Source organism: Gymnodraco acuticeps, unplaced genomic scaffold, assembly GCF_902827175.1.
Source record: "Gymnodraco acuticeps unplaced genomic scaffold, fGymAcu1.1, whole genome shotgun sequence".
Lineage (NCBI taxonomy): Eukaryota > Metazoa > Chordata > Actinopteri > Perciformes > Bathydraconidae > Gymnodraco > Gymnodraco acuticeps.
Genome location: NW_022990625.1, coordinates 1 through 109784, shown reverse-complemented (window position 1 = coordinate 109784; position 109784 = coordinate 1). Strand labels below are relative to the sequence as shown.

General features: G+C 42.3%; 2 protein-coding genes across 2 annotated transcripts; both read right to left on the bottom strand.

The window, feature by feature from the left end:
• Nucleotides 1-12767: 12767 nt before the first annotated feature.
• LOC117554678 lies at nt 12768-15181 on the bottom strand. Its single transcript, XM_034229158.1, has 3 exons — nt 15071-15181; nt 14704-14862; nt 12768-14432 (listed from the first exon to the last, which is right to left on the bottom strand). The coding sequence occupies exons 1-3, from the start codon at nt 15106-15108 to the stop codon at nt 13598-13600; spliced, it is 1032 nt and encodes a 343-aa protein (XP_034085049.1). The 5' UTR covers nt 15109-15181; the 3' UTR covers nt 12768-13597.
• An 11069-nt stretch (nt 15182-26250) lies between these two features.
• Nucleotides 26251-87246, bottom strand: gatad2b (GATA zinc finger domain containing 2B). Its single transcript, XM_034229160.1, is given in 13 exon segments — nt 26251-31461; nt 32402-32457; nt 32459-32604; nt 33116-33226; nt 33361-33563; nt 34139-34490; nt 38453-38620; nt 39662-39754; nt 39756-39791; nt 40397-40528; nt 41041-41170; nt 42239-42619; nt 86622-87246. Coding segments are annotated over 12 exon segments (1944 nt in total). The 5' UTR covers nt 42619; nt 86622-87246; the 3' UTR covers nt 26251-31324.
• Between the last annotated feature and the right edge of the window lie 22538 nt (nt 87247-109784).

Genomic DNA, 109784 nt, shown 5'->3' with positions numbered 1-109784 from the left:
GGACAAATAAAGGAATTCTGATCCTGAAAGTGCTTATAATAACCCCATGATAATTACCCCTGAAGTTAAGAAAAAGAGGTTAGGGAAAGACAGAGGAGCTGATTTATTGGACAACTTGACCTCAGCCCTGGTTCCACTGTATGTTCCTTCTCTAAGTTGTGGAACACTATCAGCTCTGGACACAGCAGAATGCACCGCCCCCCAGTGGCTGATGGAGCCCCCACCAGCATTTACCCTGTCACTACAGCACTCTGAACTCTCAGTGACTCTGAACAAAGGAGTCCCAGTTCACCTTCTTCAGCACAAATACATATATCTGACAGATGGAGAGTGTCCTTCAGCAGTCAGTCCCTCCCTAAAGGAGAAAAAAGAGAAGGTGTAAATAAACTCAAACTAATGCAGCATGAAAAGAAATGTAAATACTTATTTATGCATGAATTAGAAGATCACAAATAAGCTAATCTGTTTTTTTTTTGTTTTTTTTTCTTGTTTTCACTTTAAAACAAATACAAATCAAGCCAGTAACTTGTTTTGTCCAATTTATGTATGAGTTATGCATACACGTTATTTGCTCACTGCATTGGGAACCATGCATCAATGTTATAAAGGATTAAAAAAGCTTTGTTATAGAGTATGAATACAGAACAGAACATAACTAACATGTTTATTTGTACCATGTGTTGAGTTCCATGTTGATGCATGGTGCACAGATTAGACCATGAAGGTTTCTCATTTCTCTAATTTCCCCTCCTCGACTCCTCGAATCCTCCGGTAGTGACCCGGAAATGAATTTCAGCGCGCCATGTTGAAGGACATCTAATTTCTCTAAATGCACTTCGAGGATCGAGCATCGAGGAGGCTCTCTGGAGGAGCTATAGAGTGGCGAAGTCCCTCACCTTCCAGTGGACCTCCATGGACCTTATTTCTGAAAAATTATGTATTGAAGTCAATGGAGAGAGAAAGATTATCTTTCAATCCCGTTTGAATTGTACCACAAATTACACATATGATGTTTGTCAATTTAAAAGATAATTTTGCAAGTCAAATAAATAAAGTGTCGTAAAACTGTGAAGTAACACATTTGTTTGTGTGAAACGCTCAATGAACTACATCTCTGGTCTCGCAGAACAACACACGTCACCAAGATGGCCGTCACTACTGTCTTGCTAAACAAGGGATTACCCTCACTATCACCACAATGAAGAAGAATGTCATGCAAAGTTGCCTGCCTGCCTGCCTGCCTTCCTTTGATTCTCTCTGAACTGCCTGGTCTTTTTAATGTTTAATGTTGTAGTGCCGAGAGATAGGGAGTCGGAGGCGGTGCAATGAAGGTACAAAACTGGCTTTATTGAGCAGCAGAAATGCACATGTTGTTGGGTCGGAGCCCGGGAAGAGAAGAGAAAGAGAAAGGAAAGAGGACACATTATATACCCCGGAGGTACAGTAAGCATTAGTGTCCGTGCGGAACAATAACCCCAACCTGTAGTTCCTTGATTGAATTATGTAACCCAATGTAACCAATGTAACCCAATAAGTGATCACTACAATGTCAACCATTTGTGCAGATAACTAGCATGAAGTAGAAAAGATCGCCGATGCTAATGTAGCGTTAGCGTTAGCATTTCTCCCCCGGGCTTAAATGGTGTATTATACAATGATCACACCGGTGTGACAGTATACTCTTCAAAGGGTTCACGAAATATGACTACTACTCTTACCGTTTAACATTTTGGGTTACTTAATGTTACTTCATGTTAAGGCTTATAAAAATGACAAGGCTAAGGCTGTAATGCTAACTAACGTGCTTGCTACTAGCTAGGTAACTTGATCCAGCCACTCCTGGTCCTTTCATCAGACGGGAACAGGGGTGGCGCCAGGGGGGAGCTAGGGGGTGCTGAAGCACCCCCCAGGATTGCCAAAGCACCCCCTAAGCACCCCCAAGAAATATGTTTTTTTTTTCGAAAATTATTATTATTTTTATTAAATTAAATCAGAAAAATTATTGATTACATCAATGCAAATGTGAAACAAATAAATGTTTGACCAAAAACATAAAGCCAACACAGGTGATATGATTAGGCCAATGGCCAGCACCCATTCGATTTTTGACCTACCCATACAACACATCCTCACTCCCAGGTCGGCCTATGTTGACGTTATGTCAAGTCCCCTGTCGGCTTTTTCCAACGCAAGGGGGGGGGGCCTTAGCGTCCATTTTTAACGCAAGGGGGGGCCCTTAGCGTCCATTTTCAGCTTTCCGGGATGTCCATATGCTTCTATGGACGCTCATGGAAGCACGGCATTCGTTTGTGTCGACTGCCCTTAAAGGCAATGTGAGCATCCATTCTCATTGGATAACGGAGAATTGTACACCCGGAAGTAAGTATTCCCCTTACTGTCGATTGATTTTACAGTGATATCTGCACTACTCATCGACTAAAAAACACCAGATTATCCTTGTTAATTACACAACATTGATTGGTTTAAATTGTGTGCAATGCTTTTGTATTTTTCCCCTTCGATTCGGAGAAACAAATATGTTTTCGGAGTAAAGGATGGCAGAAGACACTACACTACCCAGAATCCCCAGCTATCGTTTGGACTACACCATGTGCTCTGTTTGACAAACCCTGTGATAGTCCTCAAGCTCTGTGATTGGAGAGTGTGCTCCGAGGGTTACGCCGAGCCTCGAACAGCACTTGAAATGGGATGGAATCACGGCAGACTGTCCAAAACTGGATTTGAACGGGTCCACCGCGTCCCCCCTCCCCCACCCCATCCCCAGAACTACACATGCTGGCTATTCTGTTTCGCAACATGTTCTCTATCTATGGCACGTCTCTACTGGGAGTTGTAGTTTTAAAAGACGTTTTCGTATTTCCCATAATAAGAAGTTGCCAGTATTAAACTGTGTACATCCCTGGAGGTTTAGGGGATAGGAAACACTCACATTTAAAACATATAATTAATAAATGGGTGAAAATTGCTTGTGCCCATAATGGGCAGCATTAATATATATATACACACATGCCAGCTAAGGTCAGAAGAGCTTTATTTAACAGCTGGTCTTATGTTTGTGACCCCTGTTGTTAATTGATAACATTACATTACATTACATTAATTGATAAGCCTGAAACATGCACTTGTCAAGGTTCAGAGGCACATTTTGCAAATATGGCAGTAGCCATCGATCAGCTTAAGATAAGATATACTTTATTGATCTCAAGTTGGAACATTTGCATTACATCAGCATGTGTAACAGTTAAATATGCAGTGGTGTTTATTTGTAAATCATTTAGTATAATCACACAAATTCTGTGTTTTATATTCAACAATTCTGTGTTCTTTATTTATTGATTGTTCAATACCTGACAAGGTCGGAGATGAAATATCTACATTCATCTTATAAGAGTATAATACATTATGTATAATATCAGTTAAAATAAGTGCTTCAACATAGTTAACATTGCTGGAGGTACGCACAAATATTGATAGATGTCTTGTAATGCACTATTGAGGAACCTGCGACCCAAGTGTTTCATTCAATGCAGAACTACACCATAGTTGTGTGGGCCTATATGATATGTCAATAAACCTTAGAAAATCTTGAAATCTTGAAAGGGATGTACAAAATAGTCATTATATACAGTCTTTAATGAACTATTAGTAGAGAAGAATGAATATACTTTATAGGGATCCTATTAATATCTAATAATAAAAATAATGAAATTCAATAACATGCTTTAACCACTAGGTGTCCCTTTATATCAGCTGTGCACCTTTATGGTGTAAATACAGCCTATCTACCAATTGGATCAAATATAAAAGTCAGCCGAATTAGTGTTGATACTGCAAGGAGACGTATTGTGTGAAAAGAAATGTAAGATGTTGTTTAATGGCTGATATATTTATGATCCACGTCACGTTTTCAGTTCCTCATGTTTGTCTAGAAGTCTTCTCATCAGGGCTCTATAAATACAGAACTACGGCAGATATGTAATATTTAATGCAGCCGAACCGTGTATTACAATGCCGTTATGTGATGACTTCCAAAGAGAAAAGCAAGCACACTCGGAATAAAGTATTATTGTATTTTTTTTAAATGTTTTCGGTCTGTTTCCGTTATTTGTTAATGACGATGTGCTGTGAGATGTGAGACTGGAATTGCACAGGGGGAAATAACGTAGGCTATCTTTAGATGCGGATTTTGTTAACTAATATGTTTGCGCTGTGGACCAACACTATACATTGACGGGGAAGGGGGTAGCAATAAAGATAACACCATTAAACAGTTACACAACATAACAGAAATAATATCGATAGCAGCGTCCCTAGCAACCACCTTGGTAACAATGAAAACCTTATGGACGCAATTTCCTGAAGTAATCTTCGTAATAACTAGCAAACTAAAGATCATGTACATCCACTGCACACATAATCTGAAATAACAATTCATATTTCTCGCATCAAATGACATCAAAACGCATTTTAATGGCCAAACTAACTTTAAAATAGGCATTTTACACCGAGAATAAAACGAAGTTCGGCCATGTTTTTTTTTTCTGCAGGGAGAAATTTGAAGATCATGTGACGTCAAACAGAGCACATGGTGTAGTCCAAACGATAGCTGGGGATTCTGGGTAGTGTAGTATCTTCTGCCATCCTTTACTCCGAAAACATATTTGTTTCTCCGAATCGAAGGGGAAAAATACAAAAGCATTGCACACAATTTAAACCAATCAATGTTGTGTAATTAACAAGGATAATCTGGTGTTTTTTAGTCGATGAGTAGTGCAGATATCACTGTAAAATCAATCGACAGTAAGGAGAATACTTACTTCCGGGTGTACAATTCTCCGTTATCCAATGAGAATGGACGCTCACATTGCCTTTAAGGGCAGCCGACACAAACGAATGCCGTGCTTCCATGAGCGTCCATAGAAGCATATGGACATCCCGGAAAGCTGAAAATGGACGCTAAGGGCCCCCCCCTTGCGTTGAAAATGGACGCTAAGGCCCCCCCCTTGCGTTGGAAAAAGCCGACAGGGGACTTGACATAACGTCAACATAGGCCGACCTGGGAGTGAGGATGTGTTGACCCATAGGGTAAATTACTTTGTGACACTTGAGTGACTTCCTGTTAGCTGGAGCCCCAAATGATTTGCTAACAGCAAAGTGACAAATGGATCGTTTTTTAGTCCTTAAACGTCCACGTGTGGACACTCAATCAAAACCACCTGAAAGCGAGAGGGATTCTGCACATAATAGGCCTCGTGAGTACAAGTAGCTTACTTCTGGGTCTGTTTCATTCAAGCTCTGCTCTGTGTGTGTGTGGCACGAGCCATTTTGTGTGCGTGCGCAAGCGAGCGAGAGAGAGAGCTCGCGCACCGGTGGGTATCTACCGGAGATCGTTGTGGTTAGCATCTGGTGCTAGCTAGCCAAGCTAACGGATATAAAGAGCTTTTTCAACAACAAGGTGGAGGGAGAACTCTCTCCTGTCAGACGGAGAGTCTCAGATAACCTCAGCTCAGGTGAAGTAAAGGACTCTCAATGTTTAGTTAACTTTAGTCTAGTTATCTCAGTGGGTCTCAAACGGTTTGTTTTAAAAGGGGAGTGATTTGTAAAATATCTATAAAGAAATAGAAAATCTGTTTACAGTTCTGTTTCATATGTATGTTGAGAGATACTGTATATCCATAGATCTCTTCATTTTGGCTCTCAAAGTGCACCAAATTGATGCTTTTAACTTCAATATTTAAAAATAAACTAGAGGAGGTGAGGACCCTCCTAGAGGAGGTGAGGTCCACTCCCCACTTGTAAAAATAGCACTTTACCCCTGCTTACACCTATATGCCGTGAGCTGATTACCGAGCCTTCATTGTAACAGTCGCGGGCACACTGTGTGTGTGTGTGGGGAGTGTTGCAGTAGAAAATTCAACTGTAGCGCTGGTTCATTAATGGGAAACCCTTAATGTTTGAGCACCCTCTATGAAACGTCAAGCTACCCCACAGCACCCCCTAGAGCAAATCTCTGGCGCCGCCACTGGACGGGAAGCGAAAGAACGAGCAAGACCCATTGCTGGTATGATAACAACCTGGTATTAAGCACACAGGCATCTTGTTAAAGTTATCTTATCTTAGCTATCTCCATTTTAGTGGAGGAAAACAATTGTGACATCAGTTATGAGTGACATCAGTTACGCGACTCTGGGATTTGTAGTCTTTAGTTGCGTATTTTTCATAGTCTTACATTTCAACAGTTTTACGACAAACTATGACTTTTTTGAAATGGATGGATGGATTAAGATTGACAAACATCATATGTGTAATTCATGGCACAATTCAAACGGGATCGAAAGATAAGTTTTCTCTCTCCATTGACTTCAATACATTATTTTTCAGAAATAAGGTCCAGATGTGTTCGGGTGTATTTCCGTCGCATCCGTCATATCCGTCATATTGTACGGCAACTCACCGCAACTCACCTCCCTCTGCTCCCAGCGCTCTGCTGCCACACACCGGCTGTCTGCGGAACTGCAGCCGGAGGAACTCGGGACAGCTTGTTATGTGTGGGGTCCTATGGTGGGGTCCCAAAACTGACACGGGAAATAGATTTAAAAGAAAGAAATAATAATAATAATAATAATAATAATAGGAACAGTGAAATACAATAGAAATTAATACTAATTTAATTTTTATTTCTGGATCTGTAGCTATTTGTTTGTCAGTAGCCTATATCTCATTTACTTTCCCTATTCATTTATTTTTTCATATTTTTGCATGTATTTATTTACACATTCACTGTTTATACTTATTCCCGCATTTGGACCTTTTTTATATTTATGTACTTGTGCACATAAATAATGTTTCTAATTATTTACAATTAAAAAATATATATATTCTGCGTTACTTTAGCCAACACTTTTATAAGGCCACTAGATTAGATAATTACGAAATGTGTAGATAGAATACATATCTTTCAGGTTGTTATTTTGTCATTATGTTTAATGTTTTATTTACCTTTTAGTATTTTTTCTCAATTAAAAAGGAATTCTTTAAAACTCCAACAATGTGTTTATTTATTTTAAGATTTAAATAATGACACAATAGATGTGTTTTTTGGATGTTAAGAATCCTTGAAGACCACACTGAACATAATGTAGGTAGTTTCTTTGTTTAACTCTAGTTTTCATCTAATGCCAAATGTAACTCCACACATACAAACAGAGGACATTCAGAGGAAGGATAAACACATTGAGATAATAAACAAGCATCAATCTTTTGTTAACATCCAGTTTTATTTGAGAATTGGATATTTCAAAATGTTCCTACAGATACACCATCATCACTATGACTGGACACAGGGTGTGGTATTAGTAGCTGCGTTTACATTCAGTTGGCACAAACCACTAGGATTTACAAAACAGCTGTCGTATTATTGCTGCACGGAAATAAAAACAATACAAGGTGATCTGTTTCAACAAACACAGTAGCATCGTATGTCTGCACGTCTTTACCCACAAATAGGTTAAAACATTTACTTACAAGAGCAAACAAAGAGTCACATTTGACCAGTTTCTGTTGTAGTAGTGTTTATGTACTATCATTAAGCCACGGTCAGGTTTGCAACAAAAACGATAATACCTTATGTTTAAAAATGAAATTTTTTGGCATTTCATGATTGTCTGGGTATCTTCCAAGGTTGTTGTGAACTCTCCATATTGTATTGTTTTTCATCACCTCCTTTGATCAATAGGGAGATGATAACACTAACGCTCTTTCAATTCAAAGTGACAAAAGTGCCCGAGATCAGCCTCTTAATTTACCCAGGGCCTAGTGCTTGGCTTTGGGCATGAAAATTCAGGAAACTCCCCTGAGTATTTTATTAAATATCTGAACTTTGGAGAGGAGTTGGGGGACACACGACACATCAAATCACATCTACAGATCAAGACGAAGCGAATGGAAGTACTCGCATACTCCTAGCGTGTGAAAAACGTGTGCAAAGTCTCCGAAAACGGATTAGTGGCTGTGATGCTAGCTTTGCGGCTAGCGGTTAGTTGTTATTTTTTATGTTTGAATGTTAAAGAATAACAATCGACAGTGTAAACATAATTATGTAAATAACCCAATTTGTGTTCTGTGAAACGGAAAAGGATTTTACATTGTTTTTGTTACTTTCGTTGCAGTGTCTTAAATGTAATTTAGGTTAACTTCCTGTTTGAAGTTGTTGCTATGGAAACAACATGGCGGAGAAAAAGTATAATCTTCTACATATAATAAAGGACAAAGTAAAGAATGAAGTGTAGGCTATGCCTGTTTGAAGTTGTTGCTATGGAAACAACATGACGGAGAAAAAGTATAATCTTCTACATATAATAAAGGACAAAGTAAAGAATGAAGTGTAGGCTATGCCTGTTTGAAGTTGTTGCTATGGAAACAACATGACGGAGAAAAAGTATAATCTTCTAGGCTACATATAATAAAGGACAAAGTAAAGAATGAAGTGTAGGCTATGTTTAAATGTTCGGAATTTGACCGTGTATTATGGCCCTCTTGAGTTGCCGTACAATATGACGGATGCGACGGAAATACACCCGAACACATCTGGTACCCTGAACACATCTGGTACCGACACCGGCTCAGAGGAGAGGATTTCTCATCGAGAGGAGAAGTCCCGCCCTTCTACTTCTGCCCCATGGGACCTTATTTCGGAAAAAATATGTATTGAAGTCAATGGGGAGAGAAAGATTATCTTTCGATCCCGTTTGAATTGTGCCATGAATTACACATATGATGTTTGTCAATCTTAAAAAATCATTTCCATGTCAAAAAAGTCACAGTTTGTCGTAAAACTGTTGAAATATAAGACTATGAAAAATACGCAACTGGAAAGACTACAAATCCCAGAGTCGCTTAAGTGATGTCATTAACCTACACTCGTGTTACTCACCGAAACCTTGTAAAGCCGGTCCCGCATGCTGGCTCTTACGGAAGCGACTAACTCCCCTTGTGTGTATGTACAGTTCTCAACATGGCCAGACTTGTAGTGATTTTCACCTCTTTTAATACTTTTCGCCTCATTCTGAAAGAAAGAGGTGAAATGTGCTAACGTGATGGCCATCTTGGTGTTGGTGACGTGTGCAAGACCAGAGTTGTAGTTCATTGAGCGCTTCACACATACAAATGTGTTACTTCACAGTTTTATGACACTTTTTTTTTTTTTTTACTTGCAAAATTATCTTTTAAATTGATGTTAGGAAAATATTACTCGACACCAGGTTGAGAATCAATAATCAGGTACTAATTTATTCGTGCAAGAAGGAGCAGAGTTAAATCACATACAAAGGATATGGGTTAACTCACACACACATGGGGTATGTTGCTCAACGGAGCAGGAAAAAACATCAGGCTTATTTAGTCCAAAATACGGAGATAACAACAAAGTCGTAAATCGAGGTGGCGCTAATATCATCAGCAGGTGTCGGAAGGGTGACGGGGATATCTGCGACGTCTTCTGGAAAGAGTCACGTACTACCTTCACGCCTCATAGAAGTGGGATATTTAGGATGTGTCTTCTCATAAATATCAACAACCTGAAATGCCGTGCCTCCTCCTATCATTAGAAGAGATAGCTGCAAGGTCATAGACAGTGCAGAGTCACACATAGTATCAGTGCATTAAAACAACCCATAAAGAGGAGACAACTTGTATTTTCTCCAACATATCCCTCCTGTTTATACTTCGTATAACATAGAATTTGGAAAATAAAAATGATTATAAAGATTACAAATTCATTTACAAAAGTACCCAAACGGCTGAGGTAGGTAGATTGTATAGGCATGTTTTAATGTAATCTGAATGGATGCCATGGCCTAATTCTTTCTCTTTGATACATCGTCAGTTTCTATCACTCAGACCCGTTACTGTTTCCCTGCTAACGTCCACTCAACATCATATGTGTAATTAGTGGCACAATTCAAACGGGATCGAAAGATAATCTTTCTCTCTCCATTGACTTCAATACATAATTTTTCCAAAATAAGGTCCCATGGAGGTCCACCGGAAAGGGGAGGGACTTCGCCTCTCTAGGGACCCCGGAAGCGGAAAATTATACATTGAAGTCAATGGAGAGAGAAAGGTTATCTTTTGATCCCGTTTGAATTGTGCCACGAATGACACATATGATGTTTGTCAATTTAAAAGAACATTTTACAAGTCAAAAAAATAAAAATGTGTCGTAAAACTGTGAAGTTACACATTTCTTTGTGTGAAACCGCTCAGTGAACTACAGGTCTCTGGTCTCGCACAAAACGCGTCACCATCACAAAGACGGCCGTCACGTTAGCAAATATCACCTGTTTCTTTCAGAATGAGGTGAAAAGTAAAACGAGGTGAACATCACTACAAGTCTGGGCATGTTGAGAGCTGTACATACACGAAAGGGGAGTTAGTCGGTTCTGTAAGAGCAGCGGGACCGGCTTTACAAGGTTTCGGTGAGTAATATGAGTGCAATGTGTAACGTTAATGTCAGCTAGCTAACATTAGCTAACAAGGTACACTAACGTGTTTTGTTTTAGTAACTAGTTTTCTCCTTAAGAAATTCGTGGTCTCTGTGTATGCTGTGGATAACATTAGTGTTCACAAGAACAAGGTACACTCCCGTGTTTTGTTTTAGTTAGGGCCGGGACTTTAACGCGTTAATTAAGATTAATTAATTACACAAAAATTAACGCGTTAAAAAAATTAACGCATTATAATCGCACTTATTTTTGCACCGCGGAACGTTTCTCACTGGATGAGTTTCAGGCGTACCGATTATACTGGAGCACCAACTAATAGGCCATAAGGTGAACCCTGTTATCGTTTCAACCCGCTCCACAGAAGTGAAACTACACAATCTTTAGTTCATAAAAAAGAACGAGTCATGCTTATCCACCAAAAAAAATATCGTCGCTAAAATTCCTGCCAATTCTTCTAGGCACGTAATTATTGGCTGAACTAGTCCCTTCGAAGCGTAATAATATCTTGGTCCAAAGTCGTGCCACGGTTCGTCACGTGATCGTGCTACACCAATTGGGTAGCTGCATATTGTCAACAGAAGTGAAAGATGGCGGCCGCCGTGGTTACGCTAAACCAGACCAAATGGATTCTAAACAGTGCTGTATGCTTGTTTTATGTCATGTTTTGTCATATGTCTTAATACATCACTAAGTCCGAGGTATTTGCGTTATATACGCGGTATTTGTGAGAGGTTTTACTATCTGGGAACAGAGTTGATCATCGAATCAACATTGACTAGCAGCGTTTATCAGCCAACTCCAGCTACAAACAATTTCCCCACGGGGATTAATAAAGTATATCAAACTCATATTTATCAAACTATCATTCCTGGACTGCCATGTTCACATCGCTAGGTTCATTGGGATTATTCCATTAGACTGAGGACTTTTTGTCTGTCTGTTGTTACCCTGTACACGTTAAATGCACTCTTAAAATAAACATGACTTGATTTCTGCGTCCAAGAAGAAGGTTAACTTGTTACGTTAAGTAATTTAGATCAATAAAATGCAGTACTTCCAGGCTGAAGACTTTTCTTTTTGTCGCTGCTTTTAATTGAACTATTCATATCTTAGACTGCACTGTAACTTTTATCCATGTATTTTTTCTTTTAATGTTTCTTTTATTAGCTTTTCTTTTGAATGACTGATTTTAAATGCCATTTTCTTAATGTCTTTAATTTTTTGTAAAACACTTTGAATTGCCTTGTGTTGAAAAGTGCTATATAAATAAACTTGCCTTGCCTTACTTATACCAATGTCCATTGATTCATTTATTTACTCATTCATCCCTCCACAAATGAAAACAACACTGATGAACCATAAAAACGAGATTTATTACAAATATAAAAGGTATGACATAGAAAACAGTAGAAGGACATGTAATGTAGTATAATTGATTGGTGTCAGGCTGGGCGGAGCGGCTGATTGGTGCTGTGATTGCCTCAGCTGGTTAAAAGAGTCCTGCTGATTATACTCTGTTCTAGTACCAAAAACAAACGTATCTATGAGTGATGTGTGAGCGCGTCGGCCAGGCACTAAAACCAAAAGAACAGAAAAGAGCTTAAGAAAGATGGAAAGAAGGCTCTTTTATTCCTATTCCTCACTGTCAGTGTCAGGGCAGTCATCGTTCTCTTCCTCTGTTTCTTTTTTATTTGCACAATTTGAGCAACGACATAAGTCTGTGCAACAGAGTCCTGCAGAGAAGCATGAACATCTGCCTTTCTCACAGGCAGACTCTTTGCAGCTGCAGTGTATCACATGCAACACACTGTCAGGGGCAGGATTTCTTGTCATCCAGGTGACGTGTAAGTTCCCATCCTCTATTTCCCAACCATATCCAGCAGGTGATGGAGCATTCATTTCTCTTTTGAGACAGGACCTCATTATTGCTGCCTGGTAATTTGCCCTTTTGCAGTGCTGATGGAGGGCATCATGAGTAGGGGGAATGCTTAATTCTGGCAAGGCCGATGATGCCATACAGAAAGCCTTGTACCTAGCATCATTTACATGTTCGGCTGCTGGCTGATCATACAGGTGACATACATACCGGCAAAGAAGTGCAAATGTTGATTGCTCCAAGTCAAAGTTAGTACCTAAACTTCTGAAAGCCTTAAGGTAGTCATCTTTCTCACATGCAACAGCAAATGACTTTCTTTTGCCTTTGCCATAGAAAGCGCTTGTGGAGTCACACCCAGACAACGTGTGAATTCCAATCAAGGCTGAACACACACTGGTTCCGAGAGCTGATGACACCATGGCAATGTCAATGATCCGTGTCCTGTTGCCAGTCCCTGTGAACACATATAAGCTGCATGGCAAATCTGCCTGCAGACTTACAGCAATGACTGCCACATCAGTGTCCGAGCTCTTGATGATGACAGCTTTGTGCTCCTGTGCAGCATGTTGGGCATGTAAAAACACCCGTGTGTCACATTCCTCATGATCACACTGCAGGTCTTCAACAACATCAACAGACTGTACACCCTCCATGACAGTTACACAGTGGCATTGATTTTGATGGGCAATGTACAAGCTGAGGTTTTTACCCACTGTTGTGAGGTCTGCATGTGTCCATGCCACATAAAGGAATTCGGCCAGTGCTTCCTTATTTTTTCCGTCAGAGAGAAACTTCTTCCACTGGGTTGGAGTTCTCTGATCTGGGCTGAAGATTGTTATTAGTTGTGACCCTGCATCAGCTCTACGGGACCGTTCTAGGCTTTTGATGCTGATGGGTGGATACCGGTCAGTGACAAAATCAATGCGTGTACACTTGTGATGCAAAGCAAGTTGGAGTATGCTCTGCAGTATGGTCTCTGCAAGCTCTCCAAATGTTGCTGGTCTGGATGGCATGGCCTGCATGACTGCCATGCCATCAAAAAGAATGGCACCACCTATTGGAACTTTGTCAACCAAGCACTCTCCACCTTTGCTCTGCAATAGATCCATGAGAGCTGATTTGTTTGTTTTGGCAAGTGAACCATCAGCACTTGCTAATGGATATGACACAGTTCCCAAGGAATATGACAGAATTTCCCTCATTTCAATTTTCCTGCTCTGGCCAAGGATGAGGAGCCTGGAAAATTCCATTTAATTCCATTTGTATGGTGAGTAGTTCCACGACCCGATAGTGTCTCCTCACCAAAGTCAATGTTATCCCACACAAGTGTTGTGGGTGTCCGCTTTGAGAATCCCTTCGGTATTTTGTCTCTGCCTTCTACTAGTGTCAGTTGGGCAAGGCTAGTGTCTAGACTCAAAACTGTGTCCCATGATGCACAATGTCCCAGTCTGTTAAGCAGTGATACAATGCGTGATGATCCAGTTAAATGTCGAACAGTTAAACCTAAAGCCAAGGACTTGGGTGTCTGCTTGCGGCCCTTGGAAGCAAGGTACACAATGTCTTGACAAACAGACAACACTTTCAAATGTACGTCATCATCAATGTTGACATAATGATCCAGTGTTGGCTCCTCAGTGGAACCTATAATCCAGCTGAGCAGATTGTATAGTCCAATGGGGACAACAGTTTGAGATTCAGTGACATTTACATTTTCAGAAGTGGGAGGCCATGGGCATGACATGCCAGGAGTGTCACTAAGCAGTCTTTTCAAAAACAACGCTGCTGTATACAGTGTCCTTGTGTCCTCATGTGTTGTTTGGCACTTTGTTCTCCCTGTTTCATTGTCGCTGTCTGTCTGGCTCAATTCACTGGACTGTGTTGTTTCCGTACCGGATGGATCTGGTAGCATGTCCACGAGTGCATCCTTTGACAGAGTCTCAGCAAAAAACAGTTCGCAGACGTTGCGCTTGGTGGGCATGTGAAACGCTAGCTGAGGGAAATCTTGAGCCAGCCTCTTCTTCAACAGATCCTGTCTGTAACACAACAAAACAGTGACAATTACGAGTCACAGGAGTACCATCAAAAGCAGAGTGGTGGAGGTGATACAAGACATTACAGACTAGAACCTATCTGCCATACAGCACATTTAACACCAAAGAAGCCAAATAAAGGCCCACATCATCACAAACAACACTACACACTACACATCATGGGGGTTTCTCCAAACAGGCCTGTCATACACATTTTGTTTAAAGCTGGCCTTGCACATGATAAATAATAAGACTTGTATTACATTGCAGTTACCTGTAGTTTGAAGCATCAACACCTTCGTTTGCTTTCACCATGTCAATGAAGGCCTGCCTCAGCTGGCCCATTCTAAGCACCTCATTGTTGACAAGCAGCCTCTGGCGGATGATCCTCTCACAGAACAGCTTGTAACTGGCATCAAACATTGCCTCATCCCTACAACACATGAATGAGAAGTAAATAAATGGATAAATGAATAAGTGTTGTGATTGTGTGCACATATAACAGAAGGAAATTGGATGTTTACTTATAATGTTAAGTATGTGTATGTGTATATATATATATAGCCATCGCCGACACACACCTGGACTTCAGTCTGGTGGTAGTGCAAATAGGTAAAGCAATCCAAGGAGAAATAACTTACTGTTCTGTCTCTGGTTTGTCAGGTCTCAGCAAAAACATGGTGTACTGACTGTAACAGCTTTTGTGGTACCGCACCTCCAGAGCCACACAGTCTTTGTCTTTTATATGTAAAAGAACACTTTGGTCATCTTTCTTCTCAGCAGCTTTCTGCAATTTGCCTAAACGGAAAAAAAGGACAACTCAATGAGTTTGTTGACGTATCTCTCACACATAATTGTACCTTTCAGTTATTCAACCACAGAGAATGTGTGTGTGTGTGTGTGTGTGGTGTGTGTGTGTGGTGTGTGGGTGGGGGAGGGGGTTTGCTTACCTGCTTTTAATGTTTCAGCCTTACACAGTTGATCCCTTTGTCGCTTGCCTGCTTTGATGATCATTTTCTCCTTCATCTTGCATATAATGCACAGGGCAGGAAGGACGGGGCCAGAGCCTGCGATTGGCAGGCCTGACCTTGATCGTAGCTTCTCTGTTTGGCTTCGGTACGTGCTGCGAGACGTCGATGGGATGGGCTCGACCTCAAGGTCCTCCCTAACGTCTTGATCTCCCTCACGTGCGAGCCGTCTTTCCACCTTCGTCATGGCCTTTGTGTCGGTAAACCTTATGTAGCATGTGTGGTGGAAGCCAGCGTCCTCAGGAATATCTTCGAACTCGAAATCAAGACAGTGCTTGTGGTTTTCAGCCACCACGTTCCGAGAGTCTCCCTTCAAGCCGAGCGACCGTTGTAAGCTTGTCCTGTACGTATTCCATCTTGTATTGGTAAAACAATCAACCTTTTCATGCTTCACAGACGTAATATGCATGTAACAATGTTTGTGTGTTGACAATTTTGACTTTTTGAGACTTTCTGGTGCGTTTTCCTCGTCTCCGCTACTCGATGAAACCATGGCGGCCGCCATCTTTCACTTCTGTTGACAATATGCAGCTACCCAATTGGTGTAGCACGATCACGTGATGAACCGTGGCACGACTTTGGACCAAGATATTATTACGCTTCGAAGGGAATAGTTCAGCCAATAATTACGTGCCTAGAAGAATTGGCAGGAATTTTAGCGACGAAATTTTTTTTGGTGGATAAGCATGACTCGTTCTTTTTTATGAACTAAAGATTGTGTAGTTTCACTTCTGTGGAGCGGGATTTCTTTTCTAAAGGACTTTTCGAGGTTCACCTTGCGGCCTATAACGTTCATGACTTCAGACAACAACAAACCACAGTGAACAACAGTGGGAAATGTTGTTTTAAAAAACGGACGGATGGAAGCGTCGATAAGAGCACGGTTGTGTGCAAATTATGCAAAAAGGAATTCGCATATCACCGCAGCACATCAAGCCTCAAGTATCACCTCAATGCAAAACATATAGCAGCTAGCGTGGAAGCTAGCGTGGACGTTAGCCTCTTTTATCGCGTTCACACCAAAAAGAGCCGGTACTAAATTAGTAACCTTTTTACCCCCACGAAAGTCCCTGCTAGAGAGCAGAGAGCTGCTAGAGAGCAGGGACTTTCGTACGGCTCTCTTGTGAGAAAAATAGCTATATTTCTGATTGGCTGGGCGGATTGCAAACCACGCCCCGTAAAAACTCCCAAAAAGTTTTGTGAAGCCGCCATTTTATTATCCTCGCATTAGCATTATTAGCATTAGCCCAGCGCAGAAACGCAGAGAGACTAACTTATGGCAACACAAAATAAAACATGGGAGCGGTGGAGATGAGGAGGTGTCGGCGTTCTGGCGATTTACTCGGAAGGCTTCAGTAGAAGCTGCTGGGAGTCCCCAGCAGCTTCTACTGAAGCCAGTCCCCAACTCCGGGGACTTCCGGCCGGGGACTTTGGGCGGCAGTATACGCCGTGAAGTGGTTTGCGGCCTGCCAGTAAACCCAAAGCAGAAGAAGAAGAAGTGACGTCAGCGGCTTCATTTGCCTAATCCACCCCCAGGTTCAAAGAGTTCTCATGAACTAAATTCTCATGAACCTTTGTGGGAAAAGTACTGCGGTGGGAATGCGCCTAATGGTATACTAAAATCCATGTGAAAAAAATTGCTACTCACTGTTCTCAGGTCAAATATTTATATGTGATTAAAAATGCGATTAATTTCGATTAATTAATTACAAAGCCTCTAATTAATTAGATTAATTTTTTTAATCGAGTCCCGGCCCTAGTTTTAGTTGCTCTTCAGATTGAAGTGGACAGTTTTATATCGACTATACTGTATGTGTGATCTCCTTTTTCTCGTTGTGTCATTTGAGTTTATTTGCTGTGTGTAGATTCAAGGATTTTGGTTATCTAGGCACAGCTGTGTGTGACTCCATCTGGTACACTGGTATGTGTTTTCCTAATGTAGAGAGCATTGATTAATTAATAAACTACACACTGAGTCTAGATCCTGACCAAATCCTTTTTTATTGTTGATCAAATGTTTTTCAAAAATGTATTCATACACATTTAGAAAAATACAATGTACAATCACAACCAATACAGCACAAATTACAAAAAATACAGAAAAAACAAACAATAACAACAATCAGACAAGAGGACAAAACTATGGAAAAATAAACCCTCCCACCCCCAGATCCGGACCATCCTTGTATTATTGCTCATTCAATCTATTATAGCATGCTAACAAATGGTACTTACTTTATTTTTACAGATCTGCATGGGAGACGATGGCGCGATGCAGAGTGCTGTCTGTGATTGTGCACGGGGGATGTACAAATGCAGCCACGCTGCAGCATTGGCAATATTTGCCATGTGGCAGATCAGCTCCACAGATGTTGAGTGCCAGTGGAGGAAGCCTGGCACTTCCAAAGTAGTCCAGCCGGTGTCTCAACTTTACCAACAGCGAGAGGAGACATACAACCCACTGGCCAGAGACATCGCCAACTGTCAACTGGGGGGTTGTAAACGAGGCCGAAGGGGTGAAGGCTTTTGTGGAGGCCTATCGGGTGACAGTGTTCGAATCGAGTCTGGTCTCTTTGTGAGTGAGTCGGGTGTTTTGGGAGCATCACCCGATGGACTTGTGCAGCCATCTGCCCTGCTGGAGGTGAAGTGTCCACACAGCCAGAGGAACATGACCATCGCGGAGGCAGTCCAGTTACCATCCTTCTGTCTCCGTGAGGAGGGTGGGTCATATATTCACCCATACTGGCACCAGTCCAAGGGCAGCTGCATATCACAGACCGGAGTCTCTGCTACTTTGTTGTGTGGACCACGAAGGAGGCGATCATCATCCCCATCCCCAAAGACCCTGCATGGCATGGAAATCTCCTCCTCCTGGAACAATTCTACACCCAGCATATGCTCCCTGTGTTGGCCAGTAGAGAGGAGGACATTTAAATAAACATACTCTTAACACCCTCGGACTCTGCGTTGTGTTTCGTATGTGTGATGGGGTGTTATGCAGAGGGGAGGAAAACAGGACACAGCAGATTGGGATTGTGGTGGAGATGCTGAGCAGTTATTTAATTGTTGCATGTAATTATTATTATACTGCGTGCTTCTTAATTATTCCATATTTTGCTGTAACATGGATCTGTATGTAACTCTATATTTACTTGTTATCTACCACACTTCCTTCTACATCATACACCATCATTATACATGATGGTGTATATAGATATATATTTGTATACATATCTGTAAATTGTATAATTTTATTTAAACATCTATTTGACCTCTCTGTCTATAAACACAAACTGAGTAAGATTGACAATAAAGTTGACTTTGAAACATATATATATATTCTTTATGAAAATAGTTGACTGTTGTCAAATGAATCCAAATGAAACGTTGGACTGAACTACAACTACTTCTTTAAATCTCTACGGACTGTTTTTCAGTGGGATGGCAAGTTCCTATCTTTAAACATTTATTAGTTTTTTCTCAGAACAGATTTGATTTTCTGAAGTTAATTTAACTTTGCCGACCATGTAAGGTCATTATTAAAAAGGTACAATCAATTTGTTTAGGGTTGACTAAAATAATGAAAAACATTTCATTTGGATAATTTACTGACAGAATAAGAAACTCAATGATGCTCTACTCACCTGTTCCCTTTTTATAAAGTGAAACAGTTGAAACGATAGATTTGAGTAAACTTAAAAACAACCTTCTCCAAAAGCTATCAAGGAATATACCGAATACTTGTTTTAGAACTTTATTACATATTTTTATATAAATAGTTTGAATGATCCATAATTGACAGAAGCTTGTGTTTACACTGACCTGTTACTCATATATTAATGTCTTTGTAACTTCAGTAAACCACTACCTCACTAATTTCTTTCATTCATCACGGTTCAGTAAACTAAGTGATACATGAACCAGTTTAGTCATTATAATAACGTAGGATTGCAACTCTTTGAAACTGTAGGTGGCTCTTAAAAGAGCCGTTGTGTTTGGGTGTGCTGGTCTCAGGTCAGTCTAAGCCCTCTCTCCGCGGATGCGGCGGGCCAGCTGGATGTCCTTGGGCATGATGGTGACCCTCTTTGCTTGGTTCATCTTACTGGGGGGCAGCTACATGGATGTCGGTGCAGTCCACAATCATTGTGCAGTTGAAGGCAGAATGAATTTATTATTGACTCCGAATGAAGCACAACTTCATGTCATACAATACAATGACTTTATTTGTAATTGTGTAAAAAAATATGAGCATTGATTAGCAAGCAGGACCTGCAGGACCTGCAGGAACAGAGAATGGTGATGGATGGAGCTGGGAAGAGAGAAGAATAAATAAAACAGATCAACTTTATTATCGGATATTAAAAATTCAATGTCAAAACAAGTTTCCGCTCCTACAGTTTTCTAGTATGTAAAGATGATTTCACATGACCTATGCAAAATATCACACTCAATACATGTGTGTCTCTGGGGGGTGCATTGTGCCTTTGATGTATATAAATAATATACCATAACCAAATACTATTACGTACAGTGGAAATCAGGTTGCCAGAGCAGGTCAGTGTGCATGTTCCTCAACGTCTCAGCAGTTACAGGTGAGGTAAAGAAAATAAAAGAGAAAAAGGTCAGTAACAACACTTTAAAGTAACAACACTTTGAATAATTATCTCTTCTAACAATTTTCTCTCAGTAAGCACACAACGACTGTCTTTCCAACAAACAAATTGTCATCACAATGAAACACGTCCAGAAGAATGTCATGCAAAGCTCCATGCCTGCCTTCGACTCTCCCTGAACTGCTTCCTTAGCACCCGGTGGAGGGCGCAGTAGGCTACTCTTCAAAAGTTTCACGAAATACTTACCATCATGTTTGGTTACTGTTTAACATTTTGGTTTACTTCATGTAATAAAATAATAACTTCATGGTAAGGCTACTAAAAATGACAAGGCTAAGTAATGTAACAGTGTGTCCACACAGCAGCTTTGACCAAATCTTGAAAATCCTGGAGCTGGGCGTGTCTGACAGTTTGGGGATTTCGCGACCAACAACCAATCACATGAATATCACATGAATATCCCGCCCCCGACATACAAAGCAAAAAAACCCGGTTCTTCTACACTATTGTCAAATAGGAAGGGCTATGATGAACATTTATTTTTTTAACATTTTGAACATTTATGAGATTAATGTTTATGGTGCTATTTTATGCTACATTCCATGCTGGCTAATGATACTGTCTATGCTTGCTAGCAACGAAGTAAACTAGCAACGAAGTAAACTGGATATAAAATCCCCAAACAAGCGAAAACCTACCAGTTTCACCCACTGCCTCTGCCACCTCCCTCCATGCCTGGTTCCTCCGGTTTGTATCCCGGTAAGTAAATAGGGACTGGTCATAAAGAACCGGGTGATTTGCTACCGCAATAACTAAGTTCTCCTCCATTTTTGTGGAATATAGAAATGAACTGCGGGTCTGGTTCTCCCAGCTTGCACGCGGTTTGATTGGCTAGCGCTTGAACTGTCAGATTTGCATAAACGGATCTGATTGGCTGTCGCTTCCAGCTCAGCCTCAAAAGTTGAACATTGTTCAACTTTGGAATCCTGAACTTCCTGGAAATCCTGGAAATCTTCGCCTCGCCCCCCCACAATGCAGTTCGGCGACAAGCGAGGGAAAGTGACGTCATCCCCATTCAAAGTCAATGGGCGGAGACGCGCTGGAAGCGGTGGACAAATCGCCAAAAGCTGCTGTGTGTACGGGCCGTAATGCTAACTAACGTGCTCGCTACTCGTCGCTACTAGCTAGGTAGCTAACTTGACTATGTTCCATGCAGTGCTTGAATTGGAATGAAAAAGGTGCCAGTACTCTAAAATCAGCAACTTTTTCAAGTCAATTTTATATATACAGCCCACAAACAAGAATTTGGCTACTATAATGCTGGTGGGTTTGTCTCTTTACTACTGTATATTTTAGAAAGGTTCACTGTACTTAACATTTTTTATGATAGGCAGCGGATATGGCTAAAGCTCAGTAAGGTCAATATTAACTGAAAATATAGCAATCAAAGTCTAGATCTTCTGCTGAAGACACATGAAGCAGAGACCTTTCAGGTGAGAGCCCCTCTGGTGGTGTTCAACATTAATGACAAGGAAACAAAGCTCTGGTCAGAAGCATTTTTTATAAAAAGCTTTAACAAAATTAAGTATTTCTGTACATTTTGAATGCAATCTAATTTTCCAACTCAGAAAACGAAAAACGAAAAAGTGCCAAAAGTCTTCTCACATGGCTGAGCTGCTTTGCAATATACTTCACCACTGAAGAATACAAATATGTATAAAGTAAACTATGATGCAATCTAACTTTCCAACTCAGAAGAATGATAAAGAGCATGAACAAAGAACATGTAAAAACAAATGCAAAATTTGCACAATCTAAAATGAGAAACTGTAACTGCAAGTAACAAAGTCTGAGCCATGGTAAAGAGTTACATTGAACACCAAGCTGATCAGATAACTCCCTGGTTGGTCTGAAGTCCTTCTATCTCCAGGATCTGTACAAATCGGCACATTATGCCAAAAGTCTTCTCACTGGGTGAGCTGCTTTGCAATATACTTCACATTGTTAGAAAAGGCTCCAGAAGGCCTTGGGGACATCAGTATCAGGGACTGGAGCTGGACAGGCTCTTTCATCAGCACTTCTCCTTCCCTTTGCCAGCCAGGACCTCACATACTGTTCCGGATTGAACTGTCCTAGTGATGGTCCATTACATTTAATGAAAACCAGGCTGGACAGTCGGCTGACAGAGAGAGCATTCCTTTTTGCAGTAAGGATATCGTTCATGCAGCTGAATGCCCGCTCACACTCACTAGTGGAGACAGCGATGGTTCGGACTGCTTTCAGTAGAGGCTCCATGGCAGCAGGTGTACGGGATGCCCTGGTTTCCTTGTATTCGCGAAAGCCCTGAACAGTCTCTCTTCTGTCCACTTTCAGCACTTCGCACAAACGTAGCACCTCTACGTCCCCATCCTCTTCAGGCCAACTTCCAGGATGGATAACTTTCATGTCCTGGATTAGCTGATTGTCCCGGGCCTCCCGGCCATGTAATGGGATTTCTCTTGTGCTGACATGAGAGGAGGTTGTGGAAGTCATTCTGTGTCTCAGATTCTCTACCATACTGCGGAAAAACTGACCTGCATGAATATGTACAAGCCTGCCATTCTCACGCAGGGCAACACCCTTGAAGGACTTCTCAGCTAGAGCTGTATGAACTGTTGTCATGTGTGGGCCAGGCATGGTGACCATGGATTCAAAAACTCGTATTTCTCGAGTTAAGAGCCTATCTGCTGTAGGCAGTGTCATCTCTCTTTTTTGGAGTTGCCGAGAGAGGTCGCTGAGCTCTGTGAGCGCATCGTACATCAGTCCCAGATTGCTGACAAACGTTGCAGATGTGAGCACATCATCCAGGCCCTTGTACTTTGCTCTGTCTCTGGAATCCCTGCTCGTGTCGTTTGCAGCATTTGTGAAGTGATCATGAAGCACTCGGTAGTTTTCCCAGACTGCTCTGACGCTCCTTTCACTTGAAGCCACCCAGCGGATGGACAAAACACGCCCTATCACCAGGAGACGCTGTCCGACTGCTTGCGCACACTGCGCTAACTGCCTCTGATTTTTGGGGGAGGCATGGAACAAGGAATAGAGTTTGTCAAAAAAGATCTGGAAATGATTGAGCCCTGAGACCTCCTTGACCACATCCCCAACTGCCAGCTCTAGACGATGATTGGAGCAGTGCCACACAAACAGGCTTGGGAATTTACTACACAACTGGGTAGCAACGCCTGTTCTCTTCCCTAGCATGACTGAAGCCCCATCACATGCAAAAGAAACGAAACACTGACCTAAAAAGTCCTCGTTAAAATCTCTTCCAAGACACTCCATTAATGCCTTTGTGATGTCATCAGCCGTTGTTCCATCCAACTCGATCAGCTCCCAAAAAAACGTTTCGGGCTCAGCATCAGCTAATGCTGAGCGTAGACACACAACAAGCACCGTTTTACCACTAATAGTGGTAGATTCATCGACCAAAACACAGAGTTTTCTTTGGTTTTCTGTAATGTCTTTTGCCATTTTTTTCTTCAGCTCATGAGCTATGTGGTCGATGATTTCGCCACAGGTTTTATTGGAGTGCAAAACCCTGCCCACGTTCAGCCCATTCAGTTTCTGTACATTCAAATCAATTGGCATGTCTGTGAATGGCCGGCTATGTTTGCCAATTTTATATGCCGTTCGAAAAACTCTGATAGTGGTGTCTAATTCAGATTTATGCATAGACTGCACTTGATGTTGAATAGTTTCACGTGAAGCAGATGTAAGGATGTCAGCAGCTTTTACATGGGCTTCTGATTCTTTATGTTCTTTGATTTTTTTTCTCAGGCTAGCTTGTTGTTTGCCCTTGTCAACACCGAAATGAGACACTGCACACTCACCCCATTCAGTTGACAGTTTCAGTCCTTGTCCAGTGTGTATTCCCAAAGATTTGACATCTCTGCATATCCGACATCCTAGCTTCTTATCTTTAAGAAGGAGCCATGCATTGGTCTTGCAAAAATATTGCACCTGTTCCGTTGTCCAGCAGTCAGGTGCATCGCTTTGCCCGGTGTTGGTGGTGGCAGTTGCGCCAGCAGCAGCTAACGTTAGAGGCTCTGGAGGAGGCGGCGGAGCTAGTGCTAATGCTAATGCACTAGAACTTGGAGCAGGAGGATCAACCAAAGAAAGCTCCCCATCAGACATAATTTCCAACACAGGCACAGCATTCTCTGTATTTGAAGTTTCTTCCGGCGACAACCGCTGTCTTTTTGCACTTTTATTAATCCACGCTAACATTTTAGAAATGCTAATTTGTGACGTGACTTGCTTTCCTTCTCTCGGGGGCGTGCCTGCTCTGTTCTATCACTCTACATAGCCACCCACTGGGTGGGAGTTGCACTGCATAAACACAACACACGTGCATCTAGGTATGTAAATTGTAAAGCATTAAAACATGGTTTTACTAACAGTTTTCAGTATGTTGTTACTTCGGCATTATTATTATTATTATTATTTTGAAACGTGTATTACTATTAAATCATGGTCAAATAGGTTAATTTTGACATAGTCGTTTCCACCACAGTATTTACATGGAGAAGATAAGCCCCGCCCCCTCTCCTGCACGTTCTGTTTGAATGACAGGAGTAAACAGCTGACAGCCGCTGTGAAACTCCAGCGGTTAGAGCGATGAGAATGTCCGTTCGGCACCTCATGACGCATCTACTGAGTACCGGGCGGCTGTATATATATATATATGGATGTATAATAAGAACGGCGGGAGAGTGTTGAGTACTGGCACGGTGCATGAGTACCGGAGTACCGCCAGCATGCCGGTACTGAGCAAGAAGTGCCGGTACTCCATGGGTCAGAACCAGAAGTGCCGGTACTGCGTACCGGTGAGTACCGGCCCAATTCCAGCACTGGTTCCATGCACAACATGTATATTACCTATGATATGACCTGATATGTCTGATCCAGCGACTCCTGGTCCTTTCATCAGACGGGAAGCGATAGAACGAGCAAGTGGTATGATCACTTTTGTGATTACAACCTGGTACAAAGCACACAGGTATCTTGTAAAAGTGAACCAACCACTTGGAGCATTATCGCCGGTGACATCACTTACGCGACCCAGAATGGGATTTGGGATTTGTAGTCGCGTATTTTTCATAGTCTTATATTTCAACAGTTTTACGACAAAATGTGACTTTTTTGACATGGAAATGATTGTTTAAGATTGACAAACATCATATGTGTAGTTCGTGGCACAATTCAAACGGGATCAAAAGATACGTTTTCTCTCTCCATTGAATTCAATGTATAATTTTTCGCTTCCGGGGTCCCATGGACCGGAAGTAGATGGGCGTGACTTCGCCTCTCTATTTCTCTAAACGCCTGCTGCTTCGCCTCCTCTCTCCTCGACTCGCATCTCCTGTGGGCGGGACTAAGTCACGAGGATAGGAGTTGAGGAGGGGAATTAGATAAATGATAAACCTATGTCTTGCACAACATCCACAAAAACTGACAAGAAAAATATTATTAAAATCAGGGAAAAGTATTTTTTACATGTGTTTTAGTTAAAAAAATGTATACTTTTTACCCGTCTTGTTTTTTGAAAAATAAAAGGATTCAAAAATGGTTTCTGAGGTATTTGGTCTTCCCTCTGCCATTTTGAATTTATGGTGCCATATTTCTAACACAAAGTTAGTAATCAAATGATTGTAGAGTGTTAGGCCACCTGCTGGTGGAGGCATGCTCCTACACCTGCTTCAAAATGGCTCCCACATGTCATTATAAAATAAAGCAGTGGCGAGCCGTCAGGGCCCTCTCTGAGGGCCTAAGATATTCTACAAAATAATATTTAAAAAGATAAAAAATAAATATATATTTTTTTAATTAGTTTTACCAAAAAAGTTTGATTTCATTGTACTTAAAATAACATTCCCAAATAAATAAATCCTTCGAATATGCCTGTTCAGTTTTTGTTGGAATGTGAAGGGTTAAATGAAAGAAGCTCCATTGGCCGTCTCTGCGAGTTACTGTGAAGATAGGAGCTGATTGGTGGTCCAGCTATAAATTCACAGAGGGCCAGCTAGGGTAACTCAACGAGAGAGTAATGTCAAAGCTGTCAGAGGGACTAGGTATAAAAGTCACGGCTCGCCACTGAAACAAAGAGTTTCTTTCCGTCACAAAACCAGGAATAGGAAGTCACACTTGGAAGCAAATTGTTTCAACCTTTATTAAACATAGCTTGCAAGAGATAAATATTACAAAGTTATTTCCTCCAAAATTAGCTTATTTTTTCAATCAATGCATAATTGTCAATCAACTGGCAGTATTCAAACAGCATTATTTTCTTTTACTTTTTTGAAGACCGTTAAATATCAAGTATGTGCAAAAGGTCAGGATTGATGTAAGCAAAACGAAAAAAGGACTTCAATTAGTTTCCGGTTGGTTTCATCATCTGTTTCTGCAGATCCCACATTATACAAAAAGTCAACTGAAAATTGATAAAACTGATTGAGAAATTAAATGTTTCCCTGCATTAGCAACAACAACTAATAGAAGTAAAAAGCCCGGCAGCAGAGGAGCGCATGTGGGGTACGCTGAGGTCGGCAGGAAGTGATCACTGGTTCAGAAGCAGCTGTCCTCAGGTCTACTGGATGGAATACTAAGCGACTCTGTATCAAATGGATTTATTCCGCCAAAACAAGGTTCCCCCGGGCGCTGATAGCATTTAAACCCCTATGAAAAGTGTGAACAGGTTATCTTTGTACATCATCAGGTCACTGACATGTGGAATTATGTATATGTTTTTGCCCATGCTCTAGCCCCCACTAGAACTGGAGGGTACGTCCTAACTAAACCTTTTATGATTTTATTTGTTCAGCTTGTAAGATATCTGCTCACAGCATTTAAAGAACTTTATTAAAACATTTTTCAGAACAAATGTCCCGGTCACAGAAAAAGTGTGTATGAGACAAACTGATTTCTGGAAAACTGACTTTTTAAACATCATCTTTCCACGCTGTGATTGTAACCGGTCCACTTCATAGAATATGGTCATGTGGACAAAGGGGTCAGCAGACGTGGTTTAATGAGACGCTAAAGTCATGAGGGCTCCATGTAATCCAACACAATGAATCATCTGATGGGCAGGAAACCATTCTTCAAAGTTATTTCCAGTTTCCATGCTCCAAGAGAAGAGATCAGATGTTCACAGGTGTGATGTGAGCCGCTCTGTCTGAACCAGTGCACCCCCCTGCTAACGCTAGCTAGCCCCCGCCGAGGTGAATGCATCCAGGGAGAGCTCCAAGAAGCGGAGGGGAAAGAATCCCAAACATTTTGCACATTGTTACACAATAATACACAGTGATCACAAAACGAAATGACAAGCTTCACAATATTCATGGCTTTTTGTTTGCTTTTCTACACAATATACAACCATTTAATTTCTTTTTTCAGAACAAGGGAGGAGAAAATGCTTATGTACAATAAGTCATTATTACTTCAAACCTAGCAAATATCGTGTCATTTATTTCATAGTCAATACATTTGTTTATTTTTTAAACTGCAATAGAAAGAAAACAGAATTGAGACGTCAGAAAAAGAATGACTTCAAATTTAGATTTCAAGAAAGAATCTGAAATCCGGATACAAAGAGTGTGGGCGCATCTGCAACAGAGTCAGAGACAGGAGCTTTTTCTCAAGCTTGGCAGCAGAAGGAGACGCATGGAAAAACCATGGCTAAAATCAAATTGTGTGGCAGTAAAAAATGTATCCAAGACATTTAAAACTCATGAAAATATATCTCTACATCCAATGTCTACTGTTCCACCAAAAGGATTATTGATTCATGTTTTCTTTTTTTAATAGAATTAGCACAAATGATGTTTTCCAAGTGTACACTTAGTTTACACCCTAGGTAGTTTCAAGTCTTCCATTTCACTGGCTGTTTATCATGGGATGGTCTGATGACACACACACACACACACACACACACACACACACACACACACACACACACACACACACACACACACACACACACCACACACACACACACACACACACACACACACACACACACACACACACACACACACACACACACGCACACGATGTGGACTGATAATTGTTACATATAGTCATGGCAACACTATCAGAGACTGTATGCTGTGTGTATGCTGTATGCTGTGGCACAGCATTGGGTCAGGAAGAGAAGTGCTGAGAGAAGCCTTTAGAAGCTAGCCAGACCTTTCTGTTTTACCATTGATTTACTAAACTTTGAAAAGAGGCTCAAATAGATAGTATGCTGCTTCTGCGTTAGCAACAACACATCAACTAACAAAGAACAATTTTATTGTTAAAACGAAAATGTCGCTTAAAATGTTAGTCGTTTACTTTTAACCTGAAGTGCAGATACAAACTGAATTTTAGTACATGGACAGAAACAAATATAAAATAACACTGAGCAATGAAAAGAAGAGAGGCTGTGTTAGCTAGTTTAGCTAACTGGAGCACTAATTTAACACAGCTAGCTTCCACTATTGTAAATTATAAGCTAGCTCTTCCCTGTGAAGTGCTATAGTTTATTTTTCAATACATTTTAAATATGTGATACTTTTAGAAAAAGGTTTTAACCTGCCACCTCAACTTCTCTTGTTTTTTAGCTTCAGTTTTTGCATTGCTTGCCATTCAGCCGAACAAGCTTTAACACAACCAGAGACTACAGCCGTGCTAGCTGTGTAGCTTTAGCTACTTAGCACAGCAGTGCATTGTGCTAAATGCTAATGTCAGCATACTTACAAGCTAACAACGACAATAACAAGGTAGGTAGTCACTATTGCTAACCATGTTTCAATCTGAGTTTAGCATGTGAGCATGCTAACACTGCAGACAGCGAACAGCTGGGGCTGATGAGAATGTCTCCAGTTTGCAGGAGTTTGACCTGACAAAGTGAGAGTCTGCACAACACTTTGCAGAGGATGAAAGTGAAAGATTCCAGAATGAACTAACTGAGTGCGACGCAACCAAACATGGTTAGACATCCATCGAATACAAAGTAACTGCTGATTGTTCCATTCACACACACTTACTGCACAGAATCTGAGAAAAACATTTAGAACGGATGAATCCAACATGGCTGCCAGAGGACGTGTTGGCCAGCGTTTCCTCTGCAGTGTTGCTCTCATGTCAGTGTGACCTGTACATGCATCAGCCCGGGGGGGTCGACATGGATTGAACGTTCCATAGGTGAACAATAAATCACTGAACAGTTTTTGTCAGACATCTAGATTTATAGATTTAGCAGATGATCAATTATTAGAATGAAATGTTTCAGAACCCTGCACTGTTGTTACAACGCTTTTCACAAGGGTAGTGTGTCTGTTCAGTCAATGGAGGAGAGGTCTAAAGCACTTTCCTCCTGTAATAATCCATGCTTTTTTGGGGGAAATGTTAATGAAACTGAGTCTAAATAAAACATTTACAGAACAGGTTTACCAGTTCATGAATGAAATGTGCAAATTGGAACAGATTTGAGATCAGGGAAGAGCGTCCATGCTGTGCCCATGTGACCACCAGCCAGTATCTGAGGAGAGATATCCATGGGGACACGACTCATGTAAAGGGGGTGTTGTTGCGTCTAGTTGTGTCCCACTGATTGAACGGACAATACATTTACTTAAAGTGGATTTTTTTTCAGGATTTGGAAACCGACACTTGAGGTTCAACATTAACAGAGATCAACACTGGCAAAGGATCATTCATCATCCCATAAAACACACCGTGATGCAACCCACAATCTTCACACACCTCTGGTCGGCCATCAGCCAGCATCCAGACTCTAGCCACTCTCAATTGTAACATTCTTTACCTCCTTTAAAAAAAATGTTTTTCCAATTGGAAATATGCAAAGTGCTCCTCTGGAGTGAGGCGACTCGTGTGCAGAGCATGCACACAATGATTGATCATGTCTCTCCCATAAAAGATATAATCCACATCGTTTATTTTCTCCCTCTGAAGCTAGGTATCTATACATTATCCATACAATAGTTTCTGTTTTTAGCTTTGATGATTATTATCGTCTCCGGTGGCTAACACCTCTCAGGTACGCCACCATGTCATTAGGAGACGCCGCAAAACAAACAAACAAACAAACTAACAAAAAAAACTAAGCAAAAAAAAAAAAGAGAAGGAAAGTTGGGTGGAGGGGCCAACAATCCGAAAACTAAAATATAAGAAGAATAGGACCCAGACTTTAGGTTCCAGGTAGAGAATCTGTGGTTTGGATGCAGGAAATGTGCCTCCACCTTCAGACTTGAGTTCATTTAAAGAACATATGACGCCAAAAAGGAGCTTAGGGGTAAAAAGGGTTCAGTCTGTGCATACTGGATAACCAAAGGGTGGGGGCGGGGGAGCAGGAAGTGAGATGGACTGCCTTTCTCTGAGTGGACACTTCCCTGTGAACACTTGGGGGCTTCAGATGATCCTCCAGGATGAGCTCTCTGCAGGGTGTCAGTGCTCATGACAGACTACACCTACATCCACCAGGTGATCTGCGGGGGAGGGGCTGACAGGAAGAGTCCCCTGATGAGCCTCTGATGGGGACTGATCTTCTCTTCAGTGCACATGGGCCCCTCCTGTGGGTTCCAGATCCCCCGACTCAGGGGGAGTGAATCGAGCTTGTCAGCTGTCGGTGGTCACAGATCCTGAAACTGGCCCTTTCACCAGGGGAGAGTGGGGGTGCTCGGCCCCCGTCTGTTTGTTCCCATCAGTATTATAAACTTTGTTTCTCCAAGTTAAAGAGCTAACACTTTTTACAAAGCTGTTAAACTTTATGTTGCATAGCAACCAGAATGCACCCTGTTGATCTTCTGTTACTAGCAATAACCACGTCTTAATCCTAAGCTCTACGGTGAGTTCCTGTCACTGCCCAAAGTAAAGAGGGAATCAAAAACGGAGCGAACACGTATAAAAGAAAAAGCATAATGAGTAAACTGAAGCAAACGTGGTAGTTGCAGGTATAATAATAATAGGGCTACCAACAGCGATAATAATGGGAATTATAATTGTTAAACAACGCTGACGAAGAAGAAGAGCTGTACTATAAGAAGAACATCTGAGATGCACCGACAGTTTAGTGTCTTTGTCCGACTCGTGGGTTTCATGGGTTGGTTCAAGGTAGGCACACGGACAGGCACTGCATGCGATGGGGGGTGGTGGTCGATCTGGGAGTGCTTCAGTATGGGGTAGGAGGGCAGGATGGGGGGGGCTTCAGATGGGCTCATTTCTGTCCGCTGATGGACTGCGATATGGATCGAGGGGGGATCATGTCCAACAGGTACTCTCTCTGCCGGTCCGCTAAGCTGGAGCTCTTATGGGCCCCCACCGCCGCGGGGTTCAGATAGGCGATATTTAACCCTGTGGACACACACACACACACACACACACACACACACACACACACACACACACACACACACACACACACACACACACACACACACACACACACACACACACACACACACACACACACACACACACACACACACACACACACACACACACACACACACACACACACACACACACACACACACACACACACACACACACACACACACACACACACACACACACACACACACACACACACACACACTATTATTTACAAACAGCAGAAATAACCTTTGTAAACGAGTAGCCGCTAACAGCTAACATTAGCTTCTTCTGCTCATTTCATCACAGATTTGTCTTGTTTACAATTTAGCATTATGAGGAACAAACGTTGTGTTTCCAGAACGGGCCAATAGTCAAACGTGTGCGTATTGTAAGGGAGAGGGGGCGGTGAAGGAAACCTGCGCTTCAGATAACACAGCCCCGCAGTACTGAGATCATTTGTTATTTCCTTTCAGATTTGCACACGTAAACGGGACAGAATTTTGGCATCAACTTAGTATCAAAGTCACTGTTAATGAATCTTTAAAAGAGCGCTGTATAAAACATATCATATCAGATGTGTACTAAGATCTCATTAACATGAAATCTTCCAGCAACTAATTGAGAGGACTTAGTGAAAGCTGTGTTTGTTTGCTCTCTGCGGCTGATGTCTACTCTGAGTGAGACATCTTCATTTACAGCAACTTCAGGAGTCACATTCCTCCAGTTAAACTTTCACATACATCATATCACAGATTTGTAATGAGCCGCTTTATATTCTTGAAACAGGTTGGTGTTTGGCTCAGGTTGCCGATACAAACATACATACGTTACCTACAGTTGTTGTAATCAATGTCTGAGATGCATATTTAACCAACATAAGTAACGTCAAGTGCACAGACACAGACAGCAGCAGTACCTGGGATGTTGTAGATCTGCCGGCGGCTGTCGTGCTGCATCCTGTTGCTGCCGCTGCCCCCCCCCGCTGCCACAGTGCTTGCCGCTGGTCATCCCCATGAGGCTGCTGGCCACAGACAGCTGGGAGGCCTGGGCGAAGTTAGACAGGACGCCCCGCGCTGAGTTAGACAGGCCTCTCTGCATGGAGGCCTGGGGCTGGGGGGCCTGGGGACACAACACAAGTTTGTCATATTTTTCTATATGTTTATGTAAAATAATCACTTTTACTTTAGAACAAGTACATGTATGTAGTCGATGAATTTAATAAAATAGAACAACTTCACCATCACTGCCACACAGTGGTGCACTGCAGTACTGCATATGGTCTTTGAATAGCAGATATTTGCTTCTAACAGCTTAAAACAAGCTTACAGTGCGTTTCTCTGTTTATATCTTTAGGAATTCATTTTTACCAGCTATTAATCCTCCTAATAAAATCATGTCTGAAATCATGGTCTTTTAAGCAGCAGTCATATCTAATAGACAACTCAAATGTGAATTAAATGAAAAAATAATTAATAGATTAACCAATTTAAATGGATATAATTGTAATTAGCCACAATTATTACAGAACACATGGAACACTGGGTGAGTTCCAAATCAAGCCTCTCCTGAATACTACAGCACAGTGCAGGCTGGAGGCAGGTGGAGGGTGGGGGGGAGCGCTGCAGTGTACCTGGCGGAGTGCATGGTGTCGGATCATGGAGTCAGTCTTAGAGGCGTTGGGGCCGGTGGGGGCCGAGCTGGGGGAGAGGGCGGCCTGCTGCTGCAGCCTCTGCTCTATCTCCTGATGGGGGCCACGAGAAGAACACACATTAATACAGACAGCTCAGAGTGAGAATACAGACGTGTGGTGGTTTAGTGTGGTGGTGTGGTGTCATCACCACCACACCACGTGTAGTGTGGTGGTGTAGTGCTGACCTGCTCCTGCTGCAGGGCCTTCACAAAGGCGTTCTTCAGCCGGTTGGTGTGCTCCGCCTTCAGAGCCTTCTTCTGGTTGGAGGTCATGCACTGCTCACACAGGATCCGCCCGCTCTTCTCCTGCTTCCAGTGGGGGGTGAAGTCGGTTCTGCACTGGGCGCAGAAGAACGGCTCCATCCGGCCCAGCGTGCCTCTGAGTTTACCTGAGAGCAGCAATACGCTAACATCACATTCATCTTCAGGTTCATTTCTCCCCCCTTACTTTGGTTCTCTAGGTATTTTACCGCTCTGTTTTAACTGCTCTTACATTAACACAACAACAATTAAACATCACCAAATAAATGTTATTTAAAACCCTTTTAAGCTGTAAACAATGTCTCAGAATTAGGTTAACATGAATAACTGCAGGGAATATACAAAGAATACACACTGAAAATGTATTCCAAATGTAACATGGTTGTAGATGTGTGTGTGTGTGTGTGTGTATACTATCTGATGGATGAACATCATCTAGGGTTACCTATTCATCTTCTATAGAGGTCATCTTTGACTGGGAACACCATAGATGTTACAAAGTTGACTAAACCACTCAAAATGTTCAAATGCCTACTGTGGAGGATATCATGAGGCCTTGAGGCTATCAGATGTGAAACACAATATTTATTTGTATTGATGAAAGTAGTAAGCTGGTCAGATTTGACCCTTAATCACTTGAAGGGTTATGGAAGACATGAACAAACTATCTTCCAGTGCTTGAAGGTGAAGAGGAGCTGCTTACCCTGACTGTCGAGCACACTCTGCACCACCTCCTCCAGCCCCACCATGTAGATGAACTCGCTGTTGGCGGCAGAGGGCAGGAAGTGGAGCAGCGGGGCGGGGGGTTTGGGTGGGGGGATCTCCAGCAGGGTCTTCTCCAGCTGCTTCCTCAGGGCCAGCTTGGCAGCCGCCTGGCTGCTGGCCTGGTCTGCGATGGAGCTGACTCCGCCCGCCGAGCTGGACATGGTGGAGGGGCTGACGGCCGAAGCCCCACCCATACCCCCCCCGGCTGCTGCCGCTGCCTGCATGTGGGCCAGGTTCATGTACATGGCACTGGAGCCTGAGCGCTGGGAGGCTGCCACCTGCTGGCTGGCCTGCAGGGAGACACACATTCTCTGATGCTAAGCAGAGGAGAGCCACACTTTACCCTTCTGTCACCAGCTGACACAGTAAATACATTCTCCTGGCCTCGCTCAGGTTCAGGTTGTGGCTACAAGTTGCCCTTTAGAGTTCTCATCTACTGTATAGTGTAGTTTCCAGCTCATAGAGTCCTATCGTGAACCGTGAGATGTTCAGTACCTCATAGTTTTATGTCGGAAATGTATAGTACGGTCCCACATAGAAACTGCTGGATGCTAACCTGCATATGTTGGGCAATTTGGACCATTAGTTTAAGTTGAGAGTCAGTCCACTGGGAGTACAAATAATTTCTGGTTAAAACTGCCATTTATATCCTGAAAAGGTCTGAAATGGACTACACATCCTCAATAACCTCCAAAACCACTCCAAAATTGTCAAAATCAGCCAAGACATCTAACTATTGTCCACATAGGCTATAATGGTTATTAATGCTAATTAACATACATTATACTAATGGTCCAAATTGCCCAACATATGGAAGTTAGCATCCGGCAGTTTCTATGCTGGGGACCCTACTATACATTTCTAACAGTGCTGGCAACTAGACATGTATGTGTTATTATTTGTACATGATTTATGACTGGATGTCATGCTGCGGACAGTGATGGTGTTCTACCTCTAAATGGATTTGTTCAACTAGTTCTTAGCTTTCTATTAAGGCCGAATAATGATTCAAGCTCCCGGAGCAGGAGCCAAGACCCTCACTCACTACACTCTCAGACAACATATCTCTCAGAGGGAAGATGATAGAAGGGTCCCCTATATTTGCTTGATAGATATTTCCAGGATATTAAACTAAGAAGCTAATCAGTTAAAGATTTAAGCTAACTGTAAAGCATATAAATCACAGTCAAAAACAAGTTCAAACAAATAGATTGATAGCAGCTAACGTTAAAGCAACAGATCACAGTGTAAAGCTAACTAGCAATAGCACACCTACAACCCTGGAAATCAGGGCAGCTCTTTATTCACCCTTAAAATCGTTCAATCCAAAAGCAGCATGTGTATACATTCAGGCAGGGGCGGATCTACCGGGGTGGCATGGGGTGGCAACTGCCACCCTAAACAATAGCCTTGCCACCCCAGCTGCCACCCCAGTTGGCATCTTTGTTTTGAAAGAAAAGTTGTGGCTCATCAGACATTTATGAGAGAAAGTCTCTAATGTCCGAGTGCAAGTGAATGCAGCACAAGATGCACGTCATGTAACCCCTCCCCCGGTCCTGGCGCGAGAGTGGAAATATGATTGGTGGCGAATTCACTTGAACGGGGGGACGGCGCAAAACGAGAAGCATTCGGACCCAAGCACTGAAGGAATGAGGTAGTTGCGGTCTACAATGACAGAGAAGAGACTGTCAGTTTGGCTGTACTCAGCATTGAATCAAAACGCACTACAGCTGTTGATCTTAATAAGTTTGTGAGGCGTTTTGCTGAACAAAATAGTAATCGCCGCATTCAGCTGTAATAGACGTGCCAACTTGATGCTCTGCTCACGGATGACTCGATGAGAATAACAAACTGTTAAGATGATGACCTTGTATGCGTGAATATATTTTTTTCTTTGAGGGGGTCTGCCCCCAAAAAACAGTTTTAAGTCCTGAGAAAGTAAAATAAGACGGTGTGTAAAACTACACTGCCCATCCAACAGAAAGTAACCACTTTGATTGAACTAGGCCAGTAGGTAAGGACCTTCCACTGGATCATAACTGCAGCGATGTTTATGTTTTAGCTGAATACACGTTTTCTAACCCTAACTGATGCAGTTAGTCACTTCTTTAGTGTTTGTTCTTTCTGATGTAAAGTCAAGGTTGTAACTGTATATCAATAATGATATAATTACTTGTCTTTAACATTTGAAGGAGGGTGAGCAAGCATCTTGATGAACATTCATCATTAACTCCTCCAAAAAATATAGTTTATTCAATAATAAATGAATATGTGAATCATAACAGTTCTTCACTATATCTGTAAAGCGTCTTTGAGCACCTGTAAAAACGCTAACAAATTAAATCTATTATTATTACTATTTATTAACAGTGATTGACAGCTGATAGGAATAATATGATTGTTAATAGTATCATATTCATTCAGACAAACATCGATGAGACAGTTAATTAATGTACTTATTGCAGCAGTCTGCATAGATTTGGTACCCCTACTGGTCTAAGAGTGAGACAAACTCATTCAGTTAAAATTCATTAAATTACGTCTGCCACCTTGTAAGGCTTTACTGATGTGCCACAATAATATCACCTATGTGATTGAGTTAAAATATTAATATTGTGGCTTTCCAAGTTAACATTGATTGTAGGGGTGTAACGGTTCACAAACATTTCGGTTCGGTACGTACCTCGGTTTTTAGGTCACGGTTCGGTTCGGTACGTTTTCAGTACAGCAGAAAAAATTATCACAAAACATTAAATATTATTTTTAAATTATTATTAAACTGCGACTAATGTATTCAAATAAATACAAAATATAGTAAAATAAACATTAAGGTGCAGCATTTCGATGAGCTGAAATAATCTGTATTTGAACTGTACTAGTACCTAAGCAGCCAGCTTGACATTAGGACTTGCTTGTCATTGTATTTTCATGTTGTTTAAAGAAAGATGAACTTGTCCACATTGCTTGCTGAAAGGGCAGATCTGCTGGCACTAACAATGTCTCCTGCTGTGGAGAACACCCTCTCTAGGGACAGTGGTAGCAGATACAGCCAGGTAGCGCTTTGCTAACATGGCAACATAAGGATACTTGGCGTTTGTAATAGCTTTGGCTCGGTCTGAACTCTCTGCGAGTGGTGGAGGCTTACATGCTAGCGGGAGTTGGGTTTGCACTTCAGTCTTTTTTCTTTTGGTACCGGTGATATTCACATTCGGGTGATGCCTTTTCAAATGAGTGTGATGTATTGCCAGCCGCGTAACCAATTTTAGTTGAACAATGCCGACAAACAGCTTTGGTTCGGTCCACCTGTCTTTGTCCTTCATCCTTGTACGTAACTGCGAAACCAAAATGTTCCCAAACCGGAGACTTCAATGATGCTGGAGGATTTTCAGCTCAACTTTATCTGCGTTCACCATTTCGACAGTTCCTCAAATTACTGACTACATTTGAACGCATCCCTGTGACCAGCTCTCATAGTATGCCTCTCGTCCAATGAAATGACTTGGTCGCTCTATGATATAGATTACTTCCAGAAAGTTGTTCATGTTCTCAATTTTTTACGTTTAACGCTATATTCGTTCGGTACACACGTGTACCGAACCGAAGGGCCCGTACCGAATAATTTCAGTACGGGTACGTGTACCGTTACATCCCTAATTGATTGATATGATTGCGATTTAAAATCAGCATATACTTCTGTCAGGGGATGCCACCCCTCAAAATCTCCTGCCACCCTCTTGCCACCCCATGAATATTTGTCAAGATCCGCCCCTGCATTCAGGTCATATCTTGTGGCAGCTGTATTTGGCCCTTCATAGTGTATATTTGACAGATAGTCTGCAGATATATATCTTTCACTGTCATTATGTATATATATATATATATATATTTTACTTTGAAGTTTGGTTTTATTTGTTATTTGAGATGCTTCTATTCTATGTTTGTTTATTCTCTATTCTTTAACATGTTCACATTAAGTGCAAAGCCTTTTTGACATGCTGCTGTGACAAACATTTCCCAAATTGGGATCAATAAATTCAATCTTATCTTATTTTAAACCTTTGGCAGCTAGTGTAGCATAGCAGCACTAATGCTAGTTAAGGATGTGATAATGTACATGTACATTTAAGTACAAGCTTAACGTATCCTATTTTCTAACGTATCCCGTTAAACAGTATCATCATCACACATTGTTTTAACCATGACTAGCTGGTAGTCCACAGCAGACAGAGCACACAGTGATGGAGGGGCCTACCTGCTGGTAGCTGACGGCATTGGCCATGCTGGAGCTGGAGCGGGACATCCCGGGCTTAGAGGACAGTCTCTGGCCCTGCAGCTGGGAGGGGTTGGGGGCTATCACTCTCTGAGACATCAGCATGGGGGGCAGGTTAGCATTGGCTGCTGACCTGATAACCGTGTGACCCTAGAGAGAGGAAACAGCAGAGAGTTCATGAAAGGCTCTCAGTTCAGGAGACACCAATATCCTGCTCCTCTTCCAACACACACACACACACACACACACACACACACACACACACACACACACACACACACACACACACACACACACACACACACACACACACACACACACACACACACACACACACACACACACACACACACACACAACACACACACACACACACACACACACACACACACACCACACACACACACATCCACACACACACACACACACACACACACACACACACACACACACACACACACACCACAACACACACACACAGCACACACACACACACATCAACACACTACCACACACACAACACTTACAACACACAGCGACAGCACACACACACACATCACACAAACTAACACACACCACACACCAACACACACCACACACCTACACATCATTTTCTTATTATTAACTTAGTTCTTGTATATTTGACAACAGCTCCCTCTAAAATAATCACCTCAAGATTTTTTCAACAACTTATCAAGAGCCACTCAAGCACAGACCAGGATTACCTGGTTTTGTGCTTGGTCGTTCAATATTGAAGAGACAAAGTCTATTCTAAAACCAAGCTTAACCAAAAGTCCACTGGTGATTTTAATATTGGATTTCAATTCATTTTAGACTCACAGGAGACATATTTAGAAAAAGAATGGAAAATTCAAATATTGGTCAGACTCTGATAGCACTTACTTTATTTCCCACAATGAATATTTTCCTTAACACCCAGACTGCTAAATATTGTAGTCATTTACTCAGACTTAACTTATCTCCTACAGATACACTAAAGACATTCTACTACACAAGTGTACTGACCCAGGAAGTACTAACCATGAGCCGTAAACTGACCTTAGAGTGACCCTCTACTTTGAGCTTATTTCCCCTCCTTATTCAAGCAGGACTAATGTGTTGTTGAAGCAGCAGGCAGAACTACAAATGCAGTCCATGGTTGATAGTTGTTAACGTGTATGGCAGACAGACCTGTGCCGTGCGGAGGTTCTGGGGCTCCGGGTTGTGCATGCCCGGCCTCACAGGCAGCTTCCCCAGGCCCTGAGAGCTGTGCATGGGGGGGGGCCTGCACAGAGGAGGCAGCGTTCTGCACCACGGGGACCTGAGGACAGCAGACAGCGTTAACAGGGGATTCCTGCAAACTTATGTGTGTCTGAGCTTTAACTTCATCATATTACAGTAAACTTAAAGCACACATTAGAACTCAAGTCAGCAGTTGAATCCCAATCATTCACATATCTTCTGGTCATGTATAAAAGTACAGGCATTTTCAGAGTTACTCAGACTCTGGAAGAGAATATAAGGTGATGAGATTCCCTGTGACCCCAGGGTTATGTATCTGGGCGTGATTCTGGAGTATAATTGGAAAGGAAGACCTCTATAAAAAAGGCCATCACAAGGACCTGTTTAAAGAGTGAGCCTCCTGGACTGGGTCAGAGGCTGGACGTTGTAGAAGAGATATTGACTATGAAAAGACTGACCTACTGTCTAAGGACTGAGGCAGTGAACAGCGCTGGGAGAAATGGACGGTAGACAAGGAAAAAGAAAGGCTGTAAATGTGGAGTAGTATGCTTAGGTTTTTCTTTCTCTTATTTTCAGTATCTATGTATTTGTGTGTATTGGAAAATAAATAGTTTCAAAACAAACAAAACGCAGGAGTTAACACACTCCACAGCAGGTGGATGTTGGAGTGAGCTCTGCACTGACCTTCTGCACCACGTTCTCCTTCTGCATCTGACTCTGCCGGAGCTTCTTGAGCAGCACCAGGCGGGCCTCCTCCAGACGCAGCTCCTCCCTCAGAGCCTTGATCATCTGCTGCCTCTCTTCCCCCGTCTTCCCCTGGAACACACACAGCATCAGTCAGACATGGTGTCCACATGGCTAACCCTAGCTAACACGCAGCTGAGAGCGAAAGATAAACCTTTCAATCAAAAACGAGTTAAAGTAGATGTTTCTTCATTTGAATGAATGATGTATTTCCTGGGTGATTTGTGATGAGGATCTTATGCTCACTGTTTATTGTGGGCCCTGTTATGCTTTTGGGAGTGTTTCCTCTCCTGTAATGTGTTGGGTTTAATATGTTTTAGCGCATGTAAATGGTCTGCAAAGACTACAATCCCTGTGTTTCCTGCAGAGGGAGTTCCTGAACATCAGCAGAATAGGGCCCCTTTCATTTCTACTGTTCTTCTTATTGATATTTTTCATCGTTGATGAATCGTGATTTCCCATGTTATGTGCCAGAGATAGCCCTGTGTAGGAAATGTTTGTTGGTGCTCTATAGTTTTAAAATTCTTACTAATGCTTTAATATACAGATCAGTGAAGAGCCTTCACAGTGCTGCTGTTCAGTACCTTGAACAGGTCCAGGTTGGCCTGGTGCAGGCGCTCCTCAGGGCGCGGCGTTGTTCTGGGACTGGACGCCTCATTGTCTGACAGGATGATGACGTCTGGAGACGGAGTCCGTCTGTCATGCTCAGCCTCGCTACAGGAACAACAAAAAGGTCCGTCAACTTCTGGAGCATCTGAAATGTTCATTTTCAATCCCAGAATGTGACCTGCTGGGGGAAGAGGATGTGAGGAGCACTGCACTCTGTCAGGGAGGCCTTCAACATCACTGTTGGCAACCTTCCATTACGTTATATCAGGAATTGCCTTTTTTACTTCATTAAAGCTGATAAATAGATTAGTCTATCACACTTTGTTATGTTTGTTACACCGTTATTTGAGTGAACCATTTTTGTGAGTGTACATTTGAGCACATTACATTTCATTTAGCTAATACTTTTAACCAAAGCAGCTCACAAACACTTGAACACAGCCGACATGCATACAGGAGTAATTATGGGACCTGTTGATTGCCGGGGCGGGTTGGTAGAAGGCCCTATAAATGAGGCCTCAGTTCTGTCTGGGGGAGGTTTTAGGGAAATGTGTCAAAAGATGCACACAATATATTATAGTCCATTGGATGATTTGGTGTAGGTCATTGTTTATAATATCATAATGTATTATTGTGTGATCACAATTGGTTGGATTAGTTGGGTCACATGGATATGGGCGTGACTCATAGTGAACATAACCAACCTGTGTGAGTGTGTCGCTGTATTTTTTGATGGCCCACTTTCAAAAGCTTGGTTATTCTGATTATACATTTTGTGCATAGTCTAATATTTTGATGATTCAAATTAAGATCTGTTCAACACATGTTTGATTCTCAGCATCATACAAAGCCATCCAGGCCCGACCTCAGCCTCTCAGTGACTTGTGTTGTTCCCTCAAGTCCAGCCAAACATTTAGCTTCAATCAAGCTATCTTCTATTTAATAATCTCACAGTCTCTACTGACTCCCTGGCATAATACATACTATGCCTATTTAATAAGTGCACATCACTTAATCTACAAACAACACATTTGGCCTTCAAAAAACTTTAAACATTTTTCCAGTTCCAGTGTTGGCATAGTTAGTGTTGGCAGAGCAGATGTGACATTTGAATAGCACAGAGCCACCATGCTTGTTATCAGCTCTCTGGTTCTTTGAACACGTTCTCCTCACCATCTCCTCCCAGCGCTCATGTCCACCGGCTCATCCATCATGTTCTCCTTCCCGTTCTTACTGGCTCCAATATGGCTGCCGTGGCCCGTCAGCCTCAGACTCCCGTTCATCTTTTCCTCGTAGGCGCCTCCCATGAGGCTCTGGTGGTGGAGGCTACTGGCTCCGGGCCCCTTCCCTTCCCCCAGGGGCCCCCCGACCTCCAGGGCTGCTAGGTCAGCGAGGTCTTTGCGTTTGAGTAGAGCCAGCATCTTGAGGCGCTCCATGGCCTCGTGGCCCTCCATTTTGAGGCGTTTGGCCAGAGCCTCCTCTCGCTCGCTAGGGGACTCCAAGCCTCGTTTCAGCAGGTTGAGCCTCAGCGCCTCCTCAGACATCCGCTCCATCCTGCAGGTCAGCAGGGACACAGGGGTTAGCAGGGACACAGGGGTTAGTAGGGACACAGGGGTCAGCAGGGACACAGGGGTCAGCAGGGACACAGGGGTCAGCAGGGACACAGGGGTCAGCAGGGACACAGGGGTCAGCAGGGACACAAGGGTCAGCAGGGACACAGGGGTCACCTACCAGCTCATAGAGTCCTATAGTGAACCCGGAAGTTAAGTTTTATGTTATAAATGTATAGTAGGGTCCACAGCACATAGAAACTGCCGGATGCTAACTTGAATATGTTGGGTAATTTGCACCATTAGCTAAAGTTGCATTAATTAGCATGAATTGCCATTATATTATGGGAGGGTATATGCAGGAGTCAAATGTAATACCTTTCCATACATTTTAAGACCTCATCGCCACTTTGAGTTTTAACCGGTTACCTTGACGACACACTTCACCTCACATTGACTATATACAGCATTGATTGTCCTTCCTCCTTATCTTCCAACCATTTGGACACAGACTTGCATTTCCCCATAAAGATGTTGTTTAACAACCGGCGTAAACGGACCTTCGCGCTATCACGCAGTGAGAGTGCGATGTCCTGTTCAGATGACGTCAAACCCAACGGGATGCCATCAATAAACTACACAGAATCACACTACACACCTACGCCATGACTACATTCAGGCAGACTGTAGAATACAACCTCTTTGGACCATTTATATACTTATTGAAAACAAGCTACAAAATGCAATACCTTGGAAAATGCCGTTTAATACTTTTTAATAGCCTTCATTTTCGCTAAATTGATTCATCAACTTTTAATACTTTTTAAGACCCCCTATATGGGGACAATAGTCAAAAAAAATGTTGGCCGATTTGGACCTTAGGATTGGACAGATTGCCTATTTATTTTTAAGAAAGTTGTCCACAGTAGAGATAATCATCTAAATGTTGTGCTCTCTATATCCAATGGTCGCAACAGTCATCCTTGTAATCAAAATCAGCTCACTGGGAGAAAAAATATGGCCACTTTCTGGTTAAAACTGCCATTTTTGTTCCTGAAAATGTCAGAAATGGATTCAGCATCCTCAATAACACCAAAACCACTCCAAGATTGTCCAAATCAACCAAGCCATCTTTTCTGCCTAGGCTTTAATGCCATTCATGCTAATTAGCACAACTTATGCTAATTGTGCAAATTGCCCATCATATGCAGGTTAGCATCCGGCAGTTTCTATGTGCTGGAGACCCTACTATACATTTCTAACATAACACTCAACATTTCTGCGTTCAGTATGCTGGCAAATAGACTGGTATACCCTCAAACAATACAAACTTGCAATCTTGTGCAATAAACCTGCAATGTGCAATTTAGATCATTTTTGGGCAATTGTATTTAGCAATGATCAGTTTCATGTGTAAAACATACATTCATTATAAATGTCCCAATTTGTTTTACTATGTCTCAATATCGTAATATGTTACTTATGCCACTTAGTTTTTTTTGTATTGCTGCTACTCATATTTTAGCCATGGCTGTGTACTGAGTTTAATCACTTTGAAGTACAGTTATGCTCCAAAACAGACTTACTGCTTTAAGTGTCTGCATTATTGTGGATGTCTACACAGAATTGAGGAATCTGCTTTTTGCTGTTATCAAAGACTGGTGCAGACATGAGTCATAAACCTGGAAATAAGTCAGCATTTTAGCCCTTCCTGGTCCTTCAATTTTCTTGAACATGTTTGTAGTTAGATAAGATCTGTAGTAAACACAAGCTGAAGAGATGTCACGTTTTGTTCAACGACATTAATTACATAAATTAAAGGTCACATGTCATGGCCATTTCCACTGATCATAATTCCATTGTTGAGGTCTACTAGAATAGGTTTACATTGTTCAATGTTCCAAACTCACATTGGTTTCGCATACAGCATCTCTGTATAGTATGTGTATTCAGCAGTATTCACTCTCTCCACTAAACGGCTCGTTGCAGCTCTTGCCCCCCCCTCCCTGTGAGCCCAGTGTGCTCCGATTGGTCGGGACCAGTCGGGACGTTGTGAATCGCGCTGAGCTCCGTGGAGGTGTGATTTCCTTGTTTAGCGATACACAGCGAAACACAGCCAAACTCACCCTGAGCACACACAAAGTCACAGCCGAAGTAAAAACAATAAGTGTGGCTTGATATTGAGTAAGAAAAAGGTTGATAAACGGTGTGAAAATGGGTCTGCAGAGAGAATTTCGCCGCGATCCCAACTGTCTGTTATCAGCCAGGGAGGAGAGATCAGCAGAGCTGCATGCACTGAGTGTGTGAGGAAGTCCGTGGATTGGTCAATTTGGACCAATCAGCGGGGACTTAACGTAACGGCTCCGCGGACGTAACGTAACGGCTCCACGGATTGGTCAATTTCTTTCCGGGGACGACATGACATCATGATGTACCCGGAAGAATCAAATGGACAGTGACGTATCTCCAATGAGGCGTTTTGGGGAGGTATTTTCTGTGTTAGAGTTTTACTCGCTACATGGTGTACTTTGAGGGTTTTGACTCTGCACACCGTTTACATGCATAAAAACCTTCATAACACACAAGGGGACGGGTAATAACCGGAAAAGCATGACATGTGACATTTAAGGCGAGACATGGCAGGCAAAAACATTGTTTTTCAAGTACTGGTCAATTTTGAGATTTTGTGCTATTTTGATTCTATAACATGTTTTCTTTCAGGCTTTTGGAAGGAAAACGTACAAAATACACATTTAAGTGTTTATTTTACTATAGTTTGTCTATTTGCGTCTGTAGATTTCTCCTAAATTCACCAAAAGTTAGCATTCTAACGTAACATAAAGTACCGCGACCGCTGTGTGCACCATGTCAACAGAGGTATCGCTGGAAAGCTCCGTCTCTCCTGCACAATCTCATCAGATCCAAATATGGTCATTTCCTTTGTATCAGCAACCAATCGTGAAAGTACGAAGGGGTCTTAAACCAATAAACGAAATCTCATTGGCTGGTGTCAATTTCTGACAACGTGATTTGTTCAGATGCGTCACGTGATGTGCTAAAACACTTCCTGGTTAGCTTTCCGCTAGAAATTGAAATCTCAAAATGCCAAAAGAACGGCGAAAAAAACGTTCACAGAGAAGACAACAACAATTGTCACTTGCACGAAGCAAGGTTATACAAAACACAAATGACCCCGAACATGAAATACCTTCACGGAGTGCGTCGATGCGCAAGCTGTCATCCAAAGAACAGGAGGGTTTAGCTAGCGCCTCACTGCAATCTTTAAAGGTTGTTTTCTCAAAATGAGTTTTTTCTCCTACTCTCAGTTCGAAATGTCAACTTCAGTAGCACGTAGAGACACCAAACCTTCCAGTTATATTCCTATCAATATTATGAAGGCTTTTACAGAAGGGTTTGTTCATATATAATTCATAGCCTGAATTATACAACATTGTATACCTAAACACATGGCGAAAATTGATATTTTAGGGCTGTTGACAGTATTTTCTGATTTATGGAATGATAAAAAGAGATATCCAATATCCCTTCTGTAAAAGCCTTAGATACTAATATGACTACAAAATGAAACAAGAATTTTGAACCTGGCTTTATCCAAAGTTCAGATTTCGATTCCTGAAATGTGTTACTTAAAATATGTGCATATTTAATGAAATAATGGGTAATTTGCATATTTAAACATGCTATTTCAGAGAACTTGTAATACAAAAAACAATTGCCTTATTGTAAGTAATTAACTGGAGAAATTTCTAGCTGATACCTTTAAGTTAAAAAAATTACCCTATTCACCTGGGGTGTCTTGCCTGATCATCAAAACGGCCTTCCTCCAATCAAAGAGCATCGCCCCTATCCGCCGCACACCGCTGCTAAAACTCATCCATTCAGTCATTCCATCCCGACCTGATAACTGCACCAGCATTCTCTATGGTTCACCTGCTTATGTTCTCAAGAAACTTTAATACGCACACAATTCTGCTCCCAGCTAGTCACTTCCACCTGTCGCTCTGACCACATCATCCCTTTCCTCTGGGACCTCCACTGGCTGCCAACCAAATACTGGATTGATCAAGTAACACATTGCTGAATGTTAGCTTGTCTTCTCTGCAGCTGAACTGTCCTGAAACTGTGAAGAGGAGGGAATCATACATTCCATTCAAATCAAACCACCTCATATAACCCCTGACCTCAGGATCAGGGCAGAAAACAGGGTCAGCTCATTCAGACAGAAGTGGGCTAAACACCGCCGGCTAAGAATAGCTTGGACATGTGTAATGTATGATGCCTCTGGGTGTGTGTGTGTGTGTGTGTTAGTATGGGTCTGTATTTGAAAAGGACAACAACAAGCCATGTCTTATTAGCATTAGCTTAGTGAAGTTAAGTCAAGCTTTGTGTAGCACATTTAAAACAACCAGTTGAGCAGATTGTTGACTACAGAAAACTAATCAGTACGAAGCAAGCAGCAGAAGAAAAACATGAACACATAATCTCAAAACTGTGCTGCACAGGAGAGGAAGTCAAGGCGTGGAGCACAACTCCATCAGATGGCAGCAAGAAGAGGTGTGTCTGCAGCAACAACCTTTAGGTGCAGTTCAGGGTGGACTAATGCCTCCATACAGTCTCAATTCATCAATCACTCAAATCAGCTGTTAATAAAAAAAACTACTAAAGTATGTTATCTAGGTTTATAGTGTACTGCATCCTGAGAACATCCATCACCTGACAGCATCCATCACTGCATCCATCACTGCATCCATCACCTGACAGCATCCATCACTGCATCCATCACCTGACAGCATCCATCACTGCATCCATCACCTGACAGCATCCATCACTGCATCCATCACCTGACTGCATCCATCACTGCATCCATCACCTGACAGCATCCATCACCTGACAGCATCCATCACTGCATCCATCACCTGACTGCATCCATCACTGCATCCATCACCTGACAGCATCCATCACTGCATCCATCACCTGACAGCATCCATCACCTGACTGCATCCATCACCTGACAGCATCCATCACCTGACAGCATCCATCACCTGACAGCATCCATCACCTGACAGCATCCATCACTGCATCCATCACCTGACAGCATCCATCACCTGACTGCATCCATCACCTGACAGCATCCATCACCTGACTGCATCCATCACCTGACTGCATCCATCACCTGACAGCATCCATCACTGCATCCATCACCTGACTGCATCCATCACCTGACTGCATCCATCACCTGACAGCATCCATCACTGCATCCATCACCTGACAGCATCCATCACTGCATCCATCACCTGACAGCATCCATCACTGCATCCATCACCTGACAGCATCCATCACCTGACAGCATCCATCACCTGACAGCATCCATCACCTGCATCCATCACCTGACAGCATCCATCACTGCATTTTTTCCCCCCCCCCCCCCCCACTGCATCCATCCCTGACTGCATCCATCACCTGACAGCATCCATCACCTGACAGCATCCATCACCTGACTGCATCCATCACCTGACTGCATCCATCACCTGACAGCATCCATCACTGCATCCATCACCTGACTGCATCCATCACCTGACTGCATCCATCACCTGACAGCATCCATCACTGCATCCATCACCTGACAGCATCCATCACTGCATCCATCACCTGACAGCATCCATCACTGCATCCATCACCTGACTGCATCCATCACTGCATCCATCACCTGACAGCATCCATCACTGCATCCATCACCTGACAGCATCCATCACCTGACAGCATCCATCACCTGACAGCATCCATCACCTGACAGCATCCATCACTGCATCCATCACCTGACTGCATCCATCACCTGACTGCATCCATCACCTGACAGCATCCATCACTGCATCCATCACCTGACAGCATCCATCACTGCATCCATCACCTGACATCATCCATCACTGCATCCAACACCTGACAGCATCCATCACTGCATCCATCACCTGACTGCATCCATCACCTGACATCATCCATCACTGCATCCAACACCTGACAGCATCCATCACTGCATCCATCACCTGACAGCATCCATCACCTGACAGCATCCATCACCTGACTGCATCCATCACCTGACTGCATCCATCACCTGACAGCATCCATCACTGCATCCATCACCTGACTGCATCCATCACCTGACTGCATCCATCACCTGACAGCATCCATCACTGCATCCATCACCTGACAGCATCCATCACTGCATCCATCACCTGACAGCATCCATCACTGCATCCATCACCTGACTGCATCCATCACTGCATCCATCACCTGACTGCATCCATCACCTGACTGCATCCATCACCGCATCCATCACCTGACTGCATCCATCACCTGACAGCATCCATCACCTGACAGCATCCATCACCTGACAGCATCCATCACCTGACAGCATCCATCACCTGACAGCATCCATCACCTGACAGCATCCATCACCTGACAGCATCCATCACTGCATCCATCACCTGACTGCATCCATCACTGCATCCATCACCTGACAGCATCCATCACCTGACAGCATCCATCACTGCATCCATCACCTGACTGCATCCATCACCTGACAGCATCCATCACTGCATCCAACACCTGACTGCATCCATCACCTGACATCATCCATCACCTGACAGCATCCATCACCTGACAGCATCCAACACCTGACTGCATCCAACACCTGACTGCATCCAACACCTGACTGCATCCATCACCTGACATCATCCATCACCTGACAGCATCCATCACCTGACAGCATCCAACACCTGACTGCATCCATCACTGCATCCATCACCTGACTGCATCCATCACTGCATCCATCACCTGACTGCATCCATCACCTGACAGCATCCATCACCTGACATCATCCATCACTGCATCCAACACCTGACAGCATCCATCACCTGACATCATCCATCACTGCATCCAACACCTGACAGCATCCATCACTGCATCCATCACCTGACAGCATCCATCACCTGACAGCATCCATCACCTGACAGCATCCAACACCTGACAGCATCCATCACTGCATCCATCACCTGACAGCATCCATCACTGCATCCATCACCTGACATCATCCATCACTGCATCCAACACCTGACAGCATCCATCACTGCATCCATCACCTGACTGCATCCATCACCTGACAGCATCCATCACCTGACAGCATCCATCACCTGACAGCATCCATCACCTGACAGCATCCAACACCTGACAGCATCCATCACTGCATCCATCACCTGACAGCATCCATCACTGCATCCATCACCTGACATCATCCATCACTGCATCCAACACCTGACAGCATCCATCACTGCATCCATCACCTGACTGCATCCATCACCTGACAGCATCCATCACCTGACAGCATCCATCACCTGACAGCATCCAACACCTGACAGCATCCATCACTGCATCCATCACCTGACAGCATCCATCACTGCATCCATCACCTGACAGCATCCATCACTGCATCCATCACCTGACATCATCCATCACTGCATCCAACACCTGACAGCATCCATCACCTGACATCATCCATCACTGCATCCAACACCTGACAGCATCCATCACCTGACAGCATCCATCACCTGACAGCATCCATCACCTGACAGTGACGGTGCAAAGTGGTTTGACAGCTGATTATCTGAAGGCAGTTTAGAGACTACACCCAGAACTACATCACCTCGTGTACAGGTAGATGATGCAGCAGTGATGCTAACAGTGCTAGCCATGACTGCTACATGCGATACACATTCAGTCAGTGCTCATAAGCAGAGTGATTATAAATATTATACACAGCAGCCTCTTTAACAAAGGGAAGAGTCTTAATGATCGTAGAGTACTAACTCCCCCCTGACCCCCCCATCCCGCCACTTCTTCTTCTTCTGTGATTAGTATATGACGCAGCGGCGGAGCCTCCATTTGCTGGGAGAAGCACACAAGCTCCAACCTCCACCTTTAATGAGCCAGAGAGCACCGCTGAGAGAGGCGCTGACAAGCCAATCAGGGCCGGCCTCTCGCCGCGCGTCAGTAACTGGCACCTTACACGCCCCCCCCCTCCTCCTGGCCACTGCCACCGCCTGCCTTTACATAATATAATGACTGTTTCAGTCAGCTGCTACACAAGCCACACTCTCGTTCTCCTCACCCACCCGTAATCCCTCCCACGACCTCCTCCCCTCCCCACCCCTCTAGCTTCGGGCGCTCTGCCAGGCCAAAGCAATAAAGGAAAAGAAAAGGAGACATGGCGAGAGAAAGAAAGAGACAGGCTGGATGTTGATAGAGGGCAAATGGAGCTCCTTCTACAGCCAAATCAGACTTTTCATGAAGCCAACACCAAAACAGAGATGTTCAGGTACACATCTTTAGAAAAATGTACAGCGAGGACTCGTCATACTTGCAACTATCAGCTCCCACAGAGCAGAGCAGCAAGTAGAGGTGTCACTCTGCCCCCAAACAGCAGACAGAAAGTGTGCAGACATCCACGCTCAGCACAGGATTCCAACAGAAGGCAGGATTTTGTAACCCCCTCTTCTTCTCCAGCTGTATATTACCACAAAGAAACCCCTCCCTGATCCTCTACCCTCCCCCAATTCCTCAAACCCTCCGTCTTCTCCTCCCCCCTCTTTCACTGTAAAAATAAACACATGCTTACTTTCAGGGGCCCCTGAATGTAGCCAGAGCTGAGAGATTCATTTGTTAATATTACACCAGCCAATCAGGAGGGGTTATGTGTAGGCATGTGTGTGTGGTGGGGTAATAAAGCAGTGACACAGCCAAGATACACTTAGAGCGCAGGGATTTTTTTCTTCATCTTGCTCTACCCTCACAAAAGTCTTTGTGTGTAGGCCGAGTGTGTGTTGCAGGGCTAGAACACACACACACACACACACACACACACACACACACACACACACACACACACACACACACACACACACACACACACACACACACACACACACACACACACACACACACACACACACACACACACACACACACACACACACCACACACACACACACACACACACACACACACACACACACACACACACACACACACACACACACACACACACACACACACACACACACACACACACACACACACACACACACACACACACACACACACACACACACACACACACACACACACACACACACACACACACACACACACAATATATAGAAACCAGCAGTCTTTGTCACTCATCCCTGTCCTAACCTGTCCCTGTCTGTCTGTCTGTCTGTCTGTCCTGTTCTTTCCAATATTACCCTGTCGTGTCCACATCCCTCCTGTGTACTGGAATGTCCTTCCTGGTTTGTCTTTGTATGTTCAGTCCACACATCTGTCTTGATCTATCCTGTCCTTTCCTGTTCTGGTCTGTCTAGTCCTGGTCTGTCCTTTCCTAGCTTGTCCTGTCAACATCTCTCCTGTCCTGTTTTTTTTCCTGGTCTGTCCTGTCCTGGTATTCTATGTTTGTTCTGTTCTGTTCTGATCTGTCCTTTCCTATCCTGTTCTGGGGCCTCATTTATAAACGGTGCATATGCTCAAAAAATGACGTACGCCAGTTTCTAAGCAATCTTTGCGATTTATAAAAAACAAACGTGACGGGAAAATGTGCGGTCCTCCACGCACACTGACCCATCCGTACGCGGTAAGCACAACAACGGGAGAGACGAGAAACTGCGACACCGTTGGCAGAAGGAAGAATGGAGAGAAATATGTGGAAATAATATCAATAAAATGTTACCTCTCATTCATCATATATGAAGAATTAATTTTCAAACATTGATTAAAGCCAATCTTAAAATGATTAAACAAACGCCTGTTTGAGACTCCTCAGTGCACACAAAAACATAACTTGGAGAAATAAATAAATACGGAAATGTTATTGATCACCCCTCGATGATGTTCTCTTGTTAAGAAATGTATTCTCATAAATGATGCGGTAAGCAGGAGGACAATTACTTTAAACTGACGCCGTTTTGCATTTCTCTATAGGTATATACAACCTAGAGATTTAACATGATAGTATAAACTATAACATGATAGTATAAACTATAACATGATAGTATAAACTATAACATGATAGTATAAACTATAACATGATAGTATAAACTATAACATGATAGTATAAACCATGCGCCTCGTTACCATACACAAGCATGGTTTATACTATCATGTTTAATCATATTTTATGCCGTTCACCAATACTTGATAAGTCGCTCGTAAAACACAGGAGGTATGGAAACTAAGAACACTATATTTGGTAAATTGTGCAATACATTTATTTTATTTCCTTTAACTGGTGGATATATAGTTGCTGCGGGGGGGTTGAGACGCACAGGCAGCAGCAGAGACGCTGCGCACAGCTGATCGAAAGCTGGGACACAAACTACCAAATACAAAAACATAATTCAGATCCAGTCTTCATGACTCCACTTCGGAGGGATTCCCCGATCATTTCTTACAGTTTCTCATCAAGGGGGGTCTCCTGTCCCCGGTACAAACACACTGCCTGAGGAAGGATGTGTATTTATTTTGTCATGAACCTTTTTTGGACCACTTATTTATTTATTTTGGTGATGATCCGACCTCCATGCTGCTACTCTGGTGCAAACTGCATCCACCAAACAATATGATTTATCTCCACCTCCCCAAAATAACCAAAATCTGACACGTTGTGAGAAGTCTTTTTTAGCTGTTCTGTCGTCATTTCCTGCGATCTTCTTCATGCTGTTAGTCAACATGAATGAATGAATGGGCGTTTCTTTGACTATTTATAGGCAAATATGGGCGTTACGTGAAGCCCGCAAAAGCTGTGCCACATTTCGAGTTGATTGGGATTTATAAAAGGAAACCGGCGTAGGACGTGCATGCGCAGTGTTTTATAAATCGGAATATTTGTGTGCGTATTTATTTGCTTTGTCCTACGTAAGCCACCTTCTAGGGCTGCACGATTTTGGGAAAAAAAATAAATAAATCTAATTGCGATTTTTCTGACAAACATTGCGATTGCGATTTGCAATATTTGTTTTGTAAGCGACCCAACCAGTGGCGGTTCTAGAACATTTTACATGGGGGGGCAAAGGGGGGGCAAAGGGGGGGCAAAGGGGGGGCAAAGGGGGGGCAAGAGGTCATGCCAGGGTGGCATAGGAGGGCGGACAGTACGTGGTATGTTATACTGTATATAACCTATTTATTGTTAATTCATGCTCTAACACAAGTGTTCTTAATGCACAAGAGAAACAAGGTGTTCAGACAAACAATCGGGTGCCCTTTGAGTCCCCCAAGCTTACCTCAACCATTTTAAATGAAAGGAAACTACAAAAGGTATTTTAAAGCAATGTAAAATTAAATATATATTTTGTTTTAAAAAAAATTGGTTGTCTTAGACAGACATATTTGCATGTCCTCACTAAGCATTATTACATATTAATTTAATATTAAACAAAACAAAATGGCTAATTATCCCAACATGTTGCTGCCAATATAATCATATGCTTGTCAACTTTAACTGATCAAAAATCAATTCTGAAAAAATACTTGAATTATCTATGAAATTGCAATATTGTCCCTCAGTTTGTTTCAACCCCGTCACGCCATATCATTTACCCTCCTATTAAAATAATGGATCAGTCCATGTGTGATCTGCATTGAGGGAATTACATCACAAAAGTGTTTCTTCTCTTACCTATATTTCAGTTTTTGTATTTTCAGATTAAGATTGACAAGCTCAACATTTCAACTATTGTTTATTACAAAAATAAACAATAGTTTTGCAAAATATTACAATTTTGTAATGTCCTTGACTTCCATGTGGGCCATATCTTAGCCATATCTTGTCTCATGCTACTTTTTGTCAAAAACTTCAACCCTGTTAAATTTTTTCAAGGAAATTCCTAGTAATTATTTATATTTTGTGCCTGAGGTGGGAAAATGTAAGTAGTCCACTACCAGATTTTATGACCAAACATTTTGGTTTCATTTTTCAAAGATATAAAGACCCAAAAGGCACCCGATTCAGAGAATACTCAGAATTCTGCATACTGTAAGTACTTAATTATAATTAAGTACACAAATGACATCACCGCCATCTCTTCAGAGAGCTACAGGTGACCTGTGCAGCAACACATTTCAATCAATATTTGTCAATACTAAGAGCTGCTAGATTGTGCTGCTGTGATGGAATATGTAAGGAGAATAAGAACATACCATGTGGTCCAGCTGGAGTTTCATCTGTCTCCTGATCCCTGCCTCTGGCCCTCTTTCTGATACTTCATCTTTATTCCTCACATATATTTCTTCTTCTTCACTAATGTCTTCATCTCCTCCTCTTCCTCCTGCTCTGACCCTCCTGGTCTCTTCATCTCTCTTTTCCTTTTCCTCTTTCTGTTCGTCCTGATCACTTCTCATATGTCTTTTTGCTGTTGTTGAATCACTCCTATACTCTGGCCTGCAAGAGTCTACTTGTGAAAAGCACTGGTACAAATGCTTGTATAACTTTACACGTTAGGGCCATGTAGCCTAGCTAATATGTAGCATATCATAAATATAACACCAGAAAGTATTGATCAAGCGCACACAGGCAGCTGTGTTTGGATCCAGTTTTTACGGTAAAGGATGTATCCTGGTTTCATTGATCTGGCCTCATGGCTGTGATGTGTAGTTTACGTGGATTTAATAGGAGGCTACCGCGTAGTTTAACAAAGTGATCGATCTCCCACGCTGTCAGCGCCCGTCTGTTAAACGCTATCGATTCAAAGGGCAGCGTTTTATTAATATTTAGTTTCAAGCACTCGTCCTTAGTAAAAAACAAAACTAGTGGAAAGGGAAATGCTCCCAGGGGAAGCTGATCCATAGGTGCTGGGACAGCTCGCTCCCTCTCTGCAGCGGTGTGAGCCGCGGTCTGTGTGAACGCCGCTCCGCAGTTTAATGCAGGGCCGTAGCTGCGTTTTTAACGGGCCTAAAATGATATTTAAAATGATTCACTTTTAACTAATGTAATGCTTGTTTTGTTGCTTGAGAAGCTTGTGGAAATAGTGTAGGTTTGTTTTAGTACAGTTTTAGGGAAACACAAATTAGGGGGGCAGCTGCCCCCCCTTGCCCCCCCGTAGATCCGCCCCTGGACCCAACGGAAGTTTATTGTAAAATGGGGCCATAACTCCGGCTAGGAAGGTCGTATCAACGTACTCCCGTCTCTAGCACCCCTGCAGCCCGAGCTACGAGTGAAATAACTAAACTTACATGAAACTTCCGTTGGGTTGCTTTAAAGTCAAGCTTCAGTTTAAGATTCACCCTGTAAAAGAAACATGTGATGGAGCATTACTAACCTGACTCAGATGCTTTGTTTCACCAAACCATCTAGCAAAGCTTCATTGGAAGCCATTTGGAAAGGGCAGGCACTTTCAAAAGCACTTGGCAGGTGATTGGATCAATCTGTCTATCACCTTCTATCATGGGCCGCTTCTGATTGATTAACAATGGCTGGTACATGTGGAGCACAGCACTTCTGATTGGTGTGGATGACTGACACACAAGAAAAAAAAAGTTAAAAAAAATCGCAAGCTTTGCGATTTGATAATCGCATCATTTCAAATCGCGATTTCGATTTAAAATCAATTAATCATTCAGCCCTACCACCTTCCCACGTGAATCCTATGCAGAGCTTTATAAAGGAGGCCCCAGGTCTTTTCAGTCCTGTCCAGGTCATTCTTCTTTGACTTAACCTGTCCTGCCCGTGTCTTTCCTGTCCTGGTATATTCTTTCCAGGTCTGTCCTGTACTTACTTGTCCATGTCTGTCCTTTCTTAACCTGTCCTAGTCGGCCCTGTCCTGGTTTGTCTTTAAATGTTCTTTCCTCATCTGTCCTGATCTCTCCTGTGCTGCTATATCCTGTTCTGGATTGTCCTGTCCTACCTATTCCTGTCCAGTCCTGTCCTGTTCTGTCATTGTCCATCTTGCCCAGGTCATTCTTGGTTCGACTTAACCTGTCCTGATGTGTCCTGTCCTAACCTATCCTGTCCTGTCCTGTCATACCCCGTCCCGCCCACTTCTGTCCTGTTCTGGTATATCCTTTCCAGGTCTGTCCTGTATTAACCCGTTACGGTCAGTCCTGGTTTTACCTGTCCTACCCATTCCTGTCCTGGCTTAGTCTGTACAGGTCGGTCCTGATCTGTATTGTCCTACCCTTGTCCGCCCGTCTCTGTCCTGTCCCCCTCCCCAGGAGGTTAGCAGTGTGTGCTGAGCGTGTCCAGCAGAGAGTGTAATGGTAATAAGCCATTTACAATCTGCTGCTCATTCCACACACAATCTACATCATGACGATTCATTAGCTGATGCAACGCCTCCTCCACCTTCTCCTCCTGGACTCTCACACACCACCTCTTTCATTCCTCAGCCGTCTGATTCCTGTGTGGATGTGAGGCTTATCACTGAGGCGCAGGAGCCGGCGTCAGCCCTCACTTCTCATCTCTACCCACTAAGACAAAAAATAAATAAAAAAATCCCCACAGCCTCCATTTGTGCCATTAATCCAAACCGTCAAAATGGTGGTGATGGGTGCAAAATGGCTGCCATGGCACAGAACTGGCAGGACACTGAACCCGAATCAATATCATGTAAAGCTACACAGCCCCCCCCCACGTCTTCACTTATTCTCACAGACCGTTTCAGGTTTAAATCACAATACCTTTTCAATACTGGGATTTCTTTTTTTCTCTTGCTTTCTTAAAATGTATGCTAAAACAGGGCACAGGCAGTATTGATAAAATGATTTTAGGGTCTGGTGGGACTTCATTACCATGAAGCCTTATGGCTGTACCAGATTCCAAGCCCCGAGGCTGTTGGTGGGGGCTACGCTGTTGATTTGACTGGTAAGACAATGATATTCGTTTCAGGAAATACAGGTGAAAAACGGATTCATGCATTTAAAATGTCCAATACACTAAAACACTGCAGTTTGTAATACTGTGGTTGTGGTGTGGTTGTCAGTCATGACAAGCAGCACGTCTAGGTAGAAATACACTGCTCCCGTTACTAGTGTTCGGGTAGTTACTCAAAAAAAGTAATGCTTTTTTTATACTTAATGACTCATTGCTGAAAGTAATTAGTTACACTACTAGTTACATTACCCATGGGCTAATCTGTAACATCACCTGAGATGCACCATCAATCCAATGACAAATAAAGTTAAAACTTAATTTATGCCCAGATCAGCAAAACCCTTAATCTAATCTCGAAAACAGTTCTTTGTTTGAACACCATGTTTTCTGTAGCTCAGTTTCCATCAGAACACTGGAACAGGTAGCTTCAAAAGTCTTCCTGTCTGATGGTGTCCGCCTGTTACCTGTTACACAGTCGGTTAATGACCCGACACATGAGAAGGGACACACACTGGACCTTGTGTTGTCTCATGGTTTGGATGTTTGTATCAGGGAAATTTGTGACACTAGTATTTCGGACCATTTGCCTGTGTTATTTACTATGATGCTGCCTTGCTCTCAAGTTGACTCGTGCGTTCCGGAGCGACGCCTACGTGCGCTGAATCCTCTGACAGCGTCACAGTTTTCCGTTGCCTTTAATGACTCTGTGCTTCCCACATTAATTGACTCTTGTGATGCCAGTGCTGAGGAGATTCTCAGCCTTTTTAAATTCTACTTGCACGGATATTCTGGACCTGATCGCTCCATTCACGGCCAGACACCCTAAACCTGTGACTGAACCGTGGTTAACTGACTCTACCCGCGCCCTGAGACGCGCATGTAGACGAGCAGAGAGGAGATGGAAGAAGGATAAACTTCACGTCTCCTTGGGGATTCTAAGAGACGGTTTAAGCGAATATCAGAGGGCTGTTAAATGTGCAAAAACACATTTTATTTCAAATGTTGTGTCCAACAACAGAAATAGGCCCCAGTTCCTTTTTACCACTCTTAAATTGTCTTTTAAATCTCTGTAATTCTCGCTGTGTTGTGCCATCACGTACTCTATGTGAAAAGTTCCTTTCATTTTTTAATGATAAAGTCTTCACCTCCTCCTCTCACCTTAGACCCAGCAGTGTCTCCTGTGTGCTCAGCTGTCTTCGAGCAGTTCGGCCTGGTTTCACTGTCCGAGTTATCTGATGTGGTTAAACAATTGAAACCTTCACAATACCCCTTTGACAGTATTCCTCCCAGACGTTTTTAATACTATTGGGTCATATATTTTAACTTTGATAAATATCTCTCTCACCTCAGGCTGCGTTCCAACCTTTTTTAAACACGCTGTAGTGCAGCCTCTTATCAAAAAACAGAACATTGATCATTCTGTTCTCTCCAACTTTAGACCTATTTCTAAGCTTCCTTTCCTGTCTAAAGTCCTAGAGAAAGTGGTTTTAGCGCAACTGCAGTCGCACCTTGATTTTAACTGCATATCAGAAAAGTTTCAGTCTGGTTTTAAATCACGCCACAGCACAGAAACTGCTCTAAGAGTTTTTAATGATCTTCTTTTAACTGCTGATTCTGCTGTGCTTGTGCTTTTAGATTTGTCTGCTGCTTTTGACACCATTGACCAGCAAATTATTTTATCACACCTTGAATTGTGTGTCGGTATTAAAAGGTAATGTCCTAAAATGGTTTCAATCATATCTGTCAGAAAGGACCTTTTCTGTGCATCTTGGCCAGCATTCTTCAGCTGCAGCCCCACTAGGATATGGGGTCCCTCAAGGCTCTATCCTAGGCCCCATGTTGTTCAGTCTGTATTTACTACCTCTGGGGTCAATTTTTTAAAAGCATAACATTTCTTACCATTGCTTTGCAGATGATCTGCAGGTATACCTGCCTAAAGCAAATAAGGAATCTAGGATTGCCTTGCTTAGCTGTCTGAAAGACATTAAATCATGGATGGAAATCAACTTCTTGACTTTCAACGAAAACAATACAGAGATTTTAATATTTGGACAGTCTGAACTCCTGGATGGCTTTAATAGTGTACTCGGCCCCTTAGCCTCCTACAGCCGTCCCTCTGTCAGAAATCTTGGAGTCATCTTTGACAACTGTTTTAAATTTGATAAACAGATAAGCTCAGTTGTCAAGACAAGCTTCTTCCAGCTGCGGCTTCTGGGGAAGGTAAAAGCCTATCTTCCTAGTAAGGAATTTGAACAGCTAATCCACCTAACGTCTCGTTTAGACTATTGTAACTTGTGGTGTTGACAAGTGTTTGATCCGTCGCCTGCAGCTGGTCCAAAATGCGGCTGCACGCCTTCTTACAGGGAAGAGACGATATGACCACATCACACCGGTTTTGGCAGATCTTCTCCTGTCAGTTACAGGATCCAGTTCAAGTATTTACTTGTTGTTTTTAAATCATTGCATGGACTGGCACCACATTACCTGTCTGAGTTGTTGCACCGCCATGCTCCAGATAGAGCATTGCGCTCAGCTCAGAAGAATATGTTGGTGGTTCCTCGGAGCAGGAAAAAAACCAGAGGTGACAGGGCTTTCAGTGTTGCAGCTCCCAGACTGTGGAACAGCCTCCCAGCACATATCCGGACTGCTGAGTCTATTGAACTTTTTAAATCTCAGCTAAAAACCCACCTCTTTGCACTGGCTTTTAATACTAGTTGAACATTACATTTGTATGTGTTTTTATATGTTTCTAGTTATTGTGCTTTTTATCATGTATTTAATTATTGTACTCCCATTATGTTATTTTATATTGTATTTATTGCCTGTACAGCACTTTGGTCAACTGAGGTTGTTTTAAATGTGCTATATAAATAAATAAAGATTGAGATTGAGAATGAATACATGGCCATTCCAACGTGGAAAGGGCAACATTTCCTCCCCGATGTACACTGCGACAAGCCCGTTTGTGTGCTATGAGACTCTGACATTTCTGCTCCGTCTCCTCATCCATGAGGTCGTGAGTGAAGCGCAGGGGAAAAGGGACATTTTATTTATTTTACTGTCCTCTCGTTAAGCAAATGGTTGGAGACCTCAAAGTAACGCAAGTCACTAGATAATTTCAGGCTTAGTAACTGTAATGTAATTACTGCTGAACCAACAGTTACGCGTTACTTACTACACTACTGCGTTACAGACAAATGTAATCTGATTATTGCAACATGTTACTTTGTAGCACGTTACCCCCAACATAGCCCATTACATCATCCAAATGGATTGTGCCTCAGCATGTGTAAACAGCACAATCCATGTAGGCCACCAGACATTAGAGTGGAGCAGAAATCAGTCTTAAAACCCAGAAAGCTTTTTACCAATTTTGGTTTTCTTTGTCTTAAAGTCAACTGTAAATATTTCAAAGGAAAAATCCCATTGTTTTTGTTGATGGAGCCTTGGGATGCTAACTTCTGGGCCGGCCTACAAAAATACGTCATGAAACCTCCACCCCCACTCTCTAGAGCTTGTGGAAGGAGGGAAGAAAGGAGACCCCCGCTGTCATTTTGATATCATGTATTTACATGTATATTTATTGTATTTTTCTGAATAAGTTGCTAAATAGAAATGGAAATAAAGTGAAAAGTCTCTCTTAAATTTTCTTTATTTTACGTACTTGTTGCACTACTTTTGTGAATACTCGTGTTGACTTATCTGGTAAACATGGACACCACACCTGTTTTTATTTTCGTGTGCTTGCCTCTGTGTTTGTAACTTTGTAACAAAGCAAATGTCCCCTCTGTGTGGACGAAAAAAGGATTTCTGATCAATGTAGTTGGCAACACTACGTTTTTGAGTTTGTGAAGTTACGTTTTCTTATGCTGAGGTATCCCATCAGCACTAGTAATAGACTGTAATAATATATATCGGTTCAAATGCATATCAACCTTGAATTTCTCATTAAGCATCGACAAACATCAGAGAGTAAATAGAAGTTCATTAGCAAACCAGGTTAAATTGCATCGTCACTATCCCTGCTGACTTATAAACAGGAAGGGAGCGAGACGTCATAAGTATGACGAAGGCTATGTTCCATACCTTAAAGGTGTTTTACTAAATCCAGATTGCATCCAAAATGATAAATTAAGTTTCAATCATGGATTTGCCTTGTAATACAACAAAGTGTTTAGTTTGCATACACACAACAGATTTCTTAATTGTTGCAAATTATGGTTTTATTAACTTATTGGTCTTCCTCTAGTCCAGCGGAATGAGAAAGGTGGCCAGCTGGGAGCCTGGGTGGGTGTCTAGAGTTTTCTCTTTCCCTCATACTTTCTTTTGAATCTGTTCTGCAGAGCAGGTAAACACAAACAAGACCTGAGTGACAGTTAGCTCATGCTCTTATGATGTAAGCGCCGCTCAATTACATCAATACGACAAGAAGCAACTCGTCATGAAAAAACTCACTAATAATGATTGTCTGGAAATGTTTAAAGTCCACCCAGCTGACAGGGTTTTTTAGAATTCAAATGAATTCATTTATGATTCTAGCATCACATTGTATTACAAGGCAAATCCATGATAGGGCGGTGGTGGCGAAGTCGATAGGGACTTGGCTTGGCAACTGGAAGGTCACCAGTTCAAGTCCCGGCAAGACCAAGTGCTACGGAGGTGTCCCTGAAGCAAGGCACACTGCTCCCCGGGCGCCGTTCCAAATGGCAGCACACTGCTCCTAACACTAGGATGGGTCAAATGCAGAGAAACAATTTCCCCACGAGGGATTAATAAAAGTCCATCTTAACTTAACATTAAAGGTGGGGTAGGTAATTTTGGAGAAACCAGCTCGAGGATGCTACAATTTGAAAATATACAGCCGGAAAAAAATCTGCCACTTCCTCACAGAGCCCCTCCTCCAACACACACGAACGCGCTCATGACCAATGAGGGCACGAGATAAGTTTGTGCACAGATGGAAGGCTGACAGGCAGGTAGGCCATCCAGTTACTTTAGCCGGCTCAGATGATTGGTCGTGCTTTTTACAGTACTACGGCTTCCAGAGATGACATTTTTGTATGGATTTTTTGCCAAAGCACTTCAGATATTCATTGCTATCGGGATGTTAAGAGCATTCCATGGAATCAGTGGTGTAGTGGTCGTTGGACGCGGGGGATCGCCGTTCCCCTTCTTTTTTGAAACATCATTGCCAGTGTTATCGGTTGCAAGTGTGTATTTGTTGTCATAATGACGAAAACATAATACATTTCAAAGTAATTATAATAAAAACGTAGCTCAAGTATTTATGCAACTTGATTTGAAGCGTTTGTGTGTGTGTGTGAGGGGGAGTACTGTGTGTGTGTGTGTGTGTGTGTGTGTTAGTGCTGTAGCGACGCGTCGACTTCAAAATCTCGTCGACGACAGATTTCCTCGTCGACGCATCGCCACACACACGTGGGTCACCCAAAGCAACAAGCAGTTCGCAATCACACTTCACACAATGGAGACTGAAACGGCTACCACCTCCTCCTCACAGGATTACGCACGATGCCCTGCAAAAAGCCCCCAAACAAAAACATCTCGCCCTAGGTCTTCAAAAGCATGGGAATACTTTAAATTTAGTCCAAAACGCAAAGGCATTATTATTTGCAGTCTTTGCCAAATGGAGTTGGCATACCACACTAGCACAACAGCTATGTTGGAGCATTTAAAGCGGAGGCACCCCCTTGTCTCTCGTGAAGGGAACAATGATAAGTAAGTACTAACTTTGGCTAAATTAATTCCACGTTTGTGTAGTGTGTTGTGCAGCTTGAGTTCTGTGCACTTCGGTAGTGCTAACTATCTTATAGCTCTCCGTGCGGTTTGTTCGTGCTTGGTTGGTTAGTAGTTAATGTTAGCTACCTAGCTAGCGGCGCCAGCTGTGTGTTAGTTAACGTTTGTCAGCATTTAATGTTGGCTGGAATGGTAGCTAGTTTACGTCTGCAGTACACCGCTATCTAGCCACTACTAACCCGGAACGAACTAACTGCACAGAGAGCTAACTCATGTTGTGGTCCTTTACGAGTCAAACATAACATTAGACTAACGTTAGTCAGCTTATGGCGCGTTTCCACTGCAGCGGGTAGCTCGCTTTAAGCGTGCCGAGCCGTGCGGGGCCCGTTTTTGGTTGCGCTTCCACTTGGCCTAGTTTTGGCCCGGGGCTACTTTTTCACCTTTTTTCTGGCCCAACTAAATCGTGGTTCTAGGGCCAGGAACAACCAGGCTGAGTCGGGCTGATTATGCTAAACTAGAGAGAGAATCGCTGGCAAGGCGGCTACAACTACAACAAGATGAACATATTTGACCGTGATTTAATTGTAATACACGTTTCAAAATGATGCCGAAGTAACAACATACTGATACCGGTTAGTAAAAACCATGAATTAATGCTTTGACAAGTCTGCAGACAGACGGCAGACGAAAAACCCTTTTAAAATACGTGCTTTCTAAATGGAGCTTGGCTAAGCTAACGTTATATATGCTCCGACCGTCCACACTCACAACAACGGCCTATACAGACATAAATAAACCAGCGACTATATTCGCCATGACACAGGCAGTCTGTGGTTTGTACTTGCTTAACTTTTGTCTAGTTTCTGAACAGATATGAAGAGCTGTGAGCTCTGAGTGCTAACAGCTAACGGCTGTGTTGTTTTTTGGGGCGCTCATTAAAAAAAACTATTATTAAGAATTTTTTGGTATTTATTTGAGATACATTACGTTTTTTATTAATCGAACAACAGAAAAATAATCGTTAGATTAGTCGACTAATCGATAAAATAATCGCCCGATTAATCATTTTCAAAATAATCGTTTCCCCCCAGCACTAGTGTGTGTGTGTGTGTAGGGTGACCAGGTGTCCCACTTTGTGCGGGACTGCACACACAGCATTTTGATCATTTGTCCCGCGTCCCACACATTGAGACTATGTCCCGCATTTGAGTGACAGTCGCGCAGAAAGGCTGGCTCGGTTCGCTGAAGGCCGGCACCACCCTTTATTATAATATTTTTTAAATGGCATCATGAGGTCCACAGTGTACCCCCGTCCACCCAGTAAAAAAATCCCCACTACACCACTGCATGGAATATAACAACAAGTGTATCTCAAGCCGGCTTCTCAAACTTACCTACCCCACCTTTAAGAGTTAGGTGTTGATGGATGCAATTGACCCACAATTCAACATACAACAGAAAAGAAGGGAAGAGAAAGACTTTGAACAGCGATGAACGACTCCAACACAGGCACAGAAATCTGATGAAATTGTTAAATTGCACTTTTCCTAAAAATATTTGTATGTTTGGCGGAGTGGTAAAAAAACAAACAAGGATAGCTCCAGTTCACACACGTTCTCCACACAAACTGTATGTCTAAGTATAACACACACACAGAAGCACAATAACAAGCAAACATACATGTGCACACACACAGGCTGCTGGGATATGAGCAACATTTGCATATGGCCGGTTCCTGACAGTAATGAGGCCAATCAGGATGGAGCTCATAGCAACAGAGTTGTAATTGGTGGATGCTCGTGGGCAGCTCCGTCAGATGGTGTGTGTTGTGGCGCTGACTCTCTCTCTCCACACACACACACACACACACACACAACACACACACACACACACACACACACACCCACACACACACACCACCACACACACACACACACACACACACAGCACACACACACACACACACACACACACACACACACACACACACACACACACACACACACACACACACACACACCACACACACACACACCACACACACACACACACACACACACACACACACAACACACACAACACACACTACACACACACACACACACACACACACACACACACACACACACACACACACACACACACACACACACACACACACACACACACACACACACACACACACACACACACACACACACACACACACACACACACACCACACACACACACACACACACACACACACACACACCACACACAACACCTTGGAGCAGGCGTTCAGACACAACGCTGCTTTATTAAACTAGACAACAGCTCATTGTGGGCGTTGCTATGACAACCAGTCGTCTATTTTTAAGCCATGCCACTAATCAATTCCTGTTCTTCTGTCGCCTGAGGGCGGGGGTGTGCATGTGCGTGTGAGGGTACTGATGTGAGGGGAAGGGGGGCAGGGGGCAAAGGGGAGGAGGAGGGGTGAGTGTGCAGTTGGAGACAAAGAGCATGGAGGAAGAAACAGTGTGGAGGATCTCATACCATCACACTGTACAGGCGATAATTATTGGCTAGCAATTCATCATTTCTGATTCGTCAATATCTGATATTTTATAGACAGAAACCCAGAGAAATGCCCAATCCAATATTTGAAATAAACCAAAATCAAAACTGTGTTTTGTCCACCTCAGCCTGCTAGTTCCAGTGTCTCTATTACGTTTCAATCATTGCTTTTAAATGTGCCTAGGTCCGACATACTTGAATCTCTCTGATCATGATGTGTGTTGGACAGCTGGAAGTCGTCACAGATGGACTGTTGACGGAGCGGATGCAGCGCAGTGTGTCTTTGTGCTGAATCTATGGCATCACGGGCAAAACACAACGACTCCGATTTTAGGCCCACAAACTTGGCAGAAGCTCTACCCTCAGCGTCACGCAGTGCTGGAAATGTTTGTTTACAGCCAATTATATGTTTTGTTAAAAATGTTTACATTGGACGCGTAATGGTGCAAGGGGTATTTCAGTGCCGGTACAGGTGAGAGTGATTAGGGCTGTGATAAGCTAACCGTTTTTGACCACGTTGCCACACACACGCTGTTTTTGGTTGTAAATAACTGGTATTTCAAGCAAGAAGTTCATCATCATTGGAGAGAGCATGCGTCCAACTGGAAAATTAAAGTTCATCAATCGTTCGGTGATGTTGAGATTATTGCAATAGGAACCAGTCGCCGGACGCTGCGCTCAAAATTAAAACGATTTCAACTTTGACCTCGATCACCTCCGACCTTTCGCCGCCATACCAATCAGATAACAGCTGTATGTAGTGCCACAGATTGGCAGGGGAGGTAACCATAGAAACGTAACTAGCCGTTTTCACCACAAGGCCCTGCGCCCAACCTCAAAGAGAAAATCACGTATCATGTGAATGCTGAACTGTTAATTTATCAATGATCTAATACGGGTATTACAGAAAAACAAACTGTTAAGATATATCATTTCAATGATAAAGGATCCAAATTAAAAGAACCAAGATGAAAACATGGATACATCTCATTTTGTATTAAAGGAAGTCCCATGACAGTCCAAGAGAATCTTCGTCCTAAACACTCCAGTTTAAGCGGAGCGCGGTTTAAGCGTGCCGTGCCCGGCCCGTTTTTGGTTGCGTTTCCACTTGGCGTAGTTCCGGCTAGCAGGTACTTTTTCAGTTTTCTGGCTCTCCAAAATCGAGGTTCTTTCCGGGCCAACAACCGGGCTTAGTATGATAAACTAGTGAGAGAATCGCTGGCAACTACAACAAAATGAACATATTTGACCGTGATTTAATTGTAATACACGTTTCTAAATGATGCCGAAGTAACAACATACTGATACCGGTTAGTAAAAACCATGAATTAATGCTTTGACAAGTCTGCAGACAGACGGCAGGCGAAAAACCTTAAAATGCGTGTTTTCTGAATGGAGACCGGCTAAGCTAACGCAGTATATGCTCCGACCGTCCACACTCACAACAACGGCCTATACAGACATAAATAAAGCAGCGACTGCATTCACCATGACACAGGCAGTCTGTGGTTTGTACTTGTTTAACTTTTGTCTAGTTTCTGAACAGATATGAGGAGCTGTGAGCTCTGAGGGCTAACAGCTAACAGCTGATGTTGTTTTTCTGTGTTTCGCATTTAAGATGACGTCACGGTTCCGCCTACACTGCATTACTATAGTTACTACCCCAGTTCCTAAACTGTAATGGAAATGCAGCATCAAGTGAGCCTGGCCTAACAAGGCCTAACGAGGCCTAGCCATACCGTACTAAGCCGAGCGAGGCCCTGCAGTGGAAAAACGCCATCAGTGAACAGTGTTAGCAGCGCCCAGTGGGAGGGGCCTGTTGCCTGCTGATCAAAGTGATAGGGGTTAGCCCTGAGGCTAGCAACAACCATAAATACAATGGAGAGCACCAATACAGTCCAGGAGTTTCATTTATAAAAAATGATATGTTGCCAAGTGTGTGATCGATAGTGTGTGTATGACGGCGAGGAGAAATAATGTCATAGCTTTGTGTACCACAGCAGGGTAGAGTTGTTGGAATATGGCCCAAAGTGCTTCTACACACAAGTTAGCATTGACACATGTTCCTACAGAGCCCATACTAACATTGGGGGGTTAAGTATCTACTTCCACATGTAGTGGCTGCAGAGAATGGGTATCGAACCCCCGACCTTCTGTTTGAAGGATGACCATAGTGAGCCACTGCTGCCTGCTGAACAAATGCTACAACTCCACAGGCCACAGGGCATCCAGCCTGCTGATTAAAGTGATGGGGTTAGCCCGGGGGCTAGCAACAACAATATATCAATACATTTATAAAAACATATTATCAACTCATTGGGCCTTTTTCATAAAATCTCAATGATCTATTTATTGTGAAGCAGTCAGGTGAGATACTGCTATCCTATTTGGTAAAAGGAGAGATACAATATTTTATTGAATGTACCTATGAAAAAAAACCTACTAACATTTAAATTGTATTTTTTGTCCCATTAGTCAGGGCTGGGCAATATGCGGCAGTAATGTGTCCACCAACAGAGATCCAGCTGCCTCACAACTTCACTCTCCTCCTCCAATCCTGCTCAAACAAGTGAACACAGAGATGAGGAAGATCTGTGGTTACATTAATACCACACATTTTCACTGAAATCGTTTTTTGCCAGTTTTGAATGATTTTTAATAGTTTGTTTTACTTCGCATATTGACTGGCTAATGTGCCATTTTAGTTGTGTTTTACAGCTGTATTTGTCTGCCTGTCTTGTCTGTGTTTTATCTGTTGTAACTTCGTACATGCTGCCCTTCTTGGCCACGTCACTCTTGGAAAAGAGATTTTAATCTCAATGAGTCTTTTACCTGGTTAAATAAAGGATATATATCTTACAAGGACAGTGCAGTGCAATTCCTTTTGCTATACTCTTACATACAACTTAGTAATTTTTACATTACAAACACTGAATAAGGGCAGGTATTTATTTGTGTCTGTTAATCTTAACTTCGGAAGACTCCAAATAATTGTTCTCAAGAAACGGAAGGCTTTATTATTCAGAATTTTTGTTTAACAGTTTTGTATTATGTGAGGCAGCCCATTTTGGAAGTTCCAAATAAAATAATAAATAATATTTTTTTAGTTAAACGGTTTTGTCCATTATGGAAGTTCCAAATGAAAGAATAAAAGTAATTACATCTGAGGAAGCATGGTTGTTTAATAGCATTTCTTAATTGAATTTACAGGACAATTACTGTATCGTGATATACTGTATAGCATTACCGATTTTGATCATATCACCCACACATAACCTGAGGTGAAATTCTAGGAAAAATATTTACAGGAAATGTCAATAGAAATCCCTTATTGTCAGTAAACAGAGGTGTGTGCTTCCTGCTCGCTGTTACACTTCTGCTGCAAATTAGGGTCCTGTTCCTTTAAAAAGGAACAGACGTAATACTCTGTTTCTTATTTATTTATTTTTTGCCCAGGAAACAGAGCTCTGTTAAAAAAAAAGAGGCATTGAGCCAGTCTGAGCCGGTTTGTAACCTCAGGATATGGAATAATCTGTGAATATGTAGCCGTTAGTGGTCAGGACGTCACACAGTAAGACAGTCAGAGGCAGAGGGCCGGGTGGGAGGTGAGGAGGAGGAGCAGCCCGTGTTTTCACAGCAGAAAGAGGAAAATATCTTCCTCTCAGAGCTGGCACACTGTCAAGAAAAGACTGAGAGCAGAACTTCAGACCACAGGGTGGGGCAGACACTGTTTCACCAGCCAAACCAGAGGGAAAGAAGAAAAGAAAAAGCAGGGGGAACATGAGACACTGAGTCAGAGCGAGGCAAGCAGAGGTAGACCGACATCTTAAAATGTGGCAGTCAGGAGAATCACTACCAACACTCCTAATGCCCGACAGCAATGCATTCTGGGTATTTCAGGGGCTAATGCATCATTGCTGGATGCTGGTGTTAGTTTACATATGGAGCAAATGTTACACATGCTATTTTTAGCTACACATCACAGAAGGCTTGTGAGTGACAATTAAAAAGTTAGACAATGAAATGGAGGAGGGGTGCTTTACTACATTACATACTTGGGTAACTTTTTTCCAACACATTGTACTTGTTTGAGAGGTTTCAATGCATTTTTACTTACCTAGCTAGTAGCTACCCATTTGGACTGATTCCCTTCCTGGATTTATTTATGATAGCATGCATTCATCACATTCAAAGAGGCTTGCGTTCAGCTGGCTGTCTGTTACTGTACCACAGCCCTTCAGGTTAATGGCAGAATAATGGCAGAAAGTGGGGGATTCAGAGGACACTAAACATTCCTGGATTCACTTGTCCCACTGTCCCTGTACAACTAGCAGCTAATGGTAACAGACCACGGTACAGAAAGCTCCAGCTGTCATCACTGGTATGAGGTCAGTACATCAGAGAATCCTGCTGACAGCAAGCAGGAAGTGTGTAAAGAGTGGTGCAGGAATGAGTCCTAAAAATGGCAATTAGCATTTAGCATTTAACCACTTCAGGTTCCTTTGTCCCAAAATCAACATCTATGTGTCATAAAACGGTGGATGCTTACATGTGATTAAATAAAACTACTAGTTGTCATCACACCCAATATTAGCCACCTTTAGCTTAGCGGTGGTGAGGAGCAGTCATCAACCGAGACACAGATGGTTTATAGCCTAACGTTAGCTTTTTACTTCTGGATATTGCACGCTTTAAAAATCATGAAGTGGTGTCAATATGCAAAGACCTGCTGAACAAAACATGTAAGAATCATAACGTGTGTGTGCCAAAGATCTTGTATTCTGCGATATAAAAAAATACAATGGTAAAATCCCATTGGCTTTTAGTTGAGAGAGCCCTTGCAACGCTAACTACCCTACAATAACACAGCATCACTGCACCACGCTACACAGAACCCAGATAGTAGGGATGGGGTTATATAGGTTGCCCGATAGTTTTCATTATCGGGATAATTATAAATATCCTCACAACAGTAACTTCAAAATGCTGTGTGGCTAGCCATCGGGGTTGAGAAGTGAACAATAACCTGGTTCTAAAGAATACACTAATTATCAACTAGTTATGGGCATCCAGTTATAAAAACATTGAATACAACTATTTAGATAGAGAGCAATGTTTTTTCTGATCGATATTTCTGTATTTACTATCGTACAAGAATACTTCTACTTGTTTTGACAAAAGAATAGTACTTTAACTTGAGTCCAGTTGTACTACTGTTGATTGAATTGAATTAAGTACCATATCAACCAGACAATGGTCTTGGGTGTAGAAAACAAGACACCTAGGACCAGGGCCGTATCCAGGATTACCTAAATACCGAGGTCCAAACATGCTAGGGGGATTCGGGGGGATTCGGGGGTATAGATAGATAGATGGATAGATGGATGGATAGATAGATGAATAAATGGATAGATAAATAGATAGATGGATAGATGGATGGATGGATGGATAGATGGATAGATGGATAATTAATGATGGATGAAGATGGATGGATGGATGGATGGAATAGATTGATGGAGAGATGGATAGATGGATAGATGGATAGATGGATAGATGGATAGATAAATAGATAGATGGATAAATAGATAGATGGATAGATGGATAGATGGATAGATGGATAAATAGATTGATGGATAGATAAATGGATAGATGGATAGATAAATAGATAGATGGATAGATGGATGGATAGATAGATGGATAGATGGATAGATAAATAGATTGATGGATAGATGGATAGATAGATGGATGGATGGATAGATAGATGGATAGATAGATGGATAGATAAATAGATAGATGGATAGATGGATATCATAGAAATATGATTCAGATATCCGCGGAATTGCTGGAAGAGTAGCTTTCCAGCGGTATCTCCTGTGAGACTGTAACCAGGGCACAGCAGCCAATATGGCCGCTCAAAGCAGCTTGACTTTACACTGTGTGGGATTGGTGGATTTGTGTGTCCGTCAAGGAAATCTCGGCCGGCAGCCATCATGGTCTGAAATGACCAATGGACATCGAGAAATCACTAAGGACCTACCCACCAATAGGGCTGTGCAATTTAATCGATCCTGCGATATATATCGATATTTAGTTTTCCGAGAAAGTATCGATATTTCAACCGCGGGTATCGATACATTAAGTCTGATAACTGTGTTCGTTATTCTCGCGTCCAGGAGAGAAGCTTTAAAAAGGAGACTAATTGAGTCTCTGAGAAGGTTCAAATGTATACTTTAATTAATAAAAAGCGCGGTAATGTTACAAGCAGAAGATGGTTCAGTCAGAAAAACAGCTGTGTTCTGGCTCTCGTGAGCGATGGGAAGAGAGCAAGCTCCATCTTTCCAGCTGTTAAATATCCTCTGCTGGCTCCTCCCTGTGGGCCGGTTGGCGCTGCTGGGGGCCGGCCCTCCACGTCTCCAATGTTCATTGTTGCGCATATCAGAGGATTCAGACATTGTACATTAAATATATAACTAAACATGCCTTTTCTCCTCCTTATCTCTTTCATGACTTTTCATTTAATACATTTTAAACGCTGTAATAAATACTCACGGCTGGTATCATTTCCGGAAGTTCCGGATGTTGTCTCATGCTACCCACGTCTGTAAACAAACGTATTCAAATAAACTGTACCTTCATTTAATATTCAGCAATAATAATATCTCGACGTCTATAGTTGTAGTGTTGAAATCAGTAGGTTTCGGTGTGCAACACTCCGTGTCATATCGCTACTAAATTCACCTCTATAGTAAATGGTATATTGGCCACATGCTAAATGCTAACCGGAGATGAAGGATTTTCAGAATAAAAGCTTAACAACTGGTTGTGCACAAGAACTTCTGGTTTTTCAGTATAAAACAGCATTTAAACTGACGGTATGTTTAAGGTACTTTATGCCATCAAAACATTGATTTTAATTTCTAACAAGTCCCATTCAAATCCCCTGTGTTCCGCCACCTGCTGCACCTTTTAATTCTCCATTCTCCATTGTGATACTGCACTTTATGTACTTACGTTTCAAAGGCTTGTAAGCTACAGTTTGCACAGTTTCAATAAATGAAACAAATTTTCTCACCACATCTTTTGATTCATTTTGTCCAGCATTTGCAAGCTGTAGACTCTCTGTCAGAGCCATATATTGTATAATTGATGCTTTCAGTTTTCAGTTGAATTAATTCAATCCAAGTCAATGGAACACTCAAGATGTCACTAAAATCACACTGTCCCTTTAAAATCTTTCAGAAAATGAAAGTGTATCGAATTATATCGAATCGTATCGAATCGTTGGCTGAATATCGTGATATATATCGTATTGTGAGCTGAATATCGTGTATCGTATCGTGAGATTAGTGTATCGCTACAGCCCTACCCACCAAGTAAACAAAACATAAACCACGTGTCTCCCATCAGTTTACGTCTGTGAGGAGAGAGAGAGAGACAGAGAAAATGGCTAAAAAAAAACGTTACAGTTGCCGACTTCGCTAGAGATTTTTTTCGCTAGCAGCAGTGAAGATAGAGCCTCAGAACCTGAAGTCTTCGACTCTTTTGAAGAAGCAGAATACAAAGACAACAACAAGGATCCATTTGGACATGGGTAAGTGTAAATATTACAGTAATAGTGTACTGGCAATGTGTGGGGAATACCGCGAAAATGAACAATAGGTTTATTGATATATATTTTTTATCGATAGTCATGAACTTTTTATTGGGACAAAATAGACTCTCCATTAGCAAACGTTTACTCTGTGTTAACGTTATTTTGGTGTGTAAAAGTGAGATTACATGTGTAGATGATTAAATTAATCATGTATTCGTCCCACAACGGAGACATTTACAGTGACATGTTTTTGCCATCGATTATTTTATCATACTGTTCTGTACAGATGAGACTGTCATAGATTTATGTGTGCCTGTTATTATTTTACCGTCCTGTACAGATGAGACTTTGTAATCAGATGTAGCCTATGTATATGTGTGTCTGTGATTTTATACTGAATGTAAAGTAATTGGAAATACCTGTGTGTGTGTGTGTGTGTGTGTGTGTGAGAGAGAGAGAGATTGAGAAAGACTCCTTCTGCAACCTCCCAAACTTTATTTTTATGTGTGCATTGTTATTTGTGCTTGAGCAACATTTTACTTGAACTTTATTTCAATGAAATTAGTTGTAATTATTGTCCTACACAGGCGGCGTTTATCCAGCAGCCAGAACATCCATCTGTGCCGGCCCCCAGGTCAAGATCTACCGTGGCTCAAGGGCCTTCACCAGAGCCATCACCACCAAGGACCAGCATCACTACACAGCTGCCTCCACCTCCATCTGCGGCTGCCACCAGGTCAAGATACACCTCAGCACAAAGGCTCCACCACAGCCATCACCTTCAACCCAGCCAGCAAGGAGGTCTCGTGGAGGTCTCGTATAGCACTTGTACACCCCACCTACACAGCAGCCCATGCACCATCACCCCCATCTTCACAGCAGCCAGACCCACTGTCTTGGAAGACAGACAAAGACCTTGACACTGTCTTGACATTTATAATGAATAGTTGGTTGAAAGTTCTGATGTTCAATATTGTAAATAGTTAGATTTTCCAGTTTCTTATATTTATATAAATAGTTGGTTGAAAAAAAACATATTTATAATAAATTGTTGGTTGAAAAAAAAAGGTTGAATGCTCAATTTGTATTTGTACACATCACATTAACCTTGGTATGTAATATGAAGTCCTTATTCAGTCCTGACGTATCTCAGTCCCTGCTGTGGTGAAAGTAGAGTGATAAAAACCTGTTTCACTCAAAATTCGAATAATTTTTTTAAAATTTTAGACATGAATAACACATTTATATACAGTGTAATTCAAATATTTCACTGCTTTTGTGATCCTAGGACTTTGGTAACCAAATCTAAAACACCAAAACAATTCGATCACATGAGTAAATTTGTCTTTTCACAAGAGTTTTGAAGATTTTCCGAAAATCAGATGTCACATTTTAAGCTTTTGAGCTACTTATCTCATCAAACAGTGCTCTAAGGTGAGTAATATGCATATATAGCAATCCCAGAGATTGTCCTGAACATTTTGATATGTAACACATGGGGTGCCATGTTAGAAGAAATACATTTAAAAAGGTGATTTAAGAAAACGTCTAAAAATCGAGAAAATACCCTTATACCTCATTCACACCAACGGTGTTTCAGGGCCGGTTCGGAGCTGGAGCTTGAAAAGCACCTGGTTTTCCTCTTCACACCGCAGCGGAGCAGCCTCTTAGCTCCGGAATCCGGTTCGTTTCAAGCACCAACAAATTGTCCGGCCAGAGCAAAAGCACCACATACGTCACGCTTACGTCGAGGCGGGGGCAGGGGCAGAGACAGATCAACTCCTGAACAACAACAAAAAGCCCGCGTTTTATCCAGTTTGTACACAACGATGGAGAAACTTAACCAGAGTTTCAGAGTTTCAGTGTTTCTGCCATAGACTGTATAAAGGTTTCTGCTCATGGTGAAGCAACGTGTCTGCGTGTTAAGGTGGAACCTGAGCATTCACGTTGATCACCTCTCATTATAAACTCATTATAAATCTATAAAACTATAAATATTAAACTTTACTTCACGTGTTCATTTGAGAACAGCTGTTACATACCTGTTACATATCCACACTCATGGTTCAGTCCACCTTAAGAAATAAGACCGACCTCGGAAGCAGTTGTGTTTTAAAAAAACCTTTATTGACACGAGTACACTTTTTTATAAGAATATAACTAAACCACAGAAATGACTCCGGAAAAGCTGCAGCTAGAGCCATAAGAAATGAATGCAACTGATTTCATCCGCGCGGTTTGGCTTTATGAAGCAGGCACGCAAACGGTTTACGTCATGACGCAAACGATGACGCAACGACGCATTACCAGTCGGACTATGGGCGGTGTGAAAAGAGCCAGAGCTAAGCCGAAGAACTGGTTCTGAACCTGAAAAGCTCTAGCACGGAGCTTGAACCGGAGTTGCGTTGGTGTGAATGAGGCAGGGGCGGACTGGCCATCTGTAGAATCTGGAGAACCACAGAACGGCCGGTCGTCAAGCGGCGTTGACGGCCGGCACTTTAAAAAAAAAAAAGGTTTAACGTCATCATTTAAATTGCGCTGACAGCCGACAGAGGGCGACAGCGGCCGCTAATGCAGTTGTGTGGTTTTTATGTCAAATAATCACACACGAAGAAGAAAAAAGACCGGCCACATGAAGAGAAGGGATTAGACGCCACGGCAGACAGGGAGAATGAAAAAACATGGTTAAAAATCAAAGAAAACGAAAAGAAAAAGGTGGGGCCGAGAAGGCAAGAGAAAAAAAGATGAAGTCACTCGCAGGTGAAGCATATACATGTGGCAAATTGACAGACCTTTTTGGCAGCAGCGCTGCTACAAGCACTATCAGCAGCAGCAGCTTAGAACCAGTGCAAGATGATGTGGGCGCGAGTTCAGATATACAGCCAGCCTCCTGCGTTCATGATGAGGGACAGAGTTGAGCTGGTGGAAGAACCAGCTCAACTGGCACGTATACAAGTGCAGGGCAAGAGCAAGAGGTGGGTGAGAATTATCCCTTGAACTCAGTGGCGTTTTCTCCTGGAGGCCAAGGGAATGCCAGGCTTCCCCTGTTTTTTGGATTGTAGTTATAATATTAATAAATACATAAAAACACTTCGTTTAGTTTCGGTAATTATGCTGCCGGCCCGTCTCTCCCCCATTCTCATTGAGTATTTTACAAAGAGTGAAACAGCGCCCCTCTAGATGTTATGGTGAAACAGTAGATTGCACTCTCTGTTGTGAGAGGAGGCCAGCCGAAATTGGCTTCCCTTGGTGAAAAAAAATGGAGGGATTGACCAATCAGATGAGGCTCACGTCATGCCTCACAATCCAACCAAATCGCATCAACTTCAGTTCGTACTGTAACTGTCATCACTGCCCTTAAAAAGTAGCAAGCAACTGAAGCAAGTGCAATTATGGAGGGTGGAGTATTTCATCCAAAATTATTTTACTAAACTTCCGCTACAGCAGCAACTAAAATGAAATCTGATGACAGGCCAATGCCCAAACTGGAGCTGTGTACTGAGATGAAAAAAGGAGCAAATCGGACGTAAAACTTTAAATAATAAACAGCGGATTTCTAACATTTGACATTTCATGTGGCCGGACTGGGTCAGTTTCCAGGGCTGAATTTTAGTCCCAGTCCGCCCCTGGAATGAGGTATTAGACTCCAGAGGGTTAAGCCTACATTATTTTGTGTGACTGTACCTGCAGTTCCTCCCTGACTTCCATCACTCTCTCTCTCTCTCCTCTCTCTCCTCTCTCTTTCCTCTCTGCCTGTCCTGTCTCTTCCTTACCAAAGCTGAGCTTTGACTGACGTAGTCCTTTAATTTAATCTGAGTCAGTGTAAAAAGAAAACAATATAATGTTATATCTTCAATGTTTTACTCCAAGAAAAGCATTACAACGTTTGTTAAAAGGTAATACTTCTGACATTGGATGAATGTAATTCACTTTAGCTCTCCAGCTAGTTTATTCACGCTATTTAAACCAAAGTATAGCCTAAAGCTGCAATATAAGTTAGTGTGCATGTTGTCGGACGTCCACTGACTAACGTAGAGCGTTCACACAGGATCTGCTGCTCATACGATGTCCTGATGAACAGAAACACAAGCAGCCCCCTGGACTCAGATCTCTAGATACCTCATCACTCCTCCGCTGCTCCGATACAAGTCCGGGCTGCGGAGGTTTGTTGATACATGTCGTCTTCTTCTCTTTGCTTTAACAGAGGCTACTTAGTTATGCAGCGCCCCCATGGTCAGTAAATGGAAGTACTACAAAGAACCCCGTTTAGTGCCGTTATTTCAGAAGTTTAGTTATATATACACAGCTCGGAAAATATTACAGAGGTCCGGACCTCGGTGACCTCAATGGTGGATACGGCCCTGCCTAGGACTTTCTCAAGTTTCAAATTCAAAATGAATACATTGAGTTAATAATCAAATATGAATTGTTAGTTGCGGCAATAGGGATGTCACCATAACAGTATATTAGTAGTTGAAAACAGGTAAATTCTATGATTCTCAGTGTCAATTGTATGTCACGCTATAAAAAAAAAAAAGCATTATTTTTTAAAATCAACAAAAACTCCAAAAGGACCATTACATTAGTTTAAAATGAATCCATGTTTATCTGAAAATGAGCCAGAGCACCATCCGACTGACTTTGATAGAGCGGGTCACCTCATGTACAGAAGGCAGGCCTTTAGGAGTATTTGTCACGCTTCTTGGTGGCTCAGGTTAGCATTCTCCTTCTTAGATGTTGATCTGCTGTGGTAAATGGTATTCTTTGTGCACTGCAAGGTGGCAAAGAAGATACCGGCCTGCCTCCATGAAGCACAAACATGTATTGGCTTCAACTCTCATTAAACGGCCCTCCCCTCTGCATCAGCTTTTCTTTTCGTGGACATTTTTTATTTATTTTTGATTTTTTAACAACCCTTTCTTCTGATAGAGTGCTGCTGCTGGAACCGGCTGATAGTCAGACACTTCAATACGCAGGTGACAAATCAAGATGCATATTGGGACATGTAGTTTAGGGGACTCCGTACCCCCCGCAAAAGCAGCATCAATTGTATGATAAGCAAATTACATTATTTGAAAGCTTTCAAGGACAACATAACATGAAGCGGGTGATTGGGTCCCGCAGGTCCTGAGTTTGAGACATATCTCTTCTATGTGGCATTCATAACCTGTGCGCAAATATATTTATATATAAAAAGGGAGAATTTCAATGTCTGAGGTAGGGCTGCTCAATTAATCATATTTTAATCGCAATTACGATTTTGGCTTGCAACGATTATGAAAAAAAAAATAAAAAAATGTTATTTATTGGTTTTCCAAGTTGAATTATACCAGTGTTTCTCAAACTTTTTCATACCTAGGACCACTTAACCAATAAAAAAAACACTTGCGGATCACCTACTCCACAAATATCATAAAACAACACATCGTTTTTCTAGAACAGATTACAAATCGCCTGAAAATGGTACAAACAAGTGACTACATGTGTGATGAAGGTGTTTATCTGGCTATATCATGCCAATATAAAGTTAAACTTAACCTCGCTCCATTGCGGAGATATTCCCGCAAGAGTGCGGACAAACTTAAATTAATTAATTCATTTCAAATGTGAATTTTAACCAATATACTCACGGACCACCAGTGGTCCGCGGACCACACTTTGGAGAAGCACTTTGAGAATACTTAAGTTCAGGGTAATCAACTGTTAAAAACATACTGTTCACATTTATTTTCAATAAATGGATGTTTTCAAAGTAAATGGATAATCGGTTTTAATAATCGTGATATCAATTATTGACCCAAATCATCGAGATTATGATTTTTGCCATAATCGAGCAGCCTAGTCTGAGGCCATTAACAGAAACATCCTCCACAAGTGATCGGAGCAGCCTTTAACTTTAGTTGAGTGTGCTTTATGATGTATTCTATATATTGCTCATTAGACCTTTCTTAAACAATGAAAATGTTCAGCTCAGAGTGCTGGATGTATGACCTCACACTAGTATGAACACTGACCCTAACCAATACACATATCGAGTTTTGAGAATCTGAGGGTCATTTGGGAGCAACCACTGATCATGTGGTGCGCCAATTATTGCATTTACTGTATTAAATTGGAAAGCAAATATCACATTTTTCTGGATGAAATATAAATCCCTGACACAGGGTTTTGTCTGAACGCTGCGCCCTCTTACTTTCGGCATGCCGCCCTGATACCAAAATGCAGATTTGCAATTCAGAGTGATGCCAGAAAACAATATTTCTGTTCTTCAAAAACTGTATAATTACTCCAAAATATGAAAATCGTTTCAATAGAACCGTCAGAACGGCATAGACAGCTTGATTTTACGGAGCTCCGAATAAGTAGGGGACTGATTTCCAGTGGGTCTGCGGGGGGAGGAGTGGCAGGCAGCAGCTGACACTGAAACTGATTTCTGAATCAGTTTCTTATACTGGCCCTTTTTTCTGGAGAGGAAGTAAAGAAACCGTAACTCAGGATTTATTTGTTGTTTCAGGTGCAATATATATATGATTTTTTGTGTACACACAATCTTAATGTTAGAAACAATTTAAATAGATGTTATGAATGATTGTATTTAAAAATGTACTTGTTAAAATCCTTATAGGTCATTGACCCATGCACGCATATATAATAATACCCCATCTTAGAATGATCTATGTTTTATCAGGATGAAATTAAAAACATTGTGTCTGTGCAGTGAGCGCTGTGTGGACTGGGGTGACCTTGTGAGCACCTGGCCTGGTGCAGCACAGCGCTGCAGCAGGGATGTGCACGCTGCTGACTGCATCCCACTCTGCCCTGCACTGTACTACAGTACCTACAAACCCCTGCTTCATGGACTCATTACAGATCAATTAGTGCTGAGTTTCCAGGCCACAGCTCTTCAGCCTGATTACACATCAAAACATGACTGGCCAATCCTTATAGCTACATTAGGCCATCATCACCATAGGGCGGCGACATATCCATATCATATCTATGTGCTTAGCTTAGACATTGTCCCAGAAAATCGGATGCAATAATATCCTAAATCATGTCTTTGCCTGGTTTCAAAGATGAAGATTTTTTCTGAATTACCAGCTTTTCTATATTTTGCATTTACCAATTTTTTCAATAAATCCACCGACTTGTGAATATTTATCGAATTCTCTTTTTGCAACATCATTAATGGTCAACCCTACGATATCCTCACATTATTGATTGAGGGATTTGGTCTAAAGAAAGTGTGATTTTGGATTCTCTTCATATCGCTCAGCCCTGTCTTACTTCTGCTCCAAGTTCTTTCATATTTAACCCTATATTTAGATACAGAGTACAATGGGATACTTATGTTTATTTGCAGCAGAAGATAAGCATGTATGATTAAATATGGGTGAGAATACAGCTTACTGACTTTGTTCACCTTTTTTTCACTATATGACAAATAAGGTGCTGAGGGTTAAAACCTATACAAATGATCAGATGAAATGATAAAGTTAGATATGCTGACTCCTGAAACTGATATCACTGGATCAGCTAGAGAGAAGACGTCTCTATTGGAATTAAAAGTCCTGAATGTAGAGCGGTGGAGCTCTGGCTCTACGTCACATCCACCCACCCACCCATTGCTTTTAGCCCAAGCAATGGCACCTAGAGTGCATCCACTCACCACGTGTCCATGAACACAGAGATATGGGGTGTGCCACTCCACTATACAGGGCCTAGGGATGTTATATGCAGGGGTGCACATAACTTTTTTGCCAGACATGGTAGCTGATGATGTAGGCCTACTTCTTTCTCTCTGGTTGAGTCTGTGATTAGCTGCTTGCATCCACAAGTCAACAGCTGGGTTTGGGTCGAAAGTCTCTGTTGTCATCTTAGACAAGTGGATGTACTCAAATAAGTATGTGAACATAACCAATAACCAGGGGTGCACATAACTTTTTTGCCCTGGTTCTCAAGGAGCACCTGGAGATGTTGCTTGGTGCTCATCCTTAAAATGAAATAAACCGTAACTTTTGAGGGGGTCTTGACTTTATTTGCCAGACACACGGCACTGAACACACATGCAGAGGTGAACACAGAACACACATGCAGAGGTGAACACAGAACACACATGCAGAGGTGAACACAAGACAACATTAGCACGACCAGTAATCCTACAAGCTGTCATCACTACCCTCCTGACTGTTCTCCTCACTGTCTTCCTCTCTGTCAGACATGGTAGCTGATGATGTAGGCCTACTTCTTCCTCTCTGGTTGAGTCTGCGATTAGCTGCTTGCATCCACAAGTCAACAGCTGGTTTTGGGTCGAAAGTCTCTGTTGTCATCTTAGACAAGTGGATGTACTCAAATAAGTATGTGAACATAACCAATAACCTACCATAGCTAATAACAAATTAATGTAACTTATTTTATTTGTGTTGTTCATTCATATCTTATTTAAATGCATTTTTTTGTGTATCTCTCCAGTTTTAAAGGATATTTTTGGTTACTGTATGCATTGGAATTATTTCAAACCTGTTTATCCCAATAATTATAAAGGAGTGCCTTGGAAATATGTGTTTACATAAATTGTGACCAAACTGTTTGAACTTAGACTAAAGTGAACTATCTAAACACTCAGAGTCCTTTACCTCACTGAGCTGTAGTATCAGCCTCTCAGTCTGACTGGAGAGGACTCTCCCTCCACATTATTGTAGAAACATCTTCTTCTTATATCCGTTAGAGCAGCTAGCACCAGATTCTAATAACAACACCGGGCGGTGCGCCCTTCTCTCTCTCCCACGCTCACTCGCACTTTGGCTGTGAGCTGCGGGCGCCAGATAAGCCAACATCCCCCATTTTCATCACTTACAGCGCCCATCGTACAGGGCAAATGAAAAGTGTAACCGGGGTGAAAAGGGTGTTACATTTACTTAATTATGAATATTGTTACATCAAGGCCGAAAATTAGGATGAGCCCCAACGGTCAAAAATGTTTTTTTCCCTCTCAGAGCTGCCAGCGCAGCGCCTCCACAGATCTGGCGCCCTAGGCGAACATCTATAACGCCAGTGCTACGGGCCGGCCCTGAGTTCATATGCAACTCGCAAATATCTTTCTCTCTCTCTCTCTCCTCTCTTTTCTCTTCTCCCTCTCTCAATGTTGGTACGCAAATGCACTTTTTTTCAAATGACCCGGTGCTCTTTTTTTGGTGGAGGTGCGCATGCGCACCTGCGCACCAGTTATGTGCAGCCCTGGTTATATGGACAATTTGCAGCTGAGCGATTAGATCTTAGGATATCAGAGAAACACACTGAGCAGATGTTAGCCTTTAGCTCGTAGCCGCTCCACTTTTGACCATGCCGACTGCAGGACAGAATCCCAGGGCCCTACACACCGTCTTTTGGGCGGAAAATCACTGTTTGTCCATTAAAAAGGTGGACCAGCTAATCTCATGCCCTCTGAGCTGTGCAGTACAGCCCCCCCCCCCCCCCCCCCCGAACCCACAACACGGGTGCCAGGCCTTACACCATTTCTGGCAAATGTTATGGAAGGGGCATTTTGCAATTTATATTCATTAATTCTGCACATTACCAATTTAAATTCCTTCTTTTTTCATTGCGATGCATTTTTTGGCAACCGTTTACTTTGAAAGGACAGAAACCACAGCAGCCAGTGAGATCTTGGATTTTGTTCCCGTCTAGATTCAAGTTCATCTTTTGGAACATTTAACCCTGGTTCTTGTTGGCCACAGCCACCTGAAGAGCGGTCCAAGCGCTGAGTGTTCTGAGTGCCTCCACCTGGCTGCACCGACGGCGTGCGTTGAAGCTTCAACGCTTCTGCCCATTCACTTTGAATGGGGTGACGTCACGCTTCGCCGAACTGCATTGTGGGAGCAAAGCGTAGCTTTTGCTCGCGTTGCTCGCTGCAAAAGTAGAGCAATGTTCAACTTTTGAAGCTTCGGCGGAAGCGTCAGCCAATCCAATCATATGCCAGTACAAGCTCTAGCCAATCAAACCGCTGCTTGTGTGTCAGGGGTGGGAGATTCATGTGATTGGTTGTTGGTCGAGTTTCAGACACGCTCACCGGCAAGCTTCAACGCACGCCGCCGTGTGTAGGGGCCGTCGGTGTCAGATTCTGACCTCGGAGGATCCACATGCTGTTTGAGAATCCCACAAAAAGGTTGCTTTCCAGCCTTATCCACTCTGGCCTTGGTGGGAAGGAAAACATCATCTTTTCATACTATGATTCATTTGAGCAAAAACATTTTTGCAATTCTGCTGTGCAATAATCATAATAATTGTTATAATACCTCAAAACCTAAATAGGTTCATACCATGGATAAGAATCTATTTGTCTTTATTTTCATTTGATTACTAATGTGTTTTTTCTCTATGTTTACTGCTATGTCACTTCTGCTGTAACGCTGTAAATGTCCCCGCTGCAGGACTTCTGATATGTACATGTACACAGCACACACGGTTAATCAAGCTGCTGCGTTTAACCCTTCATGGCATTGGAATTAGTGGGCAGCCATTATACACACAGTGCCCGGGGAGTGCCTTGCTCAAGGGCACCTCAGCCGTGAGGTGAACCTCTCCAAATACTACTCCATACTTGGTCTGTTCAGGGATTTGAACCGCAACCCTCTGGTTCCAAAGTCCCTACAGACTGAGCTGCTGCTGCCCTAGTTGGACATTTTTGCTCATAAAATATGCAAAACACCAAACAGAGGCATGTTTGCAAACCGCCATTGTGTTCACTTGTGAATTCAGTGCAATCATTTGGACCTGGTTTACACCTGTGTACGGGTAAAGAAAGCTGGATTCATCACCACCACCACCACATGCTACTTCCTGTTTCCCCCTGCCAGGTGAACTGCTCATGGAGCGCTGAGGAACCATGTCACCGCCAACCATTCAACACTGACACTGCCCTTTGTGTGTGTGTGTGTGTGTGTGTGGGGGGGGGGGGGGGGGGTCCAGGTATGTCCTGTACATGTCCAACATTACACACTGCTTGAAACCAGAGCATTCTTAAGCTTTGCTGTGTATTATGATCCTGCATCAGAAATCACATTATTCATAATTGGATGAGGAAATGTCATGTTTTAGGTTTTAACTCGATGACTTCAAGTCATCTCTCCTTGATATGGGTTTGGACATACAAATTGCTCAGACGATGCTGTTCATTTTATACAAATTTGAAAGTACACAATAAGAACGATATGGCTCAGCTGGGAAACATGCAGTGGCGTTATACTTCTATGCACTAATCAGGGTTTGAAGATCATTATTACGCAAAATATTAAAACAAATTAACTTCATCTTGCAATCTGTTTGTTTAGTCATGGATATTTGATGTTCAGCTACTTTAAGTCCTTTCAACAGTCAAAACAACATCATCTGATTTCCCTCAATGGAAATGCACATTTGCAAATAGACCGCCAACAATATTTTTGTGAAGGAACATTTAGTTCACCATGACAAAGTTATGTCGACTGCCTCCTTGAATAACATCTTAACAGTGTTTATGTTGTGTAGCAGGACATCAGATTGCTTCTACACATGGTAGTAACTATATTATCACAATGTGCATTGTTTCTATAACGACTAGCTGAAGGAGGATTAAAGCCTAATTGCATATTCATCAAAGCCTACACTCTGGAGGTGAATAGTGTAACATGTGTCATGGCAGCATCTGTATGCTGCTGCCGCTGGTGAGGGACTGTGAGCTGGAAATAGGAAGAGGAAGGACTCCATCATTGAGAATACTACAGTTCATTCACACTCCTCAACAGCAGGGACCTTTCATTCATACAGACCCACTATCACTATGTGAGTGGAGGGCTGAGTGTAGCAAGGTCTGCCAACTGTTCCACAACCACAGTCCTTCCACACAGGTTTCAACACTGGTCCCTAAATTCTGTGTCATATGAAAACCCTTCTATTAAATGCCATGTGTGAGAAAAGCGCTCTGCCTGTTCTACAGAGGAGACAGGACTCAGAACAAACAGCTGTTTCAAAGTGCAGAGGAAAGTGTAAGGTTACATGGCACAAAGTGACCATTATCCTGCTGTCTGTCAACTTTTTACTCCAACAGACCAATAGTATTGCACTTTCAAAAACGTGTGTAAATGACATAACTACAATGTTTCTTCACGAAAAACTTGAACATTAGTAATCGTTGTAAATATTATTCATAATGGAGGAAGCTAACACACCGTGTCTCTTCACCTCATATAACCACCTCCATCTGTGCACAGCCTATTGACGTTAATGTGCAACACAAACACAAAGACAAGCAGTCATATGCATGAGAATCCATCTGCATGTGACTCATGTACATCTTGAGGAGCAGTGCAGCAACAGAGGAGAGAACAATTCTCTCAGCAGACACGAAATGAGGTCCTGTATACTGCAGAATAATAGGCAGCACACATTAAATATTGATTTCCATTTGGTCTCTAACGTCATGTAGACATCTCCCTCCGTTAATCCTCCGATCAGGAACAAGCAGCCGCCTGCATACCGCCTTGCCTTACAGTGAAGTGTTGCTTATGCTGTCAGCGCCAGGCAGCCATTGAGGTGCATATGGAGCCAGTTGAGTCTACGTAAATGGCTGATGCATTTCGAATTTTTCTACCTAATTGCTGAGAGCCATCAGCGACCCCGGCCTCCTGCTCGCGTGTTTTAATCCGCCACTTCACGCAGCTCTGCTTCAATAAAAGCATTCAAACGTCTCATATAATCCCGGCGCTCTTTAACAAGTATTCGGAGGCTCTTTCTCCAGTCGGAGTTAACCCCTAGAGACTCCGGATCAAACAATGAAACGGATTGGAGGCATTCCGCACAACGTTCCCATCACAATGTAATCACGAGATATCCGTTACCACTTTAGCTTTTATCAAAACACAACAAGCCGGGCAATTTAAGATATCCCATAATGTTTCTGCTGCGACTCCAGACCTTTAAATGCAAATGAACAGTTCGAGGCGACGGCTGCTGGTCGCCAACATGTCAGCCCGCATCAATAAATAGCAAAGCAAAGCCGCTCTATTGTCTATCAGCATATCCACCGGGAGGAAAACGACACAACAGCTAGCCGTCCTGCCGCAACACCAATCCCGCCGCTGCCGTTTCAAAACATCTCCCGCCGGAGCAGGGCCTCGCGCACATCCTCGGACTCACCTGTGTCTCTTTTCGCCTCAGTGTGTACCGTCTCCGGGTTCACGGTCCGGTCCTGACGCGCTGCAGCGGCTCCTCACCACCAGTCTCCGGCACCGGCAGGCAGCACTGAGCCGCTGATTGGGCCTCGGCAGACGCTCACCCCTCGGTGCAGCTAGACACACCGCTCATTGGCCAGGCAGTCACTCCGTGTCGACCAGACAGACTGCTGATTGGCTGTTCGTTTCCCCAGAAGATCCAGACAGACAGCTGATTAGTCCTCAGGCCCTTATCACTGGAAGCACTCTGATAGCTGATTGGTCGTTTATTTCCGCGGTGGCGACAGAGAGAGATCTGATTGATTGGTTGGTTGGTAGTAGTGTTGTTGTCTGTGTCTGGATGGAGAGCCATGTTAACTCCGATGGGGCTAAAGAAACAATGTGTTCGTTACATTAAGGGAAGTAACGGGGTCGTTTTAATCTTTTTACATACATTCTTAGAGTAACCCGGTTTCCTCGAGTGGAGGCAGGCATTAATAGAAACCTGGTTGATGCCTTGTTATGCTTGATTTCTTGTTGTAGCTGGTAACCGTTTCTTGTGCACGCATGTGCATGACAAAGACCCAAGACAGGGCAACCGAGCTGTGACAGCAGTGCGGATGGCTGATAAGAAACGTCATTACTCCATCAAATATAATGCCCCCCCCCCCCCTGTAGGCTGTCCCTGTGCGCCCTCAGTCATAATGCTGGGACAAAGAAAAGTCCTCAGTCTGCAGCTTCAGATGCTACTGTTCAATAACATTGCCATCCAGTGACGTGCACAGACATTTTTTGGGGGGGCGGGGTGCTCAAGTGAGAAAAAGGGCACTTCCCATAATCATTTATAAAAAAATGTTTTAAAACAAAAAGTTAAATATAGTTGCACATCTCTGACTTACTGACCAATTTATTTTAATACCCTCACACTCACGCAATTGTTTAATACTCAACATAATTTTACAAAATAATCAGCTAACACAGAGACAATGGTCTTCTTTAGTATTCACTACGCACAAGAGCAGACAACAAACTAGTACAATTATTAGTTATTAAATGAGCAGCCAACAATCAAAATTATGAAGTTACTGTTTAAGGACAATTACAGGCAAAAATATCGTTTTTTTCATGTACTTATTTTGGTCTATTTTGCTTCCATGTTTTCTTTCACTCTAATGGAAATAAAACTTCCAAGAAACCCATATAAATGATGTTCGTTTTACTACCATGTCTGAAGTCATATATAGATTTAAAGCTAATCTGCATTTAAACATAACATTTCAGGGGAAAATACTGACTTGACCTAAGTAACTATCTGGGGAAGTTGTGATGTGTTTTTTTGTTTTATCCTTTTCACATGCAATGCCTTGGTAACTGCATGCAAATTAGCGCATATTAATTAGGCCTAGTTAACGCCTAATTTGCATATCAATGTGGCGATTGTGATGACGTTATTAGATACACATTTTACTGTATTCACTTTAAGTGTCTCCCATACACCTTTCCAAATCCAAAAGAGGGAGGTTTGCGCGCGGCAAATGTGCATGCCCAAATTAGGTAATCAGAGGAAATGGAACCCCAGTAATTACATGTATAAAACCATGTATTTAACATATATTGCATCATTTTATGCATTTTTCAGAAAAAGTGGTAGTTTGGTAAACAGTGACATCAACGACATGTCTGGTCTGTAAAATGCCCAGAAAAGTAAAAGAATGGGAGATAATATCCCAAAGTCTCCACATTTTATTATATTTTTAATATAATAAAATATATATAATATCCGTTGAGACAGTGTAGATGAAGGATGTGTCAGGATGTAGAACCAGTGCTGGAATTGGGCCGGTACTCACCGGTACGCAGTACCGGCACTTCTGGTTCTGACCCATGGAGTACCGGCACTTCTTGCTCAGTACCGGCATGCTGGCGGTACTCCGGTACTCATGCACCGTGCCAGTACTCAACACTCTCCCGCCGTTCTTATTATACATCCATATACAGTGCTTGAATTGGAATGAAAAAGGTGCCAGTACTCTAAAATCAGCAACTTTTTCAAGTCAATTTTATATATACAGCCCACAAACAAGAATTTGGCTACTATAATGCTGGTGGGTTTGTCTCTTTACTACTGTATATTTTAGAAAGGTTCACTGTACTTAACATTTTTTATGATAGGCAGTGGATATGGCTAAAGCTCAGTAAGGTCAATATTAACTGAAAATATAGCAATCAAAGTCTAGATCTTCTGCTGAAGACACATGAAGCAGAGACCTTTCAGGTGAGAGCCCCTCTGGTGGTGTTCAACATTAATGACAAGGAAACAAAGCTCTGGTCAGAAGCATTTTTTATAAAAAGCTTTAACAAAATTAAGTATTTCTGTACATTTTGAATGCAATCTAACTTTCCAACTCAGAAAACGAAAAACGAAAAAGTGCCAAAAGTCTTCTCACATGGCTGAGCTGCTTTGCAATATACTTCACCACTGAAGAATACAAATATGTATAAAGTAAACTATGATGCAATCTAACTTTCCAACTCAGAAAAATGATAAAGAGCATGAACAAAGAACATGTAAAAACAAATGCAAAATGTGCACAATCTAAAATGAGAAACTGTAACTGCAAGTAACAAAGTCTGAGCCATGGTAAAGAGTTACATTGAACACCAAGCTGATCAGATAACTCCCTGGTTGGTCTGAAGTCCTTCTATCTCCAGGATCTGTACAAATCGGCACATTATGCCAAAAGTCTTCTCACTGGGTGAGCTGCTTTGCAATATACTTCACATTGTTAGAAAAGGCTCCAGAAGGCCTTGGGGACATCAGTATCAGGGGCTGGAGCTGGACAGGCTCTTTCATCAGCACTTCTCCTTCCCTTTGCCAGCCAGGACCTCACATACTGTTCCGGATTGAACTGTCCTAGTGATGGTCCATTACATTTAATGAAAACCAGGCTGGACAGTCGGCTGACAGAGAGAGCATTCCTTTTTGCAGTAAGGATATCGTTCATGCAGCTGAATGCCCGCTCACACTCACTAGTGGAGACAGCGATGGTTCGGACTGCTTTCAGTAGAGGCTCCATGGCAGCAGGTGTACGGGATGCCCTGGTTTCCTTGTATTCGCGAAAGCCCTGAACAGTCTCTCTTCTGTCCACTTTCAGCACTTCGCACAAACGTAGCACCTCTACGTCCCCATACTGTACGTCTAACTCCTCTTCAGGCCAACTTCCAGGATGGATAACTTTCATGTCCTGGATTAGCTGATTGTCCCGGGCCTCCCGGCCATGTAATGGGATTTCTCTTGTGCTGACATGAGAGGAGGTTGTGATAGTCATTCTGTGTCTCAGATTCTCTACCATACTGCGGAAAAACTGACCTGCATGAATCTGTACAAGCCTGCCATTCTCACGCAGGGCAACACCCTTGAAGGACTTCTCAGCTAGAGCTGTATGAACTGTAGTCATGTGTGGGCCAGGCATGGTGACCATGGATTCAAAAACTCGTATTTCTCGAGTTAAGAGCCTATCTGCTGTAGGCAGTGTCATCTCTCTTTTTTGGAGTTGCAGAGAGAGGTCGCTGAGCTCTGTGAGCGCATCGTACATCAGTCCCAGATTGCTGACAAACGTTGCAGATGTGAGCACATCATCCAGGCCCTTGTACTTTGCTCTGTCTCTGGAATCCCTGCTCGTGTCGTTTGCAGCATTTGTGAAGTGATCATGAAGCACTCGGTAGTTTTCCCAGACTGCTCTGACGCTCCTTTCACTTGAAGCCACCCGGCGGATGGACAAAACACGCCCTATCACCAGGAGACGCTGTCCGACTGCTTGCGCACACTGCGCTAACTGCCTCTGATTTTTGGGGGAGGCATGGAACAAGGAATAGAGTTTGTCAAAAAAGATCTGGAAATGATTGAGCCCTGAGACCTCCTTGACCACATCCCCAACTGCCAGCTCTAGACGATGATTGGAGCAGTGCCACACAAACAGGCTTGGGAATTTACTACACAACTGGGTAGCAACGCCTGTTCTCTTCCCTAGCATGACTGAAGCCCCATCACATGCAAAAGAAACGAAACACTGACCTAAAAAGTCCTCGTTAAAATCTCTTCCAAGACACTCCATTAACGCCTTGGTGATGTCATCAGCCGTTGTTCCATCCAACTCGATCAGCTCCCAAAAAAACGTTTCGGGCTCAGCATCAGCTAATGCTGAGCGTAGACACACAACAAGCACCGTTTACCACTAATAGTGGTAGATTCATCGACCAAAACACAGAGTTTTCTTTGGTTTTCTGTAATGTCTTTTGCCATTTTTTTCTTCAGCTCATGAGCTATGTGGTCGATGATTTCGCCACAGGTTTTATTGGAGTGCAAAACCCTGCCCACGTTCAGCCCATTCAGTTTCTGTACATTCAAATCAATTGGCATGTCTGTGAATGGCCGGCTATGTTTGCCAATTTTATATGCCGTTCGAAAAACTCTGATAGTGGTGTCTAATTCAGATTTATGCATAGACTGCACTTGATGTTGAATAGTTTCACATGAAGCAGATGTAAGGATGTCAGCAGCTTTTACATGGGCTTGTGATTCTTTATGTTCTTTGATTTTTTTTTCTCAGGCTAGCTTGTTGTTTGCCCTTGTCAACACCGAAATGAGACACTGCACACTCACCCCATTCAGTTGACAGTTTCAGTCCTTGTCCAGTGTGTATTCCCAAAGATTTGACATCTCTGCATATCAGACATCCTAGCTTCTTATCTTTAAGAAGGAGCCATGCATTGGTCTTGCAAAAATATTGCACCTGGTCCGTTGTCCAGCAGTCAGGTGCATCGCTTTGCCCGGTGTTGGTGGTGGCAGTTGCGCCAGCAGCAGCTAACGTTAGAGGCTCTGGAGGAGGCGGCGGAGCTAGTGCTAATGCTAATGCACTAGAACTTGGAGCAGGAGGATCAACCAAAGAAAGCTCCCATCAGACACAATTTCCAACACAGGCACAGCATTCTCTGTATTTGAAGTTTCTTCCGGCGACAACCGCTGGTCTTTTGTACTTTTATTAATCCACGCTAACATTTAGAAATGCTAATTTGTGACGTGACTTGCTTTCCTTCTCTCGGGGGCGTGCCTGCTCTGTTCTATCACTCTACATAGCCACCCACTGGGTGGGAGTTGCACTGCATAAACACAACACACGTGCATCTAGGTATGTCAATTGTAAAGCATTAAAACATGGTTTTACTAACAGTTTTCAGTATGTTGTTACTTCGGCATTATTATTATTATTATTATTTTTAAACGTGTATTACTATTAAATCACGGTCAAATAGGTTAATTTTGACATAGTCGTTTCCACCACAGTATTTACATGGAGAATATAAGCCCCGCCCCCTCTCCAGCACGTTCTGTTTGAATGACAGGAGTAAACAGCTGACAGCCGCTGTGAAACTCCAGCGGTTAGAGCGATGAGAATGTCCGTTCGGCACCTCATGACGCATCTACTGAGTACAGGGCGGCTGTATATATATATATATATATGGATGTATAATAAGAACGGCGGGAGAGTGTTGAGTACTGGCACGGTGCATGAGTACCGGAGTACCGCCAGCATGCCGGTACTGAGCAAGAAGTGCCGGTACTCCATGGGTCAGAACCAGAAGTGCCGGTACTGCGTACCGGTGAGTACCGGCCCAATTCCAGCACTGATGTAGTGCAAGTGTGGTGCAAGTTGGTGATTAGGACACATCACTTGTTGTCATCTACTTCTGTTGGTGATTAGGACACATCACTTGTTGTCATCTACTTCTGTTGGTGATTAGGACACATCACTTGTTGTCATCTACTTTTGTTGGTGACTAGTACCTTGCAGTGGCTGGCGTGGACCCACGTAGCTCTCTCTCTGACCCTTGGCCTTCAGAGCTGTCCTACTGTAGTTATTGGGTTAACACTTGATAGGGATGTTTTCCTGAGTGCAGACAACTCAAGGTAATGGATTAGCACATTATCATTTAAATACAAAAATAGGATAGGCCCCTCAGAATTATTTGGGAGCCTTCCTGAGACATGCACATGCATAAATGTAAGGTTTGTGTTAGTCATTTAACATGCAAGAATCATAAACTCATCAGTCCAAAGTAGAGAAATGTTATTTTAAGTTAAAGGTGAGCTAGTCCCTGCGGATATCACCCCTTCTCAATGATTTCTAAATGTTATATTAATTCACCATTTACCGTTTGATAATATATTAGTTTATCAGAAATATTTTCCTCTTCCATAAAACAGGTTTGAGAAATAAATGTTCCAATATAAAATCAATTACTCAATATAATTGACCTCTTCCCTCCCTTTTCTTACATATGTCTCATATGAAATAATAACTTAGGAGTCTATTTAAGCATGGTGTAATCTATACTCGAGAAGACTCAGTATCACCTGTGTGCAGCTTACAAAAAAAACAAACAATTGTGAGAAACATATATTATGCAGGAAATGTATACCTTTGTTGAAAAACAAAGCATATCTGATTTGGGAGGAAAAGCTTCTTCCCCTTAACATCTGAGTCACCACTGAAGGCATAGCATAAATGATAGTGGGTGTCTGAGGGTGTTATTACTGACAAATGTCAAACACATTCAAAACCTTACATTTGAAAACAGGTTTGCATTCCTTCTCTTAAAATGACGTTATCATTGGAAACAATAAAAGCTAATTGTTTTGATGTAGAATCTATCAATTGAATCGTTAGAGCAGAACAGAATGGTCGTATTGTAGCCTGAGTACTGTGCAGCCTTTAGTTTTACCAGGTGGAAACATTGTCCATATAATGTGAATACATGTAGAACTAGACATTAAGAGGCCTATTTTAAAAAATAGTAGGGGCTTTTAACAGCTTGCCAACCTACAGGCATCCTCTGCATAGCAGTATGAATAGCCTTAAAAAACAACCCACTCTGCGGTAACGAGAGTCATATTTCTGAACCAAATGCCCTAAGTTAAGCCGTTAGTCCCATCTGACTGACCCAAGGGTTGGTGCTGGTGTGACCGGGAGGCTTCCAGGTGTTCAAAGCAGATGTCAAGCTTTCAGTTCATGGCTTGGTGGGGGGAGTGGCCCACGTGAGACAGTATTGTTCAGTTTGAGGAGCGTCATTGTCTCTGGAAGCAGGGAATGGTGTCCATTCTCAGACCAGACCATTAATGTCATTTCATGTAGAGCAGCCATAGCATCTCTGTGACTGCACTCAGAACTGTGTCAGAACAGGGTGATTCTTAGTGAAGCCGTCCAAGGCCATAGACAGAATGGAACCACGTACCAACAAAAGGGACACAAGGTCATCAATGTCTCTCTTTACCATTGGCCTAATTGCACAACAAATTGGTGGGAAAAATGTGGAGCACTAATCCATCATCATGTGAAATGTTGAGTTAATCTAAATAATTACTTATGGGTTGAAATCAAATTAACATTAGAACTAAAGTCAGTCAAAATTGGACTTTGCACGGGTCAGAATCTAAGCAATACACCATTTCCCCAGCTCTGTAATGAAAAGGATAACCAGATTAGGTACTTTACAGGAGTGTTAAAATACCCAAACATGCACACGTATCTTATTCTAGTAGAGATTAGAGGACAAGGTCTAATGTTGTGAACGAAATGATCAAATCAAAGTTATTTTGTTTATTCTATGTTATGTACCTAATTTAATTTAATAATTCATCTTGAATTACTAATAACTTTAAAGAAGGCAACAATTTACAATTTGGATGAAGTGATTACTCATCCAAAGTGTGTGTGTGTGTGTGTGTGTTTATCTGCCCAAGGTTTAAAACATTTGGGACAGCACAGCAGTGAGAATGTTATGAGAACCAATCTGTTGTTTACACTAAACTCGAAGGAAGCTAGACTGGAACATTTTAAATAAATCAAAACACTTGCACATTAATTAAATACATTTCACATTTAGCTCGAGCTGGGTTCAATACTTTTCTTTATGGTATTTAAAATTGGGCTCGAGTAGAACCCCTGGATTTGGCTTGCAACACAAAGTGATACTGATCTCTGTAGGACTTGGGAGTGTTATGATTCAAAGTGCCTGTGAAAGAGAGGCCCTTGGAAAACAACACCTATTTTGTAACTGTAATTACTTATTTTAAAGAAATTGCAACATTATACTTTTAAAGAATTGCTCAATTAATTTAACACATTTATTATGCACACAATAAAAACTTCAACAAATATATTGATCCTGGCTTAACCAGCAACCTTTACTCTATTGTTCATAAGCTCGGTTTCAGAAAACTTGTCAGTAGTTTAACAACTATTTTAATTTTAGTATTGTCTACAGAGACCAATTGGTTGATACTAGAAATAATTTGAAACAGTTTAATAAAGAATGTTAAACAATTTTTAAAACTGTAATTGAAACTTCACTTATATTAATTACCTGATTCCAGTGGCCAGTTGGAACAGAATAATTAACACAGTTTCCATTTTGCTGCAACAGCGCAAAAGGTTTCAACAACATTAGTATTATGTCTGAGTCTTGTTCTGCTTATCTGCTTTGTTTCGGAATGTGTTCAATACATTACGTTTTTATTCATTATTACTATACAATACATAGATTAAGAATAAATGAAACAAATAATACAACATTGACCTAAAACCAGATTTTGCAACCCTGATCTCCTCAGGCAGGTCTCTGAGGGTCTCGGGGCGCAGGACGGGCATAGGGTTTATACAAGGTCACAAAGATATCTTAACATACCAGCAATACCATCTAAGAATGGATTCTTAAAGCAATATAATCTTCTTTTCTTCTTACACCTAGCGCTCACCCTGAACAGTGGGCTTCTTGTTTACATGTTCCCCTGCACTCAGAGGCAGGACATAAAAACACTCTTTTTATTTTTCTCAGGTCATTTACTTTTGGTGAGATAATTAAAGTTTAGTTCATTTTACCCTGTCTATGGACTGATTAATTATTGTTACAAAACATACACAAGACGGCGGGACAAACCAATATAGACCCCCATACAAACAATCAGACAAACAAACATGAACTCTTAATAAACACCAGCGCGACAGCAAAGCTCATCCAGCTCAATTTAGTCCGGATTTTAGAGATCTTAGAGGGGGTGGGGAATTCTCTCCAGTGCGGCGTCTTCTCACGCCTCACCCTTGTATACAAGTGATTTATCGGTGCCTGAAAGCCGTCCAAGAGCGATAACTAGCTTATCCTCTTGCGACAACCACTAGGCTATTTGTTTCTAGTGGCGCTGTGCCCCCCCGATCGGAGCCCACAGACTTTTTCCCTGCCCTTTCTCTCCAAACAACAGCTCAGTTGACTGTAGTCCGTACGACCAGCCTATATCTACTCGCCATCGAGTTCACCTCAAGGTGAAACACAGTTTGCCTATGCTTGCTTGCCACTACACACCTCTGATCAATTAGCCTATAATTTATGTATGCACTCCTGACCGCCACCTGCTCCAGAGAGCCGTAGCGCATCGGGTGATGCACGCACTTCGCGCTGGCCCGTCTAACCATGAGAAAAGCGGTCCTAAACAACGAGTGCTTTTAGACCGTCCCGTTTGAAGGACGGCGGTGCCGTGAGTTAAAACCTATAGGCAATAAGCTGTGACTTTCTCCCTCTCAGCCTGCACTGCTCCAGCCCCACACACCCACGGGGAGGTTTTACACACACACGCAAGGCTGCAGCTGGAGCCGTGTTTTTACAGAGAGGTGATAGCAGTAAATATCTCTGGCTGCTTATTTTCAACTGCTATGTTTGGCCGCTAAGACCCTCAAATATGGCGATTTGTCCAATACAATCTTTTACATTGCTTTCAATTCACACAGAAGCTCCACTTCACTGATGCCCTTTCTTTAAGGTATCTCTAAACATGAGCTGTGTATGCCTGTATGGCACTTCCGTCCCGAGCAGCACACACAGAGGAAATCAGCCAGGACTGAGTCCCCAGACACTGATCTCCTGGGTTTATCATCCCCAAATGTTCATTAACCAAAAGGAAACGCAGCCGATCAGTTTCACAGGTAATTTTAGGATACCGTCAATCACAGATTCTGATAAGGCAATGTCCAAATGTAGATTTGAAAATCACACTTACCAGCTCTGTAGATTTATTGGCATCCTGCCGACAACGCCAATTTGTAGAGGAAACTTCTGTGTAGCTATGCAGTGGGAGTCACCGACTCAGGAAGGAGACACGGGAAGAGCAGTAGCTTTGATGTCAAACACAATGATGGTTTATTTGGAGTTAACGGCCGGAGGATTCACATCACAAGTCCAAGAGTCAGAGGTTCTGACTTCACGGTAGAGTTGCCACGTCAATTCTGAAGAACTCTACCCCAGACCCATGTATTTAGCTAGTTCAGAGAGCATCATCAACATGCTGCATAACAAGATAGAATGATAACACCTCTATCAGCTGACGCCAACAGGCAGGAACAGGGAGACAAAACACTGAGAGCACAGCAGCCAAGGTTACAGGTGCCTGTGCTCAGTCAGGACAGTTTGAACTGATACACTGGGTCAAAGTTATGGGCCTTGGAAAATATTTCCACAACAGTCAATACAAATTCTGAAGTTTTTGCCAATCCGATAAAAAAAAATTGAAAACCGTGGATTTTTTGGATCTTCAAAGAGCTCGATTACGATGGCCAGTCAGGCAAACAATTACATTCGATCATTGGTAATCGACAATCGGTCTTGATATATGGTTAAATTAAAATCAGTAGGCGAGGCTGTAATTTCTCCAGCTGTTACTCTCATGAGCGAGGCGGAACATAATAGTTGTATCATGCCAAAAAGCTGCTGTTGTCGTTTATTGCACCTCAAAACATTAAAAATAATCAAGAGTTCAGTGTTTCTGTACTTCCTCTAAGAAGAAAGGACAGTAACAGAAGAGCTCTGTGGCTTCAGGCTCGATCGCCGTTCAAATGACAGCGTTGTTTCCCCCAAAAGTGGGCGGGGCCGTAAAGTCACGTAGATGTTACTCTCATCTATGAAAATTGATAGCCTACTGCTATATTTAACCATATATCGAGCTCGATTTCTAATGGCTTAATGCAATTGTTTGCCCGTCTGGCCATTGGAATGGGGCTCTTTGAAGATCCAAAAATCTCCGGTTTTCTTAAATTTCTGATCGGATTGGCAAAAACTTCAGAATTTGTATTGACCCGCCGTTCAACTGACAGCGTTGTTTTCCCCCAAAAGTGGGCGGAGCCGTTATTTTTGCCCGGAAGTGACGCATTTGTTACTCTCATCTATAGGGGGCGCCAAAAACACCACCAACTCGAGAACGGAGAAAATATTGTACACATACTCTGGGGGTGACTACGAACTGAGATTTAAAGTGTGTTAAAATGTGGGCATGGCCTAGAATTTTTTTTAAAATTCTGATAGCATAAAATGAGCTTCGGACGCAAAACTTGGGACACACGTCACAGCCCACGACCTTTTCGACAATAAAAAAAAACTGCTCACTAGCGCCCCCTATTGTGTGGTAGTCACATATAGTTTCTCAGAACTTCACGAATTTTGGCACATACATTCCTCATGGAATTGCGGACATATTTCAAAATTGCCTTCCATTAGCCCCGCCCCCAAGGAAGTTGGCCATTTTCAGAAATGTGCGTTTTTTCATGCATTTTAAGCACATTTTTGTGAACTCCTCCTAGGGGAATGATCGGAAAAAATTCCAATCCAGGAAAAAATTCAGCCCCTATCCAATATGATGCTAATTGAGGAGCACATTTTTGATAAATCAACCGTGGAGGTCGTAAGCTAACAGCGAATACACAATTTTTGACGATTTACATGTCGCAAATTACTCCAAACTACTCGGATATAGTTTCCCCGATATTCACGAAACGCTGTATACACATTGCTCTTATGATTGCGGACATATTTCAAATTTGCTTTCATTAGCCCCGCCCTCCAGAAAGTTGGCCATTTTGAAAAATGTGCGTTTTTCATGCATTTAAGGACAGTTCTGCGAACTCCTCCTAGGGGAATGATCGTAAAAATTCCAATCCAGGACAAGTTCAGCCCTTATCCAATATGATGCTAAATTGTGACGCCAAATTTTGATAGCTCAATCGTGGAGGTCGTAAGCTAACATTGAATACACCATTTTTGACGATTTACATGTCGCAAATTATTCCAAACTACTCGCATATAGTTTTCCGATATTCATGAGATGCTCTATACCAGGGGTCTCCAACACGTCGATCGCGAGCTACCGGTAGCTCACGGGCAGCTTTTCAGTAGCTCGCCGCTCGTTATCGATTATAGCGTAGTAAGTTGCTTCTTGATCTTTCGGGCAGTGGCTGGACAATAACGTTTTTTTATTTTAGAATTGTTTCTGTTACACGAATATAAAATTGGTCGGTGACGCCAGTGATCAAGGAACAGACGTGACAGTGGCAGAGCGACACCACACACGGAGCAGTCTGCTTTCTCCACCAACACCAGTCCAGAACCAACAGCAGAATGGCCCGCTCTGAATCAGTCCGTGTCGCTGCGGCTCAGAGACACACAGGGAGGGATTTGTGTTTTGAAAAACACTCGTTATCATCATGTCAGGTTTTTGGTGGATTTAATCAAGTCTTGGATTGCAGAGTATGAATGTCCTCTTGCTATTTTCAGTTGATAAATACTTGCCTTAAGTTTTACAAAATATAAGTTTGTGAAGGCAGGAAGAAAGCTTCCGCGATCACCGTCTCCTCCGTTCCTCCAAACCCCGCCCCCTCCCTGAAAATAATGAGTGACAGGCTGATAGTGACCCGATAGAAACTTTATCATTCACTTAATCACTGATTGAGATGATGAAGCTAACTTACTCTCATACATTCATGGGATTTATGTAACAGTAAGATAGAGAATAAGTGTGCACCCACATGCACTATTTTTGTTTTTATAATGCTGTTGTACTCCTGTTGTCTGCTGTGTTCAGACTTAAATCCTGTGTGTGATGCCACATTCAGGACATTCAGTGTCCTTTCTTTAACAGAAGGCCGTTGCTAGAAGTTGAAGCTAGACTGCAGAAGCATTAGTTTTTTGTTTTTGAGGATGGAACAATTTCACACACAGATATAGGGAGGCTAAATTTCATGTCAAGACGAAGAAGAAGAAAAAGATGGCTGAACTGTTCAGTGTCAATCCTGTGGAGATGGAGATGGAGGTTATACATCTCCAAAATCATGCTTAAGCTTAAGTCTCGGCAAAACTCACAACATTTCTGGAGCCTTGGAGACCCAGAAAACTATAAGAAACATCACCAAGCAGCACTGAACAAGTCTGCTTTATTTGGCTCTACAGACCTTTGTGAAGCAGCTTTTTCTGACATGAATGACATCTAAATACAGAACAAGACTGACTGATGAACATTTAAATGACTCTATTAGAGTGAACCTAAGTGGGTCCAGCATACGTATGGTAGACTCCATGCAGTGCCATTCATCTCACTAACTGTAAAAGAGTGAAAGCACTTATTTTATACATGTGCCATAAGATGTTTGTACGGTGGTGATTAAGGTGATGTATTTACTATGTGGGCCATAATAATATGTGAGAAATTTTCGTTTTCTTGGACCTTGATGTGAAGTTAAGATTTTTGATAAGCTTTGGGTATTGATTTCACACGTGTACAAAAGTAGCATAATTCAACTGATGAGTGCTATGTAAATAAATGTAAGCGATACGATGCAAGTAGCTCTTGGCCACTTTCATTTTTTCAAAGTAGCTCTCAGATGGAGAAAGGTTGGAGACCCCTGCTCTATACACATTGCTATTAAGATTGCACCAGTGCCGGCCCTAGACTTATGGGGGCCCTAAGCGAGCTTTGGCTGCCCCCCCCCCCGCACGCGTTCTCACTACACACAACACGGAACCAACTTTTGTCTTATGATGTTAGCATAAGCACACATATTGTATAAATAACCATGTAAACACCCTGGACCTAGCCTCCTCTGGGGGGTACGGGAAGATTTTTTTTTTAAATATTGAAGTTAAAAGCATCAATCTGGTGCACTTTGAGAGCAAAATTAAGAGACCTATGGATACATCTCTCAACACCCATATGAAACAGAACTGTAAACAGATTTTTCTTTATGGATATTTTACAAATCACAAACTGTATTCTTGTTTTGTCATATAGTATTTCATAACTGTTTTTTATTTATCTCTCTGGCTGTCCATCTCATAATATTCACATAGAAACTAGCTGTCAATAGGAATATCATTCAGAAGAATTATAATTTCTTGCAAAAATCTGTCACAAAAAGAGGTTGCACATTTAAATTCAGGTGTTGTTTGGCAACGTCAGTGGCCAAACAGCCACATTTACTGCTGCAAATACGTTCAAACATGCTGTTGACACGCAGTGTCAATGCCACCATTTCAGCGGACTTTTTCTCAGAAATACTGTCACATAACATCCATATAGTTCAGTGCTAGGTTGATGCTTAGCTAAGCTAACTATGAAACACCTGAACTGACAGGACTCCGGATCAACTGTGAGGCAGCTTCTAGCTTCATGTCGAACAGTAAGTCAACATTTCCCAGAGAGCTTTCTTTGAAATCACCAGATAACGCTAAAAAACATTACATTTAGATTGTATGACAAAGTGTTTATTTAATATATCTGGCTAGCTATAGCTACTTGCTAACGGTTTAGCTTACCCCGTGATTCAAAGTAACGTCAACGTAGCTGTAATTTATGCTTTGCTTACATGTTGACATAACTTGGAAGTTTACTGACATTTACATACCTTGTTTACCTGGCTCAGGTGGTGGCTCTGGGGTTGTTGCAACCCAGTCTCACGGCATTTCGTGTTATAGTCACGACATCTAATCTATTGATTCGTGTTCACCAACACGATTTACGCTTTTTTTTCGTGTCAAACAGAACGATTTTAAAAGTAATGTATTTCTATTGGTAGTATGTTTCGTGCCTGCAACACGTCTTTTTGTCCGTTCGGCTCTTGGAAGACCGGAAGCTGTGGGGTTCATAAAAACATGTTCTTACTCAATATCAAGCCACAATTATTGTTTTTATTTTAAATCGTATAATGTCGGACCTTTTTTGTCGTCTGTGAGGAAATTAAATGGGGCTCAGAGCCTCAGAATACTGAAATCTGTTTTTTTAAATATTTTTTTCCTTCTAATTTGTTATTCTTTGCTAAATAACACACTGTTATTTACTCAACAATAACACACAATTATCCTTGTTTTTATTTATTTGTTTAATTCCATAATCTCTGGCTTTTTTGGCGTCCGTCAGGAACTGAATTTCAAAATAAAAATAACCGGAAACAGACGTAGTATCATTGCGATACACAGCCACTGAACTGATTACCCAAGATCCTCAGCTATGGTTTAAGCTCGCTGATTGGATGTTTTAGCCGCAATGCATGTAGGGATATGGTTTTCATGCCATATCAAATCCGAAAAACTTTTTTTTTTAAAGAAAATAATAGTTTATTGCGAGTGTTTTTGCTTTTCTCTTTGAAAGTCATCACATGTACGGCACGGCATGCTGTTAACAGCATTCCCACTATCTGTTCTTCTACGCACGAAATTCTTTCATTTTATTCCGCCCGTTATTTTGCCGGTCTTCTCCTCCCGCATTGAACATCGGAGAAACTCCTTCAAACATCAAAACGTTCAGCTCGGTCGGGAATCGAGTGCTATTACTTTTTATCATTCATAACTTTCATAATTCCAGAGATACATCCCATAATTCATCACATTTTTAACCATTGAAGTCAATGGAGAACATCTTCAGACTTGAACAATCTTCATGCGACTTCAACTGCTAACTGTTCCTTCATACTTTCACTCAGAAACCTCATTCCAACTTTAAAATGTTACACATCTTTCTGACATTATTCGTGTAACATAACTTTTAAATCTGATTCTTACTTTTAGAGATATTAAACCTTGTTCAGACCTTGGTAAAGAGGCTTTCTTCAGATTTTAACATTAACTAGAGTGCGTGATGTCACAGCTAGAATGTAGGAAATCTTGAAATGTGCCTTCATATTTTTTTTTTAAACTGCCATAATTCCCAAACCCAACATTCCTGACACATAATTTTTCATGACAAACGTAGGAAAACATCTCGTAGATTGAAAAATGACAAATAATTACACAAAATAATTAAACAAAATTCCTCTTGAGGGCATGAAGTGACAAAAACCACCGCCCGTCATTGTATTATTGACACACCTTCAACTAAAACACTGGGATATGTGAATATATTTCTGTAGGCTACACACAGTGAAGTCCTAAAGGGTTCACAGCCTGCACTTTGCTTATGTTTAACTGATAAACTGTGCAGGCATGAATGTTATTTTGTCATTCTCATTCCTATCTAACCAAATGTGTGCAGATAGGAGCTGCAGCTGAGCCTGCTGACTTCACACTGTCCTTCAGCTCTGCAGAGGAACCATGCTGGAACCCTGTGGATTTTCTGTTTTAATTGTTCAGCTGTCTTTGGCAGCAACAATGCATGCTGGTAAGGTCATTACACTTTTAAAAATATCTTCAGTTTGTATATATGTGGCGTTTTATTGAAGCGTATTATCCAAATGAGTCAAAAAGAGTTAATTCTCCATATTCAGCAGTAGACTTAGTTAGTAAAGCACAGGTTTAGTTTGAGCTATGCATCATTTGAATATAGTGAATCAGAGATAATGATAATTATGACCAACAGACAGCTGCATTTTACACTTAGTGCCTGAAAAACAGAGGTAGGAGCGTCAGATAAACACTTTTATATATGAGAGTTTTCTCTTAACAGGTGGGGGTGTTCAGAGGACTCCATGGAGCGGGACTCTAGAGCGCAGGTGAGACAACACATGATAAATCAAGTGTCTGCTTTAATGTGATCAACATGACATGATTCAGTGGTTCCCAACCTTTTTCAGTCAGGCCCCCCTTGTGTAATTGGAAATATTTTTGAGCCCCCCCAATCCGGTTCCCACCGAGATTGGTAGAATTAATTGTATATAGTTGTTCAAACATTACATTTTCTCTGCTAATATTTACAAGACAAAAAGATCCAACTATGATTTTATATTTGATTATGGATTGAACATGAACCAAAGTGCTTGTATTGGCAGATGTACTTTGCCACTGTGAAATAATGAGGCCTAATTGAAACAATTACAAGTACTGCTTATCGATCCGGTTCTTTAACCTGTTAAGCCCTGAGCCTGTTTTTCAGGTTAGAAAATGACATTCCCAGAAAAATGACCATATCTTCCCTTCTAAAAGGGTTAAATTAATATTCTTTTTCTCAAAGTAATGATAAACCTGTGAGTTGGATGTAGAAAAGTCAGAATCAATTTAGATGTTTTTTATTTTAAAGAAAATTCAGATTGAACATGGTAAAAAACTGTAAATTATAGTGTCCGTCCAAAAATTATTTTTGACTTATAGTGAAAACTAACCTTGGATGATGGTAAGGTAGACTAAAAGCTTTAGGAATCCAAAGTACAACATATAATAAGTACCCTGTATCAAGATTGATGCATATCTCTGACCCCCCTTGGTCGATTTTGACGAATTAAATCTTTTTATAACCGCTGGAGCCAATTTAATCGAAGGAGAATTTCCCCACACACACACATGGTAAAAGAAAAGGTGGGGGCTTTGCGCGTGCAGGTTTGCATCAGAGGGAACCTATCTCTCGCTCTGACATCTGGAAACGGAAAAGCAGGTTTATTGCTTATGGATTATCAGAAATCATTTCAAAGGGACACAGACACATTGGATTAACCTATGGATTAATTTCAGCAGCGTTTTTATTGTTGTAATGCCATTGAAGACCACTTTTGACCAGACAACGACACAGGTAAACCATGTTAGCGTTTTAGCTACCTAACGCCACATGTTTTGATGTCTGTTTTTGTTTATAAAGTCGCGAGTTCTAATCATGGAGTGATAATGTCTGTACCCATCGATTCTGTGTCAACTCACGATGCAAATTGATGGGTTGGATGTGCAGAAAGGATAAATAATAAGGTTTTATGAGTGAGTTTCGGTGCAGTAATCTGTTAGCATTTTTCGCTCGTTGCTAATTCAGAGGCTCAGCGTTAGCATTGTGGGGTTTTTTTTGAAAAAAAAATTAAAATGATCAGTTAGATGAGTTTCTTCCCGTTACATGGATATAAAACATTCATAGTTTATTAAATGTTAAGATGCCCTCAGACACTGTTTCCTGCAAGATGTTGAGGGAAGGCCCCGGTACCGGGGTCTCTCTGGCTTAACAGGTTAAACAACTGAACTGCTGAAACAATTTCATAACATTCATCTGCTACTTAGTAATTATTTATCTATTATCTAATATATCATTCCAATAACTTGTATATATAGACTCGTATTGCACTATTCCACTTTATTTTCTTCTTCTTTTTAGAACTATTTTTTTTGTATTACTTTTAATAAATAATACTTTAATATTGCTTTAATATTGTCTGCTTATCTGTATTATTGTGTTGCATTGTTGGAGAAGCCTGTGACCTAAGATTTTCAACTACATAATTACTCTGTAGCTATGTTAGTTTGACAATAAAGAACCTTGAACCTTGAGTAAATTCACAAGCTACCCTACAGTATACTACTTTTACTTAAGTAGGCTTCTTGATCTGAGTACTTCTCCCACCTTACACGTAATTGGGGCAACGGGACTCCGAGTTCTATTTCGTATAGGCTTCACCCTCTAAGGCTATTGCTATTGGGTAATCCCCTGTGCACCCGCGCAGCACTGAAAACACTTGTAGTCCACGCCCACCTGCGAGGTGGGCCCCACCTTCGGACTCACTTCCGGTACAAATAGGAAGGACGCCAGACAATCTGCTCCCTCTTTTCTTCAGCACCCCGGTACTGAAGCACTGTAGAGACACTAAAGAGTAAAGGTTTTTTAAGAGCCACCTCGAAAAAGATCCTTAAACATGAGTACACAGGGTGTGTGTGATAGAATTTGCTCCTCATGCCAGACGGGGTTCATAATGAGTTATGACCGGCACTCAGGATGCGAATCCTGCCTGGGGTCGGAGCTCGCGCACGCAGATTCTCGCCCAACAGGTGTCATGTGCTAATTGTGTGCCTGTCTCCCTCTGGCCGACAGACAGCGAAGAGCGGATGCTCTCGCTACTGCGGCCGAGGAGGGTGATTGGCCAGTCCAGGAGTCCTACTCCGTGGACCAAGCCCTTGAGCTCCTGGATCCGAGTGCTGGGCAGGAGTCGGAAGACTCCTACCCCACCTCCATCCACGGATCACCGTGTGGTTCTCCCATCCCGTTTCTCCCCCGGACGAAGAAGACAGAGATGGAGCCCGGGGCCGGCCTGGCCCGGCTGCGGGACCCGCGGGTCCTCTTTTCCGCCATCACAGCTCTGCCGTCGAGAGGCGGGATCCTGCGGGAACTGACGGAGATCATCGAAAAGGCAGCCGCCTGGAGAGGTCTCCTCGTTCCCAGGAGAGCTCTCTTGCCGGTGGCAGGGGTGTTTCTCCCGGGTACAGACCGTCAGGAGTGACCCGGGTTGACCCGGTCTGACCGGTCTGACCCGGTCTGACCCGGTCTGACCCGGTCTGACCGCGCTTCCCGGCCATCCGGAAGTGCCAGGAGGGAGCGGCGGCGGCCCCTAGGAGCCTGAAGGCTCCGGTGTCCTCATACGTGTCCTCATACGTCATACGTAAGGGGGTTGACGGAATGTAATGTAATGTTGGTTTTCCGACCGCGCCTCCCCTGGAGCCGAACCTGACGGCATTGTTCGGGGTGAAGCAGGCCAGCACGGTCGCCGCACGCCGTCCCTTGCTTTCCTCCGAGGACCAGTTTGTCGTCCGACCGGATGCACCAGTGTGCCTTCCAGGCATCTGCAGCAGCAAACAACAGGTTAATAAACTGCAGAGCTCGCTAACTAAGCCGGCTGCCACTAACCTGTCGGTTAGTAGCCAGCAGGGCACGCTGCAGAAGCCTGCTGTGTCACAATCCTAGTTTTCTGTCACAATCTTAGTTGTCTGTCTTGTCGTGATTTGTAATGTATCACATAGCTCCAACGCCCATACCACCGACGACATGTTGTTTACTGTCCTGGCTTCACGGCCGCACACCATTTACGTCACAGCCAGGCATGAGTTAGGGAGCGCTGGATTTTTGAAAACTCTCCTCTTCCCAAACCACTAATACCACAGTACTGGCAAAACGGGAGGAGCCGAGTGAAAAACAAGCGCCCCTCATCCCAATCCACCCACACCGCAGTATTTTTTCTTTTTTTTACCCAAAAAATATATTGTATATTATCGGGGTTATTAATACTGGTATCGGGTTTATCGGGATGACGTCATCATTCCTAATATCGGACCGATAATTATCGTGCATCCCTATTAAGGGGATATTATTCCTTCTCTTCCAATCAATAGTCTGCGTATCATTTTTTAGATCTGCGTTCCACAGAGATGCCAATATATCCGGTTAATTTATCTTGCAGTTTTTAATATATATGAAGTAGTGCCGCTCACACTGTTTGGACTTAATATGACCTTAACCAATTGATGTGTTGGCAGAGGTTGATTCCAAGGAACTCCATATGTGCGCATGGCAGTACGTAGTTGCAAATAGAAAAAGAAGGAAGAGCCAGGCACATTATACGTCTTTCAATTCTTGGAAGGACATCAAGCCGTTGTCGTTGGTTATGTCAGAAAGATAATGTATTCCTCGGTTTGCCATTGTGGGAATTGGATTGCTTTTTTCCCAATACGTAGTAACAGGTTATGAAAAATGGGTATGTTACTATGCCAATCTACAGACCAATTGCACCATTTCTCACATGTTTCCACACTTTCAGCTTGCCCAATAATTGGTCCAAATGTTTGCATACAGTCATATGGCGACATGGCAGAAAATAAGACATCACCAAGTTTAAGGGGATAGACTATACTTCTTTCAATTTTAATCCAAGGTACATTGGTGCTTTCATCAATCCAGTTTTTAAGGCTCGAAGCGTGAAGGAATAATAATAGAGCTCGAGATTGGGAACATTAAGGCCTCCACTGTTTTTGTCATATTGTAAACTTTGTATCTGATTCTTGGGTATTGGTTTTTCCAAATATATTTTGAAATCCTATTCTGAAGTTTGTCCAAAAACCGTCTGGTGGAGATAAAGGTAACATACTAGCTAAGAAATTGACTCTTGTAGAACATTCATCTTTATGATTGAAATTCTCCTGCTAAAGAAATTGTTATATAATCCACTTTTTAGGTCATCTTTAATTGTTGTATACATTATTTTGTAGTTTTTGCTACTATTGTGTCTAATGAGGCATATATATCAATTCCCAAATACTTAAATGTTGGACGATCTGCCATTCTGTATTTAGGTTTAGTTCAACCATGGCACTATTGAGGGGTAAGAGACATGATTTATTCAAATTGATCTTGTAACCAGATATTGAACTAAATTGGGTAAAAATATTTAACAGCTTAGGAAGCGTAGTTGGTACCTCGTCCAAGTACAGTAGTAGATCATATGCATATAACGAAATGTTGTGGTCTGTGTCTTTTACAACTATATGTTTTACTTCTTTGGATAGTCTTATTTTCTGTGCAAGCGGTTCTAGAGAAATTGCAAACAGAAGCGCGGAGACAGGGCAGCCTTGCCGTGTGCCACGTAGAATTGGAAATCTAGGTGACCATTGCCTGTCAGAACCATAGCACTTGGATTATTATATAGGATCTTGACATAATCATACATTTTGTCCCAAAACCCATTATTTGCATTGTATGCCACAAAAATGGCCATTCTAGCCTATCAAAAGCTTTTTCAGCATCAACTGATAATACGGCGCAAGGCGATGTTATGTCTGCTGCAAAATGAATAACATGCAGTAGTCTCCTGATATTGTCTGATGAGAATCGGTTTTTCATAAAGCCTGTTTGGTCATAATGAACTAATATTGGAAGGACTTCCTCCATCGTCGAGCTGTTACTTTGCATAAAGTTTGATTTCTGAATGTATAAGTGATATTGGTCTAAAACTTGTGCATACATTTGGGTCTTTCCCCTTCTTGTGTATGAGAGAAATATAGCTGTATTGAATCCTTTTGGAAATGTCCTTCTTTAAGTGCTGAATGTCATTTCCAATAATATTGGTCCTAAATCAGGCCAAAACTGGGAATATAATTCCGGAGGGATACCATCTATACCAGGGGATTTGCCAAGGTTCATGTCTTCCATGCTTCAGATAATTCTTTAAGTGTTATTTCACAATCTAAGCGATCAATGTCCTCAGGGGATAGATGTGGTCAATTCAGATCCACAAAGAAATGTTCTAACTCTGCCTTTGATGGCTGTACTTGAGATGTCTATAAATGTTTATAGAACTGTTCAAATTCATGATTAATACGAACTGGATCATAAAGGACAATGCCATCATTATTCCTAATTGAAGATATTTGGGCCAGCTGCTCGTTATTTCAGAGTTTACTTGCCAGCAGGGAGCTTGGTCTACTTCCATCTAGATTCTGTGTTCTTACCCTAGGAATCAGAAATGTAGCTCTCTTGGTAAGTAGTGCATTGAGTTCAGCTTTAACTTTGCATACTGCTCTTTTTTATCTGAATTATAATGTTCCTGTAGTTCTCTAATCAGTGATGATAATGTACATTCTAGATCCACGATTGTCTTGAGCTCTTCCCTATTTCGGGCTGAGGAGTACGCTATGGCGTTGCCTCGAACATAACGTTGGGTTACGTATGGTAACCCTTGTTATATTAGCACAGGCGGAGCCCTCTACTGGACTCTATGGGTACTACCTTACCCTGCGAGCATTCTCCCACTGAGACTTCTATAGACGTAGCCGGCCTTGGGCGGGCCTACCTGAATGCGCGCGCATCACACCGTATAAAAGGAGGCCTCACCTCCTGACTATATCCTACACCTCTCTTCAGCGAACGGAATAGGACAGACAGTGCCCTGAGTAGAGGGCTCCGCCTGTGCTAATATAACAAGGGTTACCATACAAACCCAACGTTATATCTCTCAAGGCTCCGCCTCTACTGGACTCTATGGGTACAGTGTGGTGGAGCCGCGATGTATACGCGCACTGTCGTCCAACAACAATATTCCACCACTGCCCCTGACCG

Coding starts and splice junctions, on each gene's coding strand:
- LOC117554678 (XM_034229158.1), bottom strand. CDS start 15,108: ATGTTTTTGCTGAGACCTGACAAACCAGAGACAGAACA. Junction 14,863..15,070: donor GACAAACCAGAGACAGAACA/GTAAGTTATTTC, acceptor CATGTGTTGTAG/GGATGAGGCAATGTTTGATG. Junction 14,433..14,703: donor GTTGATGCTTCAAACTACAG/GTAACTGCAATG, acceptor GTTGTGTTACAG/ACAGGATCTGTTGAAGAAGA.